At 42.0% G+C, this 144,179-nt stretch overlaps 3 protein-coding genes across 4 annotated transcripts; 2 read left to right on the top strand and 1 right to left on the bottom strand.

Annotated features, from left to right (window-relative positions):
* Nucleotides 1-16,046: 16,046 nt before the first annotated feature.
* LOC138590027 (putative helicase mov-10-B.2) lies at nucleotides 16,047-26,761 on the top strand. Of its 2 annotated transcripts, none has more exons than XM_069660553.1 (23): nucleotides 16,047-16,283; nucleotides 16,359-16,461; nucleotides 18,642-18,823; nucleotides 19,093-19,189; nucleotides 19,308-19,449; nucleotides 19,589-19,841; nucleotides 19,950-20,063; nucleotides 20,958-21,138; nucleotides 21,341-21,483; nucleotides 21,579-21,755; nucleotides 22,339-22,451; nucleotides 22,588-22,784; nucleotides 22,979-23,076; nucleotides 23,236-23,333; nucleotides 23,422-23,520; nucleotides 23,641-23,740; nucleotides 23,844-23,961; nucleotides 24,943-25,131; nucleotides 25,225-25,296; nucleotides 25,386-25,511; nucleotides 25,591-25,679; nucleotides 25,771-25,883; nucleotides 25,974-26,761. In XM_069660553.1, the coding sequence occupies exons 1-23, from the start codon at nucleotides 16,144-16,146 to the stop codon at nucleotides 26,033-26,035; spliced, it is 3,006 nt and encodes a 1,001-aa protein (XP_069516654.1). In that variant the 5' UTR covers nucleotides 16,047-16,143; the 3' UTR covers nucleotides 26,036-26,761. The 2 variants fall into 2 exon arrangements, with proteins under 2 accessions (XP_069516654.1, XP_069516653.1); XM_069660552.1 differs by having other exon boundaries at nucleotides 23,638-23,740.
* An 867-nt stretch (nucleotides 26,762-27,628) lies between these two features.
* Nucleotides 27,629-45,959, bottom strand: LOC138590252 (rho-related GTP-binding protein RhoA-D). Its single transcript, XM_069660860.1, has 5 exons — nucleotides 45,885-45,959; nucleotides 33,797-33,952; nucleotides 31,106-31,226; nucleotides 29,830-29,960; nucleotides 27,629-29,532 (listed from the first exon to the last, which is right to left on the bottom strand). The coding sequence occupies exons 2-5, from the start codon at nucleotides 33,950-33,952 to the stop codon at nucleotides 29,359-29,361; spliced, it is 582 nt and encodes a 193-aa protein (XP_069516961.1). The 5' UTR covers nucleotides 45,885-45,959; the 3' UTR covers nucleotides 27,629-29,358.
* Nucleotides 45,960-59,935: 13,976 nt separating this feature from the next.
* Nucleotides 59,936-140,844, top strand: LOC138589947 (chemokine-like protein TAFA-2). The gene is made up of 5 exons (XM_069660448.1): nucleotides 59,936-60,416; nucleotides 100,514-100,614; nucleotides 131,004-131,153; nucleotides 135,946-136,070; nucleotides 140,014-140,844. The coding sequence occupies exons 2-5, from the start codon at nucleotides 100,515-100,517 to the stop codon at nucleotides 140,023-140,025; spliced, it is 387 nt and encodes a 128-aa protein (XP_069516549.1). The 5' UTR covers nucleotides 59,936-60,416; nucleotide 100,514; the 3' UTR covers nucleotides 140,026-140,844.
* The last annotated feature ends 3,335 nt before the right edge of the window (nucleotides 140,845-144,179 follow it).

The raw sequence follows: 144,179 nt of genomic DNA, 5'->3' as shown, positions 1-144,179 counted from the left end.
ATCAGACATGTAGAAAGATTGCATCAAAATGATTTAAATCGTGTTTTGTGGCCTATTTTAAATGAATAGATCCGGTACAGTATGGCTGGACAGAGTGCATCATTGCAGTAAACATGTTAAAGATCGTCAAAGTGTTCAAATCTTACATTTTCCATGGTGTTCGTCCGAAATGTATCTGAAGTAAGTCTCTTGAAGTCTGGAGTCCTCGTCAGGGTTCAAAAAGTCCAACGTTTGAGTGGAAAGTCCTCAATTGAAACGGACGAAAAACTTTTGTGGCTGTTTTGAGCGTCGTTTATGTTTCAATGATGATTTTGATAAAAATGATGCACCTGGAGACAAACCATAGCAACCATGGAATCCTCCGCGTGCGTCCTGTACACAAGTGTTTTTACGTTCTGTGTATGCTTATTTGTCTCTTTCACTTTTTTGGATTTCACACATATCAAAGTTTTAAAGACCCTTCAGAATAAAACTTTACTGCGACTGAGGCAACAGGTGAGAGTGTTGAGTGTGACCAATAAGTTCAGACCACTGAGCATTAACTGAGTTTTTGTAGAAACAGCAACACAGAGGCTGTTTTCCCCCCTGACATTGTTTTACATGTATTTTTTTTTCTATTCAGTGCAAACATAATATAGTGGAACATACCTATATATCAAAGTTTTAGAACATAAATAGTGCAACTTTCCTAGCTCAGTTCACAGGGACATATACAGCAAGTCAAGAGGGAAATGACATCAGAAAATGTAACTCTCTTCTTTTAAACATGCCCTCTCGTTCTGAGTTTTATCCAGATTGTAATTGTTTTAAAATCACACTCACTCAGCTGGGTCTGCTGCATCCTGCTCAGCCTTTTTCCTTTGTTTGGTTTGCTGCATCCATCACATGCATCACACCACATTTTCACTCATCCACACACTTCAGACATGACTGATTACTGTCATATTCACGTATCACATTAGTTATTTGATATGTTTGATCATTTAAGTTAAATAAAATCCTACTTTGATTGCTTTATCTGTGTGTGGCCTCCCTTTTTGTTACCGTCCCTGAGCCAGGTGGTAACACAAGACAATATACAGAAGAAGTTAAATACTAAAGCACAATAAGAGTTCATGGTTTTGAAATGTAAAATATATGAAAAATTAATGTCTTATAAGGAGGCAACTGTTTGACACAAATTCACTGGAGTCTCTTTAAGTCACTATTTTCTGTCTCTCCCTTCCTTGTGTTGTTTTAAACAAATGTCCAAAGAAATATAAAGATTGGATGAATAAAAATGCACATTACAAGCAATAAAAAGGGAACTCTGCTCAGTTCAATGATGCTGACGATGATGATGACACTTTCAATACTTTTTTTTTTCATCTAAAAAGCGGGCTGCGTCCTATACACCGGTGTGACCAATATACCACTATAAAATGCAGAGAGAGGTATTTTATTGTGTTACAGTATTTTACATCAGAACATGGGTACACTGTGGTAATAAAGGGATGGACATGGTCAGCAGCAATACTCAGGCAGGCTGTGGCTGATGCTCAATTGCTACTACCCAAAGTTTGCCAAGAAAATATCCCCCACACTATTACACCACCACCGGCTGCCTGAACCATTGATACAAGGCAGGATGGATCCATGCTTTCATGTTGTTTACGCCAAATTCTGACCCTGCCATCTGAATGTTGCAGCAGAAATCGAGACTGATCAGACCAGGCAACGTTGTCCTAATCTTCTATTGTCCAACTTTGGTGAGCCTGTGCGAATCGTAGCCTCAGTTTCCTGTTCTTAGCTGACAGGAGTGGCAGCCGGTGTGGTCTTCTGCAGCTGTAGTCCATCTGCTTCAAGGTTCGACGTGTCGTGTGTTCAGAGATGCTCTTCTGCATAACTCGGTTGTATCGAGTGGTTATTGGAGTTACTGTTGCCATCAACAAGGCATTTCCGCCCAGAGAACTGCAGCTCACTGGATATTTTCTCTTCTTCAGACCATTCTCTGTGAACCCTAGAGATGGTGGTGCGTGAAAATCCCAGTAGATCAGCAGTTTCTGAAATACTCAGACCAGCCCGTCTGGCACCAACAACCACGCCACGTACAAAGTCACTTAAATCACCGTTCTTCCTCATTCTGATGCTCGTTGAACCTCAGCAGATCGTCTTCACCATGTCTACATGCCGAAATGTATTGAGTTGCTTTAGAACCAACTCCCACTGATACCACCCTGTAGCCAAGCGGCGTGAAAACACACACACTTGACCTTCATGCTAAATTTCTGCCTCCCTGTACAAAAACTCTGGCCATCAAAGGGTGGTGAGATTTTAGTGAAACCGACTACCAGCTGTGGAGCTGCTGATTTCAGCTAAGAATGTATAGATATAAACTGAGCTGCAACAATAATGTTACTAAATGATTTTCAATTTTATTGCAAAGTTAGAATCATAGCAAGAAAGAAAGAAAACAATAAAGCACAGGTGTCTGTCTCAGTTGTTGAAAATCTGTAAATAAATATGAGGTGATTTTTGTAACACAATCTCAACACCTTGTTATTGTACCTCTTCATATCTCCAGCTGTGAAGTGAAAAGAGATTCCTCGCTGTTATCTCGGAGGTGGCCCTCTCCCACTGCCACGGCCCGGTCCAGGTCCTCTGGGCCCAGGCGGACGACTCACCGGCCCTCAAGCGTTGGGGTTGGGTGATGCCAGAGCTACATCTTTCTGCAGGTCAACACCTTTACCTGCTGACCCAGGCTTCGTCTTAGTTGGCTTTGTGTCCGGCTCTGGTTTCTTTTCTGCTTTGGGAGAGACAGTGATGGATCAGATTTCCAGATATATATTTCAAAATACATCACAGCTGTTAGTATCTATCTCATATACTATAACTTTGTATTAATACTACATTGAAGAAACAATACTTCTTTGTATTAATTTTCCAAAATTAAACACTAAAATATATTTATGATGTTCTTCATATATCTGCATCAATCAGGAGTGTACTGACCCTGGTTGGTGCTGTCCGTGTTGTTCCTGCGGTTTTTCTCTTCATCTCGAGCCTGGACAGACAGAGAGATGAAGAAAAGTTTACAGATTTGGTAAGAAAGAGGAAACGAGGGGGACTCTAAACAGTTCTGTTAAAGGTTTTCTTAGTTATGTTAAAAATGTGAAGAGGTGCTAAAAGGCTAAGGCTATTCTATAGTTTTGTTTTTATCAACAAATCCCATGAACAGAACAAAATCAACAAGGTTTCAGTCCGTCTATCAACCCTGTCTGACCTCCATAACCTGTCTGCAGCCTCAGCCTCAAGCTCTTTTAGTTCCCCCTCGAGGAGTGAATGTTTTAAAACATGTCACACATTTAAACATCATTAAAGGTTCAGTTTTTTCCTTAAACAACCGAGCCCTGTAGTTTGTTTAAAATATGACTGAAGCAGGTGAAAGGGAATTTGTCGGGGACTATTTTCTGATGCGGATTAATACATATTTGGTTCTCCAGCGAGAAGTTGCAGCAGCAGGACATATACTGAGTGACTGAATCAGCAGTTCATGTTTACAATGCTGCTCATTGATGAATTTTAAACTGTTAAGTTGATTTTATATTTTTATGAAAACACTAAAATAAATTTAGAATGTCACAAGATTGTTCTTTTATTTTCCCCCCAAAAATGAAAAAAGCTGCAGATGTGTACATGTAGTGTACGAGTGGTCACTCAGAGAGGCTGTACTGAGCAGGATCCAAATCTATGGACATAACCAGCCTTGCAGACTTCCGGTCAAAAACCCCAATTCACACAGGCCTCAAGGGGCCTCAAGTGGATGTTCTGCAGACTACAGAGCTGCTTGGGGTGCAAATATCACCAGACTTCACTGCTTTATTTACCTAAAATTCCCATTTTTTCCAGTTATTGACTATAGAGGAAGTCAAAATGCATGTTATTTTTATATTCTTTAGGCCTGTTTATCAGAGGAGTCTATAGCCATGCAGTCTGGCGCCCTTGCAGATTTATGATGGTGATGATCGTGAACATTTCATGTCACATGACAGTCAACATGTGTGTGGTCGTGTACTTACACAAACTATGGCCTCAAACTCCATAGGTCATATTCACGTATGGTTACCTGAAGGGTCCGCAGTCAAACGAGGGCAGCAGAGTCATGATGGTGTAGACCACAGGTAACAGACTGAGGAAGAGGATGAGAAGCAGCAGGCCCATGTCGAAGTTGTTGGACTTGGAGGCTTTGAAGACTCTCTCCTGGGGGACGTTGGTGGCCATGACAGCCCAGCACTGATAGTACATGGAGCTGAGGAGGCGGAGCATGTTGATGCCGACCAGCCCGGGAGCATAAAACGCACCCATCCTGAAAAACACAACAGCATGGCAACGTGATCAGATTTTTTTAGAAGAACACATGCAGCTGCGCGTGTGTGCTGCATGTATAAAATAAAGTTCATACCAGATCATCCCCTGATTGAAGACCAATCCAAGGACATTACCACTGATGTCAAACTCTCCATATGATGGCTGAAAGTGAACACTGACAATGATTACTCACTTTAACCAGCAGTTTAAACTAAGGTTAGGCTTATCAGGTTATAACTTAGGTTATCAGATAGAGAACTCTGTTTGTAAGTGGTTAGACCTGCAAGAAAAGAATTATGAATACCACATTTACAACACATTCTCCGACACAGAAATTAGAGAAAATTATGAAATTAGACGAGCACCATTGTGAACATGATCATTTCTGCTGATATGACAGACTGAAAACATGATGCTTGGATTACGTGCACATGACCTGTGCCATCCACTACTCATATATGTGCAAAAGGATGTTTCAAAGGATATTAGTGACTACTACTAACCTGATTAATAAATTAATCAGGGTAATTATCCTATTATCCTGCCATTAATAGAACTAATTTGTCTGCATGACATAAAACATGTTATCTGATTGACAGGTTACATTTGTTATCTTTTTCCTTTTATATCAGCACTCATGCCACACCATAATGTACAACTTGATAAACTTGTCGTCTCTGTTTATCAGAAATATGATTATTTGACAACTAATAGTCTTCTTCAACAGACTCAGCAATTAGCCTTTGTTGCCCCCTAGTGGCCAAAGTATGAATACCAAACACACTGAAACATCAGTCAAACATTACAAATCAACAGTTGTAGAGTTATTCGCTATCATGTTTCTTCTCTTCATGCCAATGTTGTATTGTCCCTCACAGGAGACAAAGATAAGTGTAAAAGATGTAGTTTCCTTTCCTTTTCATGAGTACGGTCCCTGCTGTACCCGAGCTCCTCCTCCCCACTTTTGAAAAGGAGTAGGGGACAAAGACGTCCTAAAGCTGAAATTAAATTAACCTAAACTTAACTTTTTACAGAGCTACGGCCATGTTTGTAGTTTTATTTTTACACACAAAAACTACCAGTACCAGTTAAAAGTTAGCTCCACCAACCTTGAGGACTCGGGAAGTTAAATGTAGGTCAAATCTCGTAATATTGAAATTCATGGCACTGTTAAACTAGTATCCTTTATTTGAAATTAAAAATGTCCCGATCAAGCATAATAGTGAATAAGATTTGGGCACTGCAGTTGCTGCCCTCCACAACATTAAGTGAAACAAAATCACAGTTAGTTTAATGTTATCCTTAAACTGTTGAATATAAAACACAGACTGCATTAGGTAGTTATACTCACCGATACACCAACTTATGTTGTTCAGACAGTTTTGTCGCTAACCCTAAATTCCTCTTTAGGATTACGTAAACGTTAGCTGCCCTCAACTAGCTTCCGTCCTGTTCTTTCATTGCCCGCTATCGGGTTAATGTTGCAACACCTAGCTAGCTAAATATTTGAAATCGATTGTTGATGGTTAAGTGTCACTGTTATTTTGTCAGCCATGTCAATAATTGTAATTTATACAAATAGACTTTATGCCTATCATGTATTTATATGTACAATATACAGTATTATATGTTAAACTAATGGTAATTGCAATCATTCATTTTTTTTCTGACAGTAAATCAGACATTGTATTATCACCCAAAATCGATGAATTATTCAATTTCTATGATGAATTTTTTGTTTTTTTTGTTTAATAATGTATGTTTAGTAGTTGGGTACAACACAGGTTATATCCAACTGCTAAACATACTAGTATTAAATAGCTTGTCATAGTGTTAAGACTTAGTGAGCTGAGGTCTTACTTTTTTGGGCTACTCCAGGTTAAGAAGCTCGTAGGCTGGATTGTACCAACAAGGATTCATTTTAAAGCCGATTAAATGATGGTTTAGCTTTAAATTATGTTGCACCAGACTTTAAAACTAGCCTTAAATTAAGTGATTAAAATCCTCTCTTTAAACCATAGTTTATTTTTTACAGTCAACCTAGATTAAATTTACTTATGTTACACCAAACCTTTAAAGTCCAATTTAAAATGTGATCCAGTATTAACTTTAAATGTACACTTGAGGAGGTTCAACTTTTAACTTTTAGTTGCTTTTCTGAGGCGAGGAAAATAATGAAGTATCTCGGATGAAATAAAGGTACAGACTCAACCCAACTGAGTTTTAGGATGCTGCTGAATTTCAGTCAAGATACCAATTCACAAAGGAAACTGTTCTCACACTGAACAGGAAGATTGGACCAACTGTCAAACATGGCAGTAAAAGAAATGCAATACAATGTTAAGGAATACAATGCAAATGCCACCAAGTAGTAATTAGGGATTTTGCTATCACAATTCAGGGTATACTTCTGGGTTCATCATCCTTTGTGGTTCTATTTTATCCTAGTACCTTCAGGAAATAAGCTCACTCTGCCAGCAGCAGGGGCAACCCTTGATGTTGCCTGCACCATCATTTGTCCAGGCTGACGGGCCCAGACAACCTGGTGAACTAATATGGCCACAAAATACACATTATGAGGAAGCACAGATGGCTCTGTGGGCTCTGTTAAAGATTGAATCCCGAATAAGAATGGCGGAATTCAAATGTCATATTTTCCTCCCTGTCTGAAGGTACTTGTAGTGCTTGTTATAAAGCAGAGATGAGTTATTGTTTTATGCTGATGTCTACAATAAATAAACTTAGAGTAGAAACCCCAATCTGGGATTTTCATAATGACTGAACACACACATGAAGAAGGCCCTCAAACCTCAGGAGCCTATGATGTGGTTAGAGTTGTGAAGACAGGTGCTGCACCGAATGGTTGCCTTCTCAACCTCCATTGTGTGTCTGCTTGGCGTTTTTGTGCTCTGGCATTCACGCTGTTTCTACTTCTGCAGGATGTACTGTATTTCTTAAGCGTATCCCTTTTTAGCAGCCTAAATTCTGAATCATTATCAAAGCTTTGCTGCAGAAGTCTTGTACTTGTTTTGTAGTCCACTTCATTCACGATAAAAATTCTAACAGGCCTTCTGGTATTACTTGTCATCCAACAACACAGGGCTCAACTTGTTTCCAATACATATGGCGTCAACGTAACCTCGGAGCCTGAGACAGTGGCAGAGAAGATCTGCCTTACTTTGTATAAAAACAAGGTCATTCATTTTAGTTGCTCATTATTAGGGCCCTCATTAGCAGCTTTTTGTGTTTGTGTAAGCATTTGCTTATGGCTGCTGTGCTTACGTACATACAGCTTTCATATAACAGGTTTTCCATCCAACAGAAAGTTGTGCCGATCATTATGAAGAATTCTGGTATCATAGCTGTCAATTTAAGCTTTCAGGCCTTTGACTTCGTAAGGAACATTTTCACTGTCAAAGACCGTCAAGGAAACATTATCAGGACCATCCAGAAACACACTCTTGAACCAGGCATGAAGAATCATATACCCCCTTACAACAGGTTCTGCTAGGTTTTCAGTGGTTTATTTCAAGCACCAGATATAGCAAATATGAGATGCACCTCTTTCTTAATTGTGTATTCACAAGTAAAAAGGACAGAAACAGCACAGGTTGTCTCATCTCATTTGAAACAAATGTGCCAACATCATTACTGAGTTATGTTTGGGCGTTAGATAATTCTTCGATGCAAGTTTTTCATTTTGTTCAGACTTACCGGAATGTTTTTCAAAAATACCCGCCTAGTCATTTTATACTAAAAACTGTTAAGCCGTACCCGGACTTTATTTATACTTATACTCTTATTTTTTCAGAAACTAAAATTGATAAAGTTAAAATGAAATAACAATTCAGTCAGATAATCAGGTCTCCAGAGATACTTTGAAACAGCGCAGCTGTGTGTCTGTGGTAAAAGTCTGTGTCATCTGCTGACACCTGACAAGAAGGTAAACAATTACTCACTTTATGGTTTGCCAAGAAATGAGGAGGGAGGGACTTTCTAAATGCCCTCTGGACATGTGTCGAGTTAACTTAGTGTCCAGTGCATGGTTTCATTTTCCATTCACTGCATGGTTAAGAAAAAGGAAGGCTACTTGTCATGCAATAAATGTGAAGTAGACCTATATGGAACTCTCTTGATGCAAGGCCGAAGACAGATTCATAACTGGAAGCAACGTGAATAAGATCAGATGTTTTCAGTTTTCTCAATGAGAATGTCCTAACTTGGGCAACTTGTAGTTTGTATGAAAAATTGCCCCCTGCAGCACTGCAGCGTCTCTCATAGTGCGACAGTTTCATCTTTTTCCTTCGACTGTGTGCATCTTTCTAAAGCAGATTGACTTTAGCTAAAACTGTTCACCTCTAAGCTCTGTTACTTCCTGCTTCACCCATCTGCTCCCTCTCCCAAGGCTAGTGTACCAGAAGAATGAAAACAATAACAACTCGCCAAACTCTCTTAGAGCAAAGAGAGGTTCTCACATTCACCTTCTTCACATTCTGGTCAAATGATTTCCTCAATTAAACAACTTAAAAAACAGTCATGGTGCTAAATGTTTATTTCCACAGCCATATTTGGACAATTACAAAAGCAGCCTAGTTATGTCTTGGCAGGATTTTGAAAAGTTGTCTGTGCATTTATCTTCAATAGTGCTGATAACTTTTAAACTGTCATAGAGCTGTTTTTATCGCCATTGGGTGCCACCAAATAGACCGAAACTGAAATCTTCGAGATTATACCTTTCAAATATATTCGAGTGGTTAAAAGAACTGGAAATTTGGGTAGCGATTAGACATCAAGGAGGGGGTGGTGGTGAGTCCTGAGGTGAGACCAGTTGAAAACAACTGGTGTAGAACAAGCCAGCGACTGCAGTGCAGCAATATGCAAACTTCAACAACATCCTGTTTGATGCTACTTCTGATGCAATCTTACCACCAACAGTCATAAAGGGAGTAGACTTTAGACTGTTTTTTCCTGGCTCAGAATGGGCATTTGGGGGGCCCATAGCATAATCGGTTTGCATACAACAAAGGCAATAAGTCTGTTACCTTATTTGACAAAAATCTATGCATATTCCTGTTATTTCCGATCATTTGGTAAAAATTTCTATTATGCTTTAGTAAATGAAAAAACAATTTACAAAACTGGTTTAAAAAATGAATTACAACATTTGAAGAGGGGGATGGAAGTGAGTGAAAGGGAGAGGGGTGTGGAGTATGGAGTTTTCTCTTCAGTAGAGAAGGACAGCTTCAATCAATCAATCAATCAATTTATTATTTAAAGTGCAAAATCACCATGGTACATGGTCTCAATACACTTTACAATAAAAACAAGTACAATAATAACAAACAATAAAACAATATTAAAACACCACAGGAATATGATAAAACAGTTAAGAATTAGTTTAAACCAAAATATTGAGTAAAGAGGTATGTTTTAAGACGGGACTTAAAAGTTGCAGTGGATGTAGCTTCTTTGATACCTAGTGGGAGGCCATTCCATAGAAAAGGAGCACGGTAGGAGAAGGCCCTGCCACCAGCTGACTTTTTATTGATTGGTGGGATGACAAGGAGGTTCGAACTAAGAGAACGAAGAGGACGTGGCGGAATGTAGGGAGAAAGTAGTTCAGTTAAATAAGATGGTGCAAGTCCATTTAATGCCTTATAAGTTAAGAGAAGAACTTTAAAATCGGCTCTAGCCTGAATGGGCAGCCAATGTAATGATGCCAGGACAGGAGTTATGTGACAGAACCTACTTGTTTTTGTTAAAAGTCTGGCGGCTGAATTTTGCACAAGCTGAAGGCTCCTAGTAGTACAGATGGGGAGGCCAGAAAAAAGGACATTACAGTAATCTAAACGGGAAGACACAAGGGCATGGAGAACCACCTCGGCGCTACGCCGGGACAGAGCAGGGCGGATTTTAGCAATGTTACGCAGGTGAAAGAAAGCCGTCCTGGTGATTTCCTTGATGTGAGTCTGGAAAGTCAGGGTTGGATCAAAAATAACACCTAGGTTTCTAATGTGCGTGCTTTCAGAGATTGAACAACCATCAATATTAAGACAAAGACTCTCAGAGAAGTACTTATAGTTATTAGGCTTAATCACCAGCAAATCAGTCTTTGCAGTATTAAGCATGAGAAAGTTTTGACTCATCCAGATCTTGATTCGGCTTACACATGTTTCAAGATTTTGTATTTGAGAGGGGTCATTAGGCTGTAGTGGGATGTATAGCTGTGTGTCATCAGCATAGAAATGGAACTGTATACCATATTCGGCAATTATCCTACCCAGAGGGAGCATGTAAATACAAAACAGCAGAGGCCCCAGGACAGACCCCTGGGGCACACCAGCGGTAACCGTAGAGCATTCTGACAAAGAGTTATTGAAACTAACACATTGGGTTCTACTAGATAAGTAGGACTGGAACCATGAGAGCGCCAGCCCGTGAATACCAACGTAATGCTCCAGTCAGTGTAGAAGCACACAATGATCTACGGTATCGAAGGCCGAACTTAAGTCAAGAATTAAAAGTAAGGAGGCTGATCCAGAGTCAGCAGTGACAAGTAGGTCATTAACTACTCTAGTTAGGGCAGTCTCAGTAGAGTGGCAGGAGCAGAAACCAGACTGAAAATTGTCAAAGAGATTATTGGCAGAAAGGTGGACAGTCAGTTGATCAGCAACAATTCTCTCAAGTATTTTAGATAAGAAAGGGAGAGTGGAGACAGGTCGATAATTGGCAAGAACCAGTGGATCGCTATTGGGTTTCTTGAGGAGTGGTTTAATGATAGCAGATTTATAGGTTAAGGGGACACACCCCTCAGAGAGGGAAGTGTTCAAGATGGCACGTATGGGGGCATTCAGAATAGGAAAGAGTTCCTTAAGGAGGTCAGAAGGGATGGGATCTAGTGAACACGTTGTTGGCTTTGAGGTGGCAACCATTGAGGCCAAGGCCTCAGCAGAAATGGGTTTGAACTGAGAGAGTGAACTCGTGGACCAGGACACAGAGCACTGGCTGGACATGGTGCTAGAGAGCTGCTGGCTAATGATATTGTTCCTTATTTGGGAGATTTTATCAGTGAAAAACTCTAGAAAATCATTAGCTGTGAAAGAAGAGCTCAGAACCGGTGAAGAATGTGTAAGCCTGGCCACAGTATTAAACAGGACCCGATGATTGTTCTTATTGGTTTCGATCAAATTGGAGAAATAAGAAGATCTGGCAGCTGAAAGTGCATGTTTATAATGTTTAAAGCTAAGAGTCCAGGCGAGGCGTGAGGACTCAGATTTACAGGTGCGCCATCTGTCTTCAAGTTTACGACAAGCCCGTTTTAAAGAGCGAGTGAGGTCGGAGAACCAAGGTACAGATTTAGTTCGAGTGCCTCTACTAGTTCTAAGAGGAGCAAAGGACTCGAGTGATTCTGACAGTGCACTGTTTAGGCCATCTGTAAGGTTGTTGACAGACATAGACGTGTTGGAAAATGACTCAAGTTTATCGGGCAAATGATCAGCTAGAAGGGACTTAACATGGTTGTTAATAAAACGAAAAAAATGAGTGTTAGATTCAGAGCGAATAGTCTGTGCATGCGTGAGAAGGTTAAAAAAGACACAAGAGTGATCCGAGACCGGGACCTGAAGAATAGAAGGGAGGCCAGCAGTAATATCCTTTGTACAGACTAGATCCAAAGTATTACCGAGATTATGAGTGGGGCCAGTGACATGTTGGATGAAGTTGAGACTAAAAAGAAGATCCAGAAATTCGGTTGCTTTGGAATCCAAAACATCATTAATGTGAAAATTCAGGTCACAGAGCAGAACTATTTTGTCATATTTAATCAAAGCGGTAGATAAAAATTCAGAGAACTCTGTTAAAAAAATGGGATTAAACCTGGGTGGTCTATAAATGAGTAATGCCAGGATATGTTGGCGGGACAGACACAAAGCTAACATCCTAAATCCCTCATACACATACCTCTCTTTTTAAAGATTCATTCAATACTGCTACCAAGAAGGGGGCTACTGAGGCATTACAGTCTCTGATGAGGATGAGGATGAAGAAGAGGAGGAGGAAGAGGAAGAGGAAGATACACTGACTGATGAACTCTCACCGAGCCTCAGTTAATTCACGAATAGTCACACACACTTCTTTTTGTATGTCTGGAAATGATCTTTGATGATGATTGGGTTCTAATTTTACCTCTGATCTACATCTCATTAGCGAAGAGTGGTTCGGTGGTCCAACAGAGGACCCTGAATGTCAGAGCCAACAGACCTGGAACACTCAACTTTTGCTCATGGATGAAATCTAAAAAAGGAATAAAGAACTGGATGACAAACTGAGAACTAAGTGTGTGGACAAAATGTCCCCAGGACGGACATGAGGCAGAACTGCATTTCTGAAAGTATATCATTCATAGGGCTGCACAGTGGGGCACTGGTTAGCTAGAAGGTCCCCAGTTTGGATTCACCTTTCTGTGTGAAGTTTGCATGTTCTCCCTGTGCATGCGTGGGTTCCCTACGGGTACTCCGGCTTCCACCCACAGTCCAAAGACATGCTCGTTAGGTTCATTGGTGACTCTAAATTGCCCGTAGGTGTGAATGCGAGTGTGAACGGTCTTCTGCCTCTGAGTGTCAGCCCTGTGATTGACTGGCAATCAGTCCAGGGTGTACCCCGCCTCTCACCCAACAACAGCTGGGATAGGCTCCAGGCCCCACAACCCTGAAGGATAGTAGGTATAGATATGGGTATTTAATTGCACGTAAGTAAAATTAAAGTGATACGTCTATTACTTTGTATGCCTCTCATTTGAAACAAATGTGCCAACATCATTACTGAGTTATGTTTGGGCGTTAGATAATTCTTCGATGCAAGTTTTTCATTTTGTTCAGACTTACCGGAATGTTTTTCAAAAATACCCGCCTAGTCATTTTATACTAAAAACTGTTAAGCCGTACCCGGACTTTATTTATACTTATACTCTTATTTTTTCAGAAACTAAAATTGATAAAGTTAAAATGAAATAACAATTCAGTCAGATAATCAGGTCTCCAGAGATACTTTGAAACAGCACAGCTGTGTGTCTGTAGTAAAAGTCTGTGTCATCTGCTGACACCTGACAGAAAGGTAAACAATTACTCACTTTATGGTTTGCCAAGAAATGAGGAGGGAGGAACTTTCTAAATGCCCTCTGGACATGTGTCGAGTTAACTTAGTGTCCAGTGCATGGTTTCATTTTCCATTCACTGCATGGTTTCATGTTCCATTTAACTACATGGGAAAAAAGACAGTTGTAGATGAGTAAATACTTATATTGAATAATCACAAAGAAAGGTAGGGTCTTTAGTTTGCTGATGATTAATTATGAGCCCACTAAGAAAAAGGAAGGCTACTTGTCATGCAATAAATGGGAAGTAGACCTATATGGAACTCTCTTGATGCAAAGCCGAAGACAGATTCATAACTGGAAGCAACGTGAATAAGATCAGATGTTTTCAGTTTTCTCAATGAGAATGTCCTAACTTGGGCAACTTGTAGTTTGTATGAAAAATTGCCCCCTGCAGCACTGCAGCGTCTCTCATAGTGTGACAGTTTCATCTTTTTCTTGGACTGTGTGCATCTTTCTAAAGCAGATTGACTTGAGCTAAAACTGTTCACCTCTAAGCTCTGTTACTTCCTGCTTCACCCATCTGCTCCCTCTCCCAAGGCTAGTGTACCAGAAGAATGAAAACAATGACAAGACATAACAACAAGCCAAAAAAACCTTGGAGGAGATTCTTTTCGGCCACTGGATGAAGACAGTTTAAAACACGAGAGACGAGAGAAGCTCTCTTAGAGCAAAGAGAGGTTCTCACATTCACCTTCTTCACATTCTGGTCGAATGAATTACTTTAAACTTGTCATAGAGCTGTTTTTATCGCCATTGGGTGCCACCAAATAGACCGAAACTATAATCTTCGAGATTATACCTTTCAAATATATTTGAGTGGTTAAAAGAACTGGAAATTTGCGTCACGATTAGTCATCAAGGAGGAGATGTGACTCATTTGTGGTGAGTCCTGAGGCGAGACCAGTTGAGAACAACTGGTGTAGAACAAGCCAGCGACTACATCCTGTATGATACTACTTCTGATGCAGACTTACCACCAACAGTCATAAAGGGAGTTTTACACTGTTTTTTCCTGGCTCAGAATGGGCCTTTTATGGCCCATAATTGGTTTGGAGATGGGAGGCAGTCAGTCGTTGAAAAATACATTAACAACAAGTAGCTAATACACTTTTTTATTTTATACATTTTAGGAGACTACTTCTACTCAATCTACATTGATAAAATTAGTTACTAGAAACATTACAAATTAAGAATTTTCCACAGAAAGTGAAGCTGAACAATAAGTCAATTGATTGTTCAAGTCCTGTCAAAAAGCTGCAGCGCCAGCCGCATGTGTGAAATATAGCGGCTGTGGATGAGAGGAGAGATGACTGCTGGAAGTAAAGACGTGTTACTGTCGTCTACGTTCTGCTTGTTCAACAGTTCTGGATATATTGCAGAAACACATGCAGAGACGATTTGATTTAATTAATTTTTTTCATTCTCAATTCTTATGATTTTGGCACTGGTGATTTTTCTTTAGCGCTGACTTAAACCTCTTTGGCGGGCGCCAAAAATTCCTCTATACAGGAAAAACCCTGACTTAAGAACAGGGGCTATTTTAGGATCAGATCATTAGGATGGCTCAGCCCCTAATGAGAATATGACAAGTAAAGTTCTTTTCATTTGACTGAATAACAAGAAATATTTTCCTACATACCGGTATAACATTAACATATATGAAGTAACATGAGCTTTACACCACAAAATATTTTTTAAGAAACTGAAAGATGGAATATTGTGTCTTTGTAAAAGTGTTCCATTTATATCACATTGGCAAACCAACACTTAATTAGGAATACAATTTAACCTTCAGAGGCAACCAAATTATATGGGTGATCTATTGTAGAGTATATAGATGGAGAGGACCCTCAGTTCAGCTACACTCTGCTGACGATTTTAGACTATTAATCTTATACATCCATAAAAAAAATTATATTGTTTTCTTTGCTAAACACATAATATTTTGCCACCAACAAATGTTGAGTTAGATCTTAAGTAAAGACCTGACTTTTAGAAAAGTATCTTATCATTAGATGTATTATTAGTTGGTTTAGCTTAGACATCTTAGACTAAATACAAAACCCAAAATTTAACAGCCACTAAGTAAATGACGTATATGTAATGATCTTTAGTCTCTTGTATGATATTAGAGCTACGCTATCTTTCTGAACAGTGTAAAGGGCGAGACACGCCTTGCATCTTTTACGCAATGAGTTCATGTTGCTCTCATCAGGATAATAGTCATAATGATTATGCAAATTACAGGTTAAAATAACGTGCTATTTTTGCTGACACGCTCAATGCCTGACTCATCCACATCATGTGTTTAAATAACTTTGTTTTGTTCAAGTTTGTGTCTGGTTTCGTTTGGCTCCTTCGGCTCCATCTCGTTAGGTTTCGTTTCTCTTGACTGGCTGGTTGTGCGGGTGCACCTGCTTTTAACACCCGCGCTTTGTTGTCTCAGCGCTGCAGCGGCGTATCTTTAAAGATACAGAGACACCGCCCTCGTGGGCTGCCTGGGAGGATAAAGAGATGCACCGTCCTCGAGATTTCCTATGAAACGCAAACCTGCCTGCTGATGAGCTATAAATACGAGTTCGGGCGATTAAACCCGGACGTTTTGTTGTTTAGATTAATGTTGGTCACATCAGTCTCTGACCATGGTGTTAAAGGGATTTAATTCTTCTTCACTCTGCCAGATTGGACTCGACTTCTTTGAGTTTTTGAAGGAATCTGATCGAGCATCCATCACAGAGAGGCTTGAACTCAGAGACATTTACAACACTGAGTTCAGAAGCAGGTGAGGTCTTTCTCATTATCTGTATCAAAGATTAATATATTTTCCTGAAATTAAATGTGTGTGTGTTTATTTTAGGGCTCGTGGGACCAAAGATCCAAACTTTGGTTCAGTCCTTCATGCCCTGAAAGTGGCCCGCAAAATAACAAGAAGAAGAGACCAGATCCGCTTTAACGCCACGGTATAATCTTCTACTTTATAGTTTTGCCACCTTGCATTTTTCTATGTGATGGTTTTTGCAACAATAGCGTTTAAATGTGATAATACAGAGTAAGCAATCTTTGACTTCTACAAACTTTGTTATCAAGAACACTGTAATTCTCATCTTTCCCACAATTATTGCTAATTATTGTTCTGAATATTAATTTTAATATCAGTCAGTTTACTCTGACAGTAGCGGTTTAATGTTTTGGTTTTAAATGCACCATAGTTTGATTTATTTAGGGGCATGATTAATCATCAGACAAGTGGAAACGAGACGGTGTCAACGTTATCAAATTATGTCAGTTTGCCCCTCAGGTCAGTACTACAGTGTAAAGTAATGGACAAATATATATGTACCTACATTTTGGTGTGAAATGTGTTAAATATGGGTGGACCATTGTTTACTGACACACTTTTATGCTGAGGTTTTTGGTGCAATCCCCTCTGACATATGTGTAACCATGGGTTAATCGCCTCTATTTCCTCTTCCTAGGTTTGGCACTTTCAGAGTTCCTACTTAAGATATGTCTGAGATACAACTCACCTCAATCTCAGCTAAATAATAATAATAATAATAATAATAATAGCTATGTAATGAGTTAAGCAAAAAGACAATATATCAATATGTTGTAAGACTGAATTACTTTAAAACTGCAGCTGACATCCTGTGTAACCACAATATCCCCACTACAACCAGAATAGCAGGAAGTGTATCGCACTAATGTCTGTGGCTTTGAAGCCAGCTGTGGTTTATGCAGAAGCTCACACTCTTGTAACATTTAAGCAGTGAAAACCTTGAAAAAGGTTTGTGAAAGCTCTGATTATTACGGAAGAGGATTAGGGCCAGTGGGAAAAAAAAAAAAATTAAGGAGAAAAAAAGTCAGAATTCTGCGAAAAAAGTCAGAATTCTGACTTTTTTTCTCCGTATTAAAAAAAAAAAATTTATTGGACCTTAATTTTTTTTTTCCAGTGGCCCGAATCCTCTTCAGTAGATTATGGGCCAAATATCAGTGAATTAAAATACTGGCGGCTGGTGGGAACATTGGAGAGAATATCAGGGACTGCTAGTTAACATATGACTGCACTAAAAGTAAAACAACAGGTTTGAGATCAGTTTTTTTAACCTAATTTCTGCCCGGTGATGTTTGATGCTTTCAACTATCACGAGCTGGCGGAACCCGTCAATAGGGACCTACATTTAAGCCCACATCAAGAGATACTCATCACTGAAACTAAACACTTCTCTTGGGGAAACCCTGAGATATTAATAAAGATGTCTCATAACAGACAAGGGAAGTCATTTTAAACAGTCAATGGTTATAGGTTATGAAAGTTGAGTAAATGGCACCTTGTGGCTTCTTGTCTTCTTGTCTATTTTTAGCCATTTATAGATTCCAAATTAAGCATTTTATCTTTTGAAAATTTCCCCTTCATTTTTTGTGTCTTACTTTTTTAATGTGTAAACCTACTATTAGTGTAAAACATACATAGAACTGTAATGTGTGTTTGCTCATTTCTAAGGTCATCTCCTAGTCTTTTTAAGTTAAAAGATATCATCACATGATAGGCTGAATTGTACAATTAATTGGCTAGTTTAAGTAGACATTTTGAAGGTGCATTTTAAAGCTTCTCATGCAGACAGGACACCAGCTAAGCGTCAAATAATCAAAGTATTCTGCCTGATAAAACCAGGTGGCTGCTCGTTAGGTTCATTGGTGACCTGAACAGGATAAGCAGTGTAGATAATGGATGGCTGGATGGAGTGCATCCAGATCTTGAGCATCTTTTCGCCGCACATCTGCATTGATATCTGGCTGTCGGACATTTAATTATAGGCACGAAATATATGAAGCAGCAGAAAAGAAAGAGGAATTGTTTTGATTGTGACAAATATCTGAAGCCAAGTTTAAAGGGGGTTTAAATATCTTTGGTTCTGTCATAATCTCCTATGACTTGCAAAATGACAGGGTAGTTTCACTTTCGCAGAAATGAAACTTCCAGTCATAAAAAAGAGCTTTTGAGTGTCTTGAGACAAAGCTTGTTATATTTACATACATTGATGGTACAGTATACATGAAATAATAATATCTGTTAACATGCTGAGGAGATACCTTTAAAAGCTGCTGAAGATCTTCATGTCTGTGATCCTCTGCACAGGTCAAAACTTTTTACCTGGACCAATGGCACTCGCACAGCGGCCGTAAACCAGAGCCTGTCCAGTTTGAAGCAGCCGGTCCAGAGCTTGTAGAGAATATCATCTCCGGAGATGAAGCGGAGACGGGAGTTCGAGCCCGCAGAAAACTGGCCCGTCTTCTGATGAACAGTCTGAAGACAAACAGGTATCATTTTATTATCATGCTCCCTAACGCCAGTTTTCTGGGCGTATTTATTGCACGCTTTTCAATACAAGATAGCTGCACAAACACATTATCTGTTCTGCACTGTTATTGTTTTTAACCGTCGCTAGCCTTGCATTCACTACAGCCCCAGAAAGCAAGAAAATACATGAAAGAATACAGTTGAAATTTGGAGATTTAATGGCAGTATTTAAAGTCACACACCACTTCGATACAGTGTGTCATAACTTTTGGTCTTTTTGCACCCGCAGGGCTCTTTTCATATCTGACAAACAGGGGATCCGCATCAGCTCCGACCACCAGTTTGATGACGGGACCCTTTGCTTGCGTGTGGACGAATCATATGAGGTATTAAAGTCAATAAAAACTGCATTCTGTCTTTGATGAACATCTGCTGTATCAGATAAATCCATTGTGGATCGTGGTACACATGTGAACCCCTTTTTTTCCCTTTTTCTCGAAACAGTGCACTGTGAAACTGAAAGTTGAAAACACTGGAACAGAGTCTGTGTATTTCACCTACTACACCCCGCTGCACTGGCTCAGGTACTTCTCTCTGAGGGATGAGCACAAAGTGACCAAGACAAACCCTCTGTATCTAAAACCAGGTAATGCAAATATCACAAACAAGACTACTATTATCTGAATTCACAATGTCATATTTTGCTCCACTGAGTCAGAAATGATGGACACATTAAACCACCATGAATACACTGAAAACATGATTATGATATGATCTGTTCTCAGGCCACAGCTATGAAATCCAGGTTAACTTCCGCTGCAGTTTGGTTGGTTTCTATCCAGCTACACTCGCCTTTGAATTCAAACCAGACCTGCAGCCCTTCTCCAATGCCTTCCACATTGTGCGCTACATCCAGGCTCAGTGCATAACTGCCTTAGGACTGGAGCTGGCTCCTATAGCCCCCTACAAACCTTGCGCACTCCCTGCCTGGACCCCTCAAGTTGATTACACGATTGTGGATGGACAGCGACCTGAAGGGTATCGCTGTTCACTCAACACTTGAATATAAATCAGATGTAGAAATTCAAACTCTGATATTCTCCTCGTGGCCTATCTAACCTTTTCCATTTGATCTCCTCTTTCCAGGCTGTCGGTGATGCAGCTACAAAATGTGGTGGAGCTCAAACAGTATAAAATCCCAGCGTATATGGACCAGCTCATCAAGTCACTGAAGCAGACTACTTTATTCTCCGATAGGAGGTAACCTCAGTTCCTTCTTTGGGTCAGTAGTGAAAGGGAAACACTGCTGTAATGACTATAGAAAGCCAAAACTTAACGATCTATTTTCCATGTGATGTTAATGGGCTTTATACACTATAGTGTAACCATTATAAATTGTGCCACATACACTGGATTTGTATTTCAGTGCTTATTGTTCCGGCAAAAGTATAAACAATTTCAGTCGAGCTTTATGAAAGTGTTTGTGGTTATATCCACTGTAAAATCTGGAATATAAGTCGCAGTCTATTTTTTTTTTCTTCATTTGTAACTCGTTCAAAACACGCACAAATTATAGCCTACCATCTGTTTTCGCCATGTCGAGTTTGCAAGCCTGCTATCTACTGGTGTGTAGTTGAGCTCAGCCTACGGTAATGTTGATTGTTAGGAAGGTGTCGGCTGCACTGGCGATCATGACGGCGCATGTCCATGACAAAGGTTTAGCTTGATTATAGCGCCATCGTCCGGGTAAAATACCTTAAAACACTTAAATACCTCTCTCAGCATTTTATACTGCTATATTGGTTGCACCGGTATACAGGACGCAGCCCACTTTTTAGGTGAAAAAAATGTATTAAAACTGCGTCTTATACACCGAATTTTATGGTACGCACTGGCAGCAACAACAGTTGCATTAATCACAAGTCAAAAATTATATTTAATATCTAACTAAAGATTTGATCTTAAAACATCCTTGTTAAAAGTGCTTTTAAAGCCAACCGTAGACCACATTTATGATGTGGTTAGTAAATATAGGGCTTTATTCACAACAAAATGAAAACAATTTAAGTCTATACAGACCTTTAATTTCGAGGAGAAAGGGATTGTGTGAACAAAAATAAAAAACCTTTTTTTCTTCTTCTTTGGTCTGTGTAGAAAGGACGTGCTGGAGAGTCCCTTATGCTGGGAGAACTACTGTGAGAAGTTCCAGCTGCTGTTGTACCTGGAGGAGCAGCAGATGGAGGTGGACATCAAGAGATACAACATCCCCAACAATGACAGAGAACACGCCGTCATGGAAAAAGATCATTTCAACAAGAGACTTCTTGTTCTGAAGGTTAATATGTGCTTGTTCTATTCACAAAAATCACTCTCAGTCTTCAGTCTCTCACTTACAGATAGATTGCACTTGCTCGCTACCTATATTGTGTTTGTGGTACCTGGATAGGATGAACAAGACAATAACACTCAACCACAGTTTTATGATTTATTTATATACATTATATTCTAATTAACACTTCCACATATTCACTTGTCAGGTACCTGGTGTGTCTGAGAACCGCCCGTCTGTGCTCCGAGGGGATTCACTGCTGGTGTATCCTGATGGAGAAAAAAAGGTGAAGTACCGCGGCTACGTCCACAGCGTGCTGCTGGACAGCGTCAAACTCGGCTTCAGCTCAGAGTAAGATCAACACACTACATTTAATACAATAAATAACACCTAAAAATATCGATTTCTCTGATTCATATTTAATGTTTTTTTGTTTTTTTTGCCAGGTTGCTTTCTCGTTTTATAGATGGTATGAAGTTCCATGTTGAGTTCACTGTCAACCGCCTGACGGTGCGTGTTCAGCACAGAGCAGCCGAGCTGGCAGCTACATGCGGCCTGGGAGATGTGTTGTTCCCTTCTGAACGAGCCCTCTCCCTTCTGCAACCTGAGATTCCCTTACTCAAGTGAGACACATGAGTATATACTATAGACTGTATCATATCTGTGTATAAAGCTGGCTATTTTGTAGCCTGGATGTTTGTAGTATCTCTCCTCCGACAAACTGTATGAATGAATAATGAATCATGAAAATGACTGACCTGCACATGGGATCACTTGCCTCAGCTAAGGCTGTAAATGTAGTTCTCTGTAGATACATGTTAACGTTTCTGTAGGTCTGTTTATAGAAAGGATTAGCTGGTCCAACTTGTGCTGGAAAAAAACAGGAACTCAAAATCCACTCCAGTTTAAAGTGACGCAAACAACCCACATGCACATGGAAGAAGCAAGTTTAAAGCTTCACATAGCATGAAAATGATTTGTAACAACTACAAATACAGATGGATCTTTAGGTCTTTATATTGATAACAGAAAATATATCTGTTTCATGTTTAATTGAAACATCAGGATGCCATGGTACATAAAAAACTATAAATGTAGGTGTTTTAAAGCGTTCTCATGGTGTCATTTAAAGATAAAAATCTGATGCAAACATAATGACTTTTTCTACCTCATCATACTTCTGTTCCTCCATCTTTCTGCTGACAGGTTGTTTGACTCAAAGCTAGAGAGAAACCAGGAGCAGTACAGGGCTGTACAACACATTGTTGCTGGCTCCTCCAAACCTGCTCCGTACCTGGTGTTCGGCCCTCCTGGAACAGGTACAGCAAGTACCAGCATAATACTTTGTCTCTGTCTTTAATCGAGCTGCACTGTTTAGGCATTTAAGCCTGACCTGTTATCTCACCAACCACTCACAAAGCCATCAATCTATCCATTGGTTCTCTGTCTGTTCAGGCAAAACTGTGACTCTGGTGGAGGCTATAAAGCAGATAGAGAAGAGGGAGGCCTCCTGCCACATCCTGGCCTGCGCTCCCTCCAACAGTGCTGCTGATCTGCTCTGCAAGAAGATCCTGGACCACGTGGACAGGAATAAAGTGTTCCGCATGTACGCCAGCAGCAGGGACCCAAAATATGTCCCAGAGGAAATAAAGGTCAGAGTCAGGTCATTCAATGCATGGTCAATAACATTTTACCCCCCCCTAGTGGACTTTACTTAGCATAGCAGTGAAACGATGAACCAGGACCAATTACTTGCTTTCGTTACTGTTGCTTTAAGGGTTTGATGCTGTTGTATTCTTCTAGCCTCACTGAGTTTGTGTGCATGGACATTGTTCTACTTCCACAGGATTGCACTAACCTGGTAGGGGAGTGTTACCTTTTTCCTGCTAAAGAGAAGCTGATGGAGTATAAGATCATGGTCACCACCCTGTTAACCGCTGGAAGGTAGTTAAAGACAATACAGCATGCTCACCTGCATGACACATATCTCTTCAAACTACATTCATAGCCTGTATAAAGTCCCTGCCATCTAAAGTACTAACAGTCAGTTCAACAGAAGATCCCTGTGGGAGTAAGTTTGTTTGTACTCTCTGATCTCTGCAGGATGATCTCAGGAAACATCCCTGCAGGTCATTTCACTCACATGTTTGTGGACGAGGCAGGTCACGCCATTGAGACCGAATGTATAGTCCCATTGGCAGGTAAAGAACACGAACAACAGTCAGTTTTCAGTAAGTCTATGAACCTGTTTTATGTGTTGGTTATATTTTTGTTATCATTGGAACAAAGGGCTGCTCAGTGCAGACTCTGGTCAGGTTGTTCTCGCCGGAGACCCCAAGCAGCTCGGACCCATCCTCAGATCTCCGTTTGCACAGAAATATGGCATGGGTGAGTCGAGACGAACTCACATATTCACTGACCTTTAACTCACAATGTAGTCAGGATAAACGAGGTTGCTCTACTGGTGTGTGTATTTGGGGAGTTAAAAGGCTCTGTTTGCTGCAGGAGTGTCCCTTCTGGAGCGCTTGATGACCGACTTCTCTCTGTACCGGAAGGACAAGGACGTGTTAGACAGCCGCTTTGTCACCAAACTGCTGCAGAACTACAGGTGTGGTACAGGGACGGCTGTAGGTCTCTCTTTGAAAGAAATGATGTGTGTTTCATTTTTCTAAATGTTGGCTCTGTTTTCATTTCTTTGTTTTTATTTTCAGGTCCCATCCTGCCATTCTGAAGATTCCCAACGAGCTCTTCTATGACGGAGAGCTGCAGGCTTGTGCAGATGAAATGTTACGCAACTCCTACTGCAGATGGCAATACCTCCCGAAGAGGGTAATGATTCTCCTTTCAGCACACACGCGTCGCACAGTGAATGCGAAACTGATCATTTAGACATCACGGACTGGAAAACGACTACCAATAGAGTGAATGTAGCACAATTCTCATTATTAAACATAATATAATGTAGACATAAACAAGTTCATTTATCTACGAGTTGATCAACGGAAATAAGACAACTATTTTGATAATCCAGTCTCAGTTTCACTGTAAATAGTAAGTTACACAGAGGCTTCACTCTGGCTAACTACTGCGGTGTGAAATCTTGTGATATACTTTAATTCACGGGTCTTGTCTTTGCTGAAATCACAACATCATGCTCTGTCAGGTCTGTCCTCAAAAGGAGGAGAAAATTACTTTTAAATGCTCGTTTGTTGAACGGAGGTCAGATCGATCATTTCTGATGCATTTGAGGAAGTCGGGAAATATAAACGCTGTACGGCTTTCATGACACAGCGTCAAGGAATTTGTCTCGAGTTGAATTTTTGATCTAGAAGGATTGTTAGCTGAACTTACATGCAGAAGCTAAATCATCGTCAGATAGCCGCTGAGAGGAGCCACACAGACTGTTTTTCCTGTTTCTCCATTTCTATGTAGAATCTGTAGATATAGATTAATTGAAGGATAATTATTCAGACTATGGAGGAAGGAAAAAGGTGAACAAACACTCAGTTACAGGTGCAGTTTTTCCATTTAGTATTTAATGCATGTACTGCTGATTTTTCTTTACTTATATGTTGAAGAAAAAATGCAATATGAACATCAAACTGACAATAGTACACTGTCAATTCCCCAAACACTGTATAAAAAATGTAATACTCACTAACCTGTGCTTAAAAACATAAAGAAACTTCATATTAAGAAAGAAAAATATTACTTAAAGACGTATTAAAGATGTATAAAGCAGCACTTTAACTGAATCCATATCCATACACACCAATAATCCCATTCATTAATCAAATATCTCACTCTCAGGACTTCCCGGTGATCTTCCATGGTGTAACTGGTGTGGACGAGCGTGAAGCTAGCAGTCCTTCATTCTTCAACGTAGCGGAGGTGGAGGTGCTGATGAGCTACGTGAGGAAACTGCTGGAGACACAGGGCAAGAGCCAGGGTACCCTCGCACCCAGAGACATAGGCATCATCGCCCCCTACAGGAAACAGGTCTGAAGACGCACGCAATATACAACAATGTAGCTGATTGTCACAGACTACTTTGGTAGTAATGTTGACATGTTTTGTCTGGTTGTCACACAGGTGCAGAAAATCCGTAAGGCTCTGGAAAAAGTTGAGAAGGACTTTAAATTTAAGGACATGAAAGGCCTTAAGGTAACTATAAATATTTCATGCTTAAGTAATGTTAACACACAGTGGAAACAGTGCCTTAAATGCAGATTTACTGTACATGTGCGTGTCAGGTTGGTTCTGTGGAGGAGTTCCAAGGTCAGGAGAGGAAGGTGATCATGGTGTCTACAGTCCGCAGCAGCCCCGATTACGTAGAGATAGACCAAAAGTTCAACCTCGGCTTTGTCAAAAATGAGAAGGTATTCAACACAACAAATGGCTACACACTCTGTCACACACACAAAACGTTGTTCTGACACTCTGCTCTCTCGTCTCTAGAGATTTAACGTGGCTGTGACTCGAGCTAAAGCCCTGCTCATTGTGGTGGGAAACCCCAGAGTGCTGAACACAGATCCTACCTGGGCCCAGTATGTCGCATTCCTAGTATCTCACTCTCACCACTTGACTAACAAACATTCACGCTGTGACGTAATTCTCTCCCTCCGTGCTCGTCTGCAGATTCATCCAGTACTGTCAAGAGGAAGAAGGCTACACTGGTTTCGTCCATGCAGAGGACGAGGAGGATGTGGTGAAAAGAATGGCTGCCCTTTACATCGAGATAGAGGCTACAGGTGACAGACGCATATCCTTGTTTTCATCGACGTTCCCGTTAAAAATGAGCACCTACCTCATCTTTCTTTCTTTGAATCTTTCCTTACCAGTGAAGACCTCAGAGAGCGTCGTTCAGCAGCAGCTGGACCCCGAGTGGAGGAACGACCTGTGAGGGAAAGAAGAACCAAAACTTCCACCCCGAGCACACAAGATTTTTTACTTTTGTACTCAAATTCTCAGAAGGGCTTCGTAGTACTATCACACAAAAAGACTGTAATTTATCATGTACAAGTCACATTCCAAAGTATTAATTTTCAATATGAACTGCTTTATGAACTTGACCAAAGATCTTAAATTAGCGCCAGTTTTTCTTCCGGTACCTCAGTGGTACCTCTTTCTAACAGCTTCACATGACATCCTGCTCTCTAAATCCAAATTTTTAAGTAACTGCTCAATCATCACTAATCTTGTATCAACCCTGTAGTTTTATAATCATGTGTTCTTTTATTGAATCGAACGTGTAGCAGGGTTCCCTCCATGTATTAAATCCATCCATCCATTATTTATACTGCTGGTTGCCAGTCAATCACAGGGCTGACACATAGACAGACAACCTCACATTAACACTGACGGACAATTTGAAGTCAGGTATCTTTGGACTGAGGGAGGAAGCCGGAGAACCCGGATAGAACCCACCCATGCACTGGGAGAACATGTAAACTCCACACAGAAAGGCCCCCTAGGTCCAACACCAGGAACCTTCTAGCTGTGAGGCGACATCGCTAACCACTGTATCACCGTGCAGCCCTCATGTATGAAATGTCTAATCTATTTTAGGATGACCATACTCAACTTATTTGTATTGATATCATTCAAATTAAATATGAAAAAAGATCTATTTTTGAACTGTTTATCTGTTAAATTAAAAAGAATCTAAATGTAAATGTTCCAACTTGTACTTTGTCATTCAAACCAGTTGAAGATGGTTTCATTTGATGGTTTGGTTTGAGGTCAGTGGTCTTTGGGTTATGCTGTTAAAAGACAAATATAATGGTTAGTTCTTCATGCCATATTGAAATCAATGTAATGTAATTGCTGTCTGAAACACTGGACAAAATGCAAATCTAAGAAACGATGTATTTGAAGCGCTAATGTCGAAGATTTATTTCGCGATTAATTGCGGGAGCACACTTCCCAGATATGCACGTGTGACGTCCACGGTCGGCTCCGGTTGTAACTCTTGATTTTCCTCGCTGTCAGCCGCTTTCCTTATCAGACTGTTTGCCTTCATCTGAGCGTCGAATTTGTTTCTTTGTCTTTAGTTTTCACTTATTTTTGAAGTTGTATCTGTAGTCATCGATCTTTTCTTTGTTTGTTCAGCCATAGTAGATTACTGTTTACTCGCAACACTTGCAGAGACCTGAGGCAGCCGCTTAGCTCCACCTACCCTCTCTGGCAGACCAACCACTGCTGGCTGATGGAAAACGCGTCACTAACTGGGCGCTGCTTGTGATGTTTTTCCACGAATGTCGCCACAGACAACCAGTCCATAATAATACTATATACTGCAAATGCAAAGGCTTTCATCAGTGGGCCATAGGCTCAATCACCATTGTGTTACCTCATTCAGCGATAGATCGTGACTTAACATTTATTTTAATGAAAATCTTCGAGATCATAACTTCAGGTGTGAAAGCGGCAGTAATTACATGTGATTTGTATAATTAATTGTAGTACTTCAGGAAAAACTCACCGTCAAGTTCAGTTTAACGTAGTATTTCAAAATACTTTATTAACATGTTGTCTCATCCAGACATTCAACACACCCCACTCCTGTTTGTAAAGCGTCATCACAATCAACATTTTCTCTTGAACTACTGTGTTTCAACATTACAGACAGACATAGAGGCACTGTCCAGGAATTAGCCCAAGCCGGCAACAATGTGATCTCTGTGGATCGGAATATACTGGTCTTAAAAAAAAAAAGAGAGAGATCACCACAGTTGTAGCTTATGATGGTGGTAAGATCAATGCAGGGACCATTAGATGCACTCTGACACGGTGTGTTCAGGGCTCTTGCGCGGCACGGCCTGTTTTGTGTTGAGTACTGCATCAGAGGGCTGCCTGGAAGAAGATGGGTTTGATGATTCTCTAACTTCGTAATGAGGATACACAACTGGAATAATGGAATTGTGATTGTTGCCACCAACAAAGTTGACCTTTATGAGGCATTGGTGTGAAAAAAAAATATACAGAGTTGTTACTGGGTAAATATATCCTTTGTGTCTACTTGGCAAGATTTCAATGATCTTTAAATGGCTACTCAAGAGAATACTTTTGAATGGACGCCGGCTAGCACACTCAGATATCCTTGCTTTTCACACATTTCAGGAATGTCCCTTGTGTCAAATTAAGGTCAATTACACACAATTAAAGCCCCAATTTCAACTACAGAAGAGAGCTGCTGATCTGCTGGGACAGAACAGAGGAGATGGCACATTGGTTATAACATTTGAGCTGTCTTTCATGAACAGAATGAGTCTAAACATGGCCGATCATAGTGCACATCATACATGTTAGCAGTACACAGTGATGCCAAATGACTGTGTACTGGATCTGAACCAGGAAGTAGAGTTCAGAGAGCAGGCTTGTTTGGGGGAAGGCGTTGGTGACGTCCAGTTAAAGGCAAGACTGTCGGAGCCAGTGTGAGCGCGACAGAGAGCTCTGTGTCTGTGACAATAGACCACTGTGTCCAGTGCCAGTTTAAGCTATCGCCACAGAAGAGAGATGGAGCAAGGTGCAGTCCAAAGCTCTCCTCACAAGTGGTCTCTGCTGCATCAGATTATGTAGGTTCTGTGGGTTAATGCAGTGTGACCCGGGTTTAATTTAGTCCTTTATGTCAGAATGGCAATCTGGGGGAAGAAGAGCTCTGCTGACTGAGCACTTGGTGAAACAGGACTTTGAGGGTCTAAAATTAATAGTGGTACAAAAAGTAGATGTAGACTGAGTGGTACATGCAGGTTAAACAAAAACGATGTTAAAGCAAAACTAAAAAACTGTTCAAATTGAGGCTGTGAGCTGAGAGCAAGACAGTGAGTGGGCATGTGAAGACCCCTTCTCTGTAAACAATCATAACACAGAGGCAGACGCATGATATATTTGTAAAGTATATGCACATATAAATACAAACATACATTCATATAGGAGGAAGGGGCGGGTCCTTCACACATACAGGCTGGTGTGTTGGTAGAGGGGAAACAAAACAAACTAAACTGACAGTGTGAGAAGCAGAGGAAAGAAGAGTTTTTAAAAAGGCTGATTTGTTTGGCTTTTAAACAGGTGTGTCAGTCTTCATATTCTCCTGTGGCTTATCTGCATCTGTGAAGTAAGTATAGTCCACGGAAGCCGTTGATTTTTAGGTTTCTCTAAGTTTGCTCTGTGTGTGAGAGGGGAGTCCACCCTCAGGTGCTGATTGGCCCACAAACTGCGCCCCCCTCACAGTAGCTGGCAGCCGCCCCTCTTCTTGCGTTTGCGGACCTGCAGCGCTGCTCTGGTGGCCATCTCAAACACCTCCCGCACGCCGTCCTTGGTCTTGGCCGAGCACTCCAGGTAGCCAAAGGCACTGATGCGGTTGGCCATATCTCTGCCCTCCTCAGACTTAACCGGCTCCTGAAGGTTTAGTGTACAGACAGAAGGTTATAATGACGCTGTATGTGTTAAAAACTATAGTGGTTAGATTATTAGAACACCAACATGTTTAACCACTTTCGTTCATCTTTAGGGCTTTAAATAGACGTGGGTGTGGCCTCACCAATACAGTAGCAACAGCCAATGAAAGGCAAACATATGATCCAGACACTAACATGACATGTGGAACTCATAAGGACAAGAATTCTAATTATAAAAAAGAACAAGCTATCAGTGGATTAACAGAGATATTAACATGTACATGCCAGTCACACACACCTGTTTCATCTTGGCCAGCTCCCTGCGTGTGTGCTCATCATTTCTCAGGTCCTTCTTGTTACCCACGAGAATGATCGGGACGTTGGGACAAAAATGTTTCACTTCAGGCGTCCACTTCTCGGGAATGTTCTCTGCAAGAATGGAAAAAAAAAACCACACAACTCAAGTCACTGAACAGTAAATTCAAGACTTTTTCCCTACAAGGACAGCTGGGAGAGGCCTTGTTCGTTCCCTTGTGACTGTACAGACATAAACATTGAGGGGTTACTGACCCCTCCCTGATATGTGGTTAGCTACCCAAAATCTGTCTACATGGAGATGCCATGCTGTGATAGAGAAGGCTAAGCATCTGTGGCACTGCCCAGGTCAGAACGCTGTGGGAGAAAAGTCTGACTAAACAAGACATTTAGGAGAGTTATAGTCTGGAATTTGTTTCTACATCTTGTTCCTCTTTAATTTGGAAACAACTGAATTAAAACACTTGAATAAGGATGCACTGATTGAAGACGATTTTGCATAAACTGAAAAAGGTTATTCATTAAACTTCTACTTTTCTAACTTCTCAATAATTCATTTAAACTGCTGTATCTGAGGAACAGCCATGTGTGGAACTACTGAATGTTCTGACTTGAGTTATTAACCCAGAAAAGGAAGGCAGACGAACAGCTATCTGTAATAATTTGAATCGCACTGTTGAAGAAACTGTCTGACTAAGCAATACGTTTTCATAAAGTGGGTCATTAACTGCATTAAGTCTGCTCACAGGCAGCACTAAGGGGCTGTAGTGACAAAGACATCCAGTACACTGGCAGACGAGCCTTCATTGTGGTGGGAAATGTGAACATTTCATGGAGAATTTGCTAAAATGTCCTCCTGTATCCGTACAAAAAAATAATTTAACAATACCTTTATGATACAAATAGTTCTGTATGCTTACAGTAAACTCCCGACCAGTTATTATTAGCCTGATTCTGTATCGGTGCAGCATGCATGGTCTGTATTCTGTCCGTATTTTCTCTGTGTCTCCTTTTTGTGATTTGAATCCACACATTGGTCTCGTCTACTGCAGCTTTTTCTCACTGCTGAAAAAATAACAAATGTGGTCTAAACTGAATTAGAATAACCAGCTGCCTTGAATCATTGAGGCAACACAACAAGGTCAAAAGGAAGATTTTCAATCAGGTTTAAAAGACAGCTTTCTGTGTCAAGTCACAGGAGCTCACGGTCATTGTAATCCTGCAGTGGTGTCACAGTTTTGCACAGTATCCAGTCTTACCTAAACTGTCGGGGCTATCTATGGAGAAACACATGAGGATAACGTCTGTGTCAGGGTAGGAGAGAGGCCTCAGTCTGTCGTAGTCTTCTTGACCTGCTGTATCCCACAACGCTAATTCCACCTGAGACAGAGAGGGAGAGAGAATAAAACAAGTGACACTTTAATAAAATGAGGTAATTTATTGCCACTTCATTGACAGCAGGATGAAGAGGGGGAAAGTAAACATGGATAGAAAGAATATGAGGAAGAAGAAGAGGCAAAAAAACATGAACTCCTCCACCATCAGGGCGAAAACGTAACTCCCTGGAGGAGGATATGCCTCCCACAGGCTTCTCTTCGGCTGTTAATCAAACTGTTGGCAATCCCAGAGAGGCTGACCTGCTCCAGATAAAACAAATGCCCCGCAAATAACTGTTTGCTTTTAGTTCAGGGAGAAGTGGCAAACGTGCGACGATGCATCCCCAAAGCACCATAAAGGAACACAGCGTATACACAGTAGCCGAGAATGAATTGCATACATACATCATGAAGATTTTGCCCATAAAAACCCTAAATGACTTTGGTCTCTTAGCTTTAACTGTACTCCTGAACGAGCTTATCCTGCACCCTGCTGATTTAACTGTACACTAACCTCACAGACATTACGATAAAAAAAAAACTGGGCCTCACACGGCACAGAACAGGTTAAAAACAGTCCCAGAAGGAGCAAGTTCAGTTTGTGAGCACTTCATCAGGACTTTTCTGACGTCTGACCACACTTACATGCTGCCAAATGCTGCTTGTTGGCTGGCAAAATACTTACCTTGGCAAGCCTGGCTGGCCAAACTGCCCTCGGAGTTATAGTCTAGCACAGACAGGGCATTTTCCTGTGTAGACTGAGCTGCACAACATATTCTGTCTGAGGACGTCAGCAACAACACACAAAGCCAAACTGGTGTCCTGCTTTCACCACTAGGTGTCTCTCAGGAGTCCTCCTCACCTGTAGTTATTCAATCAACATGCTGCCTGTTTGAACTCCTCTGTTCAGCAGTCTCCTCTCAGTTGTTGAAACCACGACTAAATATAAATCACAGAATCATAAGTGGGGGTCAGCTGTGAGTTCAACAGTGACAGTGACCTGCTGAGTAATATTTCACCACATCATATTACCTTTTTTTCTATTTGTATACCGCAGATGAGAGACTTGGAGTACATTCAACTCTGTATTACACCGCACAGGAAACAGGAACAGGAAATGGGACATTAGTCATGATGTATGAGGAGGGATGAAGGGAGGGGGCGGAGGTGGGGGGGTTTAACTGGGCAGGAAGGTGGCACAGATCCATTTCCTGTTGTTGGCTGGAGGTCTGCTGCTTTATCACAATGAAAAGACCCAAGGATTTGTTCACACCAGTCGTTATAGCACATGGTTCTCAACCACCAGGTTCAACGGGGTCATATCTAACACTACAGCAGCAGTTTTAATGTGTCAAATAAACCTGACTGATGTGAGAATACTTACAATCAGCGTTGAAAGATACACTCACATCCTCTACTAAAGTAAAAGAACAAAATCAACAACATTAAAGTACTCAATTAGGATGTTTTAATTAGTATATCATCTGACAATAAAACAGTTTTCATTATCTTAGAATCAGCACTCACATCTAGGGATCATGTCCTCTGCCACGGTTCACCACCATGTGTCTATAGTAGCTCAGAGCAAACAAACCAAACACTGTCTATAGTTATATATAGCTTTTTCAAGAGTTTTGCAGCCACCTCAGGTTCTCCTACACACTAGGAGGGGGAGGGCAAGGGATAGGCAAGAGGAGCATTTTTCAGTTGGTTGAAATCTGCAGCCTCACTGCTAGATGCCACTAAATCCTACACACTGATCCTTGAAGTTAAACAACACATATTTTATCAGCAAAGTGATTAAAGCAATTAAGAGAAATAGACTACTTCCTGTCTTTCTTGTACTGCAGTAAAATTCCTTGTGAATGATATATTAGTACATTCTCTAATCTTTGTTTTTTATTGTGAGATACCGGGTTATTTGACTCCTTCAGGTTTAAAAGTGTTACTTAAAGAGGGGGTATTATGCTGTTTCACATTTTAAGACATATAATTTTATAATATTGGATATCCATACTAAACGTGGGTGGAGTTTCAAATCGGTAGATAAAAGTATGTTGGAGTAATCCCCAGGCTTCTCAGCTCAGTCCGCAGGCTGCTGTGAACGCCAGGTTTCAGACTTTGTGACATCACAAAGTGCAGCGTCAGCAGGCTTCAGAGAGCTGGCCAATCAGAAGAAAGTGGGTTTGTAGGGGTGGGATTTCTTAAAGGGACAGAGCTGACTGAGGTGTTTCAGGCAAAGGCTGTATAAGGACCTGCACAGAGCACCAGTGTGATGCCAAACTACTCCACAGGTATCACAGAGTGAAATATATAGCTTGAAATTAGCATAATACCCCCCCTTTAAATTAAACCTTCTGAGTTAAGAGAGTCCATCAACAGCTGGAAACTGACAAACTAGATAGTGTTTTTTGTGAGAGGTAAAAAAAAACAAACAGTAAAAAGTAACTAGTAAGTGTAGCTGTTATTAATGTAGCAGTGTCATGTATAAAGTAGCATTGAATAATTATGTTCAAGTGATCTTACCACCACTGTGTTATTTTCATATTCATCTCACTAACAAATAAAAAGTACCTGTTTGCAGTCAACTTCAATGTCAGCGATGTAGTTCTCAAACACGGTGGGGACGTAGACCTCTGGGAACTGGTCCTTACTGAAGACAATGAGCAGACAAGTCTTCCCACAGGCACCATCGCCAACGATCACCAACTTCTTCCTGATGGCTGCCATCTACAGAATCAACAGAATACACTCTGGTTAGTCTTTATATAAAACTTGATTTGGTTTGAGATGCACAGGAATGACGAAACATTTGGTAAAGTGGTGAGAAGCATGTTCTCTTTAGACAGCAGAGGGAGGAGAAACAATGAAACCAGGAATAGTCAGAGTGGGAGCGAGGGGGAAAAAGAGATGATGGAAGTGTGTTTTAGAGCCGCACCCTTCCCTTTCCTGGGCTGCGTCCTGTGTGTGAGGTGAAAAACAGAGCCGAGCTGAGGGTTCAGTACTGGTCTGGAAAAGGCAGTGGGAGGGTTTAGGGATTGCTTCAGTGATCTCCACACTCTGAAAGAATCACATTAAAATGTTTCATTTCTACATCCCTGTACGTGCGCAAGTTTCAGCTCTTTCTGTTTTTTTTGTTGACACCTCTGTATTCTCTCGGCTTGTTGCATCTCTGAGAGGTGTGTGTGTGTGTGTGTGTTTTATAAGTGAGTGAATCATGCCTTCTCAGAGAAATATATGGCCACACACACAAATACACACGGATCAATAGCCATCTCCCACAAGCTGACAATAATGGAGAGAAGGCAGTAGGTGATGAGACAAAGTACTGGCTGCCTGCCAGCAGCTCAGCTTGCACACATCTAAGACTACCTGGACTAACATAAAGATCTACACCTCTGCTACCACACTTACAGAGTGTCGATAAATGGGGGAGAAACACACAGACTCATTAAATAAAGCAGCTCTAATCAATAGTTTTATATGAACAATGGACCATATGTACTTCTGAAGCTCTACGGACCATTATAGCGTCTTTAAACGTTTTGGTTTCAGGACCCACAAATCTTTGATTTTAGCCACAGCGGAGCGGTTGTTTTCACCAAAAACCACACCTACACTACTTCCTCAGAAAACAGTTAAAATTAGTAACTAGAGTGTAAACACAGTGGAGCTTATGATGGTATGAAAAACAGAGCGCAAGACAGACTAACTTTTGCCAGGTGGCTATAAACACGACTCTTAATGATGGAAGATGTTGCTCCAAAACTGCTGCATGTGTAAACAAGCAACTGCTTGCCAACAAGTTCTCCACATAAACTTAAAAGGGGATGTTGTGTGTCAAAGTGAAAGTATTGTGTCAATAGCGTCTTCAACGGGAGCTTTGTACTGTAGGATGGTGAACAGAGTTTGCTGGCTCTTGTTTTGTGTGTATAAACTGTTGGTTCCTCTGATTTGGTCACAGGGTGGGATGGGAAGGTCTGATTGATTAAAAACCTTCATAGAAGCTAAAGCAAATTAATGTCACCCAGAGTAACCAGAATTATTTATTCTGTCCTTTGAGGAAAATGGGTATAATAATTTTTCTTGAACACAATGTGCCCAATGACAACCAGGAGAGCCCAGGTGTTTGTGTGTGTTCAAGAACAAAAAGTGCATCTCCACATCGATCATTTGATTCCCTCAGCTTGTGTTGGCCTCAGTCATTTCTTCCTTCACCAACTGTTACAACAGCTACCATTTTCCTCACAAGAATAAAAAGACAATTGTTCAGATTGCTTTTCTCTCCCACACATTAAATCAGGCCAGTGTGTTGTCAGTTTGTCTCTGGAGAGAGCCACCTGTTCCCTGTGATAGCAGGCTGCTGCTACTCCATACATCATACTGTCACTGCCAGAGGGAAGACACAAACACACACACACACCAACACACAAGCTGCCGTGCAGCCCCAGAAAGCTTGACAAAATGGGTCTAGTGCTGCTGATCTTGTGCTGTGAAAGAATAATGCAGCTTATTGATGACGATAGCTCTCACAGCATGCTGTCTGTGGCAGTGGCAGCACGCGGCACTTAGAGGGGATAATGGCCCCTTCCTCTGCATTAATGTGTGTGCACACTGCGCAAGGACAGGCACAGGCGCTCCAAGGAATACATCCCTAAATAAGAGCTGATTATAAGGTGAGTTCTGCTACCCCAAGGTCATATAAAACCATTCACTTTAACATTGAAGCAATATTTCTATTAGGCTATATAATTTAGAAACTGTACATTTTGAAACTGTTTTGTATCAGAGACTATCGTTTGTTTACATGTTGACCAACTGTGTCCCTCAAACCTTTGAGAATCCAGCCAGATGAAGTAGGCCTATGTAGTCCTGAACGTAATACACGTTTGTTTCAAGGTTTCACAATATACATGTACATAATATCTAAAGAAATAAAGAGAGGATTAAACTAACAACCTGTTTATTAAATCAATCAATAAATAAAAATAGGGGAAAAAAGTGCCACACAATGAAGAGGTGAGTAACCAACTGTTATCTTACATTTAAAGGTGAGGTATGATGCTTTTCCTTATTTTATGACAAACAATTTAGGTTAAAATGCATCTGTTGCGTCTGCAGGTGGATTAAAGTAGAAGCTTTTCAGCGAGAGAAAAAAAACCCCTCTCTAATGAAAAACAGCCTCAGTGGTAACACAGTTCAGAGAAATTGTTAGATGAAGTTCTGCAAAACAATTTCTGACCTCAGTCCACTTCCTCACTTCCTAGTGAGACATAAACACTAGTGAGGGAGAAATGAAAACAACAGGAAAATTGAAGTAGAATTCTACTTCTTCTTTTGTCATTTTTCTCTCATTACCTCCTTAAGTTTCTTCCCTCAGGCCACTTCAGATAAGCCTTATTAGCACAAGGAGGAACCCAACACAACCAGTCTCTCCCCTTCTAGACAGCTGTGCTTACAATGTGAGTTATGGCTGTCCCTGTCCTAGATGACAAGTAGTTGTTAGTTTTAAAGCCAAAAGTCCACTTAAACTTCTTGGGGCATAAGAAATTGTTTGAGTTCTGGGTAACAAAGCTAAGACCATGCTACATTACAAAGTATAATAAACTGTAGTAAAAAGCCCCATAAATAAATATTTTACAAGTGAAGTTACGAAACAGGCGGCCTTTTGTGGCAAGGCTAACGGCTAGAACAGTGATGATTCTGAAAGTGTTGGAACAACCACAAGCTGAGCCTATTATTAAGGCTTGTAGCCGTCTAACTCACTTGTGAAGAATAGACATGTAACACTAACGTTGCATGATATAGATGTGAAAAGTAGCATGTATTGGGTTCAGTGCATCTGGTGAATATGACAACACTTGAACCCGACCTTATCTGGACACTTCTGACTACTGTAACTTTTGGAAAGTACGTGGTTCACAGTGTCTGCGGTACGTCTTCTCACTTCTTTTTCTCACACTACGTCAAATGCATATGTTACCTACAAGGCCACCTTCCTTAGACAGGAAGTCTCAGTCGGTTACATTACAGACAGATAATGTACTGATGTTTCTGATACTCAGAAAACAGACGAGGGGCAGCTCCTGGATTGAGTTTGAGGCTATTGTTTCTGAGAATAAACTACCAAAGACAACTTGTCCAACTGCGATTCATTAGCCCGAGTGTGACTGAGGATTCAGGAGAGGAGACACACGCATAACAAAGAGGTGGTTGTGTTTTTTCTTGATTAATATAGAAATCAAATCAATACTAACAAGGGCATTTTTCATCTGGGGCCTTCTAGTGAGGCTACACTAACCTCATAAAAGCAAATTAAAAGCACCTTAAAATAACATCTGAACGTGCCTGCTGCTGTTCAATGTTTTGCCATTTGCTTTTGTGTTATAGCACTCTGCTGTGTTATATTCAACGATCAATAATTAAGCGTGCCCTGGATTTTATTTTGTGGTAAGTAGGCCTCAGTCAGCGTTAGAGGAAAGTTATTCTAAAAGAATACAACTGTCTAAATGTGCTCATAAATCTGTGTGGTGTTGGAATCGCTCATAGAAGCAGCATTGAAAATACAGCTGTAGAACAAGCCAGTCACCTGACAAAACTGAGGCTTAAATCCCTGTGTTACAAAGTAGGAACCCAAAAATGCCGTGACGCCTACGTCTGCACACTTACTCACAAACTGGCCTCAGAGAGAGGTGGTTTAGCTGTGCAGGAGACTAAGGGTTCGCACGTGTCTTTGGATGAATTATCCTGTCTTGCGTAATGTTTGTCCCTGTGTGGGGTAGCAAAGGACAAAGTTCTCATTCCTGGCACATGCAGCACAGGCACTGGTTTCTCCCTCATATCTCCTTGGCATGCTTTGGCTCATGCCTGCAGTAGTAACACATTAGCCAATCTTGTTCAGAAGATATGGCAGGAGAAAGGAACCAGCTGAAATAGCTCCAGGAGGGCAGAGAGACAAAAAGAAAATCTATCAAGCAGATTCTGATCACATGGACACTCAAGGCAGTTTGTGACCCATTTGAGTGAGACAACATACAAGCCATACAACTGACTATTTAACGTTCTGTCAGCTTACAAGCAGAATCCTAATAGAACATTATTACATGTTTGTTTTCAACTCATTACAGGGAAAAATATCCCAGATAATAAACTCCAACATGACAGAAGCAGCTTAGAGTGAAGAACAATACAGTTGAGGTTGGATTTAATCAGATGTATGTAAAAAATAAGAACCTTCAAGAGGTCAAAATAATCAGAAGCAACAGGCAACAACACAGTCAATGTGCATGTCTTACTCATAACATTAGAAAGACATTAAGCACAGGGACTATTTAAAAGGCCTAAAGCGTCATCTTTTCTTTTTGTTGTTTTGGGCATGCCAGCTGTTGAAAAAAAAAGCCCCGCTGTGCTCCGTTAAAAGACACAACAACACAGTGTTGTTGATGAAAAACTCGCAGAGAACAGCTGTTTCAATTAATGATGCTTTCAGCAGCAAGTACTGAAATCAGAGCTGCTTTAGGTAACATTTTTAAAAAGCGTCTGAGGTCATTAATAAGCTTGCAGACCTATCTTTCATATATATTGCATTTAGCTGAACAATTTTACTGAGACCAAACTTTGTCACCCATGAATCCCAGGATGAAAAAGTTCAGGTAAGCAAACTTCACACCCCCTGACGCAGCAGCTTCAGCAATATTACAGGCGGTTGTGAATTTGTCAGCTATGTTCAGGAATGTTCGAATGAATTCAAGTTACATGACTACTGATAGTGGCACGGTTATCAATGTAGCTATAATGACCAGTCAGGAACTGTGACCAATTAATTACTTGTCCTATATATCCAACCCAACAATTAGATTCACTGTTCTCTTAAGAAGAGAAGGAAGGCCTGTTATACAAAACACTACATCACAGCATTCGAAATATAACCATAACTGTGCTCATTACCTCCCTAATGATTCAGGCTAAAAAAACGCAGGATTACGCAGCAGAAAATTTGAACCTGTCTCAACTTTTGCTCGAATGCTACGTCATCCAGTGCAGAGCTGCTGTGACCGACAAAATACATGCAAGCGCACATTCCTGTAGGATTATCTTGTAACATGAACAGCATTCTTCTGTTAACCTCGTGATAGTCTTGACTGAGGTTGAGAGAGTTGGCAAATTAATAACTTTCATGAGTTTTAATATCCAGTCTGAGTATTTAACCTGCTGCACTGCGTTTTTAAGTCTTGAGAGCATTCAAACTCATGAATAACTTAACTAGCAGTTAACTAAAACGACTGGCTGTTAGATGTGAAGGCAATGTTATAATTTATAAATGTCTCGAGACACAAACATAGGCAGATACTTTAAGAAAACCTGCTCAAATTTGTGTACAATGGCGTCTGAGATGAGGACTTCAGAGTGCAATTAGGACATAGGCGAGCTAAAACTGGGGTGCCTTAAGGCAAGCTGGTAAATGTGCTTAAGCGGCCACGTCAAGCCTGGACTTGAACTCTTTTTGAAAACGTACAGAGGGACCTGAAGGTATCGTTTCATCTTCCCTTGCAGTTTGACAGAAGCATGAAAAAGAAAAGAGAAAGAGAAAGAGAAAGAAAGAGAATCTGCCCGTATGTTGGTGTGCAAAGAGTCAAAACTGCAATCACAGCAAGAGTTTGTTTCTGTGCTACACAGACATGTACTTCCTTTAAAAGGATTTCTGTTCCTTAATTTCACTCACAATGTTTTTCCATAATCTGCCAAATACAAAGGGCAGTGTAGAAACATCTCTGACCACTAACTGATAAATATGTCACAAAGCAGCTACACACTTTCAGTTGATGTCGGAAACAAAACATTTGAGTAGTCAAAGACAAATATTAACCGACTGTTAGCAGCTCAAGTATTGACACACTGATTGGTTCCAAGCAGCGAAATGCATTCCACATGATGATTAATAACGGGTCACCGAATGCTTACACACAAGCCTGTCTGACTCTGTAGAAAATGTGGGAGGACGTAAGCTAGGAGGAATGTCTCACCCACTTTCAACACCCTTCACCCTTGTCTTCTGAACACACAACATCCCTCCCCCACCAGCGTCCCTGTTTTCCTGAATCGTTGACAGGATTATTCAGAAGCTCACTCTTCCATGAAGATACAGTACATGGGTGTTAATACAGTATTTGTATGTTAAGGCTTGGATTAGGCTAAGTAGAATTCTTGCTCTATTTCACACACCATGGATTTAAATGTTTGATCGTTGCACTATATATTGGAGAGGTAAGTCGAAATTCATTGACAGCATAGGTGACAGAGGTGACTGCAGGCTACAGTTTAAACACTAATTATTGCTGTTGCTTAAAAAACTACACTTCAGCCTCAGAGTTTTGGTCATGCTGAGAAACCAAAGGCTATCTATCCTAAACAAATCCTCTCACCACACTGACATTCCTCTCTAGATAACACACAATGCTTCAGAAAAAAACAATTAATCAATCAGCAGAATACTACCCCAAAGCTAATCCTACAATCAATTCATCGCTTAAGTAATTTCAGCACACAGTCCAGCTTTTCAGATGTGCCTAGTTTACTTTACCCATGATATTTAATTTAATATGTTTGGGTTTGGGACTGTTAGACGAAAAAGGTATTTAAATATGCCAGCCTAGGCTCTGAGAAAGTGTGAGTTTTGTCAGGAAAAAGTAAAACATATTTCTGGCCAATAAATAGACTATCACAGTTTTAATGTGTTTATCACATGAGTCTGAAAAAAAAGATGCCAAGTAAAGAATAAATCCAGTTGTCAGATTTTGTTATTATCTTCTGTATTGGATGAAATAACCACTATTATGCATCAAATGTCACCATTATCTGACATTTAATAAACCAAAAGGATTTATTGATTAATCTAAAAATTACCAATCAGTTAGAGCTTTTTTCTTGTCAAAATGTTGCACCTCTTACAGCACAAAGTTCAATCATAAATGTGGGTGTGCTATGCTACAAAGCTCTCGATTTTTTGTAGTCTTCTGTCCCAATTGACGTCGCCTCTAATGACATCACTTGTTACAATTTATTAGATCTCATGAAGCCACTGCCTGAAAGGCTCTATGCAACTTTATACGCATATTAAGTAGTATTCTTCTAGACATGAATGTGTAAATTCAGTGGAGCCCTGAACAGGAAACATTTACAGACACAGGCTGATATTTCTTATTGTATCTGTTGTTTACAGACATATGCATACTGCTTTTTCTTAATCAATACATTTTAAAGTAGGCCTATTCAAGGCTAAGTGTGTATTGTGGAGATATAAAATGTACGGAAAACTAATTAAGAAAACATTTAAAATATTTACATACATATACACACACAAAGCGGATTAACACACTGATGAAAACGTCAACTTGATTTAGATGTACATGGAAACCAATGCTACATTTCAGTTGCTTTAACTTTCACCTTACAAAACATCACAACTTTTCCTGAGGCTGGATCAGAGAACTTCTTGCAGAGAAGTTGAATCCGAGGTGAAGTTTCAAGGTTGAATCAAACTCGAGAGCAGAAGCTGCTGCTCAGGATCCAGGCCAGGGAAGCAGCTAAAGTCAGAGAACCTCGCTGGAGCCCAAAATAGGACAGAACCATTGAGACTCCCCCGGCCCAATTTATCACAGTGCTCACAGCTCAGAGGAGAGGCGAAAGAGAGAAATATCACACAAAATTATCCTTTCATCCGCCCCTGAGCCTCCGCTAGCGGTACAAACAGAGGGAGGGAAGCAAAGAGGAAGAGGTGTGGTTGTCAAAACTAGAACATGTGCGTCCCTCAGCACAAGCAACAGATATGGAGACATTTAAAACATACCAGAGTGTAGCAAGTGAGGCTTTGATTAATATTACATGAGTATGATATTAAAAAATGGATGAATAAGTCATGGAGTGGATTGGGACCGAAGCTAAACATGATTTTGTTAGAAATCATGAGTGAATTTCTCCTTTTCAAGTCTTCACTCAGAAGATAATAAAGTGTGCGTATTTACCAGCACACACCGCGTTAGCACGACTCGACTGTACCCTGCTTCTTACTCCTCTTCTCTTCTACCCATCCTCCTCCAGGCTCTTGTTCTCACTCTGTCCTCGTCTCATCCCTTCCTTTTTCCCTCGCTCTCTCTTCCTGTGTTGCAGTGTGATGTCACCACCGGAGAGCTAATGTTCCGTATCCTTGGGGTGCTGCATTCCTCCTTTCCGACTCACACGCAGCACAAACGAAAGCCAAAGCTGACGCACACACCAACCGACACCTCGACAGTTTCTCTCATCCGTCCAGTCCATCTGTGCCTTTCAGCTATGAGAAAGTTACAGCGTTTAGGGATGGTGTTTAATGGCATTGTATTCAAATCCTGTATAGAGATTACATCTCTTATCCAATCTCCTCAGGTTTACCTTTCAACAGCTGCAAGGAACTTAAGGCTAAAATAACTTCAATTCAAAGACATCCAGTTGGTAAAACAAATACTTAAGTTCTTGAATCAGAACTATTAAGCTGATTTCGAAATGAGGGGGACTGACAACAGATTTTAAATGAGCTTAATTAGCATTCAAGCTTAAAAGATCCAGGTATTTTGCCAAACAGGAACTGTGTTTGAAATAGAAACCAGTTATCAGAAGCCATCCTTGAGCGCTTTGTTGATAATGTGACTCAGACGAAATGTTTAGCTTTATAAACTGTCCTTTTTTGAGAGTTCCTGAACTGCAAGCACTGAGACCAAAACAGGAAACTCCCCCAGAGATAAACTCTTTTCCCCAGAGGATTTTCCTCGTCTGCATGCTGTCACACAATTTTCCATGCGGACATGTTTGTCGGTCACCGACTCGCTCCACGGAAACAGACCAAGTACAGAGTCTAAACATTTTTCCTGTGATATGTGCTTTATAGAAGTTGCAGCAGGATTCGTTTTCAGTATGACACTGGCCTCCTTTGAAATCACTGTGGATGGAAATTTGTCCAGACTAATCTGGGACAGGATACAACATTGTGTTTGGTCACCTTGGCTGAAAAGCACCCATAAGTTAACAATGTAAGTATGAGCTGGAGGGATGGAAAAAGTGCCATCTGAGCATTAACTTCCTGTCCATGCACCGCTTCCTAAACCTTCGTTTGGGAGAACTACCATAAGGGTTTTTTCTACAATCCCCATCACTGACGCTCATGCGGGCATTCACATTTACTTTTAACCTTTATGCAACGGCCTTAAAGTGAAAGACTCATAAGTAGAACAGTGGCATAGAGCACAGCAAATATAGCACACAAAGCACAGCACCAGGGTGACATGGCCTCTGGCGTATATGGAGCTCCGGATTCATAGTAGTTTTACATCAAGGCTTTCATGCTGACCTACTGAGCATTTCAGTGGTCTACTGATATGACCTTAATACGACAGAAAAAATAAATGAAGGCTCACATGCTCGAGAAAGAATAAAACCCTACCACTTTCAATATAAGATACCACATTGGGTCATTGGGTCAATGATTTTCTGGTTATTTTTTATGGAAGTTGCAAATAAGTTCTTTATTATTATGATCCAAATCTGAGAACTTAGATATGACAAATCAGCCGATACTTAAATCTACATTAATGATGATTAAATATGTCTGACACATTGAAATAACAGCTACAGCCTTCTGAATTCGCCCAACCTCATTGTTTATGAGCTACATGATCTCAATACTGAAAGGTTCTGATAAAAAACAAAGTTATTAAGCTTAAATAATTTACATTATGTGGACAATTTTTTATCCCTTAAGGCTTGGTTTAATTTAAGTGTTCTCATTTTGTGGCCTTCCTCCACTATAATACCCTGCAGGAAGCCATTATGCTGTAATGCTGTTATTTGATGAGTTAAATGACCTACGGTTTAGAGCTGGAATTATCAGTCAATTAAGTGATTAATTAATCATCTGAAAACCAATCTTGTTAATAATTGAAGACATCTTTAAAGTATAAAAAACAATCACACTTCCATCTACAATTTAAATATTTACTAATTTTCTCGGTTTTAATGCATCAATAACAAGCTAGGTGTCATGTTTGGATTTTGACAAGCATGTTTTGTTATATTCTGGCATTTAATAGACCAAATGATTTGGTGAAAAGTTATTGTATCATTAATTGCAGCCCCACTATGGTTCAACTTTTCCTGCACTACTACATTAGTAACAAATTTGTAATAGGAATAAATTTAAAAGAGGAATAAATTTAATTTTGGGACTTATTTATGACTTCATGCTAACACAACCATGCAAATCATTTAATTAGTCAAGGTTTATCTAGAGATGTTCAACTTATTAATTTCTGTAATTAATTTCCGTGCAAGGATTCCTCTGTGCGTGGGCTCTTTTTCTTTTCTGAATACTAATATATCTGACTCACCACCATATACAGTATTTGTATGTGCAAATTATTACCATCAATATCTCCACATCCCCAATGCAGCCCACCTTAAACAGAGTGTCTCTGGGTTACATCACTTGAATAGTAGCAGACATCATTACTTCTGCTTTCATATTATGATAGTCCAGATTGGAGTTTTGCATATTTCCTTCCGCTGCATTGGCACTGATTTGTGTTGCATGTCTATGTGTGTTTGTGTAACACTTCCACTTCTGACCACTACCTGCAAAAAGCTTGGTCAGCAGTCAGCTGTTCAGCTAAAATGACATCATAATTTCTCCTGTAGTGGCCATACATCTATTTTGCATGACAGTATGCACACATGTAGGCGAGGAATATGTAAGGAAATACTTTTAAGTATCCTTTACTTTTGGGTCTGCCCTTTACGTGAGTGTTTATGTGGCAAACAAATGGGAGTAGTCCATGTGATGCATGAGTTCTGCAGGGTTCCCTTTGGTTCACTACAGGCAGTGCATTCTTGTAACAGGGAACAAGACAAGACACAGGGAACGAGCCTGTGTGAGATATGAGGTCCTGTGCTACAGTAGCCGAGGAGCACAACAAGGGTGTGGTGACTCGGAGAGGAATTTCCTCGGGACAGACTAATGTTTTAGCACTTATTCACAACAGGCGAGGAGGAAAGGACTTTGTTCAACACAAATGAAAAAGGGGACACTTACTCGGTGGCCTGAAAGTGATTTGATAATTTTTGCTTTGAAATGATTCATGTTCACACGAAAAAACACCCGATACCACCCACTCCCGTTTACTGGCCAAAAAGGTTTTCCTAGTGAAAGAGGTCATAAAGTTTTTATACAGGGAGTACTAGTCGGCTCGGGCCGCCTCCACAGCTGAAATCTATATAATTAAATTACGTAATAAAGTATAATATCGGTGGAGCGACAGGGCTGGGTTACATTTGACCCATATCTTCGAAAGGGAAATTGCAGGAGAGAAAACAGACAGAAGTGTTAGTTCCACATTTCTATCGACCAAACGTCGAAACACTTTACCAAATCCTCTGAAAAACTTCGAAACAAGTAACAGGTTTCAATTCACCGAGCTGCTGCTACTGCCGTTGGTATCTCGGCTCACCAACGCGTCTGCTGAGTGTTTCTCGTTTAACTACTCTCCCTTTAAACTTCAAACTCGCCTCTTTTAACTCAACGCGCTCTTTAAGACCTTGTAAAATTAAACGAAAGTAACAAAAGTACAACGTGTTCTCTTACCTTTCCCGCAGTGTGCTTTCAGATACCAAAGACCTTCGTGTTCCCTCCCGTTGTCGCCCGTCCCTTCAAGCAGCTGTAATCAGAGTGAGAACTGGAGGAAGCGGCCAAACTGGTGCTCACAAGACCCTCCCATAATGCTGCGTTCATGGTCTGCATGGAAACTTTTACCAATCATTTCAGCAGTAGTTTATATGAAAATGTCCATTGTAATTTCCCAGAATGTAACATTACTTATTCAAGTTCCTTGTTTTATCCACCTAACACCCCCTTTATACGGTATAATAATCTTTTTTTAAAAACACATTATATTGCAAATTAACTTTTTAAAGATGGATGAATTGCTTACTGTTTTCAGCTATCCTGGTAATCATGATAATACTAGCGTTCTTACTGTAATAGTGTATTGCTTCATGCCAAAACTAATGTCAAACAAACTGCAACTCCAGCACTGACACTTGTTGATGTTAGAACATCAAAAAGAAGTAGGCTACACCTTTTCAATGGAGCATTCTATGTCCTGAAGTCTTGACGGACAAATTGGTAACAGTCAGCATCTAGAAACCAAAGGTCTGTGAGTGTTTGTTTTGCAAAGAGAGAATCAAATAATTTACTGTACATTTTTGTGAGCTGTTTCCATATCTGGCACATCACAGACAACAGATTTAGCAGCTTTTTTCCAGCTATGACATTCCTGTTGCTTGAGATAAAGATAGCCCATAAAAGCTGCCAAAAACAATTGAAGGCCTTTTTATTAATTAAATTTACAAGTGCTATATATGAGAAATTGGTAAAAAAAATAAAATAAATACTGTTCACTTAGGGCAGAGGGTCATATGCAAAACCACAATCTTGCTTCGGAGCACTACATTTGTGTTTATAAAAATTCCACACTGTACTTGAATGCAGCAGAGGGGTCTCTGCCGTTTGAGATTTCAGCGGCTGCACGCTATTGGCTGAAAGGATTTAACCGTTACTAGGTCCTCGCCCCTTTATGGTTAGATAATAAAACATTTCAGAGATCTGTTTCAATGATTACACATTATTTAGTGTTTCAGATTAATACTTATTTTATTATTATTATTATTGTTATTATTGTTAATAATAATAATAATAATAATAATAATAATAATAATAATAATTTTATTGCAATAGGAAATGGACATTGACCCAAGTGTTTTTCTCCCACAGTGCAACAGGAAATCACACAACAGGGATTTGAGCTTTTTAACATGCCATTCTCTCAGTGAGGTCATAAGTTCATTCACCCTGGAGTGCAGCACAGAGTACACTGTAAAAATAACAGCAGCTGCAGTGTAAGAAGAACACTGCATGGGCTACAGAAGTCATATTATTTCCCCACAGTAGCCTATTATAAGAACTCACAACAAAAAATGTTTGTTGTCCCCAAAGAAAAACACGTTAGCATAATCCACTTGCACTGATTTGACATTTTCTGGAGGAGAAGAGTCAAAACAGTTGGTCAGTTGGATTGCGCCACAAGCTTCCACCACACACTGAATGTATTTTACTTCTCCGTCTCCTGCCTCTTTGGCAATAATTTGGACATTTCTCTCCAGTTTCCATGGAAATACCCACATACTGTAGTTTCAGATAAAGCAGTGCACAGTGGCACCTCCCAGTCCCAGAGAACACTGGTGCTATTTCTGTAAGATGTCTAGGAAGGGTGGGGGAGCTGCTGGCGGATGTGTGTTGACTGGAGAAAGATGAGTGTTTGAATTGAAGCTACAGTCTATTTATTCAATGTTTATTTGTATAGGGACAAGAATGTAGCGTGTAAACAAATGCCACACACTACAGCCTTTATAGCTTAAGCTTAGTGACAATGCAAGTCTCTATATTGGCTGTAAAAATAGATACGACTCAGCAACAAATACATAAGAGAGTGAATAAAAACACAAAGTTAACTATAAATACTTACACTCAGAACAAGAAACACAGGCAGAACAATGCAAGATTAAACAAACTATAACACAATAAAGCACTGTAAAGAAAAGAAGCACAAGATCAAGATTTTTTTTACATAGGGGCAACTTAAAAGCCCAGATAAATGCTCCACAATTTACTGAGCCCGAAACAAGAACCACGAGGTCACTGAGCATCTTATAGGGGCGTTAATGGGCATTTATAGAGTTCAAAATTAGCTTGATGAAATGATTAAAACTTAACATGCTTAATGTCTTAAGAACATGCAATGATTGCTGTAAGGAAGCAATCATATTGACTTTTCTGACCAAAACTTTAATTGTTTGAGTTGTCCTAAAATGCTTGTTTGTTATCGGCATTGTTGAAGGCAGAGGGTGCGGGTCAAATTGTGGAACCTCAAATATTTACTTGAAACGATGCCCACAGAGTCAGTTTTTACAAATGACTCAAACTTTTGAGAGACAGAAGTGGACAGTAAAAAAATACATTCTCTTGAACAGTGATGTCATCATGACGGCGGCAGATGTAAAACTATTATTATCACGCACATTCCACACATGTTAACAACAGGGCTATAGAAAGCGGCCTCACTGAATTCTGCTGGTGGCATCTGCAGGCTGTCATGAGATGAGTACTGAGTGTGGGTGTCAGTGCCTGAACTAATGATGAACACAGGAGCACAGTACAGGAGCTCTGAGAGCAACAACTGCTGGATTCAACACAAAGAGGAGCTGTTAGGAAATTAGGCTTTTTTATTAAACCTGTTTTGACCCCTCTGGATGGCGATGCAACAATACCCTTAAGTCATGTCAAACTGCATCGTCTTAATAGCAATTGTTACAGGCTGAATCATAATGCAGATGTCTGCCTTTACACCCTGTAAGAGCATCCAGAGCTCGACATATACAATCCCCATCTTGACCTTTTAACCGTGCAAAAGTTTAAAAAGCATTACAATCGGTTATGTTGTATAAAATGTCAATAAGTAAGTGTCACATGGTGGGGCCATGTGATGATCTTCATCATCAAGTGTAAATGCATACAGCCGTACAGTAGACTCTATTGTCAGGATGACACCATTATACAGTGTACCGCTGTGTTTAAAGGCTGCAGCTTCATTCTTAAACAACTACAATGTAGATGGCTGTTTAAGGACAGAGAACATGGGATATACAGTGTCATATATTATTGCATCATATGTAGCAAGCACTGCTTTAAAAAGGAAAGGCAAACCGTGTAAAAGCACCAGAAAAACCCTGCACATGTTTTTAACTCTTTCATAAAGTTATAGAATTTGGCATAAAGTTTTTTTTCTTATAAATAAATAAGTTTTTAGTTTCTACACACAAAGGATCCCGGGAGGACGACTCGTGCATCATAAGTTGCCCATACTATGACCTCAGCCTTCCATGGATTAATCACAGCTTATGTAACTCAGTGCTGAGGTAACACCGCAGCCTCCCCCACAGGACAGAACATGAACAATATCAATATATCTCTGTGAAACCCAGGCGTGCTATTTCTCATCTTTTTCCCACACTGGTCATTACAGATCAGTGAACACAGAGAGAACAAGAGAAGCAGCCGCTCATGTCCCGGAGGAAGATAACTCATGAGAGCGGAGGTGGAGTAGATGTCCTCACTTCACCTGTTTGTTTCTGACATGGCTGAAATGTGGGGACACAGTGACACTCAGTGGTGATGCACATATAGTACAGCCTGCAAAGCACAGTTTCTACATCTAGTGAGCAGTGCTGATGTAAGAAACGGATCAAAATCTACCTCATCATCCTGTCTGCTCACATCCTTTGGTTAATGTTAATGAAATCAACTATCTGAAGAGGTCTTCAAAAAAGAATGGAGGCGGCATCTGAACTCATACTTGATATCAAATACTGTGAAAGAAATAGTCCCGCACACCCTAAGCGCTGACTTTATTGTAAACTGACCATGGAGCCTTTATTTTGCATCAAATTTCCAAAGTAAACCTGAAAATCTTATATAAATATATATCTATCATCTATATAATATAAATATGCTAAAGCCACAGGCTGTAACTACAAACAAAAGACACCTTAAAACAGCCTTTAGAGAGACACAATAAAAGTCAACATTTGTAGAATATAAATGAAAATTAAATGATATAATTAACCAGTTAATTGATGGAAAAATTATGGAAACTACTTTGATAACTGACAAAGACTCGTGAGTTCTAGCTTCTTACCTGTGAATATTCTTGCATTCTTACTCCTCTGTAATAGTGAACTGAAATTGTGTTTGGTATTTGGGTTATGGACTGTTGACCAGACAAAACAGGATATCTAAAAGTATGGGCTCCATATTGGGTTAGGCATTTTTACAGAACAAATGCTCAAGCAAGAAGTCATTACATTATTCAATAATTTAAAAAAAGTATCTTTATAGTTGCAGCCTTAACCAACAAGGAGAGCCAAAAGGGTGGGGGGATGTTTGATCAGACAATAACAAACTCATGTCTGATATCTACACTGATAAAATCTTTATAACCCCAAAGGAAAAAAAAAACACAAATCAATTGAACCAATTATAAAGTAATATTCTGTATTATACAACAGTTATTTCCGACCAAGTAATCTGATTGGACAAGAGGCATTCCATGAGTGGCGATATAGAGAACATCATCACTGGGACTTTTCACTCTGTGTATCACTCCGCCTCAGCCAGGTGTTCTGAATACTGTTAATTAACAGTACAGCAGTATGTCTAAATTGATCAAGCTGGTACCTCTGAATCACACAGCCGACTCTTATTTCAGTGGTTGCTTTACAGGAGTGCAGGAGAATGTTTGGGTTGCTTGGCAACAAAAGTCCAATTTCAGTTAAGTTGTGGAGTTGCTGAGTTAGTGGAGCAAAAAACAATCTGTTGTTGATTATTACTGTTTACTACTATTTGCCGTTTGTTTAACTGCCGTGATGATATTTAGTAACATCACTCCCTCTCATATGATATATATGTGATACACAATATGGACACAAGGCTCTAACGAACATATTAAGAAATATAAAATCAGCTGAAATTATTTTCTTTTGATCCAAAGATCATCCATTAAGTTCCTAATTAAACGCCATATTATAACGCCATATTGTTATCAGTGTTAACCAACAAGTCACTGATGTAAGGGATAATGTATAGGGTCACAGGTTGTTATCGTGGAATGGAACCCTGACAACGTGAGCTGGACCCTAAAGGAGGTGTCTTGTCTGACCCTGCAGGGTTATAAGCTGCTAGAACAACCTGTTCATTGTACATTTATCCCACTTGTAACAGCTGTAGCTGTTTACTTACGAAATCAATAATTTGACACAAAATGTTAATTTGAAAATTATTGTATTACTTATAAAATGATCATATTTCCATTTTTCCGTTTAAAAATAGTATGTTACACTCACAGTGAGAGCTTCGTCCATAGCAACGGTTAACTCTAGCCTTCTTAAAATGAGTTAAGAGTTAAGCTGTTTCTACTCACATTTAAAGAACATTTCCACTGATGGTGAAGTAACACACGGTGAACGGACCGCATGAATCGAAGCACCTTTCTGTCTTGTCACTGTCAGAGTCTGTTGACAACAGACCTGTACCCCTTTTGGCAGATTGATATGATCACAGTTAGTCCTCCAGATTCTGTGATTAGGGCCGCATCCCTAGCAGCGGTCTGCTATAGAAAAATAACAGACCTCGGGATGCCCTAATCAACCAATCAGAATCAAGTATTTAACACAGCTGTGTAATAATGATCTGCTCTAATTGTCCTGGGTGTCTGAGACTTAGAAAGTAGAGGTGTTTTGATTGTAATCAAAGACTGACACATGAATTCATTTTCTTACACATTTGTACAACAGGTGTTTTTTACACATCATAACACACACTTTAAAATGAGTTTCAATAAAATCAGTGAAAATGTAAATTAACCAGACAAATATAATCTTTAATGTGTTATTCACATACGTCTCTTCATATAACTGACCACTAGAGGGCACTAAAATCACATATAATATAAGTAACACCAGTCCTCTGTGCTTTGCTTTCTATATAATTGCATTATAATTCATCTCCTTTGTATAAGGTGTTTTAGGAGACTAATTTTACCAGCACTGACACCCCATGAACACCTTCCTGTTCCTGCTCATTCATCCTTCGAGGGGGGAAGTTCAGGAATTTTAAACTAGGCCAAAACCAAATAAAAAGAATCATATTTCTCCACAAGATGACATTTATAACCCGCGACCTCGTCTGCCTCCTCCCACTCACGCTTGGAGCTGATTTGTCTTCAAAATAGTGCTATTAGTAGCAGAGAATGTGGGCTCACTGGTTTCCTCCTCTCCAAAGTGTCTTTTATCTCGGCTCCCTCTGGTGTCTTTTTCCTCAGTAAGCTGGAGTCAGTTGAGTAAAAGACACTGCTGGGAACACACAGAGAGTGAGAGAAGATTCCCCCTGCTGCCTCTCTTATAAAACACTCCCAAATTGCAGCCAATGGCCAGCGTGGATTATCATGAATCATGTGTAGGTGTTGTCATCAGAGGAGGGGAAATGAGGAGGTAGGAGGAAAGAAGTGAGGGGAAAGGGGGGAAACAGGTGGGAAGGGAAGGGTGAGGGAGGGGTGAGACGGATGAATCAGTGCACTGTAGTCCAACTGGCAGCGTATACAAACGGACTGAGTTGCTTTCAGCGGCCGTGCTTTGCACAGCGATGCCTCTATGGCGTTACAGACACGAATCTGTATGGATGGGATGTTGTCTGACTTTCAGGCAATCTAAACCTCTATAGATGTGACTTTTGTTTCGAAGACCATGTTCACAAGGAGCTTAAAAACAATTGCCTCCTTCATGTGAGGCTTTACAGGGGAAAAAACAGCGATTGAAGAGACAGTAAAAGTTAAATCCCATTTCACTTGGGCCAAATATCCAGCTGTGCTGCTCAAATATGTAAAGCTAAAGGCTTCCATGCTTCTGTTTCTGTCAGACCTCCTAATCCAGCTTATGTACACAGATCCACAGTGTCGCAGGGTGCTGGATGCAGGGATGGGTTAAGGGCACCATATCTGCTAATACTTTCAATGCAAGAGGGAGGACATCCTCTAAAACCTCTGAGAAGCTGTATGCTATCTGCCTCTCTCTCCTGCTTTTCTTTTACTGAACAACAGTACAGTATAAACCTGACAAACGCATTTGCAGTAAACTTTTTTTCCCTCAGCCTCCAAATACAGCCCTTTCTATCTGATTTCATCCTGATAAGAACTAAAGCTGTTTACGAGGGAAAGAGAGAGAATGGGAGAAAAAGGCCTTGAGAGAGAGAGGCAGAAAAACTGCGAGTGAGAGGATTAAAAAAAGGAGAGATAGAAGGAGCAACAGAAATTCCCGTCCCTGAACCGGTAGCGCAGAACAACTTAATCCCGGATTTTTATGGCTGTTGTTTTTCCTGAAAAGCTTTAGGATTATGAGTGGCTGTTGCATTATAACGCCTGTATCTCATTGTGCTCAGAAGATTACAAACACGGACCCCGTGGCCTCGCTGCTGCTCAGATGAGTGGAACTGAGAGGTCGAGACGCACAGCAAGGACAGGGACGTGGAGAGGAGGGAGAAGGGTGACATTTAAGAGTCTTTCTAACTCTTCTACTTATTCAGGTTCACAGAAAACATTTGCAAATAGAGCTTTTTACTCGCACTCGCTCCCTGAGCCGGTGCCATCAGCTTCACCACTTGAGCACTGAATATTTTAAAAAGCCATGGAAACAAGTCTCCCTCTCTCGTTGCACTGAGAGAGGCTGCCAGCTGGTGTGCATATCATCCTCCATGTTTGGGATAACTGACTCCCATCACACTTGGATATCTGATAAGTTAGGGTGTCATCACTCGGGGTTCTGCTCTTGTTCCAGAGCTGCTTATGTGTGACAAAAAAAGTGTCACTTGCCATCATTGCCATCATAGTGAAAGGAAACCACAACTGAAGAAGGTTAAAAATCAAACAAGTCACAGGTTTAGCATGAATGCTAATAAAGGTCAAATAGCCTCTGAGGACCGATAAGAAACAATGTTGCTTAGTTCCTGCAGAGATGTCCTTGTTGCACCTTTTTTTCAGTCCATGTTAGTGTGAAGCCTGACAAAATATAAGGAAGTGACATTTGAGAACAGATCACAAGGTAGCAACAAAAAGTCTGTGTATAGAGGCCACAGTCCTCGACGCACTGATCGCAGGCTCGACTCCCGGTCGCCGATCGTTTGGTGCATGTCATCCCCCACTCTCCACTCCCAACATTTCGTGTCTCTCTTCATCTGTCCTATAAATAAAAGGGAAAAGCCCCCCCCATCAAAAAAAATGTCTGTGTAATGTCTGATTGAGCCTATGTGTGAGAGGAGCAGGTTAATATTGGTCATTGTCTTGAACTGAATCAGCAAAACTCCTCCACATGTAAGGATTGGCGTGTTAGCATGGACCACTGAGACGATATTTCATCAGGAGATTTGTAGAGTAATGTGTGAGGATAACAGGGGAGGCTTAGGGAGGTAATTATGTCAACGCATTATCATATGAGTTGTATTGTATTTGAGGGCCACAGCAGCGACGTAGTAGTAGTAGCAATAATGTAAGGTGTTTAATACTGCACATATGAATATCTTTATTGTTACAATGGATCAAATAAGTATTTGTGACAGGGCTTGCACCTGACTCTGCAGTTCCCCTCAGCCCGTTTAATATCTTTCAGCTCATTGTTCTGCTTATAAAACCTGCAGCAGCACCTTTCAGCAAAAACGCTCTATGTCTAACCCTATAAACAGTCAGACACAGGAAGCAGCTAAAGAGCCAGAGGTCAAAACAGAGCCGAAAGGAGAGGGAATATTGGGCCTAGATTTTTTCAGAGGGACATTACAAGACTACATGCTAATATTAGTCTTTGTCTGCTGGTGAACATGTTTTTCAGAACAGCTTTATACAGTGATCATAATGTTAACAGCACCTTTAAAATCAGTTATCTTATTGAACTTAACCTACATTTATTCAGTTGTCTTTGATAGCTGATCACTTTGCCAGTCGTAAAGGAAAAGTATTCTTGTATCCTGTCGACACCAGCGTCCAATCAAACTTGAAGCTGTTTGTCGGCACTTCCTGACTTCGTTCCCTCCTGTCTTGATCGTTGCTTGTGTTGTATTAACCCTCAGATGTACGTCACTTTGAACAAAAGCGTCTGCTAAATTAAATTGTAACATTGTATCTATTAACAGTGGGTTTCAAAATGAGATGGACCGTATGAGTGGGGTTATCCTTCCTCTTCATTCGGCTGATTTCATGTCCTGTAAGTGACATTTAAAGTGGAAGAATTCGACTGTAAGCAGACCGGTGCGAGGTGTGTCTAAGATGTCTGTAATGTAATTTTAATGGAGCTAACTGTACTGTAGTTACCTCTAATGAGAGTCTCAAGCAAGGCTCATCCAGCTTTCATGCCGCAATGCAAGGCCATCAATTAGCAATGAGGGCAAAAAACTGGTCTTTCATGCTCATCGAGCTTTGAAGGAATTAGTCCGTTTGAACATCTACATGTTTGAGTGAGAGAAAGGCGGAAACAGACACGAGGAGGGAGAGATGAGTCGGTAGGTTGCACCCCGCTGCTGCGAGAGATAAAGTGTTCTTTGCTGAGGGCGGCTCTGTCTTTCAACTCAACTTACAGCCTGTGATAAGCCATCTACTGGAACTTTTTTTTCTACACTTTTCAAGTAAAAAAGGCTGCTTCAGCTGTTTCAGTTAAATACATGAATGCGGATATTTCTAGAATAAGGGAACTTTTATATTTCCAGACTTTTTGTTTCAGTTTTCATCCAGGAAAATGACACAAAAACACCCGTTCTGTGTCCACCAATCACACCCTCAGTCCCTTAAAATCCCACAAGGATGTGATCAGTCAGAACATGGAGTCGCAGTTAAACAAAAGGAGCATGACTGACAGACAGAAGGAGACATACAGGAGGACATGCTGGAGCACTAGTGAGGCAAGGGTTAGCAAGAACAGAGGAGCTGCCATCCAAACGGATAACACAACAAGCAACAAGCAGCAACAACAGTGACAGCTACACCTTCCAGCTGCTGTCTTTCATATGCTAATGCTGGTATTACTGCCTGCCAACACAGCACAGAAGACAATGGGTGTGTATTTGTGTGTGCATGTGTGTGCATGTGTGTGCGTGTGTGTTGAAGCGACGCACTCAGCACTCTGTGCCACATGGTGTCGGTAACAAGAGTCATCTGGCAACACATGTGCACACATAATACAATGCAAAAAGCTTTCATCTGCACTTTGATGTTTCTGCATGAAATATAAATGTCACACAGCGTTGTCCTGGGCAGGTGTTGTGATGCCACTTAGAATATATTGTAACAGTTGGTGGCTGAGGGAAACAATGATCTATATTTCTCTAACTGGCAACAGACCCCATGAAAAGCCTGCAGAGCCGAGCCTGATGCAGCTTATACCAGTGTTCAAAGGAGCCTTCATTGCAATTAAAATGGGCACTGTAGTTTATTTTTGGTCTATCCCACATACACCGTTCTGCAGCTGTGAACATGCAGTCTCACACTGGAAACATACTGACAGATTTCCCCCACAAATACATGATTCACTCCTGATTTAGGGAGGGTTGCTAAATGTTATAAATAACTATTTAGTTGTGATTTTTTCAGTAACTTGTTTTGTGGTGGAAACATGTTGGGAAGACGGGTTACACTGTTAAATTTGATTTGCTGAATTTGACAGCAAACAGTTGTCAACATACCTCCTGCACTTATAAAGGGAGGGTGACCCCGTTCAGACCTGGTATCAACGTGTGGTTTTTGTGATTGGATCACGAGTGGACAGCCTTAACTACAAGTGTGAACACACCCAGGACGGATCTGATCACACAGAGGCCATGTTCGGAGGTGTTCTGGGAGGCATTAATCCAAATACATCTGGCAGTGTGTATGCACGTGTGTCCTGGGCCACATCAAGCACCGCCCACTCTTCCTGTAGCCACTGATCGTTGCCATGGATACAGGTAGATCAATCAGCCTTCCATTCCTGTCAGATTTAACATTTTTAGCTGATTGTTCTTTTATTTCTCATGTTACGTAAAAGTAGTTTATGCAGTCTGTAATTCAGTTGGAGTCTGTTATAAGTTTTTGAGCTCTGTTTTTGGTCTCCACCAACTGCTGAGCAAAAAATACCTGGCTGTATAGCTTATAAGTGCTCCACTATGTTCACCAGCTGGTCTATATCTGTGTCTGTCTGATGCTTGGTGCTGAGCAGGTAGTGCACAGTGGAGCTTTTTCTCTGAGAACAGTTGCCTGCTTTAGCCAAAAGCTACACCATGAGTGAGGTTAGAGTGAACAAGCCAATGAGCTATGAACTAAACAGGATGTAAAAGGAGGTGGGCTCAGAGGTGAGTGTCTTCGTCCTCCTCCGGTCCACATGTCGAAGTATCCTTGGGTAATATACCGAACGCCTACTCCTCAGGCACAGCTATCAAGTATGAATATGTGTAAAAGTATAAAGATGATGATGGGCCTTGCATAGCACCGTCATTAATGTGTCAACGTGTGTGTAAAAGGGTGAATGCTGACATGTAATGTAAAGCGACTTGGCACTATATAAGTGCATGCCATTTTACCATTTAACTGTCATCTAACCTCTTCAGTAGAAACCATTGGGCTGAGGACTGATAGCCCCAGACTGACCCACACCAACACATGCAGTATTCAATATTTTATAACACAATATTTAAGCAGGATCAAGGTCACATAAAAGTAGTACAACAATTATTAAAGCACATTTCCCGAGCTTAAAGGCTGTCCAAGTTTGATTTGAGTCTGATAGATTTTTAAATAAATAAAATGTATCTAAAGATAAAAACATAAGAGCTCTTAAATCCAGTGAAGCAAAGCAACTTAAATAATTACATTCCATATTAATATTTAGTCTGAGGAAGTCATAAAGTATAAAGAGCATAAATAGAAAAGACAAACACGTCGCTGCTTCTGGGTTTGTCACAGATTTTTGGAGAAAAATACAGAACATTGGCAGTCGTTTCTTTAAAAGCTAAATAGAGCATTTTCCCTATGAGGTTTCGCATGTGAAAGCGGCCACATGGTTCATTGTCTCCCCTCATTAACAGCTCTGATTATTATGAGTATTTGCACGGCCTTGTGGGACAGGAAACTCCTCCTGGTTGTGAGGTTTATCTCAAAGTCCTGCAGCATTTGTCTCCACGTGTGCTGATAACCATTCACTTCAGTGATTGAGGGAAACGTGTGACAAATAAATGTGATTTGAATATTTCCAGCTGCTATTACGCTGCTCTGTGGGCCTGTGTGTGCGCACGTTTACACACATCATGCCTCTCCAATACTGTCATGTGGTCTGTAAAGCCTCTCTCTATGGGAATTGACTATCTATTCTGTGACAGAAAGGCACAAATGTCTCTGATTGGCACATGTTAAATCCCTCACTGTGTCATTGGGAGGCCACCAACTGGAGTGTGTGTGCGTGTGTGTGTGTGCAACTGCCACACATCCCAAAGGAATTAGGTGGATTTCTGAGGGCTTCCAAGCCGCGCTGAGATCTTGCATGCATGTGTGTCTCTGTTTGTTATCTTGCAGTGCACATGCTGTGTGTAACTGTGCAGCCAGAGAGGGATGCAGATGACAAATCCCATGGTTAGGTTAGCCATGATTCACCAGGGTTACAGAGATAGAAACAAAGGGAGAGAGGGAGGATAGTTTGGTATATTCAGAAGATAATGTGATGAAAAGGTAAAAAAAGAGAAAAGAGCAAAGGAGGAGAGGAGGAGGCTCGAGCAGGAGGATGGAAAGCCGAGGAGAGACCCGTAATCTGAACTGTTTGTCAGAGTAACAGATTAGCTCACTGGCTGAAATGATATATGAGTGGCACCGGGCCTCCTCTCACGCACACGCGCACAATCACACCCCCTCTATGGATCAATTACCCTGTCATCCATGTGTGCAACCATACATCATCACCTCGATTACATCTCACGCACACACAAACTCTGGCACTCATATGCTGACTGTTATATATACTACACACACACAGGGCTCCAACTTCAGCTGTACTTTGTTTCTCTGATGTTTGTGTGTCTTGTGTTTTACGACCGAGTTTCTCAACTGCCTGACTTCTGTGGCCTTAATACCTATTACTGTCTATCTGTTTCTCTTGCACACGTGCACACGCACACATGCACAGCCACACACAGTTGCACCCCAGAGCCACTGAGACTGCCTCCTCAAATGAACTGCGCTGGTCTGAGTGACTGAGACCGGACAAAGTCATTTGTTGTGAGTAAACTTCTTTGGGCAGCTCAGGTCATTTCAGGCTGTGGGAGAGACGGAGCACACACAAACACAAACACACACACACACACAAACACTATCGCACACAGAGACACACAGGTCAGTTTGGTCGTGGCATGGTGTCGATCACCACTCTGCTCGTGTTGGTGTGGTCTGCTGGGAAATGCCCGTAGCTCAGCTAAAGTGGGTTCAATTTAATTTGAACTTGAGAGAGAGAGAGAGAGAGAGAGAGAGAGAGAGAGAGAGAAAGAGAGAGAGAGAGAGAGAGAGAGAGAGAGAGAGAGAGATGAGGAGGAGGAGGAGGAGGAGAGAGGGAGGAGGGGAGATCCAATATTGTTTTGTCCTTCTTGAAATGACACAAACATTTCAGACTTTGTCCGGCCCCCCTGAGAGGCACTGCTGACGCATCTGGAGTGTGTATGAGTTTGTGTGTGTGTGTGTCTTTGTGTGTGTGCAGAAACGTTACATCATGCCTCTCTCTGTTTGTCTGCCAGCCTATGCTGAGAAAACACCACCAGTATCATGTATCCAACACGTCTTGGCGCAGCACATATGGCCTCCTGCGTATTATTACTGTACAGCGTCATTTACCTTTATTGCATGCATCTCACCAGCCAGCTGTTCCCTCGTCAAGCCGCTAGGGGGTGCTCCTCCACTTCACAGCTGACAGTCCAGCAGCGCTCTCCATCTTCCAGGAGGACAGACAGGAGCGCAACAACAGTCTGCGTGACTCCCCGACCGCATCGCACCTCCGTCCCGCCACGCAGAGCTACTTTCTCATCGCCTCCTTTAAAAGAGGATCAAAAAGGGGGGATTGTGCGTAAAACAACAACCTGATTGTGGAGATTTTAAGTTGGATGATTTCTTCATGTTTTTATGGCTTTATAACTAAGTTTCCTCTCTCAGCCGCTGTTCACAAGAGGAGGAGAGGAGCGGAACTTTCAGGGGGACCTTTTCTCGCTCCGGAGTAACCGCGGGGGCAGCGCGCAGGTTTTAACCCAGGAGGTCACACCTTCTGCCGGGTCCGGTTCTTCCCTCAGCCCGGCTGCGGAGGTGGATGGTATGGTGTAACTTTTCCAGTCGAACCAGAGAGGAGCTGGTTTATGGTTTAGCGGAGAGGGGATGCGAGCCTCTCCCCCGTGTCGGATAGCGGAGCGGCTATGAGGAGAGAGGTTCACCTGCTGGGCTAACAGAACAAGAGCACACTGCACCAACAGGTATGGATCACCGGATCGCCTTTACACCTGCACAGAACCGCCTGGTGCACCAAATGGTTTTAATGCGCTTTATGTTAACTGCGTAAAAAGTGCGTAATAAAAAGTAGAATATAGTGGCACCTGCTACGCATGAGCACGATTGTCTTTGAAATTTACGCACAGAATGGATTAAAATCTATTTTTTGGTACAGACAAGGATTTGGTTTTATGAAGAGTTATGCGCAAAGATTGCTTTATGGTAATATCCCATCATGCACCCTGCTCTGGTTTGGCATCATTTCATGATCACGGTTGTGATTTTAGAGCAAAGACAAATGATTGCGGTTGTTTCAGGTGTTGCACAGCCTCTATAGGCCTGCCTCTCTTTCTCTCCCTCACTCTCTCTCTCTTACACACACACACACGCACGCACACACCGGGGCACGCAGGTCTGTTCTGTGCGTATTTGGGCATATGGCGCCGGGTTCTGCGCGCTATTTAAGGCGGAGCTGGTGTTTAACAGCGGTCTTATATCTCGGTGATTGATTCTATGAGCTGTGATGTGTTCAGAGGTGCAACATGATAAATATGTTGACGCTGTATTTTAGAGAGACAGAACAGATAAGGGAGCCAAGCGTTTCCCCTTGCACAGTTACTTGTCTTCCACCCATAATAGTGGATGACAGGATCTTATTGTTGACTGCTTCTGCTGGATGAAAATGTAAAAATGTGCATGTGGGGAAACCTTCCTGAAACCTGTCGCGGGCGTCTCCTGTGGAGCACCAGGGATCACCTGATGGAGTGCAGATGTTTATTCATAAGTCGACCTTTATTGGTGACAGTGGCAACAGGGTGCATCAGTTTGGCATCAGAGGGGAGGCTTGAGGCGTCGAAGGTGTCACAGAGACTGCATTGAGCTCTGTCTCCTTTTCGAGGCCTTTTCAAAACCTTGTGTGCATACAAGCCGGTTTGATTTAAACAAAGATGGTCGACCCAGTGGTCATGTATTCGTCTCATGCTCTCCGTCTGTGAGGAACATACAAGAGGGGATGCAGAGAGATGGAGGGAGGATATACAAAAACCAGGAGAAAGAGAGTGAGACATGACTGACAGGAGAGGAAGATGAAGGGAGATGATGAGGAGAGGAGGAAGGAAGACGCAGGAATATATTAAAAGGAAAACAAGTGCATGGTCTCTGATTAGTTGCTCCTGGATATGTTCCCAAATGTATTCCAAATATTGCCACAGGCTGATGGATAGATGGAAGAAGATTACAGATGTCCTTTTTCTAATAAAGCTTTCAGATATTGTATTCATCTATGTGAGTATATTATTACAAATGGACTTCTGTGCCCGGTCACATCCTTTAGTAATTGCAGCCTCCCTCCTGCATCAATCACATCACTCAATCACATCGAATCTCCTCCGAAATAGGCCAACAATCAAAGTGAAAAAAAAAGAGATTGAGTTTTAGATTGAAGACTTTGTTGGATTTAATGGGTTAGGGATTAAATTAGATTAAGTTTAAGTCAAGGCTTTAATGTTACAGACTAAGTCTAGCTACTACAATGAGATGGGTGGGTAATAGCAATAGTAAAATAGTATAAATAAGATTAATTATAACAATAATATACAAGTGCATTTTGAGTATAAAATAGATGAATAAATAAATGAATAAAAAGAACTACACACCATAGAAAGAAGACACACCGATCAGCCATAACATTATGACCACTGACAGGTAAAGTTAATAACATTGATTATCTCGCTACAATGGATATGTTGGGCAGTAAGTGAACCCTTTGTCCTTGTTGATGTGTTAGAAGCAAGAAAAAATGGGCAAGTGTGAGGAGATTTGGCGTACCTACCAAAAGTGGTCCAAGGAAGGAACTCCAGCGACAGGCTCACTGATGCACGTGGTAAGCTAAGGCTGGCCCGTGTGGTCCGATCCAACAGAAGAGCGGTTAATGCTGGTTCTGATAGAAAGGTGTCAGAAAACACACAGTGCATCGCAGTTTGTTGGGTATGGAGCCGCAGACCAGTCAGGGTGCCCATGCGAAAGCGCCTACACTGGGCATGTCAGCATCAGAACTGGACTTGTTCTAGCAATGGAAGAAGGTGGCCTGGTCTGATGAGTCATGTTGTTGGTCTGGTGCGTGCAAATCAAGCATCTGTAGGATGTGCTGGACAAACATGACCAATCCATGGAGGCTCGACCTCTCTGCTGCTAACATCTTGGTGCCAGATACCTCAGCACTCCTTCAGAGGTCTAGTGGGGTCCATGCCTCGACGGGTCAGGGCTGTTGCAAAAGAGGGACCTACACAATATTAGGCAGGTGGTCCTAATGTTATGGCTGATTGTACTGTTTGTATATGTAAAGATGTGTATCTTTGCTTTTTCGCCTTCATTATTAGTGACTGTTGTAAAGATGAGGCAGAGAGATGATGCAACAAAGGTCATAAGGTCAGCGTCTTAATCCCTCTGCCATATGGAGGCCGCAGTGTGTTTGGAAAATGACTGGCTGTTCATGAAGAGCAATGTGGGGATAATACCCAACTTAGCAAACCAGCAGTGAACTGAAATTACACTTTTACAAGTATTTGATTGTTGTTTTCACAAGTCATACATCAAGCCTTCATATGTCCATCTTCATGTCTCCCTGCACCTTTAACATACATTCTCTTTCTGCTTTTTTTCTCACTCACCTCCTTTATCCTTCTCCTCTACACATAATCCCTCTGGGCCCTGAGAATAATGTCAAAGCTTCTGTCCTGAGAGAGAGAGGGAGAGACAGAAAATGAGAGACAGAGTGAGGAAAAGACAAAGAGAGCAGCCAGGAAGAGATGAAAAGTACAGTATGTGTCCTATAAAAGGTGATCTCTTTTTCATTTGCCACCTCCTGTAGCTCCGCCTGATGAGAAGAGAACAGGTGGGAATGACAAAAAGAAGAACAAGAATGAGAAACAGGAGCGAGGCAGACAGAAAGAGAGAGAGAGAGAGAGAGAAAGGAGGAAAGCTACAGGGGATAAACAGAAATAAATAAAAAGCATGTGTCCTATAAAAGGTGTTGTGTATTTCATTGGCCATCTCCAGTAGCTGTGTGTGGTGTGTGGAGGCCCAGGGGGGACGAGTAGCCACTCTAAATGTGTGTAACCCACATAAAGAAATTGTTTCTGGGAGATCGGGCCCCGTAAATTCATTCCTAGCCGCCAGCCCTGTTCTTATCCCACCTCCCAAAGGTGAGCTATAACACCCAAACACATATATTTTTTAGATTCTTTCTCTGTCTACACACACGCAAACACCAAACATGCACACACCCAGACATCCCTCCCTCCCTCACAGTCACACATCTTTCAGCTGAGCCGCACTTTATCTGTATGCATGCGTTTTTTTTTTTTTTTGCAGAAAGTACACACCCGCACAAACATCCACACGTTGCTTTGCTTCCCAAACGGCGTGTGTGGGACAGTAACGGTGACAGCTACAGCAACATCAGTCCCCGCTGTGGAACAGAACAGCGTCAGACAGGAACAGCGGCAGATGCTGCGCTCACAGCTCCAGGATTACCTGAGCCTGAACAAACTCCATTACTGCCTCTATTACCCAGGTATACACAGGCTGGGAAAAAGCACTTTGCAGAACCACTGTTTACCCAGCACCTCTGTGCCCCGTCACTGTTTCCCCAGACTATGGAGCAAGGAAAGGGTGAAGACCAGAGGGAGAGGAGAGAGGAGATGCATGAAGCAATTCTTTCATTGTCTTTGACACAGCGAGGGCAGTGTGTAGAAACACTAAGTTTGTTCATTCAGCAGTCGAATGAGAGAAAAATGATACTTTACCAGCGTTACCAAAAAGTAAAACCCCCTGACTCGTTATGAATGACGGTTATCTTGTCAGGACAGCGTGTAGCCTACTGTATACCTTTAAATCTATTGACTCTACTGTCATTGCAACCTAGTTTACAGCCCATAATCTGTAACTCTGCAGCCTAATAACAGGAATGACAGATGCAATATAACCTTTACAGCTCTTTAATATGCTAACAATGTGACAGTGAACTGGGCAGAGGCACACAGTATTAGGCACAGCTGTTTCAATGACAACAATACAACACTGGCTCTTAGTCCCACCGGTGTTGCGGAGCTGTGTTTACTGTAGCTGCAGATGCTACTTCAAAGTAGAGCTCTTCGCAGCTGACGAGCACTTATCCTCCAGGCACACCCTTTCGCCTGAAAATTCAAATTAAGGAAAATATTTCCACAGAGTACACGCTGTCCTCTCTACCACCTCACTAGTTGAATTAGCTAGCTGAGTATGCACACTGAAAACAACTGTGTTTACCTTCCGCTGGTACACAGCTACCTGCCAATAAGTGGGAGAGAAACAGAAACAGTGCTTTGGGTATTTTTTGTTTTTTTGGCAACAATAGGAAAAGGGAAATACAGCACATTATTTTCCAGTAACAGATAACTTTTTTTGAAAAAGTAACTAAATAACGGATTACTTGACATGCTGAACTAACTTGTTACGTTACTCGCTACAACAAATAAGTGATCCGAGCACTCTAAGGCCGGAGATATACTTGCTGTTAAACCTTGCGTTTGTGTACACAACAAGCTGTGTCATGAACGTAATTGTTCACATACTTGTCTATGCACCCCTACAGGATACCTCTAGAGGGCACACCAGAGAGTTCAAGCTGTATGTAACTGCCTCAAGTGTGGGATGTAACCAACTGACACCCGGACACTTGAGGAGGTCACTATTATGTGAATTCTGATATCCGGGCAGAAATAACGACAGCGTCTGTGTGTTCAGTGGACAGAACACATTGTCAGCACCGTCCCCACTCAGTTTCTCCAACATTTTCCTCCGTGCACGGACGTAACGGTCCGGGACTTGTTTGTATTTAGTTCAGCAGGTTTCCACGTCAACTTCTAAAATGGAACTTATCCATCTCTATTTTGACTGGCATGTTTATTGCTGTGCAGTGGCCATGACACATCGTACAGATGTGGATAATTGTGGACTTGGTTTATCAGCTTGTCTTCAGAACTGTCTGCCATTGCCCCGCTGCTGTGTTGACCCTGTCATGCCCCCTCTGCCTCTTCACTGCCCCTCCTGTTCATGTGCATACTGCATCTCACGTACGCGTAGTGTTCATTTTTTAGGATGTGCACAGCTGACGCTCCAAACAGACCTAGGGAATGTGGGGCAGCCATCATGCACAAGTGAACGTGTAGTTAAAAGCAAGTGTATCTCCGGCCTAACGGGTTACTTTGTAACGCGTTACCCCCAACACTGACGACAAACAATAGGGATAAAGTGTAGCTTCTCTTATGCAGATGATGCTTCATTTTACATTTAAGCAATGCAAACAAGGAAGCCAACATGAGATGCCAGAGGAGAACAAAACAAGAAAAAAGTGTAAAGAAAGCAAGAATGTAAATCTAAGAGGTCGTTTAAAAACCAGAAATGATGGAAATGTCTTGTTGTTGCTTCTGAAATATGATAATTTGCTGCTTTTCTACATTTAAGAAAACTTCTGACTGAATGTCTTTGATTGTTTGTCGGGCAAAACAAGCAATTTTCAGGCCATCTGTAGACTGAATTATTGATCTGAAAACTACTTTAAGATTTCATTCGTAACTCTGTTTTAGCAATTCCAGCAATTTTGACAACTGAGTAATCAGTAAGGTCATTTATCAGGGAAAAGTGCAAAAAAAAAAAGTGCCTCTTACAGCCTCTTAAATATGAGAATTTTCATGCTTATATTATTTTAAATTGAGTATCTTTTGGATTTTGGACAATTTGTTGGTAAAAACAAACAATACAGGAATGTTTCATGGACATTATTATGAACTTATTCATCTAAAGCGAGGAGAAAGTCAGCTAGTTCTTAAATACTCAAAGGATTAATCAGCAACACATAATGAGTGGTTGCAGACCTTAATGAATATTATCTATCAAGAAAAGAACAAACTTTAACAGTTACAGCCACATCGATATGATTTTAGGTCATCATTCTAAACTCTGAGAGCGATTTGTCATTAGCTTTGACACTTTTCATGCTAAAAGATTCATCAGTGTGCTGAAAATAATAAGTGATAATAGGTAATTACAATCGTCTGTGGTGAAGACAGAGCTGACAGAGCTGACAGGAGAATGCAGCGATGCTCTCTTTCTCTGACTAATGAGGCTGTGTGATAGGCCAACGGTGAGTGATGCTCCGTGTGTTTGTGTGTGTTTGTGTATACATGAGTGTTCAAGGCTGTACTGCAGTGCCAGCAATACACTGCTGAAAGCATGTGCAGAACAGCGTATTGGCTGTGCAGAAGGTTAATAAGAGAGAGAGAGCCTGAGTGAGTGTGTGGTTCTGTTTGTGAGAATGCACCGTCAGAATGTGTGTGTGTGTGTGTGTTTATGTGTGAAGTGAGCGATGAACTGCCATGTATTTCAGTGGATAGCCATCCATCACCCTCATCAGTGACTCTGGGGTCCCGTCATTACATGTTTCCCTTCATTTGCACTGTTAATGGTCCTCTCTCTGTTGACCAAACTTTCTGCTGTGTCTCTCACTGTCACTCTGTCTCTGAAATGTTCACTCTCAAACAGGAGTGGACCGCACAAACTATTTAGTGCTCGAAGATGAATAATTCAGCATCCAATTTTTGTATTTTATGTTGCTTTCACTTTCTATTAATACATTTTAAACCAGGTAGTAACCTGATATCACTTCTGAGCTGATCTGATGATCTAAGTATGAGTGGAGTGGAGCGTAATGCCATGAATTCAGTCAGGAACACTGGTGATTCAATAGAGTAAGTACACTCTGAGGTTTGCTATTTAACACGTCTTTATGACTTGTACTGTTTCATTATTTGGAAGTGTAACAATTCACAATTTTTCAGAAAACACAAAATGCTGTATGCACATTACTACAGAGTGTACTATAATAAAAGAAAAACTAATCACTGAGAACAATTTATAATTTTAATTTTAATAAATAAAAAAGATGGTCTACAGTAAATTAATTTAAAGGGGGGGTATTATGTTAATTTCAAGCTTCATATTTCTCTCTGTGATACCTGTGGAGTAGCTTAGCATAATTTACAGTTAAAAAAAACTTTTCTCACACTGGTGCTCTGTGCAGGCCCTCATACAGCCTCTGCCTGACACGACTCAGTCAGCTCTGTCCCTTTAAGAAACCCCGCCCCTACAAGCCAACTTTCTTCTGATTGGCCGGCTCTCTGAAGCCTGCTGAGGCTGCACTTTGAGATGTGACAAAGGCACTGTTTGAAATTGCATACTATATACTGTGTTCAGCGGTAGTAGGTAGTACGGAGCAATTCAAATTTATTTTGTAGCATGCAACACCAGGCGCCAGTTCCGGTTTTGGAAAGCCGCCGCTTCTTTAGCTATAGCGCCCCCTGCTGCTCTACGGGAAGGCGAGGCAGACTGGTCTGAGGCATACTAGAGATTTTTTCGGAATCGGTACGACATCCGGATATTTTTGCCATACTGTAAACTTTGCTTTTGTTTGCATACTGCATACTACACTTAGGCTGTGTACTGCTAGTATAGTATGCCATTTTGAACAGAGCCAGAGTGTAGAAAAAACTGTGTGAAACCCGGCGTTCACAGCAGCCTGCAGATTGAGCTGGGCAGCCTGGGGATTACTCCAACATACTTTTACCTACACATTTGAAACTTCACCCACTTTTAGACTGGACATCCAACATTGTAAAACTATATATATGTCTTAAAATGTGAAACAGCATAACACCCCCTCTTTAATGTTTACAACCTTAAATTTACTGCACTGACTTCCTTTACAATATCTCTCCTCCTGGTCTAAGATAGGGATCCCTCCTCTGCTGCTCTTCCTCCATTTTTCTTTGTAAAAGGTTTTTTCTTTTGGAGGGTTTCCTTATCTGAATCAGGGTTCTAAAGATAGAGAGAGTCGTGTGCTGTTTAAAGCCCCCTGAGGCAAATAGTGAGTTGTGACTTTGGGCTGAATAAATAAAAAATGACTTGACGTGACTGTCTGCTTAGGACAGATGAAATTTGTACGCACTAGACACACTCACTACTCACTGCAGGCTGGATATGAATGTGTTAATATTAACCTCTTACCTTGCTGAAATCCACCTCTAAATATAAATACATTGCATAGTTTTAAAGTCATGTTTACCTTTAATGCTAAGGAGAGAATTTGCCCTGAAAGCAGCTGCTTGATTGATGTCAAAAAGTTTAAACTTGCAGGCTAATTGAGTGATGTTTGACAGCGTTTTTATTAGATTGTGTTGGATGCTGCAGAAAATTCTTGCTGTGAAAGTTAACAACAACTATGGCTGCAGTTGTAGCGCCCACCTTGCTGTGCCAGGTTGCAGCTTATTAAGAAACCAGTGTGATTTGTGGAATCTGGCGCGGCTATAGCTCCTGCTAATGAGTGTGCAGTGACAGGACTGTCCACTAGTGTGTGGGCAGAGATGTGGTATCACTTTCAGCAGAGGTTATAAACGCACCAACACACACGCTGTAGCTTTGGCGGTGTGACGGCGCTGACTCATTATGGGTGGAGAGCTACAGCACACATACAAGCCGGCGGCTCCGGCAGCATTTTTCATCAACGACTAGACAGCGATCACTGTGGTCATTAGGGCGGCATAATTAGGCCCGACCTGGTATGTGTGTGTGTGTGTGTGTATGTCTGCTCTCCTGAGGCTTGTTTGTGTGACTCTCGCCTTGGTCACTCCTTTGGCGATGGTGAGGAAAAGGTGGGGAGCAAATGACACCCAAGAGGCTTCGACATGTGAGCCACCGAGGCGCTCAGAGTCGGTGATGACCTGAACCGCTGTTGACAGAGTTTAATAAGACACTCTTTAATAATTTCTTCTTCTTCTTTGCTATGTTGTGTAGCTCTGCCTGCCGTTGTTTGTCTCTGTGTGCCCTTTTATCTTGCACTCTTTGATTATGTTGTATAAGTGGAACCACTCTCTACTTTATAGCTCATTAGGTTGTCAGGCAAGCCCACAGCACATGCAATTATATCTAATTATGCAATTATGAATTCAGTATGAAGCTTTATATGCAGTAGATTGGTATGTTTGAGCTGGAGCGCAAACACAGCAGTAATTAGAGCAGTTTTGTGGGTGGTTGTGGTGTGTATGAGTACACGCTGCAACAGCTCAGCTCTCCCTCCATACCACGAAGAAGAAGCTTTAGAAAACAAAACAAACCCTGGACTTAAGTTAAATAAAAATAAAGTTATATTATTCAAATATAAGCATTTACATGTGAATCCTAACGCTGAATATACTTTAATTCTGGTTTTTCATGTACATAATATAATATTATCTTGAGTCCTTTGTCGTTTCCCGCAACAGTTCCGGCGTCGGCCCTCACAGCCAGAAGCTCCTGAATCTCTTAATCTCTCCAACTTGCAGACATCTTTGCTGTGGTCTTGTAAATGATCCTTCTTCTTCAACCTCAGATGTTTTCATTCATCCTGTTATGTGTCGCTCTTTTGGTTTCCCGCCGCTTGCATGATATAAACGTCCTCACCCGTCCACTCGCTAGCGACCCACCCCGATTTCTTGTGGACATTTTTCTGGCAGGAAAAAGTCAGGGTGATAAATTCAGCTGTTTGCGAAAATGTTTGGACATTTTCAGAAGTGCAGTGCATGTGGGGCTTTATCGTGCTTTAAAGTAACAATCTCGAAGATTTCAGTTTCGTGCTCTTGAGCGCCATCCACTGGCGATAATCGGTAATCAGGAGAGCACTCTTCCCAACTGATTTTCCTTGCTTTCGTTTGTAGACTGTTTGCCTTCATCTGAGCGTCGAATTTGTTTCTTTTTCTTTGGATTTTCACTTATTTATGAAGCTGTATCTGTAGTCATCGATCTTTTCTTTGTTTGTTCAGCCATAGTAGATTACTGTTTACTCGCAACACTTGCAGAGACCGGAAAAGCAGCCGCTTAGCTCCACCTACTCTCTCCTGCAGACCAACCACTGCTGGGTGATGGAAAACGCGCCACTAACTGACACCCAGTCCATAAAAATGTGATATACTGCAAATGCAAAGGCTTTCATCAGTGGGCCATAGGCTCAATCACCATTGTGTTACCTCGTTCGGCGATAGATAGTGATTAAACAAACATTAATTTACATGAAAAAGTTGGAGATTGTCACTTTAAAGTCCACTGCCTCTGTGCAGAGCGGGTAACAGGTGTGCAACAACCTATTCCATCTTGGCATTGACGGCATCTGGATTGTTGCTCAAGGTACTTTCATTTTTTCCCACTGATAACACATATAGTGTCCTACGATTACAAATAGATTCAGGAATAGAAACAGAGAAGACACATTACTTTGAGGAATTGATTTGCTTCACAGCCGCTCATCTATGACTTTCACTGTTTCATTTCAGTCTTCTATGCCATTTTCACATCTATGTACTTGGATTAGACGAAAGGCGGGATCAAGAGGAAGCTAGTTTTGAAGTAGAGTGCAGTGCATGGCTGGGAAGGTGTTAATTATGTAAAGATAATACAAAATAAACTCATTTTTAACATCAAACTGTGCACATGTAAGCTCTGCATGCATAGAAACATGCTAAGCCACTTCTGCTTCGGCCACAAATGACAGCATCTGCCCGGTAAGAGGAATCATATTGTTTCGGCTAAAGAGCGAAGAACCGGTTCTCATAAATCCGTACGCTTCAACCTTCCAACAGCTGGAGCATTTCTGTTTTTCTACGAGCCCCGTTTCACACCAGCACTTCAATAGATGAGATAAAAACACACACACAGTGAAAGAAGGGAATGAGCTACAGGAGGTGGTGCGCTTCAGTGTGTCATGTTTCTCTACAGATCCTATTGAGGAAAGCAGGCGAGGCTGCAAGGCTCACAGTGTGTGTGCGAGACATGGCTGACAGTAATACAAGCAGTATGCTGCACCCCCTCGCAGGGATCACATCCTTAAGACGGTTTCTCTTACTAATCCGCTCCTAATATGACTAATATTGTGACACTGCCATTAGCCACAGCTCTGTGAGGGCACGCACAGGGAGGGGAGCATAGCCATGCACATGTGCCGTGCGCACACGCGGAGCACCAGTGGCGTTTGGGTTGGTTTTAAGTATTCATCTGCAGAGTTTTCATCGCGGAAAAAAAGAGCTGTTTTAAAGCTTTTTTATGATTGAAGCAACATTTTTCTCGCTGCTTATTGTCATCTCAAACATACAATGATATTTGGAAAACATTTGTCAGATAGATTATGATGCTCTTGATATTTTTGCCACAGTTGTTCACTAGAGTAATGGGTTGCTTAGCCCCCAAGGCAGAGGAGATAAAGACATGTGTCAGAGCCTCCAGAACACACGACTTCATCAACAAATGACGTGAGGATAAAAACAACAGCCTAAATAATATTAACATACGATTTCACTCATAAGCACTTAAAGATTATTAAGAATCTCTGTAAGTTTTTACACTTTTGTTCTATTAAAGTAAAAACAAATGTCTCTCTCGTCCGTCAGCAACACAACATTCTCTCAGTTCGACTCAGGATCAGACTCAGGGCTGTGTAGGAGAGACAGAGACAGCCTCTGAATGCAGAACAAGAATTCTAATTTTAAAGCCATGAATTACCAAAAGACTGCTTTCAATTTGATTGAATCCAACTTTATTAGCATTCCGCCTGCCTTTATGCGATGAGGCTGAGCCGGCCTTGTGTCCTCTCCCGGGCTGCAGCTGTGGAGGAGAGGGCACAAAGAGGAGCTTCATTTGTGATGCCGGCGGCTTTACGGCTTTTCGTCACAAGGAGTTGCATTGTCAATTATTTTCTGTCAATATGTTTTCTACACGTTTTCTTCGCTCTTATCTCACATATTCTTTGGCTTGTACCTATTTAGCATGTCTGCAGTATAATGGAAAAAAAAAACACAGCAGCAGAGTTAAATTTTTTGTGCGTGATACGGCTCTTTGTCAGTCCTGGAATATTTCAACTACTGTCTGAATTTATTGGATTGCATATAAATTTTGTACATACATTCATGGCTCCCTGAAGATAAATCCTAATGACTTTTGTGATCCTCTCAGTTTCTCCAGCGCCACTATGAGGTTGATATATTCGCTGGACAGATTAACATGCAATTTGGCAAATAAATGACTGTGTGAGTTGCAATAGCTTTGACACCCTGACATTAGCTGTGTCTCAATTCAGGGGCAATTTGCGTCACCAGCTCCTTACCCTTGCGTCACCAAATGCCTAGCAACAGGTAGCTAGCAGGCTAACTAGCTATCATAATTGATGTCAAGTAACTTAACCTTTATTTATTTTAAAGATTATTTGTTTCAAGGCCCCTTTTGTTATTTTTTTAACATTTGTATTGCTAACTATTTGATTGAGTTGAAACCTAAAACGTTTAAAAGCGTATTCGTCGCCATCTCGTTTGAATCGGCGTGCAATTAATCCCGGGATAAGTTGGGCCGCAAAGATCGACCCGGTGGATCCTTCGTGGCCTGGGAAAGGACGACGCATTTAGTAGGCCGCATCTGAAGAAACCTTTGTTATGGGACAGCCTTTGATGCACAGCTGTGATGAAATGGGCCCTCAAATACATCCTGCGAAGGATGCAGCCCCTGAATTGGGACACCTATTCGCATTGCGAAATGATGAGAAAAAAATATTTTCAATTTCAACCAACACTTTGGTTTGGTTTGTGTCATTCCCATCAGCCCCAGTTGTACTTTGTTTTAACTGTTATTAGCAAATGCTAAACTAATGACAAAATGCTAAACTAAGATGGTGAACATGGTAAAACACAAATTTGTCACTGTTAGCATGTTGATGTTAGCATTTAGCTTAAAGCACTGCTGGCCTTAGTGCATCCTAACAGAGCAGAAATGCACTCTTTTCACCTATAGAAACGCTCGGGATGATGAAGACCCCTTGTTTGATTCTGGGTCTGCGTTTCTTTAACCTTTTTGTCTGAGCAACAAAAAAGTGGATGAGACAATAATTGCAGCAGAAGATAAGCCAGGCGTCGGACTTGAGAACATGAGACAAAAGTGTTGTTATTTCAATCTCATCACCATGAACGACTTTACTTGTTATATATTCTAATCCTATGAAATAGACCTTCATTAATCTCTCTTGAATTTTCTTAAATGGAAAGGTTAATGAAGTAAGTGATGGTTTCTTTAAAAGGTGAGACATCTGTTAAAATTTCAGCATTGATGTTGTACGCTGCAGGAATTAGCCTCAGACTGAACTACTAGAAATGGGCTGAGTATTACAGCCTTCACACCCCGGACTACACTAATGAGGTCCCTAAAGGCCCTCGGACCCCTCTTTGAAAATTGCTGTCCTGTGTCACCCAGACTGGGCCTTATGAAGAGGGAGCTGTCCGTGGTGCTGACCAGTGCAGCAGGCTTTAAAGAGGGAGCTGTCCCTGGTGCTGATGTGTCTCTCCCTGAAATTCTGGCCACCCACATGATGATGTCACTACTGCCCTCTGGTTGCCTGTCCAAGGCAGAGATGTTTTGTGTGTGTGTGTGTGTGTTGTGTGTAGGGGGGAAAAGGGGGGCCTCAATGCTTTAAGTACATATTTGTTCACAGTTGAGACTTGTACGGTGAGCTGGTGATCTTAGGAATCTCCTTGACATAGCCTGGTCTTTCTAAACCCCCAAAGGTGTTTGTGAAAGAGGGGATACAGTAATGCAATAAGGCATGGTGGAGAGAAAATCCATCTGACGGGGAATTGTTTGTTCAAGGGGAGAAAGAGGAAAGGGGAGGGCAACGGGATGAACAGCTGCTGAACAAACAGAACGGAAAGCTTGAAAGATTGCACGCATAAACAAACAACACAAAGCATCGTGTGCATTCCCTTTAAGCTCCACGCAGTATAATGACCTGCAGAATACATGAAGCATCTTTTAAGGGGAACCCTCTGTCTCCTTGTGCCATTCTAATTCCAACTTTAAAGCATCCTGTTCAAATATTAAACAACCCCTGTCCAACTCTCTCTCTCTCCTTCTCTCTGAATGTGTGTTCGCTTGCTGGTGCAAGTGAGTGCATATGTGCATACACGCGCATGCATGTGTGAACCTGCACGGCATTAATAGATGATAACCCCGGCCGGACCGAGCTGCGCTAATGCACTTGTTGTCCATCCCTCTGTTTCTTGTCTCTCCATGTCCATCTCTGGAAATGAAAAACAACTGTGATGGACTTAGGAAAACTGTGAAGACTGAAATGGGAGTTGGGGTTGATATGAGGATCCTGTGTGTGTGCGTATATGTGTGTGGGTTGTGTACTTGCGTGTGCGTGCAGGGTAAGCCTAGGGGTAAGCTTTTAGAGGTCTGAGCAGAAGGGTGTGAGTGAGAAGGAGAGGACAGATTTGAGCAGTTATCTCTCCCAGCAGACCTCCTGTCCTGCCTGCCCACATATACACAAACACACACACATACACACACAAATATACACCACACCCATCTGTAATCACGTTTAGCATGGCTGTTTCTCTCACATACATACACACACAGTCCAGTTTGAATGGACTTCCACATCAGAATGCCGATGCGGACTGACTCTGTGTTTGTTGTGCAGCAGCAGCAAAATCTCTCCTCTGTACCTCCGATTGCTCACCAGAAACAAGCCCGGAGCTGCAGGCAGACAGAACATCGCCCGGGATTGTGGGGTTGATGCTATTTTTACAGCCAGTGTGATGAGGGGTGTGCTGAAGAAAAAAGAAAAAAGGCCTGTCTCTCCTCCCCTCCCGGATGCTTTAATTAGACATCTTGCTGTCTCACCTGTCTCTTTGTTGCCACAAATGAACACATGTTGGGGAGATAGAGGTAAATGGATAAATGGGTGGATAAATTGAGTGAGAATACAATTTGCAATTGCTTTGTTTCGTGCGACGGCAGATTTGCGATGAAAAAACGCTTTTCCAGGGGAGTCAGCGAGTGTGTTTGCATGGCTGAACGTGTGTGTGTGTGTGTGTGTGTGTTTGTGTGTGTGCGCGTGTGCATGTGAGCGTTGCAGTCGGAGGGGAAATCAATGCAGAGAATATAGTGGCAATTACTACAGCAGCCTGCAAGTGAACCTAGTGGAACAAACTAACTAATGCATGAATAAATAAGCACAGTGAAATGGAGATGTGTACGTACGTGTGTGTGTGTTGGCGTGTGCGCGTGTGAGCAGACTGGTCTGTAGATCTTGGATGGTCCTTTGCTGTGCCAGCCAATTAACGAAGTGTGTAAACCGAGCTCATTAAAGAAACAGCATTGGCCACACACTAACAAACACTTACACGCACACACTCTGACTCTCTTATTTCAAGCTTGCCGATGCACAGGAAGTGCAAACTTTTTCCTTTCACAACAAAGGTCTCCTGCAAAGTGTCTGTTATTATCTGCTTGTTTGCTTCCGCGTGTTCGTCCTTTCTGTGCGAGCGTGTTTGAAAAGGCTGTAAGAGATTGATTAAAGTTTGTTGCTTTGAAGCAGCTGCCAAGTGCCGCCTCGCTAACCCTTTGTGTTCAGAGAACAGCTCCTCAAGGTCCCCACCTTCTAACCATTCCTCTCTCTTTCTCCGTCCGTCCGTCCTCCCCTCCTCTCCGTGACTCGCTGCCTCTTGGCTTCTTTTCTTGTCTCATCTATTTCAATCTGCTTTCTCCGTTTCTGCCGCTCTGCCCTTCTGTTTTCGAGTGGCGGATGAGTGCAGCACAAATATAAGCTCTTCATTTGCCGAGCTGTGTTGTAATGTTGAGTCATGTTTTGTTGGTATAGTGAGCGGGCGCTCGGTGTGTGTGTGTGCGGCTGTTAAACTTCTCTGCTCAATGAGACTGTGAAAAATAAGCAGCCAGGAGACTGAGGTGTGATTTTTTTCCTTCTTGATCTGCTTAATAACCATGATTCATGGAACCGTGTGGACTATTATTAGTCACCCAAATGAGGAAACGGAATAGAGTGGGCACACAGAAGTGTGAGTGGATCAGACGTTTGTGTTATTCATTCTGGGTCTGCTTGTTGAAAGCGATGCCTCTCTCTCCTGTTTCTGCAGGTGTCTCAGTTAAGCTCAGTGAAGCTTAATATAATTCTGTGTGATTTAAGGGCATTGTGTTGACAGTGGAAGATCTGAGTTTCATCGTCTGTGTTCTGGTTGACTGGCAGAAATGTAAAGGGTTAATATGAACACATTCAGACACACAGGAATTGTTAGTTAGTAAAGGAGAAATGTGGTGTAAATGTGTGAAATGATGACCTCATGACATCACATAACTTCTTTACGGCATGACGTGTTCAAATGATCTGCCAGCACAGAAACTATACCAATGGAAAGTACGCATGTCAGAAGAAGAAAGATAGTTTAAAGAGGTTTAGGCACCAAAAGTACAAAAAGGTTGTCACATGGGTTACAATAAGAACTAATAGGTCACTTAAATGAGCGATTGGCCCCTGGAAAAAGTCACTGTCAGTCAAAGCTGGTGTTCTCTGTAATCTATAGAAGCAATAATATTTGAAATTGGCGCCATAGCTGCGGGGAAAGTTGTGCAAACAGCTCGTGGTTTCGCCCATTCTACATTCCTACAACACCCAGCATGCATTGCGCCCCTCCCTCTGAAAGGAACGGCCCAGCAAGAGTGAAATACTACCGTTTCGCTGCAGGCAATGGCTCAGAGCGGTACAGAATCCGAAATACGACGAGAATATACCGGTGGATTGTCTAAAAAATCTTCAGGTCTGCAGTGTACATTTCAAACCTGACGATTTTGAGCGAGGCATGACATCGGAGGCGGGCGTCCTAGATTGAGGATGTGTAGTTTAGCGAGCTCCATGGCCTCTGCCAGATGACGCGTTTTATGTCGTCTGGTGAAGGTTTTCCAGGGCCCATTGGAGAAGCGGATAGCGTCCTCCAAAGGCACAGAGCCAAATTGCATTTTTTTCCTACCATAATGACATTAGCTCCCCATAATAGCATGATAGGACTGAGGTTGAAAATCGGTGAACTGGCCCTCTAAGTTACTTATGTTAGTTGCCTAACATTATGTATGTATTCTAAGTAAGGGGTTATGTGAGTAACAAAAAGGTATGAGTCCACGTTGACCTTTGGCCTCACACACATCTTTAAGGCGGACTTTAAGGTGCTGTGTTGCAGGAGGGGATGATGGATGGGTCACACAAAAGAATCTGAGTCCTGTGTAAGACCAAAAGTCAAAGTAGACTTTGTCACCTGTGTAACCTAATGTCACTTACCTCACGTACCTAACGTAAGGTTACTCACATAAGTGACTTCCCTGAGGTAAGCACTTGAGTGATCCTAAACCACAATCTAACTAACTAAGAAGCTTTTTCTTCTTCTTCTTCTTCTTCCCATGTGCATTGGCATTTTTTCTGTAGTGTCACCAACAAGTTATGTGGTGTTAAAAGGGCCATGGTCATTTCACAAAGTTCCATGAGACAATATTTTACAGAAGGCAGATGCATCCTTTTCTCTCTTACAAAGTGGCATGTGTGTGTGTGTGTGTGTGTTGGTAATGGGTCATATAGTAGGTCCTTGTGCATATCTTTGTTTTCCAGTGTGTTCAAAGGCTGATGACATGCTGAGTGAAGGATTTGAAGGATACAGAAATGAAGCTGCTTTGTCTAAAAATTCAGATTCTTGTTAGTTATGTAATCCAGTTCCATCAGGTTATACCTCACACACAAAATATGATCCTCCTCATTATTGTTCAAACTAGAAAAAGCATATCCCTTTGTGTTTATCAGCCTCCCTTTGGAGCTTAGCCATAAATGGTTGACCTCATTCTACATTCAGAGAACTAAAACAACTCTGCAGCACACTTTCAAACAAAGAAGTGGACAGCCAAAATGCTAAGTCGTCCTCTTGCAACAGATGGGAGATTTGACTGCAGGCCACATGCTTTACTGCTGAAGGGAAATCGAAGAATTGTGTCATTTTGAAAAGCCCGGCTGCAAACTGGTAATCAAAGACCCAAGAGCAGATCCTCCCCTGAGGCAAACATTCATGTATTCACATTCACTTATGCAGCTGTGTAGCCTGCGGGCCACCCATCGCTCCGACTGTATCCGGCACACAGCGGGACTGATCGGGGGAGCACCAGTGGAAGATGTGTTCAAAATGTTTCCTTCAAGAGATGGAGGTTGGAAAAAGGCTCCATCGCTCCATCCATCCATCCATCCATCTCCAGTTCCTCTTCAACATGACAGTAGGAGTTGCCAGATTGGAGGGCTGCAGGGCCTGGTGTGATGCCAGTGGAGCCAGGTGGTGGGAATCTGTCAGAGATTAAACTGCTTGGTGACCAGCTCCCCGCCTCACCCTGGCTCTATCAGACGTGGCACCCCCTGGCTGACTGACCTGTGTAGCAGGTGTCATGGGTACGGGTGGCAGGTCAAAGCCCACCCATATCTCCCTTCTCCTGGCTGGTGAGAGATGTGCATGTTGTGGGTCCTTTGCTGGTACTGACTGATGATGCCTTGAAGCAGAGCCACGGCACAACAACTTCCCCGGACTAAAGCCTCAGTGCAATCCCATTTCTAGACAGAGAGGAATTGGACAATTTGGAATAATCCTGGATTACATTCAGTCACACGATTTGAAGCCTCACTGTCATTTTCATGTTTCATTGTACAACACCCATGTAAGACAACTAGAGTATGGTTTTCTGCTGCAGTTAGATGAGTATCTCATTGCCGCTTTCATGTCTATTCATGATATATTGGGGTACACAGTAGCTCAGTCTGTAGGGAGTTGTAGGGAATTCCATGTGCATGTGCATATTTAGGGCTGATGTGTGTAGAGAATCTTTGTACTAACAGAGTGAAAACATTGAATTTCCCCTCTGGGATAAATAAAGTATATCTTCTTCTTCTTCTATATGTAAATGTGTAGCCAAAGCAGAGGGTTAGCTTAGCTTAGCCTGGAAAAGGGAAGCAGCTATGCTGGCTAAACTAAAGTGTTAAAGTTGTGGTTTTACATGAGGTTATGTGGCGGACTATTTCTTGTCTTGATGCAGGGACGTTGTGGAGTCTCTGTTGGTTGGCTGGCAACCTCATAGTGACTACAAGACTCCAGGACAGACTAAGCTAATCAGCTAAAGCTTCATAGTTAAAGGACGGGTGTGAAAGTGGTGTTAGTTTTCATCTGGTTACCATTCTACAATTGTACAATACATAAGCCAATGATTTTGTTGAAATGAAAATGAAATGAAAATGCACTTGGTGGGGCACCGGTTTTGCTCAGCGGTTGAATCAGCGACCTTACACAGAGGCTTTAGTCCCCGATGCGGCAGCCATAGGTTCATTTCCGACCTCGGCCCTTTGCCGCGTGTCATCCTCACTTTCTCTTCCCCCATTTCCGCCACTATCCTGATCCTCTCTCTTAAATAAAGGCATAAAAAGACACAAAAATGCTCTTGGTGGTTTCAACTGGTTATGAAACAGATTAATACCGATGGCTCTATGTGAGCTATAAAAGCAAACAAGACATAAGGAAGAAGATTGACAATTTCTATATTCATTCTGTCTCCAGCGAAGAGATTAACAGCACGCTGCTGAAAGCTTCACAGTAAGTGGTACATTAGTTAAAGGAAGTTGTATCGAGTTAGAGGACACTACACAGTAGCTTTCAAAACGCTGCCTGTAAACTGCATGTTCTACACTGCAGTATTGTCCAATATGAATGTTATTCTAAGCAATGCTTGGCTGCTTATAATTATAATGATTTTGTGTCAGCGATGCAATCACACGTTGTGTTGTGAAAGTGTTTAAATAGGGCAACAAGAAAGGCTATCTGCGACCCATTTAGGTCCCGTTTCTGTGTTTGTGAATATAAATTGAAAGCAGAGATTCACAGAATAGTGAAGTGGATATGCTGGGACTCACAGAGTGTCATACCACTTCAAGCCTCTGCTAATATCGACTCTTTGTGGTCACAAAGCTCTATTGAGAAAAACAGCGATCTGAATGAGCCATCTTGAAAAGAAAGAGCATGGAACCAACTTTTCTTTGGAGCTAATAGGTTTCTTTTCAAGGACTCTCCATTTGTGCCACTGCTCTCTCTCGCTTCCCTCCCTCTCTCTCTCTGCTTCTCTTTTGCTTCGGCTCTTGTGTGAAGTATCAAATCCATGCAAGTCGCTGGGGAGCTGTAGACCTTTACCTGCTCTGGTCTGGCTGTGTTAAAGGTCAGATATGAGAGGATCCAATACGCTGGTCTCAGATGTCAACTCCGCCTGCCCCCTACAGCTCGGATTAAGAGGCAAGGAGACGACGGCTGCCAGGAAATCACTTGTCCTCTAGCCTGTCAGTAACAGTCTGTGTCTCGGCCAGGGTCTGCGTGTGTGTGTGTGTGTGTAAAAAAGACGGAGAAAGAGCAGGTGTATGCATGTGTGATCGTCTTCTCCCCGCTGTGTGTTTTTCTGCACCTACTGATTGCCAGATGTGTTTAGAATGTGTGTGAATGTGTGTATTTATGCTTGTGTAGGTGTGGGTGTATATCTGAGTCACACGCTCACAGTGTGAGATCTCTGTGTTGACAGGGCTGATGCTGTTTATTTTGGCAATATGCTGTCAGGGGCTGTGGGACCCTGGCTGTGGATTTATGTGTGTGTGTGTGTGTGCGTCTGAATTGCTGTTGCACCCAGAAGACAGCAGTCTGTAATCAGGCGTAATCAGGCAGTGTGTGTGTGTGCATTATACAGTATGTGTGTGTGTTATGGTGGAAAAGCACAACTAGAATCAGTTTTAATTACGGACAAATCTACATCCACACCCCCCGACCAGACCACCATCCCTCCTCACTGTATCCAAACCTCCTTTGTCAGCTGAATAACAGGATGCTGTTGTAATTCTCATATCTCTGCCATCACTTAATTGTTTGTCTGCTGGTGTTTTTGATGCAGTCTGATCTGTGAGATAGCACCCTACAGCTAACTGCAGCTGCTACACTGTAAAACCAGTGAGGGGGAGAAAGCAACGCTCTCATTTATTCCCACCGCAGGGAATTCCTTTAGGTGTCTGGTGACGAACTCGGGTCCTTCGGCGCAGACGCATGAAACAGAACACATATGGTGTACTAAAAAAATCCTCCCCTTTAACAGCCATCCCCTTTAAGGGAAGGTTCATTTTGAATTGAAATATATCTTTTATAGTCAAATCCTGGACTTAATACTGACACGTTTTTAGACACTGCATGTACCTGTTCTGCATTGGTACTAGTTTTTCAGTGTGTATGCACTGATCTCTCCTATATCAGTTGACCAATCATGATCCATTATCTATAACGCTTATTGTGTTTAGAGTCGCGGCAGGCTGGAGCTGATCACCTGGTTAGACCCTGGACTGATTGCCAATCAGTCGCACAGACAAACGTCAACGTTCACAGTCAAACCTACGGGCAATTTAGAGCCCGGAACGAGCATGGACTGAACCCACCCATGCACAGGGAGAACATGCAAACTCCACACAGAAAAGCCCACTTCATCCGGACCGGGGTTTGAACCAGGAACCTTCTAACTGTGACCCAACAGCACTAACCACTGCACCACCATGCATTTCAAATACCCAATCCCTGTTCCCCATTGTTTGTTGGGGGAGGACCTAATATGTTTGCTTTGTAACCCAAAAAATAAGATTAAAAAAAGACCACACAGCTCGAAATTCTAAAAAGACTTTATAAAAAGGTTTTTAAATACACACTGATAAAATAATAAAAGCTAAAAATACAAATATTTAGAGTTGGTTATGTTAACTGTCTTTTGAACAAGCTTTAGCTACTCTCCTTTGAAAGAAGTTTCCAGGAAATAGTCACAGCCTACCAATCACTCTGCACCAACATGACACCTCATGCACAGAGCAGCAAACCTGCGAAGTAACTTCACTAACAAGCCCAAACCAATTGCAGCCTCTGGTAGGGAGGATACATGGAACTCATCACAGCATCCTTGTGCAGCCAGCCAAACATCTAGCTGAGTACTATTAAGTGGTAACATGGATGTAGTAGCATTTTGTAATTAGCCTGGAATTGAGGCAAGTAGTTTGTAAGTTGATTTAATTTACTAAGTTGTGACGAGCAAATTAAGGCACATTGAGAGGAAAAGGTGCAGTGCACAAAGAGAGTAACATACAGCTTAAAAAGGTAGCCTATGTTAGCGATCAACTGAAGCAGATTGTGTTTGTTTTGTGCTCTCTGACATCACTAATGATGATCCTTTCTCTCTTTCTGTTCCCCATTCTCTCTAATCTCTATTTCTGTAACACACATCTGCATGCACCAGATAATTTTCAAAGGTTTTCAACCTGGCTTGAACAACGCCCCCGAGTAGAAAGAGCTTATATGATTGACTAAAAATGAACTGTTTGAAGTCGGCCTCAAAATGTTGGGGCTGTTTGACTGTGAGGCTCACAGCTGCGAGTCTTTGATGAAATACAACTGTGACCTGCTACAAAAGCAGAGAAATAACTAGTTGCTTCAAATGCGGCGCGTATCACACAACACAATATTAAAGCAGCGTAATGTTAAGTGTATCTCGGCGTTCAGACGAGTCATCTAAAGGCAGCAGAGTCGATGCTTTGAATATTCTGGAAAGCAATCCGTGCAAATTTGATTAGAAGGATGTGAGAACAAATATTTGAATTAGACCGGGTTGCGTATGTCAAGCTTGAACATGAATAACATGAATACATTACAGAACGTGGGGATTAACACGTTTCACAGAGCCTGTGATGTTGGAGAATTATAGATTTAATTGTTCCTCCAATTTGCAGATGCAGAAGCGACAGCACAGCCGCTTACAAGAGGTGACAATCCGGCTTGTGCTAATGTATTCTCTGACTGCCTTTAATCACAGAGTGTATTTAATTACTATTATAAGTATTTTATAAGTGTGCAAATGTGTGTGTGCATGCCGGTATGAGTGATACACGTCAAACGTCTAAACCCCGGAGACGAGAAGCTGTCAGGAGAATGCAAGAAGGAGGTAGAGGCGGAGGGAGGAAGTGAAGGTAAGAGAGTGAGAAAAACATATAGGGTGAGAAATCCCAGGTGAGAAAGCAGCCTGTTCATTAGCAAGCACAGGAATGTGTGTGTGTGTGTGTGTGTGTGTGTGTGTGTGTGTGTGTGTGTGTGAGCGTGCGCTCTGCCGTGCGCGTAAACCGAGCAGCAGCGGCAGCAGCAGGATGCTAACTGGGACACATTTCCCAGAACGGAGCAAAGCCAGATTTCGGATTTCTTCTTATCTGTGTATTTTTCTCATCACTTTTTTACCCCTGCATGAACTGCTGTGTGATGCACTCCTCAGCATATCAGCATGCAGATCTACCTCACTGCTGCTGAAGTGCTGCGTCGCTTTAAAGTGAGTACACAGCTTATGCGCTTTGAGTTACTATACTACATCAGTGGCGTGTCAATTAGAGCGTTTCCGGAGCATAAAGTGTGGGGTGAAAGAAGTGTAACCTGGCAGCCATTTGCTTCTTTTCCACCCCCCCCCAACCCTCAAAATGTCGACCTCTTTACTTCCCCCCCTGAATATTACATGCCTTCTCCTCCACAGTACTTTGTATTGGCTCAAGCTTCCCCCCCCCCCCCCCCCCCCCCCCCCCCCCCCTTTGTTTTCAATGTCTCTAAGCCAGCAATTGTTTTACCCGTCCCCAGGCTGAATGCCTCCGCTTGAAAAACTCTTACGTATTCCTCAGACGGACAAACTCACCTCCGATTGTTCCAAATTGCGTTCATGTTCTTGGCTGCGTGTGTTTCAGCGACGGGTTATAAGTTGAAGATTGAATAAGACTAAAAGAAGGGAATCATGAGCGGAGAAACACGGGGATGATTGTGTGTCTGAGTGTGTGCTTGATAGTGCGAGGGAGGGATGTGTTCCATTTCAGGAGACCAGTTTGCTGTGATCACAACTCTGATAAGGATTGCGGGAAACCGCACTCACAACGAGCCACCCTGGAATACCAACTAGACACACACACACACACACACACACACACACACACACACACACACAAACAGAGTCTTTGTCTGTGTTTCTTTCCGACACAAGCATATACTTATGGACACACACTCAAAGGCGCGCACACACACACGTGGCAGGAATGTGGATCTATGTTTATTCTTCCTCTGCATGTAGCTCTGAATTTGATTAGGTGGCTTACCTTGGCTATGCAAATGTTTGCATGTTGTGCATATAATGCATCCATGGAAACAGAGGGATGTATGTGCATGTATGTATGTGTGTGTCTTGTAGGCACAAGGGGCAGGGGGGCCAGGCAGTATAAATGATTTACTGGACTCATAGTGACAGTGCAGGAAAAGTCTGCAGAGACGAACAGGGAAAAGAATCACTATCTATCTCGGCTTATTTCTAATGCTTTGAACATTTTGGCAAAGAGCTTCAAGCAGTCATAACAGATGTTTTCATAAGAACTGAGAACAGTGTGAAAGGGTTTGCTCATAGTTATCAACCATGTACTGAGTTTCAACTCATTGTTTAACAGTCTGTCCTTTGACCCATTGCTGCTCACACAGCTTAAATAGGCCTCACCTCCCCCTCTTGATTTGGTCACATCCAAGTCGACTCATTCTCTGACTGGGGAGGCCAAACTGGGCCACTGACTGCAGGGGTGGAATGAAGTAGTGTGGCACACACACACACACACACATTTCTGTCTCCACTAGTCCTACTTTAACTACTAACATTAAGGTGTCAAACAGTTGTTACATTCCTTTGTATTTAACAAAATAATAAATATAAATCTTCCATGTCTCACGTTTTAAGGACTCAAAAAGATGTTTCTCCAAAATGTATTCATAACATTATTCAGTCATACAAAAAGTTGAAAAAGAAAAGGTGTTACATTGAAAAGCTGCTTGCAACCTGTTTAACCAATGCCCAGTAAGTTGGTTTGAACTTAAGTCCCGCCTCTGACTGGGCAGCTAGCCAATCATAGTCTATAGCAGGGGTCTCCAACAGGTAGCTCGCAGCCTGGATTTTAGTAGCTCGCCAAGAGGTTCACAGACGCTGCACAAAAAATCTGACGAAAGCCTCTTCCCTCTTCAATTCAATCAAATACACAGATGTCCCTCCCCCTCCAATACAAAATAATAGGATAGGCCTATCAGCTGTCAATGAAAAACGGTGATGCTCCTAACAAGTTTGTCAGCATTTGAACCTAACCAATCACAGCAATGTTCCAGCATCCTCCATCAACAGGTCGGGTCAGTCATGCTGTGCGCTACCTGAGCTAAAGTGAGGAGTTCAGTGCTACTAGCCTGTTTAGCCACATTTATGATGGACAGTGAAGATGGCCATGGCCCAGAAAAAGCAGAAAACATGCTATTAGTAATAAGCAAGTTTTTAGTCATGAATGTGAAGGACAAGTGTGTGTGCCTCATCAACATTTCAGTCGACAAAAGAATAAACATGGGGCGCCACCAGCAATTACAGCGATGCAATGCAAGTAGCTCTTGGCCACTTTCATTTAAAAAGGTCAGAGATACCTGGTCTATAGGGCGGCACCTGGATCAGAAATGTGGGGGACAACCGCTGGAAATGCCCCTGATACCTGATCACTTTTAAGGTATTACATCAGTTAAGGTTGCTGAGCTAAGGCTAATAGGTGAAGTTGAAAACCACCACTCCCAAGTTCGGTTGAGCAATCTAAGGTGGAGACTTAATGCACAACTAAATATTGGTAGCTAAAATTCAAGAGGTATATTACATTATTTAATCTTCTGCTTGTGTTGGTTTTATGTGGGAGACAAACAATAGCATGGCTGTGATACTCAGTTAGGAACGCTGCCTTCAATGAGCAGGAACTATCTGCAGGGAAATGACTGTTCTGAGCGTGCAGAGTCATGTAGAGCCCACACCGTGCTAAGTGGGTAAAGGTTTTTTTTGTGTGTGTAAAAGCGACTGCACACAACCTGCCTGAGCAGTCAGCAGCTGAAGAATCGTATTTCCCTGAAGTGTTGTTAGAAACCAACAAGAGCTGAAAGAGAGCGAACGCTAGACTTCATCAGGGGGCCAAGAACACGACTACAATGAACGAGAATGTTGCTCTGTGACTGACACCATATTAACTAAAAAGATGATTACCTGCCAAAGTTGTGTGTCGACTGCTTGCCAAACAAATCAGTTTAATGAAGACCTTACACCGGTGGATGAAAGCCTCCATTATTCTGACACCAAAGCTTTGACTTTAATTCTAATTTGATACTTCTCAAGAGAAGATAGGAGCACTTTCAAGAGCTTCTTGTTCCACTGTTTTCTTCCATTAGCGACACAGAAACAAAAAGCGTCACAATTTCTCCCACCAGAAAAAGCAAACACTATCTGTCCGTCTGTCTGCGTGCGATTCTTGCCAGCCCAGCTGCTGATCTGCCCGCCCCGATGGCTTCAGCTCTCCATTATCATGTCTGATGGAGGGATGTGTGCACAAGTCAATAGCTCATCCTGATATGTTGGCAATAACTTGTGCTGGGAGTTACGGTGTGTGTGCGTGTGTGTGTGTGCCAATACTCCACATCTGCTGGACTGACTGGCAGCGTAAAGAGGGCCCTGCTGAGGGGAATTTGCTCTGACAGGATGTATTGTGGTTAAATGCTTCTATGCTAACCTGCCTGTTCCCATGTGCACACACACACACACACACACACACACACTGAGTTATAAACATTCTGATTGCACATTCTGCTTTATTTTCTGTGTCTTCAGACGGTGATAAATGATACGTAAGAAAATGGTTTTGCATGCCTGTGTGTGGATTTGCATGTGTGTGTGTGTGTGTGTGTGTAACTGAAGCCCATCTGTTGTTGTGTATGCTGATATGGCAACTGCATCTGCGGGGAGCTGACTCGCACATTAGGAAAGAACACACACACACATACATACACACACACACGCTGGATCTGTGCTAACAGTTCATTTGACACTGTAATTACAGCCAGCGATCATGGATCTATTCATCAGGCCTCTTCCTCAGGGCGTGCACTGACCTCCAACAGTATCACCATGAGACGGAGGGATGGAGGGATGGAGGAGGAGACGTGGAGGGAAGGAGAGAAGAAAAAGGACACGAGAAGAAATAATAGGTTGCGAGCAAATATGGGACAACGTGAATAGAGGGTGATAGAGAGATTGGCAGGGTACATGTTTATAGGCCTGGAGGTGTGTTTGTTCTAGATTGATTCATTCATGAGTCTGCGTCCATGTGTGTGTGTGTGTGTGTGTGTGCGTGTGTGTCCAGGCAGTTCACCTTCCACCACAGTATCTTGTGTTGACCTTACCTGCTGCTTCACTGTTGCATCATTAGGATGAGTTATACACCATTACTGCTCTGCTGCTATCTGTGGCTGCTGGTTGCAAATATAACACACACACACACACACACACACACACACGCACATCACAATGAAAGCACACACAGGCAGCACACATACACACCAAATCATGGCAACCTGTATGAAAGCAGCATGCATAAATGATGTGGAGCAGGCTGGGAGGTGAAATAGGAAAGCAACACAGACGAATCTTGGGGGGAGTGATGGAGAAAATGAAACGTGTGTGTAATGTAGGAGACTTTGTGCATTATTGTCTTTGTCGCTTTGTAAGTAAGCAGTTTGTGAGATATAACAGCTAGCTTAGCTCATTTTAATGTGAGTAATAACAGCTAGCTTACATCATGTCAATGTGAGTAATAACAGCTAGCTTAGCTCATTTTAATGTGAGTTATAACAGCTAGCTTAGCTCATTTTAATGTGAGTTATAACAGCTAGGTTAGCTCATTTTAATGTGAGTTATAACAGCTAGCTTACGTCATGTCAATGTGAGTTATAACAGCTAGCTTAGCTCATTTTAATGTGAGTTATAACAGCTAGCTTAGCTCATTTTAATGTGAGTTATAACAGCTAGCTTACATCATGTCAATGTGAATTATAACAGCTAGCTTAGCTCATTTTAATGTGAGTTATAACAGCTAGCTTACGTCATGTCAATCGTGAGTTATAACAGCTAGCTTAGCTCATTTTAATGTGAGTTATAACAGCTAGCTTAGCTCATTTTAATGTGAGTTATAACAGCTAGGTTAGCTCATTTTATTGTGAGTAATATTAGCTCTGTTAGCTCGTTTTAAGTAGGCTACAGAGTAGGCAGCTCTAACTGTGAGTGTAACGGACTATTTTTTATTTTGTCTATTTATTATAAAATAATTTCCCAATCAATATTTAGTCAAATGATTGGTTTAAATGAAGTTTTATGAAGTAAATAGCTGTGTAATAAGCAGATTTATGTATAATGAGCAGGTTGTTATCGTGGAGGAACTCTTCTGGTCAGACAAGTGGTCCTGCTCACCCTGTTGGGGTTCAGTCCACGATAACAACCTGCTCACTATACATTATCCCTTACTTAGGGTACATGAATAGATAAACCAATGCACAAAGAAACACAAACTAACAAGCATCTAACATCCTGAATCACTAAAACATTGCTTAGTTATGAAGCTACAAAGCTGCAGCTACTTCAGGAGTTGTTTTTTGCTGTAAATTATAGTAAATAAATGTTATAAAAACACCAGTTGAACACTTTAACAAAGTGTGTAGTGATAACAATAAAACACACCTGCTTTCACCATACTTGCTGCCCCAGAAGCACTTTTGTATTGACATGGCTCCACTGTAACTGCTGCAATCTAATTTAATTCCTATTGTCAAACCGATACACAGAGGACTATGCTACAATAGGAGAAGTGACTTCATGCTAACAGCGATGTTGTGCAAATAAATATTGACAATATTGATATTTATTATATGTGACAGCTTACAGTGTGTCGTTTATCTGTACAGCTGCAGCTGCAGACTCACACAGAACAATGCACATGTGATAAAGGCCTGTCCTACTTTAGTGTCAGGAGTCATCGTCTATGCAGGAATCAGCATTATTACATTATATTTAAGATTACTTGCAAATGTTTAATAGTCTGCATTTAACCAAACTTGTACAGAGCTGCCCTTCCCTTTAAAGACACTTCCTCTGTGCTGCATATTTTTGGGGACTAGCAAAACTATATTTTGGGTGATGGTGTGTATGTGGCTTCGTGTGTGTGTCAGCCTCAGCCTGTTACACACAGGCCCACTGGGACCACCCAAGCAGATGCTTCATTTACAAAATTATGCATTTAGGGCAGAGAAAATAGGTCTGAAGCAGGGAGTTTATGAGAGTTACAGAATGAGACCAGAGAGGACTGAAGCCATCAGTGAGACGCCCTGTTGTCATCTCTGCATTGTTCTGTAGAAACTCTCTCCACATGATGCAAGATGCATCTTTGCTTTTAACCATCTCTCCGGCTCTTTTTTCCCACTCTCTAAGTATTCATTAAAGTTTCTGAGAGCAGCTTGGACGCTAATCATTAACTCCTGCCCCTCAACCACTCATCGTCATCATCATGTCCGTCTCTCTTCCTCTGCCCTCGCTTTCTCTGTAAGATGGAAAAACAACAACAGGGAAGGTCGATTGTTGACTCCCCTGATATACTTTTACCTTCCTTCGTCTCTCTCTCTCTCTCTCTTAACCACATGAACTTTAACCAGCAGTGTTCGACGTCTTTCACTAGATGAGGTTCTTTTTTGACGATCTTTAGGTTCCTTAAAGGCAACAGCTTCTCTTTAAACACAACATGGCTGACTCTAAACAAGTTACTGTGCACAAGTCAGCCACTCTGATTGCACACTGTGTGAGTCTGTGTGTTTTCCTCAGTGGCAGGTGTTGGTTTCAGAGTGTCTGTGAGTGCTGCCCTGTAGGGACAGCCTTTTAGAGTCTGTGTGTGTGTGTGTGTGTGTGTTTGTGGTCCATACAGTCCATTTCGGTTCATAATCTCCAGTAGGTAACAGGAGAGGTTTCTCTAAGCAGGTCGTGTGTTTCTGTGTGTTTGACCTTTTTTAACTTCTTTTTAAGAGCCATTATCAATGGAGCATACAGATAGGAAAAATAAAACATATATATCACCATATTAGAAATAATAAACAAAAGAAACAAAGATGCTATTTTTGAGCAGCTCAGGTTACAAATTTTTCTGAGTGGCTTAAAATAACGATGTATGACATGCTGTATTGAAGTATAACAATCCAGTTAACTGTGCTAACACAACCTGGAGTTTAAAGAGTTGTCATAAATTGCCTCTTTATCATAAAACATCATTTAAGAGGAAGATTACGCTGCGGATTATTGTTCGGATTAACAATTGGGACCATGAAACGTTAGATAATTGCAAAAGAAATACTCATCACAGAGATGAAAATCTCGAATCACTGCTGATTCGACTAAGCGCGCTCAGGTTTGTAATCGCTTCTGCTCATTCTTTTTTCCTGAAATAAGCTGTAACATCGCTTTTCAAATGCACTTCAGTGTGTACAACAGTAAGTGAACGCATCACCATTCATACCATCCAGAGGTTCAGCGCTGGTTCTGAATGTCTTCAGTTCAGTAGTAGGTTTGTCAGTAGCGGCGGCTGTGACTCAGTAGAAGAGTCGGTCATCTTTCAATTGGAAGGTTTGTGGTTCGATCCCCACCTCCTGCAGTCTACGTGTTGAAGTGTCCTTGGGCAAGACACTGAACACCAACGGTGTGTGAATTTGATTACGTAGCAGCATCTGCCACCAGTGTTTGAATGTGACATGTTGTGTAAAAGCGCTTGTGGTCGCAAGACTACGAAAGAGATATTTAAGTGCAGTCCATTCACCAATGTATCATTCCATTGCGAACCAAGCTTTAAGTTTAATACAAATCCATACCAGCTTTGTACATTAGCTTCACAGTCCAACAGCCTATTACGACTGAGTTATTTATAAGCTTTTGGACGAGGAGGTAACCTACTACGAATTACAGCTAAACAGATTTGTTCACCTCCGATCACATTTTCTCGACTTCAAGTGAACCTCCAGCCATGAATTCAAGATGAAAGGATTTCATTACACAAACACTGTCAGCTTCCTTACCTTAACCTTGAGTGGGTTTTTTTTCACCTGGAGCACCAGAAACTTTTCTTGGATGCTTCTTTAAGTTTATTTCCCCAATTTGCGTCTTACTACTCCTTCACTATGATCGCTCCCCCCTTCAGCTGTGGCAACAGGATCATTTCCAGTGACGTAAGCTGTGTTAGCACCTGCGGGAAAGCGCAGACATATGGCACAAACAGCAGATGGAAAAACTCACTGTATGTCAGCGTGTACCAGTCTGTAATAAAAGCTTAATCATTGTGTGAACTGTTTTTTTTTTGGTAAGGCTTAAATGTGACAAAGATTCAAGAGAGACACACACAATCTGCATAGCAGCTGAGGGCGGGGGAGAGGAGAGAAAGTGGCGGCCTTCTGAAACCACAGTGTGATGAAAGATTAAGTTTGGAGGCACAGGAGAGAGAGAGAGAGAGAGAGAGAGAGAGAGACTTTCACCTGTCTGTGCAGGAGGTGTGGGGATGACATCAGCGTCCTATTGAAGTGAGAAGCCTCTTACTGTATAAACTGTATGATGGGGCTCTTACTGATCTGCCTCACTTCCTAATGATACTTGTTCTGCTCTTTGGAACAAAACCGTTTTCATTTCCACTGTTGTTCTTGCTGCTGCAGAACAACAGCTACATTTGTCAACAAAGGCTTACAGCATTGGATGGATTTCCTCCTCGCTCATCTAGCTCGTGAATAATCCCAGCCAAGAGGCTACAAAAGTCAAAAAGCCTGGATTGAAATTGAATTAAAGAAGCCATTTCTTCCCCCTGGATTATTTTTCGCCTCGGCGCTCCCCCGTGCCTGACGCTCTCCCCTCTCTCAGGGAGCGCACGGTGGAGGCCATTTGCATTTTGCTTTAATATATTTCCTATATTCCAAAGCTTCAAGAGATCCCTGCTTTGCATTTGTTTATTTAGTTCAAAGTGTTTTCCTCGTATTGCCCAAGAACCTTGCTGAAAATTGAAGTGTAGTCAGCATGTGATAGATAAATATGAAAGTGTTGTGCTGTGTATTCTATGGAGAGAGGGACTTTGATGTTATTTCTGCAGTGTTAAGCCAGCTTATGGTGTATTCCTGCACCCGTAGGTGAGGGCCGGTTTTCTTTTATTGTCTGATGCTGTTGGACTCCGGGTGATAGAAAAGGCTCAGACAAACATAACTGCGTTTACCACCTGGATGTGCACAGTCAGCAGACTCTGCAGCCGTGTGTTGTTTCCGCGCGCGTGTGTGTGCGTGTCTTTTTTTTGTGTTTGACCGGGGGATGTTTGAAGAAGGGGAGGCTGTGTCGTGCGCCGACGATGGATTTGTAGCGACATCAGGATCGTACCTCGCGGTCCAACGAGTTCTCCAGGTTAGCACGGCGAGCGGCTGACAGAGAGAGGAAAGATAGGACACACATGTAGCGGCAGCAGCAGCAGCGGGCAGAAGCTGATTTGAAAGATGGGAGTGTCAGGTCGGTGATGTGCACTCTGCTCGACTCATAGCAGACAGTTAACTAGTCAACGAGTGATAAGAGGCCGAGGAACGGAGGAGGAAGCAGCCAAAAGCCTCCCACTGCTCATTTTCTCTCTCTTTTCTTTCAATCTTCCTCCCTATCTCACCCCGACACACACACACACCCACACGCGCACGCAAACACAGCACTGAGTTTCCACAATGCTTGTTAAATTGGAGGCTTAATTTGAAGCTGCGGGCTTTCTCCACAGGTCACATGGAGTGAATTTATCCACAAAGGCCAAACTTTGGATTTCATTAATGAAACACACATGAAACACACACTCATTTATAGACACACACACACACACATGCTCGTGGCAGGATCAGGGAGGCCTAATCAAGCTGAAATCTCCCGAGGTCGCAATTAGGTTTGGAGAGACGCAGTCCAAACTCTGGCTACAAAACAAACCATTAAGTTACAAGAATACACAGATTTCCTCTGACAAATCATTGTGTGCACATTCCTCTGCTGCTGTGTGCTCACTTAGCCGCTGTGGACACTACACTGTTTGTTGGACCACTGCAGGAATTACACAAAGGTCGCACAGACTTGCAGATAATCTTCTCTTCCTATTGGTAGGTTAATAAGTTACCAACTAGTTTCTTAGGTCATATGTGCGTGTCTTTACGCAGAGTGGACGAGGAACAGATCCAGCCATATTAAACATTGTGGATTGTACTGTCACAGGTAGTCCTCAATGGAGAATATTAAAACAAAGAAAAATAAAAATGGTCACATCTAAAAAGATGGAACCATGACATGTTGTTGCATAAAAAATAACTGCAATGATCATTAAAAAGTGACTGTTACTAAGTATTCTGTTACCTCATACTAAAGCCTGATCTGTGATAATGGACGGGGTTCGGTCAACAGTGTCAAATAAAGTATAAAAGACATCTTGTCATCCACGCTCGTGTTTCCATGTGGTTGACGAGCGTCTCTCCGCTAAAAATACGCAACGAGTCTATGTTTGAGGGAGGCAGCTTCAAGCACGCGTCAAGCTGAACAGAGCAGATTGTTCCAAACAGGAAGTCAGACATGAAAACAGCATAGAGCATCCGCTCATTTAAAAATAAAACACAATGTACAGACTCACCGTTTTTAATTAAGTAGTGTACTCAGCCATGGTGGAAGCACAAAAATCACAGAATGATATCCAAATGAGCAGATAATCAACCTCGGAGGTGCAAACTTGTGGTGTTGCTTTGTGTGGTAGGGCGCGTGCTGTCTGATGGACCAGAACCGCAGCCCTAGTGGAACATGGATCCTGTGGCTTTTAATTTGAAACACATAAAAAAGGTGATAACTTTAAAGGACAAACAGAAGCTGTTCAAAAACAGACTTTGTACCAACATATGATTAAAGCTTTCTTATCAAACAGAAGGAATTACAGATAAACATCTGCCTTCAGCCTGTTTCAGATAAAGGCCTGTTGCTCTTTGCTGCTGAACTAAATAAAGGCCCAGATCACTATTGTTGGATATCCTGTATGCTGTTAACCGTGAGTACTTGATTAGCTATGAACACAAACTAAAACTGAGGCTGATGGGAAATGTGGTCATTGACGGTGTTTACATGCTCATTAGTATCCCGATATTTAGCCTTATTCATTTATGATATTATTCTGGAGGGCTGTTGGATGGTGTGGAGGTTAGTGCTGTCGCCTCACAGCTAGAAGGTTCCTGGTTACAATACAGGTTCGTACTTAAGGGGCCTTTCTGTGTGGAGTTTGCATTATCTCTCCGTGCATGTGTGGGTTCCCTCTGGGTACTCCGGCTTCCTCTCCAAAGACATGCTTGTTAGCTTCATCGGTGACTCTGAAATTGCCGTGGGTGTGAGAGCTTATCCAGACTTCTGAAACCATGATATATAATCTTGTGATCAATGAGGGAAAAGCAACAAAGTATAAGCCAATGTTAGTACACTAAAAGTTCTGCTTTCTGTTACTTAAAATACAACATTTGATGTCAGAGTATTTCATAAAACCACCTCCCAGTGTGCCAGTCAAATAATCCATGGACTCCTGACACCAACATATTCAGAAACAGCACCTTCATGGCCTCAGTGCATACCTCTGCCTCCTCCCCTCTCGCTCATCCGTCTTCTCTTTTGTTCTTCCCCTCGCTTCTGTGCACTCGTCTCCTTACCTTTTCATCTCTCCCTTCTATCATCTCAGTGTCCTTCCCTTTTCTTCTTAGCCGCCTGTTGACGATATCAGACAATATCTTCCATTTCCTTTTGATACTTTGAATACTGATACTGATACTGACATTATCAACAGCATCATTATCATTAAGGTCAGAGGTGTTCATTAAAGAGCTGGGTCTTTAGCTTTCTCTTAAAGGTGGACAGGGACTCTGCAGGACGGCGTTTGGTAATTCATTCCACCACCGGGGGACTACAGAGGAGAAGAGTCCATAGTGATTTAGGGCCCTGTTGTGATGGGAGTACCAGGCGCCTTTCATTGGCAGACCGTAGTGGGCGGGACGGAGTGTAGACCTGGATGAGGGCGCTCAGGTAGGCAGGAGCCGTTTATGTTGCTGCGTTCTGGATCATCTGCAGAAGTCTGAATGTGCGTGCAGGGAGCTGCCGTAGTCAATGCAAACATGTCAAGTGCAGAAATGCCTTTAAACAATGAACTCTTTAACTTTAATTAAATATTAAAAAGCACAAATTCATTCTTTTCAGCAGAATAAATACTATAATGACGCTACACATCTTCTAAAGTTACATTTATGGTAATGGTCCCAGTTAGTGGTGGTGGGTGTCGAGGCGTCCACGTCTCCAAATGGTTGATATCTCAGGGAATAGCACCTTCTTGAATATTAATGCATTTCCACTACATTTTTCTGCCTCACCGTGGGGATCTCAATGTGCCCGTGAGATGTCTGTCCGGGCTTTAGCTATGATGCACACAAACACACACGCCCACTCGCGCACACACACAAATACAGAGTGGAAATATAGAGGGGAAGCTGATCAGCCGCGTGGAGCGGGGAGGACATTCCAACGGGACTAATTAAAGGGAAGGAACAGACTGCAGAGCCCATCAGAGACCACCACTCTTTCTGCAGCTCCACCGCTCGCTATTCCTCTCTCTGTGTTCCCTTAATGAAAGCGACATCATCCAGGGTTAGAGGACACAATGCTGATTTCCTACTGCGATTCATACCGGTGGAGGCGATCAAAAGAGCTTAGGTGTTTCTATTTGACGTCCACAGAGCCTGAAGGGGCCTTTTTTTATGGCAACAAAATGCAAACACGCAGTTAGCGCACAATCATATCACACCATGCACTCTTATGGTGTGTCATGGATAAGTCGTGTAAAAGTGAGTGCACATAAGTGACTGAGTTTGATTCTGATGGAGAGTTGAGCTGTTTAGAAGCTATCGATCAGAACCCCGTGATCCTCAGCAATCAGACACACACACACAGCTTCCTGTCCCTCCTCCTTTCCCTCTCTCTCTCTCTTACCCTGCTTCTTTCCGAATCCATTTCTATATCACACACCCACTCGTTCTGCGGCAGACAGACCAAACAACCAGCCAAAATGAAGTGGCACTGCATCATCGCAAACACTGCTGTGTGCCTAAATGAGCCGGGGAGGAAGCCGGCGCTGTCTCTGCTTTGTTTGCTAATTATTTACCGCTAGCCGATCAGAGGTGTGGACGGGAGGAAGAAGAGTGGAGATTAATAGGAGGAAAGACGTAAAGCGACAATAACGCGATGTATATGTGTATGTGTGTGTGTGTGTGTGTGTGTGAGATGCCCTCTAACCAGAGAAAGCCTTGGCTCAGCCTGTCTGGCTTAGCGGCTTCTTCCAGCTCTAGAAATGCCTGGCTGCATGGCCAGATGACTCACACAGCCAGCTAAGAAGTCAAGCCAGGGCTTAACACACACGCACTTCCTCATGGCAAAGCTCTCTTACACACACACCCACACATGCACGCACGCAGCTATGCCCGAAAACATGTCCGCGAATAAACACAGCAGCACACACGCAGTCAGACCCGAGCAGGTGTGTGTGTGTGTGTAATCTCATCTGCACTGAGCTAATCTGCACAGACTCTCACACAAACCTGGAAAGTTTGGTTTGTTTTACTTACATCATCACATCTCGCCTCAGAAGCGTTTCACAGGATCCTTTTCCAACATCTCTCTGCGAGACGAGTCGGCATGAGACGCCACGAAAACCATTCACACACTCGAGCGTGTTAACATGCCGAATTAAGGGTGACTCAACACCAAACACACTTTTTGAGTTAGTCTTTTATTTGCACAGTCACTTCATTATACTGCGAGTTAATCACGGCCCCTGTCTGAGTGTTTATTATCATGACATTTCCTTGCCACTTCCTGAAAAAAATGCAGCACTTTAGACCCAACAAAACTGCTCCAAGCTCAAGTTAACATCCTGTTCCCTCCAATTTGGCTAAAAGCTCCCCCTGCCAAGATACATAAAGACCATCTTCTCTTGGAGGTGGTGATTTTAAAGCGACTGCAAACAAGAGAAGAAGTAGTAGTGTTAGGGGGAAATTTCCTCCCAACAACTCCGATACATCCACAATCCTGTGTCAGCGTGGCGTGTTTGAACGTCTTTTTAAGTGATCCTCGTGTGGTATCGTTTGCTTTTGCTTTGTTTGCCTCCCGCAGTTATTTATTCACACGCATGTATACAAGCCGAGCTACAAAACACAGTTTCCCTGGTGGAGAAAAAGAGAGTTTGTCTGCTGTGGAAGTTTCCGTCCTGCTGAGTGCTCAGAATATAAAGTGCTTTAATCATATGCAGCGCTGCTCACCACTTCAGTGTAAACACCTGCCTGCATTTGGACAGAGACACACACACACACACAGCAGGAGATTTGTGTGTCTGTGAGTGTTTACTCATCATTGTTGGCATCCTATCCAGATAACATAATGAAAAAATTGAATCCATTATTAAAAATGTGATTACTGTTTTTATTAGAAGGTTTATTGCTTTGTTTTTGTGAGCTTGTCCTCAGCAGACATCCATCAGACCTGAGTACACTGTAAAAGCTTTGAACTGCTTCGGTTGGATTACAGTAACAGATGCCATCTATTTGCAACCATCAGAGTTTACACACACACTTGGACTAAGTTCATCACTGGACAGCGAAGACGTAGAACTTGGATCGTCTTTGTTTTTGGTGTTTTCCTGCCAAGATACAGATTTAAACTGAGCTTCTAAATCTTAAAGTACTGATAGTCTCCAATCTTCTGTCTTTCATCCCTGTCAATCACAGAGTCCCTTTCTGTTTGAAGGAGTTTGCTTTACTAACGTGCTACAGTAGGGTGTGTGTGAATGTTAGTTCTACAGTTATCTTGGAAAGTTGTTCAGAGAGGTTTTATGCATGATTGCTTCAACAAGACCGAGTAAAATGCCAAGCACGCAGGTCTCTTAGGCTGCGTAAGCTTCATGCTAACATACTCAGAATGACAATGCTAAAATGCTGATGTAAACTAGGTATAATGTTGAACTGTTAGCCATCGGGTTTAGCATGTTAAAATGCTAATGTTTGCTAATTAGCCTCTGCATGGGTGTTTTAACATGACTAAGAGTAGCCAGCCAAGCTAGCAGGTCCCTGAGGCTGTGTAAGCTAGAAGCTAACACGCTCAGAATGACAATGCCAACATGCTGATGTGAAGGAGATACATTGTAAAAATGTTAGCCAGCAAGGTTTATCACGTTAGCACTGAACACAGTACAGCTAAAGCTGATGGGAAGGGTGCTAAATGAAAGGTCAGGGGATCACCAAACATATTATCATTCAATCTGAGGGGACCATGAAATTTCATACAAATCCGTTGATTTGAGTGGCTGTGGCTCAGTGTTAAAGCTGATCGTCTTTCAGTCGGAAGGTTGGTGGTTTGATCCCTTACTGCTATTGTCGACATGTCCTTGGGCAACACACTGAACCCCAAATTGCTCCCAAAGGCACAGCCATCAGAGTGTGAATGGGCATAGATGCTGATTGGAAATTGGCACTTAGGCCTTTGCCATCAGTGTGTGAATGCGAGTGTGAAAGTGCTTTAAGTGGTTGAAAGACTAGAGATGCGCTATACAGTACAGTCCATTTACCATTAAGATACTACACCCGAAGCCAAAGGGTTAGGGTTGCTAGAACTGTGAATGTTTGTTCAGAATTTCATTGTAATCCATCTAACAGTTGTTCAGATAAACACATAAGGAAACTCGGACCTTGCCATCCCATAGAACACTGCTGCTTGTGTATGTTTGCACAATGCTATGTAGCAATCAACCCAAGAGTTGTTGAGATATTTCAGTGGTGGACCGACTGACTGAGCCATCAACATTGAGATCTAGAACCAAGTTGCAATAAAACAATACAGGCTCAAGAAAGAGCAGGACATGAAACCATTTTTAGTTCTTTCTAATCTTTGAGTTTGGAGTTTTGGATGTTTTATAAAGACGGAGGCTGCTGCCCAGAAAGCCCTGTCCTCCTCTAAGTCTGCACTTTGGTGGATCCTTGGCGCCCCAGAGGCAACAGGATGTCTAACTGCAAGTCTGAGAGGTTTCCCGGCGTACTAACATAATATTCAAGACAGCTTTCCATTTACAGACTGCTCCCTCCAAAAATTAAACCCAACCAGGGAAGTGACTTGCGTGCTAAAAACATCTCTGACCAAAATAAGCAACAGACAATCACCTGAGGATAAAACCAGGAAGTGACGATGGTTTCCTTTGTCGTTGGGTTGACTAAATGTGAAAGGTGGTGATGGCTTGAAAATGTTATACTCTGCCTTTAGCCTTCATGTCATGACAAAGTGGCGTGCACCAGCTGCCCTTCACCTGAAGTAATGAGAAAGTCTTTCATCCCTTCCTTTCTCTCTCCCTGTTTCTCACTATCACCCCTTCAGTTTGAATAACTTTCCTTGAGAGAGTAAGAATGCTTTCTTTGGCAAGGTTAAGTAGTGCTGTAGGGTGTGAGTGTGTCAGTTCAGTCTCCACGTTCTTCAGTTATCTTGGAAGGTTGGCCAGTTTTTTATATGCACGATTGTTTTAACATGACTAAGAGTAACCAGCCAAGCTAGCAGGTCTCTGAGCCTGTGTAAGCTACAAGCTAACACGCTCAGAATGACAATGCTAACATGCTGATGTAAAGCAGGTACATTGTTAGCATGCTAGCCAACAAGGTTTATCATGTTAGAATGCCAAAAGCCAAAACTGGCAACCGCTTTGGGGCGCAAAGAAAATTCAGGGGGTTACTAAAATGATTCATAATCTGGGGACCATGAATGTCTCACTTCGGAGGACATGTAGAGATATTTTACGAGTGAAAACCACGCTGTCATCATGGAAAGCCAACAGATTATTCGAAGGCATTAGGATTTATCTTCTGGGAACCATGAACCATCCAGTAGATAATCTGACCGCACAGACAGGAACATGGACATTGTCACCCCTTGACCTGTGCTGCTTGCAGGTTAAAATAAAGGCATCTTTTTGGCATCAAAGTTGAACAAGTCATGCAGCATACAGTGTGATTAAATCCTGTGTTTATGTATAGTCTCTAATGGAGTGTGTGTTTGTGTGTCTTTCTTGCAGAATGCGGGAACGGGGTCCTTGCATTTGTGGAGTAGGTGTGTGGAGCCTCCTGCTGTCCCTCTGCCTGGCCTCCCTCACAAATGCACACCGGAGCCACACAGGTAGGTTGAAGGGTGTTTTTATGTTTGTTTCTGTGTGTGTGCGTGCGTGTGCACAGTATATATTCCTGTCACTTGGTCAGTGTCTGTGTACAGCATTTACGATATTCGATTTATTGTGGATTACCACTGCAGGCAGCCTTTGCAGCCAATTTCTTTCCACATGTTGTAAAGTTGCAGTGAATAGGCTGTGTGCCACCCGAGGGGCTGCAGAGGTTGGATTCACAACGAAATACGAGACCACAGAGGCTGCACGCCGGGAAGGAAGAACACAAAAAAACTTCTTTAATAAAAGAAAGGGGAATACGAGTAATCCAACAAGAAAGGTCTTCTCAGTTTAGAGGCTTTCATGTCTTTGCAGTTCTGTCAGAGTGGGGCGACTCTCCAAAAAGCCTGTAGGTTACAGCACAGACAGCGAGCAGTGAGCCTTATGGATTAGAAATCCCTGGTTGTGTGGTTCTTCTCCCATGTGGGCCAAGTGGCTGAGTCACAAGCATGATTGTGCCCAGAGGCCTCTTACCATTTCACATTTCTTTTCTCATGTGAAGGTTGGATATCTTTGCCTCTCTGGATCACAACTGTGTGTGACACTGAAAATTACCTTCCTGTGGGAATAAAGGCTGTAAGAGAGCACCTGCTACCTGTATATAAATAAGTGCCTGAGGTCATGCAGTTCACTTACACACAATCATGCAGTGGAAGTATGAATACCGACACGTCTGTGCATCATAGTGGAGCTGTTAATGATCAGTGGGGTGACAATCCATGATTATATTATTGCCTGTAGTTTTATAATCAATCTCATTATAATTTGACATGCTGGGAATAAAGTAGTCACTGTATGTGTATACGGAACAAATTATACCTTCATAAAACGTACATGCAGGGGACACTTTGTCGGCTTAATCTGTACAGGCTAATGGAAACCAACGCATCTGTGAGCAGTCAATTCTTATGTTGACTGTTAGGCCCAGTTTTTGTTGATTAGATTATGTCATGGTTCGCAATGGTTTTGAAATAATCCCAAAATAATGTAGCCAAGCACAACACCACCTCAACTATAGACCTTTTTACATTGCAATTTTTGCCAATTTACATTGAACCAAGCAATGCTGTCGTAAAGCCTCCCCAGCCCATGTTTTTACACAGCACTCCGGCATTACAGCAAAAGACTTCGAAGCTTCAAATACACACACACACACACACACACACACAGCACTGTTCAATTCTGCCGGCTCCGCAGTTTGGCCATTGTTACGCCTCTGTTACCACCTCCGATACTATTTCCCCACTATTCCACCCCCTTGTGTTTTACACTGAAGATGGCGTAACAAAGACGTAATAGTCCCATCTTGATCCGGCCATGTAAAAGGGGCTTATGTTTTTAAAGTGATAATCTCAAAGTTCTCAGTTCCATTCTATTTGGCGGCACCTTATGGCGACTAAAGGCAACTGCAGGAGCAAACGTCCCAGAACCAGACGTCTACGGTTGGCTCCCGTTGTAACGGTTGCAACTCTTGATTTTCCTCGCTGGCGGTCGCTTTCCTTTTTAGATTGTTTGCCTTCATCTGAGCGTCGAATTTGTTCTTTGGATTTTCACTTTCTCTTTGATTGTTCAGCCATAGTAGATTACTGTTTACTCGCAACACTCGCAGAGACCGGAAAAGCAGCCGCTTAGCTCCGCCTACCCTCTCTGGCAGACCAACCACTGCTGGGTGATGGAAAACGCGTCACTAACTGGGCGCCGCTTGTGATTTTTTCCGCGAATGTCGCCACAGACACCCAGTCCATAATAATACTATATACTGCAAATGCAAAGGCTTTCATCAGTGGGCCATCGGCTCAATCACCATTGTGTTACCTCACTCGGTGATAGACAGTAACTTAACAGACATTTATTTAAATGAAAATCTTCCAGATTATTACTTTAATGTTAAAACCTTATTGTCATGTTGTGTTTATGGTGTTACTGTATATGTTTCCGCTTTGCACTATTTTTGTAAGTCTGGTTGTGAGTTACACTTTAACCTGATGAAAGCTTATAGTATACTGAAAGTTAAAGAGTCATTAAAGTGACAACTATTTATTCCCTGGAGACCATGAATGTTACGTGGCAATCAATCCAGCATGTTAGTACCAGAGTTTCGGGAACAGACTGACTGAGCAACCTACATTGACGTCCACAAAGCCACACTGCTGGCATGGCTAAAAGAAACGCTATAAAACACAAGCTACAGGAAAGAGCAGGACACAAAAACTATTTAAAGTCGTTGCAAAGATGCAGATATTTGGCGATCCAGGGACAAGAAGACCGAACCAGGGATGTGACTTGCGTGCTAAAAAACCCCCATCTCTGATCAAAATGAGAACATGACAATGATTAAATCACCTGAGGGTAGAGCCAGGATGTGATGATAGTGGCTTCTGTCTTTGGGTTGACTAAATGTGAAAGGTGGTGATGGCTTGAAAATGTTACGCACAGCCTTTGGCTCTCATGCCGTGATAAAGTGGCGTGCACCGGCTGCCCTTCATGTGAACCGGTCGTCTTTGTTTGTCGTTGTAAGTGTGTGTGTAACGTCACCAGTGCTCCTGTCAGTGCGCTGCACGTCTCCACATCCGCCTTACATTGATGTTCCATTAGCGGATGACTGAAAGGAAAATGATTGATGAGTCGAAGTGTTTAATTGTTTAAAGAACGATGCAGCATGTTAGACAGATAGTCACTCGATCTTTGGCCTTCTGCATGGAAATTGAACATTTCTTATGATGTTATCACTTCTGGGAGACAACAAGGTTTTTTAGTGAGTAAATGTGTGTGTCCTTGCTGGATGGTAAGCATCTATAACAATGTGTGTGTTTTGCTTCTGTTTGTGTGTAGGACTAGCCTTTCCCGTCTCTTGTTGCCAGCCATTTTTGACAAGTAGAGGGCAACAGTTTTATAAATGGAAGGATGTTGAAAAGACACGGGAAAAGGACAGAGATGCTTTTGTATTGTGGCGCATCAATGGGCTTTCAGCGAAGTGCTGAGGTCGGCAGCGAGCAATGAAAACACTAAAAACACTGAGTGAGAGGGATGAAAAGCAAAGTCACCAGATAAAGCTTAAGAGTTGTGCAGTAAAGATATGGCTATTGTAAAATAGTGGCGGTGTTATTTGAGGCGGACATGCTCTTATGAATGTGTCCGTGTGTGTGTGTGTGTGTGTGTGTGCCTGTGTATCGTCTGTGTGATGCTGTTAATGAGTGATTGATTTTGAGTAAGTTGTAATCAGGGAATTACAGCGTGATCCAGTTGCAGGTTGTCTGAGAGGAAAAGAAACAGACGAGTAATCAGATAATTAGTGAAAACAATCCCTCAGGTCACTTCAAGGTTGACACCCGGACACATACATTACACACACACACCGAACACAGTGTCTCTTTCCATTCCGCCATTACATACACAGACACACATTTGGTTGCAAAGAAGAAGAAAATTTGAGCCATATTATTTGGCGCTTGGAGTAACTGAAGTCTTTGAGTTCAGCTGGAATGAAAATTGTTGCCACTGCAGAGAGAGCGAGAGATAGGACAGGGGATAGTGTTGGAAACAGGGGAAGAGAGGATGGGGATAGCACACGGCAGGGGGCCGAGGGTGGGAGTTGAACCCGGGGAAGCCACGTCGAGGACTGTAGACAATGTGCAATTTGACTGCTGAGCTAAACCGACCGCCAAAATTGTTCCCATTGCACAATAGCTTCTGCAATTACATAAAAAGCGGTGAAAATTCATCAAATTAATTTGATTTATGAAACCAAAAAGTAATGTAGATAATGGCTTGCTGTGACAGCTGTCCAGCACACATAGTAAGAATGATCTCTACACACACCTGCTGCAGATTAAAGGACTGCTGTAACTCCTCTACTTGGCTCAGGTCATCTTGTGGCGAATTCCAGTCAAAACAAAGACCAGAATGGACTGAAAAACACTGACCTGAGATCAGGCGACCAGGTGTTACCTCTCGTGTCATGGCGATCCAGGCTGCTCTCATTCCCAGATTGTGAAATACAGACACCTTGTCACCCCCCTCGGCACCACAGACACACGAGAGGCCCTTTAGCGTTTGAATGGGACACGCCAGGCTTTAAAATCCAATGTGAACCTATTTATGTAGCAACATTAAACGCTCAGAACAACTGCTCTGGTTTTCCAGGACATGCACATCAAGACTGATAAAATCCGGTTGGGGCGGCAGGTGATGGATGGACTTTCACTCAGGAGACGGATGTTTCAGTGCTGTATGAAACTAAAAGTCAGCATGACATTTTATTTTGTTAAAAGATGATGCGTTTTTGTGCCTAAACATTACTTAACATGTTTACCACATGTTAAGGTTACCTTAAAGCAGACACTATAGGGAGTCTTAAAGAGTACCTTGTGTGAGTGTGTGCATGAGACACTGAGGGGCTGTGATAAAGAATCGGTGTTGACAACCTGGGATGAGGATGTGTTGGGCAATCAGAAAACCTGCTGCTGTTTAGAGCTGGTGAGTTTGGTCTCGTGTCGTCTCTGCATGTGGTGCAGATATATATAGTTTTTACTCTCTCTCTCTCAGTCTTTCATAAGAAGAAATATGATGGCTCAATTATGTTTCATTTTCTCCACATTTTCCAGGTTGATTCAAACGTGATTCGCTAAGAAGCTTCACAAAAAAGGGAGATTTTTTTGGCCGTAAAGCCCTGCCTTTATGTGTGTGTATGCGTGTGTATGCGTGCCCTTGCCACCAGCTTAAGAGGCATAAGCTGACAGGACAGCTGTGGCGACCTCAGGAGGAAAGTGGAGGGGGCTGAGAAGTGGCAAAAGAAGTCTCAGCATGTGTGTTTGTACTGTTTGGTGTGTGTGTGTGTGTGTGTGTGTGTGTGTGTGTGTGTGTGTGTGTGTGTGTGTGTGTGTGTGTGTGTGTGCCCAGCTTCTGCTCACCTTTTATTCTCTAGATTTTTATCTCTCAGGCCAGAACAGAAAAAGATGCCTCTCCATCTGTTGCACCATCCATCCTGCTGTCTGTTCCTCTTCTTCACATGCTTTGTTATACACATAGCTTCACAACTGTGTGGAAACTTTGTGCTTTACATCCTGACCACGGAGCTCCAACACTCTTAGCGGACCACAGATCGCCTGCAATGAAGATATCTTGTTTGCAGACAGAGTCTTGGTTAAATGTCTCTGTGGCTTTGCCAATACTCGGAGAGAAACGGCTTGGCTTGGATTTTGAAGTTAAGCGGAACAGCGATTATGCTGATCACTTCAACACACACTGTCGAGTCATTGATTCTCAGTCCATGGGCTGCAATCTCCATACATCGCCACTGATTAGAGGCTACGAGGGATTTAACTGACTCTGAAAGGCATTCAGTCTGCCAAGCAGGCAAAACAGAGATGCAAGGACAAAGATGTATAAGCATGCTAAGATGCATGTGCTAAACCACTCTCACACAAGCTCAGAGGGGCATGTGCATGCAGTCAGGCACGCAGAAAGGCCTGCAGTAAATGCACACACTCTAACACAAGCGCACACACCTACATGCAAGCACACTCAAAGTAGCTTTCTAATGTGATGTGTGGAGACAGGCTGTCTGACCTCCTTAGAGCCAGCTCCACAGTAAAGCTGCACTCCACGCCTGGTCTACAACAAGCTCCATATGGCTTGTGAAAAATTCAAGCTGAAAATTATAAATGTGAAATTTTTCATGCCGACAAACATCACCGGCGTTCCCTGCACTTTAAACTGGCTGGTCAAGAGACGTAGAGAGCGTGTGTAGCTTCCTGTGTGTGAAAGAGAAAGAGAGGCCAACATAATGAAATTAACGAGTCATTAGGAATGGGCCAGATAATCACAACTGAGTGCAAAACAATAGGGATAAACCAGCACAGTATCCACAGGAACGGTTGACTGGCAGAAAAAGTAGTCCGCTCTCTGTGTAGTGTAGAAGAAAGTAAGCGGGTTGATATTGGGGTGGTGGAAGTGGCATGTAGCAAGTCAAACTTTTATTCAAAAGACTGCAGTCAATTAATTTTCACCTTTTCAATTGTAATAATATTCAAAAGGGGGTCAGTGGTTAAATCGTTGGTGTTTTTTTTGCATAAATAGGGAGTTTGCAGAATATCAATGTTCTTGACTGATGATAGAGGGGGGATAAAGTGGCCCTATTATCCACACATGGTCATTTGTGGCGCTGAGGAAGTTTCCTTTTTGATAGATTTTTTCTTTTTTATGGGTCTGACTTTTCAATGACATCTTGCTGTTTGAGTCTGTGCAATTTTGTACTCACTGTTTCATCCCCAATGTGTAAAGCAAATGCTGTGAAGCTCTTCTTAAGGCAGCGAATACATATGGTAAATCATTCGATAATATTCCCACTGAGCATTTTCCCGTTGAAAGGATGCTTAAATGACGACTGAAAAGACGGGTTGAAAAGTGAACGTTTTGTCACCAGCTACTGTATTTGAAGACGTTGATTACACGTTTATGTTCGCCTGCCTCTGTCACAAGATTCAACGCACATATTAGCGGCAATTTTCAAGTCTCATAGCAGGTAAAATGGTTGTATAAGTGAGCAGTGCATCACAGTCACCAACGAAAAAAGGATTAAATACACAAGTATTAACAAACTGCATCCAGGGGTCGTTCTGCCTTCACAGTCAGAGCTGCACAGCCTCAGTAACCTCTCTTTCAAACTGCTCCCTTTACCATGTTTCTGAACCTGTTTGTCAACATCACACAGTACGTCTTTATACAGACCGGAGTTCATCCTCCATACAAAATGATTTGGGAGAAATGCCGCTAAAATCATCACTTCCGTCACCCTTCCTACACTAAAATTAAATGATCAAAATGATAAAACAAAAACAAAATTTCAACATTGAACTCGTGGTTGGTGCTCACCAGGTTAATGTACTTTTTTAAATGAACACATAAAAAGGAAAAGTCCTTCAGTGGGTAACGGGATAAAGCAATATTTACATCACTGTGTATTTAACACATATTGCAGCCGTTTTCCAAAGTGTGCCATGGCACCTTGGGTCGGGCCTCGAGGCACCCCAGGGCAAGATTTGTTCATTTCATAGATAATTTATTGTGCGCTTTAAATAGCATTTAGCTACACGGAAAAACGACAAAACATTTAGCCTACATTAACTACATTTATTTAAGATTTGTGCAGTTACTCAGAACAACAGAATAATAGACACCTTTTTTAAGTGCAAGCAAAATGTCAGCTCCTTATCAAATTACAATAATATAACATTTTATCGTCCAGGTTTCCAATAAAAATGATCTTCAGCCTCACAGCCACTGAGATACCTGTAAATTATAATCAGTCCATTTGTTCATCATTACGGGGTCTTTCAGCCCCCGGCTCTCTCTCCTCGCTCCACTTCAAATGGTGTTGACAAATTCAGAGGAACCAAATTTGCATAAACTCACCTTCACCAATCAGTGTGTCCTTGGTATCACACGTGTTGTGTTAACCATGATGTATTCACTTATTAAGGTGGCAGGAGTGTATTTGATAAGCGGCACTCTGGCCTTTTGTTGTATATCACAGGATAATGGTCCGTGTTTATTCCCACTCAGACACGATGCCATCACATATTCAGGAGACGCAGAGATACATTTTTTAATGTCTGTAAAGAAGACGGCCTGATTACTGAACTCTTAAACAAGAGGGCCACTAAGCGGCCTCATGGCTTTTCTTACAGAAGGGAGGGGGTTTAAAGTTGTTATTTTTCAAGTGCAGAAAATGAATATCTATGAAAGTAGAAAGGTGATGCCAGACAGCGAGATGCACTCTGCTAGGAGGCAGTGTGATTCATAGCCTCTGCCCGCAGAACCAGGACGAAAAGGTGCAGACTGGGAGGGTGTGATTGGGTTACTAAAGACCAGCATGTGCTCTGAATACATCTAACTATGCATCTGTGTATTCTGCATTAGCCATTTGTGTGTGTTCCTGCTTGAGGGCAGGTTTATAAGAGCAAAAGTGTCCTTCCAACAATATTCTAAAATACATCGAACATGTCGTTTTTTAGGAATTCATGTTCAATTAACATTTGTGCCATAAAAGACATAAACTTCACAATAACTGAAGCAGGTACAATGTTCACCATGTTCACTGTCTTATTTTAGTTTGTTAGCATGCTAACTAGCACATTACACAAGGCGTAGGATGAAAGGAAAATTACTAATTGATGGTATTTAGTCATAACTTCTGGGGCGGCTGTGGCTCAGTGGTCGAGTCGGTCATCTCTCAATCGGAAGGTTTGGGGTTTGATCCCTGACTGCCACAGTCACATGTTGAAGAGTCCTTTGGCACCCAAATTGCTCCCGGTGGCATTGTCGTTGGGTACAAATGTGTATAGATACTGATTAAAGATTGGCACTTAGGCTGATGCAATCAGTGCGTGAATGTGAGTGTGATTTGAGTGGTCAGAAGACTAGAAAAGCCCTGTACAAGTACAGTCCATTTACCATAACTAAATAAAAATATTCAGTTGATAATGACGCGAGAAGAAGTCATGGTTAGTAGGATTGAACATTATTTTTATTGCAATACATGAGTTGAGATGTGTTGAAATATTTCACAGGCTAAGGGAAGACCTTGACTTTTTGTGCTGGATATAAAGGGATCTCCAAAGTTAGCAACACATTCAATAGTTGTTCACACATCTAACAAAGGGGTTTGTCAAACTGGTGGCACTAGAGGAAATGTCAGGGATAACCAAAGTTTGCATATTTCAATCTGGACCATTGGCGAGGCTTAAATTGTGTTGTCAAATGAAAAGCCTCTGTGGAACAATGTAAAACCTGCCTTTCTGTTGGCTTTACCTAAAGACAATCCTTCCACACAATAATATGAAAGTCCTGAGAGACAGGTATAGCTATAAACCCACCATCAGGTCAAATGACACCCACTCAGAAGGACACGACAACATCTAATCGACAAACACGACAGCAGAGAATCTGAGATTCACACTCTGCCCCCTCACAGGAAGCTGAAGCCCCAGAGTTAAAGACACGAGTCTTTACAGTTTGTGTCTCGGTGCTTTGGTGACTGCCTGACTGTGTGTTCGAGCTAATTGGTGTAAATGGAGAGCTTCCTCTGGCTGCACGGTGAGATTACCTCATTGGAGCCCTCTCATTGCATTCATTAGAGCTAATCGTTACCTGTTAGCTCCAAAGCCAACCCGGCATAGACCCAGCCTGGTACATCTGTACGCTTTCTTAAGCAAAACTAAAGCTTCGATTGACTCTCTGCTTTTGGTTAAGCCACCCTGTTGAACTAGGATGGTAACAACAGAAGTGTGGATTAACATTTTGGCAAGAGATCTTCAGCGAGACATTTTAATCAGTAATGACTAATTAGCTTTGATAGCACTTTTTAAGAAGTCATAAAGAAATTCGCTTTGCATTAAATCGATGTATCTTTAGGTCTTTGAATCTCCCCTCCTCTCCATTCTTGTTCCGCCTACTCCTCCAATCCTCTCTTTTGCCCTCTGTTTCATATTCTCTCCTTCCTCCTCTTCCCAACTTTTACTTTATTTCACAGCTATTAAACCAGGAAATTTCAATCAGGTAGCACAGCGTGAATTTCTGCAGGGGCAGGGGAGAAAGAGTGAACTTTTATTTAATGCAGGCATTCTTTCTTTTCTCTTCTCCACCTCCATCTCGTCTCCCTTTTCTTCCGCAGCTGAACTCAACCTTGGCTCTTTATAGTTTATGATTCAATTTCCAATTTGTCCTCCAGAAGTATTTTCCTGGTGGGTGGCACGGTGGTTTTGTTCTTATGTGTTTGTACAATATTCGCCTTTGGTATTCATAGAAACAGTCTTACGGATACATGCATTTGTTTTTCCAATTCTGTGTCTGCAATTCGTTTTGCTTTATTTTACATGAAAGTCACATTGAGATGGGAATCTCTCTTTCAAGTAAGCTCTTAGCGAGCGAGGAGAGATGCTCTGAAATATGTATAACCAATATGTAACATTTCCTTTTATTAGAGGCAAGGATAGCCAGGGGAGCTTACTTTGGGACTTGAAGGTTGTTTGTTCATTGCACCAGTAGTGGGGAGGTCGTGCTCGCTCATGTGTTTTGGGGTGTGGCTGAAGGGTATTTCTTCAGTTTGATGCATTCAAAATCGAGCTTGCTCTCGTTTGGTTCTCCAAAATGTACTACCCCAGCTTGAGGGGGCTTTCAAACCGAAAGTCCGTTTGTTTGATCCGAATCAAAGACCAAATTGTTACAATGTTGCATTTTGCCTCGAGTTTGGTTTGTGTTCACACGGCAGCTTTTACCTGCGGACCAAAACGCGTGAGGAAACTGCTCTCTGATTGGTCAGAATTCCCACCTGGAAAACAGAGAAAAGTAAACGAAAGAAACGAGAAAGGAGCACACTCCTCAATCACACTCAACACCATCGTGAGTTTTTTAAACTTTTAACCGACATTATTCCCCGGTTCGATCAATTCCACTCTCCTTTAGTTTGAATACCTCCGTATTCTTGTGCATTTCGACAAGCATTTGTGAAACTGCTGGTCAGCCCATATTTCTATTAGAGTCCTCACCCCGTCACTCCCCATGTTTGTCCTCTACTCATCCTGCTGCGTGGCTGTCTCTGCAAGTGTCAACGTCACACAATGTCTTTTTGTTTGCTTCCTGTATTTGGTCCGACTTAAAGTCTGATTACATTCTAACCTAAATCGAACCAGACTGTGGTTCATTTGGAAACAGACTGAGTCCCGTCTTTTCTGGCGGACAATGGTCCGGTAGTTTGGTCCGCACCGCTCTCACCTGTCCAAATTAACCAGACTTCAGGAGGACAGTCCGAAAGTCCGAAGCTGTCAGGTATGAAAGCACCCTTAATTTATCAAAGGAAAACAAGTAGGCTACCTTCCAAGCTGTAGGGGGCAAATTACAATGGCTTTTACCCCATAAAGAAGAACATACCCGAACCCTAAATAACTTCATCCGACTAAAATCTTTATATTGTAGATTTAAAGTTTGTTTCCTCCTCACCAAACTCCAGGGCTGAACAATAAGTAGCAAGTGCAGAATAGCAGTTCCTCGATGGGACACTTGAAAAGTCGATCTCCAAAGAAGTCCATATATTAAAATACCAAACTTTACAGCAGAATTAAACATGTTGATTTTTCCATTCATGACAACAGCAGAGGGAGTGAATTTTAAATATATTGTAGCTGAAATTTTTGCATAGTTAAGGCCGAGGTCGCTTTGGGTGATATGCGTGCTTCTAGCTGTCTGCTGGCTTCACATCTTCTGATTTAAGTCACTGAACTAAACCTCTTTGGGATCCACCCTCTTGTCCAAATATGGTCACTTCTGTCAAAAAAAAAAAACAAGATGGTGATGACCAAAATGTCAAACACTATTCAAAGCAGAAGTCCACAAACCAATGGGTACTTTTACACAGTGGCTACACGTTGACCTCAACTTTATTTACATGTATACATCACAAATAGCACAAAGGGCCTTGAAATCTGATTATTATCTAACATTCTGGGGACACATTTACGCTCACCCTCTTATTTACTGGCTATTTTATATTCAACTTCACTTTGTCTTCATGAATATGGGACGTGAGATAAAGTCAGAGCACTTTTCAAAGAGAGTTGTAAAGGTCTTTTTACACTGACTGAGCATTTGTACATTTTGTTATAGTTAATAATAACAGAAAAAAGGCTTCTCTGAATATTATTATATAATTTGCAGACATTCAAGCTCTTAGCACATCAAAGCGTTTTGTTCTGCCTCCTTGGGGTCCATTTGCCCCTGTTTCTCTCCCCTTTCTCTTCCCATGTTCACGTCTCTGATAAACAGTCTCAGCTTCTACAAATGACCAGATGTTTGGCACGGACACAAATGGCTAGATGTTACCTTTTGAACCATTTAGATTTCAAGCAGGAATCCATCCAAGGTTCTCCTGGCCATGTGTATATTTCTACATAAGAATGATTTGGACTAGTTACGGCTATTATGTTGTGTATCATAACCCAGCAATAACTCTCTTACCCAAAAGCTTCTACATGTTTATGTCTCCCAAGTATTGCTTGTCTACTGTGGGCTGGATGTGAAGTAGAATAGCCTCTTTCCTGAGTTTTCCCATTGGAGTTGGCGCGCTTCAAGCTATGTAAATAATACATGGAACATGCTTATCCTATATACGTGCTCGTATGAAATATGTGGGCAGGAAAATGGTAGCCATTTGAGTTCATCCTTTAATTTCCCAAAACAATCATTCAATCGGAGCAGACCTTCAGAAGTGGCTCCATAGGGTTCATGCGGAGATAATGGATGGCTTCTGTTAGCAAACAGCCTCGAATGCAAGAGAAATGTGTTAAATATGAAGGGCTTATTCCTGACAAACTGGTGCGTGTGCTGAAAACACAATACAGTCCACATGGGGACAAAAGAGAGCTGAATACACAGCTCAATGTGAAATTGGCACCTGTAGTGGCTGCTTCAATAAAATATGATTGGGGTGAAAAATCCCTTTGTTGCCTCAAATATGGTAGAGTTTTAGAGGATTAGCGGAGTCTCTATTTTTCGCATGTTGATATAGTAAACAGTGTGATATGATTGTGCTTCTGTGCATGCACTTTGGAGAGCAGCTTTAGTATTCTTTACAGCAGCTCACAGCCATGCACTGATGGATGGGGTGCTCTTTACTTTACTGATGTACTGTGATCAATGCTGATGCAAGGAAAGAGAGTGTGGAGAGAGAGAGAGAGAGAGAGAGAGAGAGAGAGAGAGAGAGAGAGAGAGAGAGAGAGAGAGGAGGTAATATGCTGCCTCTGCAAATCTCTCTCTCTTTCACCGTCTCCCAGTCTTTTTGCATTAATCCTCTCCTCTCCGTGAGTTTCCCACTATGTTGATCCTGCCAGTATCTGCATATGCTGCACTCTCACCAACATCATCGCCTTAACAGATATGACACACTGTTTCCTTGCGGAGCATATGCTGCAAAGGGCAACTTTCAGCAGATTACTAGATTATAGATTAAGTCCAGAAAATTGAGTGTGAGTGAGAAAAGTGGATGTGTGTGTGTGTGCGTGTGTGTTTTCCAGCACAGGTCTTTAAAGAGGACCAAAAAAAACATGTCTGTGTGGCTGTTCGGCCTGGCCTCTCATGTTGCCTAAATGTGGTTAAGAGGCTTTTATTTTTAGCCTTTTGCTGTTATGAGTTAAATAAAACAGCAGTAATGCAGCTTCACTAATCCTCTCACACAACTAATCCTTGCAGAACACCACTGTAAATACTCTGTGGGCTGCATTAAAGCACAAATCACTCAATCCCTCACTGAGTGTTTTATGCTTATTTTGGTTCAGATTAATAGAAATTCTTTTATATTTAATCTACGGGAGAGATGTTCTGGGGAAAAACTGGGCTTCCTCTCGTCCCATATTTCCTGCGTGGCTTCTGTTTCAGTGCTGAGGTGTTCTTCAGACGCAATACTCACTGTGACAAACCTCTGCATGGGACATGGCAATTGTTCTGAGATGACCTGTACAGTCATTAAACTTTAAATGCCAGTCATTTGAGGGTTGTGTGGGCTTCTATGAACTGTACTATGTATCTTTAAGAAAGATGGTCATCATTTACGATTTTAACAAAACCCATGATTTAAGGCGTGTGTGGCTCAGCGGTAGAGTGGGTCGTCTTTCAATCGGAAGGTTGGCAGTTTGATCCCCGGCTGCTGCAGTCTAAATGTCAAAGTGTCCCTCGGCAAGACACCCAACCCCAAATTGCTACCTAAGAAATAGCCATCAACGTGTGACTGTGTGTGAATGGTTAGCTAGTTCCTGATTGGCACTTTGCAAAGCAGCCTCCGCCATCAGCGTACGACTGTGTGTGGGAAGGTTGAATGCGACATGTAGTGTAAAAGTGCTTTGATGGTTGAAAGGGCTATATAAGTGCAGTCCATTTACCAATTATACCATTTAGCTCAATTGACCCTTCGCCAAGTCTCGCACGTCCTTGGTTACTGTTGCTACGCTTGTCTAGCTCTTGCACCGGCATGTAAATAGTATGCCGTTTTCAACTGTAACTCGACTTTAACAATCACGTCTTAACAATTCATGTTAAGGACAATCATATACAGGAATAAAAAAGTTCTTGCACAGCGGGGTAAGTCAATTTATTGTTTTATTTTAAGCTAATGTTTGGCTATGTCTCCTGATAACTTTCATTATCTAATATGTTTTAGCCCATTGCTAGCAAAACTAAATCATCCTACTTTTTTATTTTGTTTGAAACGTGTTAGGATATTGCTCGCTTATCGTGGCCTTGATCCATACACTGGATCTGGATTAACTTATAATTAATGTTCAACTGTCTTTGTTTGCTAACATGCTAACCTAGCCAAGTTAGCTAGCCTACAAAGTCTTAACGTGGAGCATAAACAAAGTTTTTGTTGATCTTCGGTGGATTAAGCTGCGAGTGCGGTCTTCACAATTTTTAATACATGTCTGACATCTCTCCTTTTGAGCATTTCTCCTTGTTCTGAAAGCTTGACAGGCCTCCCACGCCTAGTTACGGTTGCTAACCTAGGATTGGACAGCGGCAGTTCAAGGGAGGGGCTTAGCGAAGGGGCAATTTGGGTTTTGTAAACCTTAAGTTTGCTCCAGTGAGTTCTCTCCGGCATGTCGCACAGAGGCCTCTCTCTATCAATACCCATGAATATCTTCCTGAGACACCGAGGCTGGGTGAATTTCTCCTTGACTCAGGAACGTCCTCAGCTCAGGTTGCGTTTTGGTGCCAATTGTGTAAAACGTAATTATGAGCACATGTTAAGTGCAAGGTAACCTAATTAATTAGAAAAGTTGCCTCTTCAATATTAACTAATAGCTGTAGTGGAATTTTAATTACCGGTGCTACTTCAAATGATTTAAAAAAAAAACAACCTGCTTGTTTTAAGAGCAGATAAGATGTGGAATCTTCACAACCCACAGCTATCCTTGGATCTTGTAAAGTAATGTCTGTTGTTTCTGACTGAAAATTAAACAGATTCTACTTATTAGAAAATTCAAGAAACTGTGAAATGTTCATCAAATACTTTTTTTTTTGTTTCTTTCTGACAAAAATTAAACTCTGCCACTGAGTTCTTTAATACCTCCCCTGGTGAGTGAATTATACAAGCTGCCTGAAGCAAATACAGAATATTTGCTGTGCTGCAACAACTGTGGTTTGATTTCCTTTAACAGAAAACAAAATGTTTCCATCCTCCAGTGTTGCGAGGATATATGAGCAAAAAGGAATATGCAAACAGGAAAAACCACCTGGGCAAAGTCGTGCCTCGTTTGAAGGCTGCGTACACCCACACGGGTCTTCTCACCTTCTACACAGCAGATATTTGACTCGTCAGGAAAAGCACAGGTAAGACAAGCGGCAGCTGTTATCATGTATGTGCTTTAAATAAGTGTATAGATGAACATGGAGAATGAATGTCAATCAAGCACAATTTGAACATGCATGCTCGGTGCTATGAGAGACCTCGTTAGGCACATAAATGAAAACACCTGAGTGGGTGGAGCATGAGCTTCCAGCCAATAGGAAGAAGAGTTTGGATTGTGTTTCTGCTGCCTTAGTGGCAGCCATTGGGAATCCTAATAAGGAAAAACAAATAGGATAAAGGTATATAAAAAACAGATTTTCTTCGTAGCAACAGGACAGAAAAACAAAGTTATGGTTGTTAAACTGCAGGAGCTAGCATGGCTGGTGGGCTAACAACAGCAGTCCACAAAGCTGTAGATTAAAAAGCATTCAAGCTAACACATATGTTTACTTAAGATGATCCATTAGATAATCCTTTATTGATTCCCAGAAGGGAAATTTGGGTGTTGCAGCATTACAAACACAAAATAGCAAGAAAGTAAATATAATATAAAATAAGAATAGATAAAATAAACATAATAATCAAGTGGCAGTTATGAGATGAAGTGAAATGGTATGGTTAAGAGCAGCAACATTTCAACAGTATGAGATAATACAGTATGATATAGGTATAAGGTATAAGATATAGTACAATATGAGGTGCAATTTAAAAGTGGCATTAAATACAGTATGGTATATTACAGTATGTATATGTATTTAATGTAGTATTATACGGAATATATAGTCAGTAGTAAAAATTTAATATAAAAGTAGAATTGCAATAGTATAGTATATCATGGTATAATCATGATGAAGGTTCATTTAATGATGCATGATTTTTTTAGACATAGTGTTTGTTCCTCTCCAGGTGCTTATTTACTGTTGCTCCTTCTGTCTGAGAGAGATAGTTAGTGGCCTTGTCTGGGGGAAGAGGCACAACGCCATAACAATAACACCTTGCTTTGTCTCTGTGAGAAGGACTTCTTTCTGTATATCAGTCAGCTAGACAGCATCAGAAATTACCACCACACTATTATTAATACTAGTATTATGTTTGCAGTTATATTAACAATTATATTTAAAAAAAACTATTTAATGAGAGGTCAGTGCCAGTTTCTCAAAATGGACAACAATCATAAGGGAGTGTGTGTCATTGAAATTTATGTGGATGATGACAACTGTTTGGGTGTCATACAAGGCATGTGCTTTTGGAGAGAAATGACAACATGACCACTTATGACAATGTTAACAATGGAGATATTGAGGGGAAAATGTATAAATGCAAACGACCCTTAAAAAGAAAAAAAGGGTGTCAGATAAATAAAAGATTATCAATGAAAGCTAAAGGTGAAGTGTACAAAACTTGCTGCTTCTTGAGACTCATTGTTTTCATTATGAATTTGAGCATTGCAGCAGACCGACTCAGAGCTCAAGTTTCCAACTGCTGCGTGCTAATAGCTCAACAACGGCGGATCCTCCGTCTCCGTCCCACAGAGTCCACACCGACACCAATCATCCCTCCAACACAAACCCTGCTCTCCCCTCACACCATTTACAGTCAGAGCAGGCCCGTGCTTTTCTCATTCCTCCCCTCCGCCTTCATCTGGCCTCCCTCTCTCTTCTCATCTTTCCACCTCTGGCTCTGCTGCCAGCCAGCCTCACACGCACCAGGGTTTCCCTTTCATTTGGTAGTGAGGGATGGGATGAGAGACAGAGAGAGGCGAGAGAGGAGAGTGGTAGGATGTAATGATCCGTCCTGATGACTGCAGTTAGAGGGAAAGTGCTGACGCAATGGAAGAGAGGCTTTAAAAAGAGATGGGGCCTAATGCACCAATCACAGGGTTCATCACATCACCTGTCAACATGCAACGGCCAATCAAGGTGTTTGAAATATGAGCTCATCTTCATCTAAGAGATTAATTGCGAACTTATGTTTAACATAATTAAGGGTGAGCTTCAGTTATTTGTCGTCTTCTTCTCCTGCCACTGTCAGGTAAAAACATCAACGTTTAAAGAGATGTTTTCTTGGATGATGAATTCATCACTGTAGAAAACACTGTAGTGGTTACGACCATGATCTGCAGCATCAGCGGCTGGAATCCGGCCAGTCTTTGTGGATCTCTCCTTGAGGGTGTTGTCAGCAGCCGGCTTGATTAAGACAGCAGCTCTTCATCTCAACAATACAACTTTTCACATTCCGATTTTGCAATAACATCTCTTTCAAAAGCGATTTACCAATTTTTTACCTCTTAGAAGTAAAAGCCAGGTCACCCCAGACATAAGCTGGATGAAGGCCTCTATGTAAACTCATGAAATAGGTCCTACTGGAAGTGTAGTGATCGGATGATTGTGTCTCATGTTGTACCTGCTGATGGCCCGATGGCCAGATCTGACTTTTTTCTTAGTGTTTAAAGACATTGTTTTTAGATTTATTTGTTTGTCCTTTAAGCCTTTATTGACAGAGACAGGACAGTGGATAGTGTCCAAACAGGGGAAGAGAAAATGGGGTAGACACGCGCCAAGGAGCCGAGGGTGGGATTCGAGCCCTGGGTCGCTGCATCGAGGACTGTAGCCACTGTATATGGGACTTAACCGCTAAGCTAAACTGGCGTCCCAGTCATTGTCTTTTCTGACTTTATTAATACACCAGTGAGCAAAAGCTCCTGTGTGGAGTTTTTTGCTGGTTATGAAACAGACTGAAATTAATTCTGATTACTCTATATTACCTACAAAAGTAAACCAGACCATCAGCGACAAGATTGATTATTTCTATAGTTATTTTTAATGCCTGAAACTGCCGGCGGGGGGGTTAGGTGTCAGACGAAGTGATTAACTGCACCCTGCCTTTGTTGACATTTTCCGGGGCAATAGAGTGAGTGATACATACGACTGTTAAAGAAAGCAGGATTTTTTTTGTTAAAAAACCACCACTTAAGCATGTACAGGACAAAATCAGCAAAGCGATAAGAGGTACGGCTTTGTCCACAGGGGGCGCCAAAAACCTCACAACAGCTTTAAAGTAAGCAGCAGCTTGACTCACAGCTCATTGAAGCCTCGCCAAAGAGCTTCGGAGAAAGATTGTGAATGTGGAACTGCTTTATTCAGTGTTTTTTTACTGGTTTAATTAATGGGTGTGGGGTGGGACCACTGTGGACAATTCGGCCCCCGGTAAAAACCTCATAATTGATTAGTCCTAACCTAAAAACATCTGGGCACCTTGAAACAAGCTATCTACAGTTCGGCTCGTACCCCCTGATGTGTTGTCCTACAAAAAGGAAACAATTAACACATCACGAGACTTGCTGTTGCTCCTGTGTTGCTCTGTGTACATTTATGCAACTAAAAACTTTGGGAAACATATCTGCCTAAAAAAAGCGAGAGCTGTGGTTTTTACCTTCATTTTTAACCTCTTAAAATCCTTAAAGTATAATCACTCTCTGTCCTGCATTACAACACTTAAAGTTTGTCCACTAAAAATCAAATGAGGGACAAAACATTTAAATCCAGCTATCTCATCCATGGTGAACTTTCAGCTCTGAAAAGAGAGTCGCTCACATTAGTCCCATGGCAGACAGAACACAGCATCGCTGTGTGCTCTGTGCTGTAACATGTGGGACTGTCCGGTCTTTCGCAGCGAGCAAACAGGGTGATGGCAGACCATTTATCTAGATCAGAGATACGACACCTCAACGACAGAGTGACATAAACAACAACCATAACTCACACACACACACACACGCACACACACACACAAGGCGACCTGTTAAAGTGAATCACGCAGAGCTCGACGTTTAGGGGTGTCCGTCTTTATTCCTCTGACAGGAAGAGAATTCAGACAGAATGAAATCATCATCAACATGGCCGCTGCTCTATAGATCTCTCCTCTCCGTTCGCTGACTGACAAAGAGGAAACCGGAGGAGGGAGGGTGTTTGAACACAATCATTGTGTTTCTGTCTCTAGACTTCTTTTGCCAGAACGACACAGAGACGGAGAAAGACAGACTGAGAGGCAGAGACAGAAAGAGAGCAAGACACCAGCTTCAGTCAGAGGAATGAAAGGAGGCTGGCATGGCTCTGAGCGCCCTCACAACAATGCACATTAGAAACGGCTGCAGGAGGGTGAAAACGGCGCAGAAACTCCGGCGTGCTGGATCGGTTCCTACCTTCAGAGAGAGAGAAGAGAGAGAGAAAGGGAGTGTGAGGGGGAGGAGGGAGAGAAAGAGGGAGACAGAAATACAGATGAGTAAGGAGACCTGGACATTCCCCCTCAGGGCTTATGAAAAGTCACCTCCAGTCAGCAGTTAACAATTAACACAGGGTTTAAAACACGGGGGCCTCATGCACACACACACACACACACACTGCCACAGGTTAATGGCTGAGTGGTAATGCTGTGGTAATACATCTGAGCATATTAACAATTTATACCCAATTCACCGCCCTAATATCTCGCCTGAAGCACAAATTAGCACAAATTGTCTGCAGTGGGGGGGTGGTAGAAGGTGGTGGGGGTGTCGGTGGTGGGTAGTGATTATTCCAAGACACACAATGTGACACCAGGCCCACCCTGCCGCATGAGCTAAAATCTTGTATAAGGTGTGGGGAGATGATTCCCTTGTTTGTGCTGCATGGAGATCAGAGACGGAGACAGGGTTTTTGTGGAAGTGTTGTCGGAGACAATTTGGCACAAGTTTGAGCCAGTTGCATGACAGAAAAAAGGGAGAACGTACAATCAGAAGGAGATTCTAAGAGTATGACGATGATGATGTTGTTTTTGTGCAGTCTGGCGAGTGTTGGGAGATTTCTGGCAAAGCACATCTTCTGACGGGGATGATCCCCTCTGTGTGGACATCCACAGTGTTTGTTTTTCCTTTCAAATCCAAATTCCGACGAGCAAGAGTCCCAGTGTTTTTCTTCCTCTCTCTTTCATTCTTTATTTTTGTCACATCGCGAGCAGAAACTGCCGCTGTGAGCAAACTCTTTTCAATTGTGGTCACTCTTTCTCTCACTCACTCAGGGACGCTGAGCTGGAGGATGGTGTGTATGGTGAGCATGCAAGAATGCTGTGCAGAGCAGCCTGGGTCTGCAATCTGCGCTAAACCTTTGATTTTTCGAAGCAGAGGCAACATTCTGTGGCTCAAATGGTAGATATCACATTATTTACCCCAGGTTTTTATCACATGTACTGTATGTATACACTACCAATTACCTCTTTATTCATGGTAGTTTTGTTGCAGATATTAAAGAAATCACTTTGGTAAATAACCCAATTTTAAAGCTTTTTTATGCACATTTGTTCGCCTCATGTCCATCCCAAAGAAGCATCACAGCATCAGTTATTTTAGCCATATGTTTTAGTAACAAAGACCTCTAACAGCTGAGGGAATTTTGACTCTTTATTATCAGTAATGCTACACAGCAATCAGCCAAAACATTATGACCACCTGCCGAATATTGTGTATGTCCTCCTTTTGCCGCCTTGACAGGCATGGCTGTCTCTGTCGGCTTGCCTTCTTCCCATAGTGCACCCTGGTGCCATGTCTTCCCCAGGTAAGCTACGCATTGGCATCCGCCGGCTATCCACATGATGCAAAAGAAATCGTGATTCATCAGACCAGGCTACCTTCTTCTATTGCTCTGTGGTCCAGTTCTGATCATCATGTGCACATTGTAGGCGCTTTCAGTGATGGACAGGGGTCAGCAAGTCCCAAATGCGACAAACTGCGATGCACTGAGTGTTCTGACACCTTTCTATCAGAACCAGCATTCACTTTTTAGTAGCTCTTCTGTTGGATGGGACCAAGCGGGCCAGCCTTTGCTCCCCACACGCATTGATGAGCCTTGGCTGCCCATGACCCTGTCTCCAGGTCCACCGGTTTTCCTTTTGGTAGGTACGGACCACTGCAGACCGGGAACACCCCACAAGAGCTCATCCAGCCATCACAATGTGGCCCTTGTCAAAGTCGCTCACATCCTTGTGCTTGCCCATTTTTCCTGCTTCCAACACATCAACTCTGAGGACAAAGGGTTCACTTGCTGCCTTACATATCCCATCCACTGACAGGTGCCATGGTAGCGAGATAATCAATGTTATTCACTTTACCGGTCATAATGTTATGGCTGATCGGTGTATTATTATTTAGCAACATATAAAGTCTGCAAACGGAAGATGTCGTATTTGATAATGTAAATCCCTGTTTCTGTTTTGTCCCTACATTTATCAAACCTTAAAGCAGTGTCAGATCAGCAAACCTTTTTATCTTTGCATCATTAATGTGCTGTAGTTTATTGTCCCGTAGTCTGACGTAGTCCTGTAGTCTTGTGGTTTGTTATGTCATTTCGCTTTTTTGTGCTTTGGAACGAGGCAACATTAGGAGATGAACTGAAGAAGCCTTTCAAGACCTTCAAATAAGCTCAGGTGCCTTTTGGATTAAGCTTAGAAATACCACGACCTGGATGACCGAGAACCTTCACAGACAACAAAGGACGTACTTAAATTGTTTCAACTGTTGATTTCATACAATTTTGCCTTGTTCTTCTTTGTTATCAAAGCAGAAAAAAATACTTTACCATATATATAGTTTCATTCTGTTCTGCAAAATACGACGTATATCTCCCAAAGCTTGGATATGTGTTCTTAGACATAATCTGATCTGGACTGAGCTTGGAATAAACGAAGGCTTTAAACATGCCCGTATGTGTTTTGGCGAGTTTGATGCTTGTTCTTCCCCGTCTTTCTCCCTCTAATGTTTTCCCCTTGCTGGTCTCAGTAACAGGGAGGTACATTAGGGTGTGAGAGGAGTCTCCTCAGAACGCTGCCACTGATCAGTCTAATCGTGAACACATCAACGCACACACAATGTGAGCATAGACACATTACACAGGTTCATGTAAAAAATTAAAGAGGGGGTATTATGCTGTTTCACATTTTAAGACCTATATATAATGTTACAATGTTGGATGTCCAGACTAAACGTGGGTGAAGTTTCAAATCTGTAGGTAAAAGTATGTTGGAGTAGTCCCCAGGATTCTCGGCTCAGTCTGCAGGCTGCTGTGAACGTCAGGTTTCAGACTGTTTTTTCCCCACACTGAGAGCTGGCCAATCAGAAGAAAGCAGGCTTGTAGGGGCGGGGTTCTTAAAGGGACAGAGCTGACTGAGTCGTTTCAGGCAGAGGCTGTATCAGGGCCTGCACAGAGCACAAGTGTGAGAGTTTTTTTAAACTGTAAATTATGCTAAGCTACTCCACAGGTAGCAGAGAGTGAAATATGCTTAAATTAAAATTTAAAGTTGTTATGTTTCCAGCTTTGGTACTTTACCCTCTTCTCAAAAAGAGAAGAATATTAAAAGTTTTCTAACCCCTGACTAACAACCCTGACACAGACATGGTGTTGCAGTAGATGAGTAGAGGGGTGGGACGCTGTTGTAGACACGCAGAAAGCACTCAGACATGGGAGAGAATAGAAAACAGGGTCGAGGGAAAAGAAGACAGTACTGTTGGAGTGTGCGTGCCTCCCTTTCTCTCCATGCTAATTTTCTTGGCAGGCTCTTAAACAGAATTTTAATTCTCTCTGTGTTTACGATTCATTACGAATGGTGCCATCTCAGAGGCCAATGTAATCTAATTATTAACACAAATGCACGGACGTACATGCACTGACGGGCACACACACATGCACTAAGAAACGTACGTTGTAGTCTAATTAACTTGGCAAGCATTCTGAACTCATTTTCCGTTTAAAAGTGCGCTCTTTGTGAAGGGAACACTATAGGCCTTGGGGAAATGCTTAAATATTTATAGATACTAAATATGTGATTTATATAGTGCATCTATAAGCACCATGGATACATTAGGTAATTAGAGGCATCATTTTCAGGCTCTGTTATTTAAAGCAGGTGTGGAGCCAGGCCAAGAAGTCAGGTCACTTTAAATACTCAATATTGCCTGAACATTTTTTCTTCCGTCTCACTGGTAAGCCTCTTCTGTTCATATATCATGCCAGTGCTTTAATCAACCTGACGAGGGCTGGCAGCTCCTGTAGCTTCCTGCCAACATACTTTGTTGGCAGCGAATGTATCGAATCTTCAGAGGTTTTTATGTGTTTTATAAAAAGAGCCAACTGCGCCGCACTGCTTGGAAACTGTCAAGACTCAGAGTACAATCAGTACAAAATTCATTCATTGTCTACAATTCAATGACACTGTCACAACCACAATGGCTGCTTTTGTTCCCATAGCAGTAATTGAAGTTACTGGATCTGTATACGCTCAAAAAAAGCAACAAATGAAGTAGAACTCAAACATGGCGGCTCATTTATTCGCATGAAAGCTGCAACGAAAACACCTTTCTGTTGTGTGAACGCAAAACTTATTCACATCAGCATGGACAGGAATCACACAAAGGAAATGTCGTAATGTGACTTTTTGATGTATAAAAGATCAGCTGGAAAATGGATCAAGATAATTCAAAGAGTCATTTGAAATGTTGATGAATTTTTGTAGTTTTTACTGTCAATGAGTTCATGTCCCATCCAACTGGTGGGAAACAAGACTAGGTCAAAACCTAATATGTGGCTGACCGCATCAGGTCAATGTGCGCTTTTGTGGGCGATGCGTTACAAGGACTGTCCTTATGAGGCCGAAGACGACGTGTTTGAAAGCAGGTGCGCGCTGCGGACGTAGGTGAGGACAGCGGACGAGCAGCACGGCCTGCTCCCTGAACAAAGTATCCAGAGACGTATAGACAGACAGTCGCATCAGTGGATGTCCAATATTCTCCATGGTCCGCCATTGCGATGTCGCAACTCTCTCTCTCTACGGCTCAGTGGAGGGGCAGCCCCGCCTATTCCTCGAACAAAGTATCCAGAGCCATACAGACAGAGAGTCGCGTCAGTGGAGGTCCAATATGCTCCATGGTCCGCCATTGCGATGTAGGAACTCTATCTCTCTACGGCTCTGAAAGTGCCATCACTCAGTCAGTCAGTCAGTCAGTCACATACAGACCCATATGTAGGGCTGACCCTGGCAGTCAGCCAAAAACACAACAGAGAGGGGAGTGGACTTCAGGTAGAGCTGAGAGCCAAAGATGGATTAGGCAGTTACCTTGATAAGGTTACTACTTGTAAGTTGTCCAATATCTACCATTGTTAACAGCTACTTTTGTTTTTACAAAATGGATACAGACATTGACTTGTCTCTGTAAGGCAGCTGGGCTCAGCACTAAAGGTAGGGTGAGGTGCTTAGACACCGGGGGGGAGCATTGAGAAGAGCCTCTTAGAAAGGAGAGAGTTGGGGTGGCTCAGACATCTGATTAGGATGCCTCCTGGGAAACTCCCGTCGTAGGTCTTGTGAGCACGTCCCACTGCTAGCAGACCCCATGGTGGACACAGAACTCGCAGGAGGGAGTGTGTATCCTCATCTGGCCTGGGAGCGCCTAATGATCCCCTGCGAGGAGCTGCAAAATGTTGCTTGGGAGAGTGACGTGTGGAGTCAGGGAAAAGGAATCAGGACAATGGATGGAAAAGAGTGAAAGAGTGAAGCCAGAATTATTTCATTCTAGACTCCCTGGTTCCCTCTATTTCCTTAAAGGGGCAGCACTGTAAAGATGGTTTGAACTTAGTCAACTTGAATATTTAACTCGCGTGCAAGAATTTGCTTCTTCTCAGGGAGTTGTCGAGGTGTGATTGGTCATTCAGTGGATTGAAGTATTGTCACTCGACACTGAAAGTAGATTTACGCCAAATGTTGTTGCAGTATCACTTTTGTATTTCTGCAGGTTTCTCATGCTACAGTATATGCACTGCATTTGTGTGTGTCAATGTGTATATGTGTGTTAGTTAGGGAGAGAGAGAGAGAGGCCCCCGGTGGTTGGAATGACATTTGAAAGCAGTACACCCCAGGGACCAAGAGAGCTATCGCAGTGATTTGTGTGTGCTGGCAAAAGCACACACACACACACACACACACACACACACACACACACACACACACACACACACACACACACACACACACACACACACACACACACACACACACACACACATACACACACACAAATTGTTCAGAGTCAGGGCAATCTGTCCATCTGTTAGTCTGTCAGTATCACGTCATCCTTAGTAAATGGGGTTAACAGCCACTGCTGTGTTAAAAGAGGCAGGGATAACAAGTCTTCATGCCACAGAGAAATGGAAGGGGGCTGAGAGAGGGAGAGAGACATGAGAGAGAGAGAGAGAGAGAGAGAGAGAGAGAGAGAGAGAGAGAAAAGGTGAGACAGGGAGGACACATTACAGAAGGTGTAAAAAATTCTCAGATTTAGGGCCTGTGATTGAGGATAATGGTTTGCTAGCCTGCTGAGTTTGCTGTGCAGAGCTCAGAGCGAGGGAGAGCCGAGCAAAAAGTGCTGGAGTGGCTGAGAGAGATTGAGAAAAGGACGGGTCATTTGTGAAATAGCGGTGGGACGAGGTGAGATGGATGAAGAACATGAGGACGACGACGACAAGGGAGGGGAGCAGAAATGGATAGATGGAGTGTGAAAAAGAGACTGCAAGGAAGGAAGACACCATTTATGGGATAGAAACAGGGGTGCACTTTGTAAGACTGAACTGGATGCTTGTTAAGTGTAGTTTAGCATTGTAAGCCTAAACACACACACACATACGCACACACAGTGAGGCAGTGGAGTTTTTATACCTCTGGAGATGGCGCCTTATAATTTACCGGTGCATACACTAACGCATAGCCACACATGAAATTACCTCCTTGTCAAGGTGTGTATTTCCGTCTATTACTTTGTGTGTCATGTGGTGAGAAATTCCATATTTAGCAGTATTTAGCAGGGCTTATTGGAACATCTCGCTATCTAGGCGTTAATTATTTACATCTCAGCACAACACTGCCTCAGACACCTTCAGCCGTACAGAGCCAGAGAGCACACTAAACACTCCCTTTGAGTACTGATCAAGTGTCTGTCATTATAAAGTTAATAAAGTTTGGAGTCCATCGAGCTAACCAAGCAGTAACATACCTAACAGGTCTAAGTTGTGAAACAGTTGTTTTAGTTTAGACACTAAACTTCCTGGTTAGGTTAAGACAAAAGATTGTTGTTGCGGTAAAATATGGCACTTTTGTTAAAGTGGTAATCTCGAAGATCTAAGTGCCGTTCTCTTTGGCGGCACCTGTGGCGATAAACGGTAATTGCGGAAGCACACTTCCCAACAGTGTTGCATGTGTGACGTCCACGGTTGGCTCCGGTTGTAACTCCTGATTTTCCTTGCTGACAAACGCTTTCCTGTTTGTCTTCATCTGAGCGTCAAATTTGTTTCTTTTTCTTTGGATTTTCACTTATTTGTGAAGTTGTATCTGTATCATAGTAGATTACTGTTTACTCGCAACACTTGCAGAGACCGGAAAAGCAGCCGCTTAGCTCCGCCTACCCTCTCTGGCAGACCAACCACTGCTGGGTGATGGAAAACGCGTCACTAACTGGGCGCTGCTTGTGAAAGACGCCACAGACACCCAGTCTGTAATACTGCAAATACAAAGGCTTTCATCAGTGGGCCATAGGCTCAATCACCATTGTGTTACCTCATTTGGAGATAGATAGTGAATTAATAGACATTTCAATGAAAATAATATATTAATAAAGGAAGGAAGTGAGGTCACACAAACATTGGTCCAACACCGGACAAAATTGTTGGTCTTGTTGAAGAGGGGTGCACATTGAGATTAATGTTGATGCAGAGTAAAGCAAAATGAGGATTTCAAAGTAGAAGCCTAAAAAAGAGAATTCTACCACTTTATATTTTATTAATGTCAAATCATCATAGTCATGTTAACACAGATTTTTGGACACATTAAGTACAGAATTCTTTAGAAAAGTTGTCTGCAGAATGTGTTTTAATAGGTTGGCTTGGTTTAATTAACTGGTACCGTCAAAACCATGCAAATCAGCAATCAAAACAATCATAATCTAACAATTGTGGTCGCAAAGTGTTTTCAATGTCTTGTAAAGCACGAGGTACAGCAGTTGTCAAATGGACTTTACAGAGTAATACCCTAAACAGGCAATGATTCAGCTGCAAATAAAGTAAGACAGCCTGTTGTAGACATCAATGTATCAACCTGTGCCAAAGTCATTACTCAGGCATTCAGTCACAAGGCTACAGCTCACATTTATTTTACCATGTCGGCCATATTGAAGAAATTTACTGCCATCTATCAACATTAACATGCGTAATCAAGCCTGAATCAACTTTTACATTCCTCTAGTAAAACCCCCTCCACACCGCCTGAGCCTCATCGCTCCTCTACAGTCGGCTTTGTGAACAGAGGCTTTTACTAACGCTGAGTCAATTACTACTGCAGGTGCTGGCCTAAATATGGGCCAGGGTGTGTGTGTGCGTGTGTTTGTGTGTGTCTGTCGGGGCTGGGTTAAGGTATTTACTCTGTTTTTTGAGCTATGTGCATTTGAAACCAGAACACTTCTGGACACTGCAAGGTTAATTTCCTTCCAGTGAATGAAAGTGTTGGTTTGAATGATCTTCCAGCCTGGCCTTGCCTTGTGGATCCGCCAACTCCACCAAGTTAACGGGAGGTATGACATGCATAGTTATTAGATCGGAACACGGCCATGACATTCACGGTCAAACTAATTTCCAATTATCCTCCAAAGATGAGGAAATTGTTAATAAAACAGCAACATTATGTCTTTTATATTTACGTAGGTGGCAGCTCAGCTTTGAGCCCCCCTCATCCGACATCCTGAGTCTGCTCAAGGCTGTTTTAGAGTCCGATTTTTAACATTAAACAGCCTTATATAGTGTTTTTATGGTTTACGTTACCAGATCCGTTTGTTTTGAAGAGGAGAAGACCTTTTGTAGACGGTTTGGCTCCTGTTTAAAACCATGAGAACGATGAACACTGAAGGGATCCAAACCTAGGACCACGCTAGGCTAACGTTAGCAGCAACGTTTGATCCCTGGCTGCTACAGTCACATGTCCTTGGGCAAAACACTGAAACCCAAATTGCTCCCGATGGCGTGGCCCTTTGGTGTATGAATGCGCATGGATTCTGATTGGAGATTGGCATGTACATTGGCCCTTGTTAAGCAACTGACATGAGGCTGGTGTAAGGCGGGAGATCGGTGGGTATTTTTGTCTCCAAAAGAAACTCTCTGCCTCATAGTGACGGTAACCGAGGACCACCTAAATCACTGGGGACGGTTCTCTGGGGGCCAAAAGTATTGACACCAACTTTTGTATCAATCTGTGTAGTAGTTGACGAGACATCCCTCTGAGGACCAAGGTGTTGGATTGATAGACAGACGGATGGACGGATCAATCAACCAGCAACACTATCCTTCGGCCACGCTGCTGTTGGAGCAAAAAAGGGAACCAGACACATGAAAGAGCGATGAGAGACAGACACACCGTGGGTGTGATATTAGAATGTGCTTTTCAGTGACACATTAATTCATCTGGGCTTTGCAGGATTGCTGCTTTGTCTTTTTCTCATTAACGGAGCAAATTAAGAACTTTTCAAATCTCTGTTAGGCTGTGAAACATATTCAAACCGGCTCGTTCAGTTCAGCATGCCTCACTTTTAAATACTCTTTAGACGGAGCAGAGTCATTGTTTGCTGCTTTACTTTTCATCGCCATGCAGTGTGCGCCCTTTGTTGTATTGTGGGTTGACTCTTTTGTTATGGAAATGCAAGGAACTTGAACGATTGTATTATAAGTGGCAGCATGCCTTGACTTCAGCAGCATACAGTATATGCACATGTATGCTCGCAAATGACATGCACGCCTAAAGACATGGACAGTGACATTGAGGGTATGACATGCACTGGCCTTCATAGAGCTCCTGACAAGGCTGATTATTTGTCCTTGACATTTTCATCATGTACTTGATGAAAGGCTGCGATGAAAGGACCATGTGTTGAAATCTTCAAATGTAGAGTGATTTCTTTGTTCCCGCTCTGTTAGCTGACTCAAGGGACTTCAGTGCTCAGGGCGGACTTGTTGTTAATTAACCACATGGCTGTCTGATTGAAGTGTGTGTTTAGAAATGTGCATAAAGTGTAAGCTATAGAGCTAAGAGCTTCAAACAATAACTAGTACTGTGGCGTATAGTCATGTAGGATTCTGTACATTATGACAGCTTTCGGCTCTGTGCTCATGCAGGAAAAACGGAGACTTACAGATCTGATGTATTTGCGATTCTGTGCATGAGAGCGTCTGTAAATCACTACATGCGCATGCTTTTGTTTGTGCACAAATCAGTGCATACATCAGAATTCACATTCATTTGAAACCGCTGATTATAAACTGCTCTGTTATGGCTCATGGCTGTCTGATAATTGTGTCATAATCACATTTTATTGCTCTCATTTCGCTTCATTATTTAGCCTGACATCATGTTTATGTTGATTTTTATGGGGTGGTTATTTTTGCCTCGGCTTTTGCAGCGACTGGCGCCCTGCATCACACACACACACACACACCCCTAATGCTATTTTATTATGCATATTGTTGTCAGACTGACCCTCCGACTGGCACCCCGGCAAAACACCAGCGACCGCTACAATGTTCAGTTGCAACAACGCTGATCTGACCTGCGTTTGTCGCCCTTTTTGTGCCACTTATTTTTGGTAGTTTTTTTCTGGACATAACATCCTTGTTTCCCCTCCCAACTAACAAACCTCTGATGGTTTCCTTTATTGTTTTAACAGTGTAAACAGCCATCAGTGAGCACAACAGCAGACCTATTTAAAATGCTGAAAGATACTCGGGCAGCTGTTCACTGGTCTGGAACCAGGCTAATGTGATAACAAAATGCTTCTCTTTGTCTGTCGACTCACTAACTTGGTAATGTTCCATGTGAGATCACATGTTGGACAAAATGTGAAGACTAACATTCTAAGATAAGAGCATCAGGTGTACTGACATCTATGTGTGTGTCTCTGTTTCTCAGTGCATGTGAAGGCAGGGACGTGTGAGGTGATCGCCGCCCATCGCTGCTGCAACAAGAACAAGATCGAGGAGAGATCTCAGACCGTCAAATGCTCCTGCTTTCCTGGGCAGGTTGCGGGCACAACCCGGGCCATGCCCTCCTGTGTTGATGGTATGTACCAATGTTTGTGTGTTTGTGCAAATGTTGTGTGTATCTGCACGCTCCCAATGCAAGAAAAACACCTGGTTTTATTAGCCTTAAAAAGACTCCAATAATGTTTAATGTTTTCCTGCTGATCATCATTGTTCTGTGTATGATAATGGGGTATAGTGTAAGCTATATAACACCAAAGTTGGGCTTGCATTAGCTCATAAGTATCCAATAGGACTGTGAGGATTATCTGTTAACCGTCATTATTACCTGTAACACCAATAAAAAGGTCAATCGAGTTGTTACACTGATGCAGAACCACACAAACCAATCTGCAGTGACCTGCCCTTTTCCAGCTGGCTTGCCATGTTCCCAATCACAAAGCGCTTCAAGCTATCCTCACCGTTCTCACTGAAAGTACATGGACTGCAGTTTACTGTGTTACCTGACATTTGCACTGCTTTAGAGTCCTCAAAGTGCACAGCAATATCACACATAACACTGAGGGTAACCAATTCCACCCCCTTGACCCTACCCCCTAGTATTGGAGTGCTCTTGACCGGGTGGTGCATTCAAGCTTCGTATACTACATGGAAATAACTGTACTGTCACTCATAAATCACAAAGTTCCATTGACTTTGTGAATATAACTTTTTATAACACGCATGTCATAATAATCTAATGAAGTTTTCCTTTGCATCAATATAAAACTAGGACATTGCAGGACATTATTTGCAAAGTTATGTGCTTCTTTTCCTGCACCAGTGGGTCATGCTACACCGCCTCATATTCCTTTGTAAATCATTGTGAGACTCCTGTCGCTATGTTTGGAGGCTGCATCTGAAAACACTAAAATTGAAAAATATCCCTCAACCCTAAAAAGAAATGGGACAGTGGTAGGGCTAACTGGGAGAATTGGGATGCAGCCTTGGTGTGTGCTAAGTGGAGCTACAAAGACAAGTGTTCAACGCCAGAATGAGACGCATGCTTCTCGTGTCAGCAAGAGGTTGGGTTATGATGGTTCAGAGCTAGTTCATAAGATGTGTTGTCCAACCACATCAGACATCAAAAGTGAGAGCTTTTATTCTGAAAGGCCACACTTGAAGCTTGAGTGAAAGGTTGTGATTAAGGAGGAGTAGGGGAGGTGTGATATTGTCTTAATAATGGAGACTTTCAGACTAATAGTGTTGAGCTTGGTTGTTGAAAGATACTTTACTTGGCACTTTAACTCCTCCCACATACTGTTTAATTTAGAAGAACATGCGCGCACACAATGTTGTAGGAAATATCACATTCAAGGGCATGAAACTTTGACACATATCTGATGAGTATTTGGAATAAAATTTAAGGAACTAATGATTTTTGTGACTCTTGTATTATTCAATAGTAAGATTAAGTAATATCAATTTCTGATCGGAAAATTATTTGATAAATATGCTCCCTCTACCACCTCCCTCTTTTTTGCTAATTCTGATTAAATGTAGATCTTTGAATGTTCAGAGCAGAGCCTTATCTACAACGAATAGCAGTGCAACAATTTGTTGTCAGTGGTCAATTCCTGAACATAACTGACTTACATTTAATTCATACTCTCTGGCTGGCCTCAAAAATGTACCACTCAAAAACACAGCTAAGTGTTATTTTATCATGACATTATACTGCCTAGATCAGACTGTTTTCAGTGTCAAAGCCCATTGGCTATCATCTGACGACCATATATGGCCCGTGGGAGCAAAGGCCAACTTTTTTCAGGGTTTCTAGTGTAGCCAGCAGTTATTCCACTAAATATCTGATATATGGAGTTGGAGTTACAACTAGACATAATCTGCACTTGCATGCAGATGTCTGTTTACAGAGATGAATAAAATGCTAAATCATCATCTGATGATCGCCAATAGGTTCTGGGAATGGATTACGACTGATGCATTGCACCTGCATACAGCCAAAGCCCGCTGAAGCGCGGTTGGACAAGACTATTTGGACTACAAACATAAACCAGAACACTTCCAACACCAAAAACATTTTCCTCTGCTAACAGATTCTGCATTGATTTGTACCGTAGACATCTGGTTGTAGAGATGAGTCCATTTTCAACATATTTTATGATGTTGTTGTCTGAAAATTGATATAAAACCGGATGTATATCAGAAGTAAACTTTAATTTGACAGTGAACATGTAGATGCAAATAGTCTCTTGGCAGTTTTTCTGTGTGCTGGCAGCAGAAAAGTGAAGGTGTCCTTGTCGCCACTGAGCAGAAGTGAATGGAAGAGAATCAGACAAAGTGAAGCCTCATCCTCGCCGTCCCAGCTTCTCTGCACAAAGCTGTTTCCTGCTGCTAACTTCAGGAGCCTGATCAATTAGAAACACAGCCTCTTTCAATTAGATTTTTGTGATGCATTCAAACGCATTCCAAACTTGAGGGACGTCATAAGGTTACACTCCACACACAGCAATTAAAATTTAATGAAATGCCTACTCTGGCTATTACCCAAATAAAACTGTAAAGACAAGAGCAACAGAAATCTCAACTATTCCGAGCAGTGAAAGCAATCTGTGCTTCACAACCGGGCAAATCATTCCAATGATACACATAAAAATGGAAAAGAACAAATTGTAATAAAACATAATTGCCTCTTAACTGAGCAGCAGAAAGGGAGAATGCTCCGTGACAAAGGACCTAGGTATTCCTGCTGTTATATTGAGCACATCAGTCAATGTTTTGTGAACATAAAAGGATTCCAACATGAATCGTTGGAACAAATATTATAATCTGCAGTGAGTGATCATTCTGGAGCTGCTTTGTTGACAATGAATGAAAGGTTGATTCTGTAGACCCAAATGTTTATCTGGGCTCTACAGATAAATGAGCTTTTGTTTCACAGAAGTGCTGACAGTTGTTATGAATGATTGAAGAGTGGCACTTTATGAAACCAGAGACTGTCATCTCTGCAGGCTCTGTAGTTTCTTGCTTTTGGAGTTTGTGTTTAAAGCCTTAATTGTATGTAAATACTAGGGCCGGAGGTTTGTACTGCCCTGTTTGTTACAGGATGTTTGGCTCGCTGTGATGCAGCTTACTACTTACAGAATTTCTATGGTTAACTTTACCAGGAAAGTTTTGATGTTGCTTTGCTTTGATGTTAATTTGACTCCATAGTGTCAAGAGTTTTTTAGTTGTAGGGATGCATCTTTGATTTCTTATCTGGGGGAACTAGTGAGAGGCCATGTTTTTATAGACAACTGCATTACATTTTCAAGAACTTTTGCAGAAAAATGGGAAATTTTACATCAAGGTTGACAACAAATTAGCTCTTAATTTAAGAGGGGATATTATTCTGTTTCACATTTTAAGACATATAATGTTACAATGTTGGATGTCCAGACTAAACGTGGGTGGTGTTTCAAATCTGTAGGTAAAAGTATGTTGGAGTAATCCCCAGGTTGCTGTGAACGCCAGGTTTCACACAGTTTTTTCTACACTTTGTGACGTCACAAAGTGCAGCCTCAGCAGGCTTCGGAGAGAGCTGGCCAATCAGAAGAAAGTGGGCTTGTAGGGGCGGGGTTTCTTAAAGGGACAGAGCTGAATGAGTCGTTTCAGGCAGAGGCTGTATGAGGGTCTGCACAGAGGAGTGAGGAAAATTAGGAGTTTTTTTTTAAATTATGCTAAGCTACTCCACAGGTATCACAGAGTGAAACATGATGCTTGAAATTAGCATAATACCCCCCTCCCTATAAAATAAGAGGTATATTGGTACACATTATCCTATTGTCTACTTTACCCATATATTTTTTAAAATAACTACAAAGTAAATAATAATTATGGTAAAAAAAAAAAACATTTGATGTTGAAATGTACTAGGGTGTGAAAACATATCGATACAGCAATATATCATATCGCGTATCGTAAGGTATCATGAGTTACGCTGCGATTCCCACCTCTATGTTGTACAATATCTTCTATCTGTTGTTCTACTCGTCACATGACTTATCAATTTACTGCTAATAAGACAGCAGGAAACAACCTCAGAATCCCAGTTAAGACAAGACAGCAGAAAATGTTTGGTGAACAATACACTGTGTACTACGGCACAGTTAAAGCTCATGCTGCTGTGTGGAGTCTCAATGTCAAAAAAATGGTTTATGGTTTGTGTCGGGATCTTTGACGTCATCATAATAATGTTGGTGCATTCAATTTTTATCAACCTTTCTCTCAGGAAATGACCCAATAATGACGTTCAATTTGCAGACCTGAGTGGAACCGCAGTCAAACCAAAAAAGCAATATCACATGTACTCACGGCAGAGGAAATTGGTGCATTGATACAAGAAAACGCGACAAAGTGCAATTCAAAGAGACTTATAGAGAGCGAATATATCATGAAGTTTATGGAGCATGTGACTAAATCAACTGCTGAAGCTTCTGCTCCAATGAACAGACAAAAAGTGTGGTAGTTTAAAAAAAAATCCTTAAAAAACGGAACAATAAATAAATTTAACACACATAACTGCAGCCTGTTTTTCAAGTCGTTTTCCTTAATTAAACTTTTGACTGGTGCTCTTATAACTGCATCCTCATTTCTCCCTCTGCAGTAGTTTTATGGCACCCAAGTGGGGAATAAATGCTACAAATTCTTCTCTTTATGCGCCCGACTTTTACATAACAGCCGTGGATGGGAACAAATTAATTAACATTTTCTTTTGCAATTTTATGAGGAAATTTGTGCCAAAATTTGACTGGAACGAATGGAAACACAAACTTCCGAGTCATGCCTTTCCCAAACTCTCAATGTGTGCCGTCTCTTCTCTCCTCCTCCAGCCTCCATTGTAGCCCAGAAGTGGTGGTGTCAGATGCAGCCGTGTATGGACGGCGAGGAGTGTAAGGTTCTGCCAGACCTCACTGGTTGGAGCTGCAGCACGGGCAACAAAGTCAAGACCACAAAGGTTTGTGCACACACTCTTTAATATCAGTTGGCTCTCTTACAAACAGACGCTTGGTCAGACCCACCACCGTTTGACCCACTTCCCCTTCCATCTTCTTCGATCTCTGTCCTCCTTCTTTCTCCTTTCGGCCTTATTTGCCTCTCTCCCCTTCTTACTTCTGTTTCCCCCTCATTCTTTTCCTCACCCAAATTCTCCTCTCTTTACTTTCCCCATCCTCCCATCTTGGATCTGACATCAAACCATTCTCTGAAGAAAAACAAGGCCAACAGAAACCGGGGAAATTACACACACACACACACACACACACACACACACACACGTACAGGCAGGGAGGGAGAACATCACAATTCCCTTCACTCCCACTTGCCCTGCTTCCCTGCGTCTGACTGGCATGCCATCTGACTTGATGCAAAAACAACTCACCACATCGGATACACTACACTACACTGTGGAAAATCCTTGGGTAGTTTCATGCTCCGATTTGCCCGTGATACAGTATGTGGGATTTGTGCTCGTGTGTGTTGTTTTCCTTGTATGTGTGTCGGTGTGGATGTACATTATACAGTGCATCCGGAAAGTATTCACACGCTTCACTTTTTCCACATTTTCTTATGTTACAGCTTTATTCCAAAATGGAATAAATTAATTTTCCCCCTCAAAAATGTGATTTCTTAGTTTTTTATTTTTAATAAATTTGCAAAAATCGCAAAAAAACGTTTTTCACGTTGTCATTATGGGGTGTTGTGTGTAGAATTTTAAGGGAAAAAAATCAATTTTGGAGTAAGGCTGTAACATAACAAAATGTGGAGAAAGTGAAGCGCTGTGAATGCTGTCCGGATGCACTGTATATGTGTCTGCTCTTGCCCCCATTGGCACCTGTTAGCTCCTCTTCAGTGGCTCGACCCGAGCTGGGCTCTTAGCTGTCTGTCATAGGAGGGAATTTGTGCGAGACTCACCTCTTGTCACTCCGTGTTTCTGCTTCTAACCTCCATCCTTCTCTCTGCCTTCTCACCTTCCATTATTCATGGCTGGGTGCAGACCTTTGTTTTCTGCCTAAATAATTGATCGAAGGCGTGGTCAGAGGAGGGAGAGAGTGCATCTCTTCGGGTATGAAGAGAAAGATGAGAAAAGCTTCGAGCACACACGGCCTCCTCTTCCTCCGCTCTCTTTTTCGCTAAAACACTCGGAGTCGGTCTCCTATACGCCGAGCTGATTAAGAATTCCTTCCCCGCTTTTTCTCCGGCTCACCTCTCACCTAGCAAAGTGGATCTCGCCCCCTCAAGTAACACTCGTTCCCTCCCAACAGCCCCTCCTCTTATTCTCGCCCCTGGAATAGTTTTTTTGCTGTTGGGGCACGAGCTCAAATAAGTGTAACTGAACTTTCCAAACGCGCGACTCACAGAGAGATTAATAACAAAGAAAATGAGTTCTTGGAGTATGTAACTGAAGAGAGAGACACAAGATGATGTAATCCCCAAAGTTGCTGCACATGTCTCATCTCATGCATTCAGTTTTATCAACCCCAAAGTGTGCATTTATAATTCCCGGCACAAGATCAAAGCTCCCCCGTCTCAGCCAGGAATCGCTTTATCATTGATTCTGTCGTAGTTTGAAAGAGCACAAATATTTTCTGTCTCTCGCATTCAGGTCTTTGATCAATGATCTGTGTGTGTGTGTGTGTGTGTGCGCACTATCTCAGCGTGTTAGCTGATGTGTTTCGCCTGATGATGAAAAGAGTGACTTTTTCCTCCTCTGGTGTGGTACGCCTGGGTCAAGATGCGCAGGCATCCAGATCAATAACATCGAACGTTCTCTTATAGTCCCATTAAGACCGGCTCGTAAATTGAAATTGACGATAGAGCGAGAGAGAAAGAGGATGCAAGCGAGAGAGAGAGAGAGAGAGATGAGAGCAAACAGGACAGGAGGAGGCGGGGGTGATGGATGGGAAAGAAAACATAACAAGTGGAAAGTGGAGAGGAACGGCTGAAGGCAGAGGTGATAGGTAGATAAAAGGATAAAGCAAACACTCGACGACGAGAATGCTGGAACCGGTCAGCTGACAGGGAGCGTATGCTTGTGTCCTGCTACACAGAGCAGGCAGGAAGACAAAAGAGGGTTTGGCACTCTCCATCCTTCCCTGGCTGGGAGCAGAGGAGAGGAGGAGAGGAGGAGGGCAGAGGGAGGAGAGAGGGAGGGGATAGCAGACAGCCCGATCAATGCCAAATAATATCATATGGATGAGCAGACAGACACGACCGGCTTGCCAAGCCACTGAGCTGTCATAGACTGCAAGGCAAGTGTGTGTGTGTGAGTATTTGTGTACACGCACATGCATTCATGTATACACATGCTAACAAACAAATGACAAGGTGTCAGCAGCATTTGAGTGTTTCATGCTAGCTTAGATCTACACTAAACAGATGTGGCAGTATGCAAGCACCATCAATATCTTCAGGCAAGACATTCTGTTGTTCTGAAAGCACCTTTTTCTGTGTTATAGCAAGACTAACAGCCAGTTAGGACCTGTGCAACCAGATTTGATGCAGGTTTGAGAGTATTTAAGAGTATGAAACAACATTGAACAATGCAAGCAAACTATTGATGACTATGACAGCAATGATCAGATGCCAAATGACTAATTCACCCCTAAGAATCAACTGGTTTCAGGTAACAGGTGACGATGACACTCGAGCACCACTTTGAAAACTTACATCTAACTACCTAAATCTGCTTTCTAATTGGGCACAGCCACTGCCACCTACAGGCATATTTAAACAGGCCAGGGGATGAGCACCTAAAGGGACTTTGAAGCACCTTAGAGCATTGCAGGCACAGAGGTACTACAGCGGTGTGCGTGCATAGTGAACTGGCGTGACAACAAACGCCCGCAGACTCTTTGATCAGGCACAGGAGTAGGTGCCTGAAGGCATCGGGAGCAGGCCCAGGAAGGGTGGCCTGGAGCCATCGGGAGCAGATACAGTAGAGCGGTTTAAGCTGCCAGCTTGGAGGAAACACTCCTCTGAGCTCTCTCAGTGATGACTGGCCTTCACAGTTTGGTAGCTGGCACCTGGGTTAGACAAAGGGCTAACTCCCTGAAGAGAAAATAGATGCATGTGCTGGGGGGTGAGCGGGGATGCCACTGGGAAACACAATGAGAGAGAAAACAGGACTAGTCTTGGAGAGTCTGGTCGATGATAAGGCCAAGCTCGGGCAGTTCTACAGCAATTTGTGCCTATTTGGTCGGTGGCTGGTTGAAAATGCCTCATAATAACTTGAAATAAACCAAGAAAATGCATGAGAAAAGAAAATGGAAAGATGGAAAGACGAGATAGAGACCATGTGATTAGAGAAGCCGTTTGGACAAACAGAAGAAATGACATGGTGGGGAGCCAGGCGATGGGAGTGAGGCATTGTGGGCCGACTGCCACAACTCAAACTGTGTCTTGTTTAGTCTTTTGCCAGACGAGACACAGACCCTGCTAACTACTTTGTTGGTGCTCCACCAGGGTTTCCACCAGCGTGTCGCCAAAGTTTACCCCCCATTAGGCCGAAGCATCAGGGTTTGTTATTTAAATGTATTTTTAAATGGGTTTAAACTACAGTTACAGCGGGGTGCCCCAGTTGGAAGCATAGCGGTATCAAGAGGTCACCAGCAACATCTGTTGGTGAAAACATGAGTGCACTATGGGAAAACTGCTGAGGGTCAGAACAGATTTGCCAATGGGCCTAACACCTTTTCAGAAGCAAACCCTGCTCCACTAACTGAAATCACTTCCCATTATTTCCTACGAGCAGCTTCTGCTGCACGGCACTGCATCATTTCACACCTTCAGCTGACATGTTCTACGCACTCGGTTCTGTGACCTTTAACTGTTTTAGGCTGCTCGCTAACTTTTTGAGAGACGACTCTCAGTGACCCAGTTCTTCTCTCTTTTCGTTCCAGGTGACCCGATAGTCGTGCTCGTCTCTAGGGGAGCAGAAGAAAATGGCGGTGGAGTTACTTACACAGCACAATGGACCTAACAGCAGTGAGGAAAACACTCTTAGACAGACTTCTATGAGGAACCAGTAATTGTCTAATTTTCTGAGGATATGGTGGCTGAAGAGACAGGACTCTGACACTGTCTTCCATCACTTTAACACAACTGAGTGTCCTTGGTCCTTAACTGCAGAGGACTGTATCACCCACAATCCTTTACTTCTACTACAAACAACAACTTCAAAAAAGTGAACTAAGAACTTAAGGGCACTGGATTAGAAGACAAAAAGCAACTTTCTTTTCAGCAATCTGTATTCTTCATCTCTCTTCTATGGCTTAGTTGTGGTCTTACGCATACTGGGAATAAAAGGGATTACGAATATGACTACAAAAAAGGAGAACGGATCAACAATGGCTGTCTTATGTTGTCTGGATGACAAGTTAAATTTAACTGTGCCACATGACACACTTGATGCTGTCAAAATGTTTCTCAGATCTGGAAGCGAACTTTGTCTTTTTTTTTTTTTCTGATTTCACCTTCATGATGATATTTTACCTTGAATAGTTTGTGGCTTACCACACGCCATTTTTTAAAATGGGGAGACAGTTTGTCAGTCTTCTTTTTTCTTTTGTTTTTTGACAAAGAACAAAATCCTTTCAGGGGCGAGATTAGACTAATACCAAGTAGATGTTATGGTATATTGAAACATGTAAACGTGTAAAAAATGGTCCATGGAATCAATGGGGCTAAAAATACATCGACGCTCTAATGGTTTTAATATCTGTGTTTTTAAACGCCTGTTAACCGCTATTGAGTACATGTGTCAGTATTATATGAAATGAATAAAACCTTTCAAAAGAAAAGATCCATCTCTGCATTTCTTGGGAGCCCTAACAATTAGTGAAGATTGAACCATAATTAGGGGTCTTATTAGCTCTTATTAGGAACAGTTATTTAGACGCTTCAGGTCAGAGCTCACACATTTTATTTTATATAAGGTGCATAAAATCACAATTGAAATGAAACCAAAGCACTGCATTACTTCACCATGAATGCATGGAGCTATAATTTGTTTTGATAACTGTAAATTAATTTCCCGAGAAACCTCGAAGCGACAGGAAACTCAAAATCATGAAACTGTTACTTCTGGTGTTATTGTGTTAGCTCCCAGAAATGTTAACAGTAATTGCTTTGGTGTAATTTTGAAACCTACATTTTTTTCATTTATATTTAACACCTCTGAGCAATGACAACTATTTTGTGACGGAGAAAAAAAGCTCCAAATACAGGCATTGTTCTTCCTTGGCTGTGGCGATTAAGCAGCTGGTTTAAAGTTAATAGATTAGTATTATCAGACTTCTGTGTGGCTGACATTGGTTGGGACTATTACAGGAGACACCTGCACATTTGTCAAGTTTTTACACCAGAAATCCCAAGCAGGCAAGGAGGGAAAAGGAGAAACAAACTGGGCTGATAAACGAGATTTAGTGCAAGATGTTTTGGCTTTTTGTGGAACTGAATACACAGGTGGGTTTTCAATATTTATGGTGAATTAGCAGTGATACTAGGTTTATTTCAAACACACTGTGTGCTGTTACAACTGAAGCTTTGTGCTAACATGTTCAATTTTTAAGAAGCTGTTGTCATCACCAAGATAAAATGTTACTCCTCCGGCCTCTGCCTCAAACAAACACAGTGAAATACGGTTGTCAATTGCTATATTTTGCTAATTGCTGGTCTGTTGAGGTATGACTTCACCAATTCTTCCATCATATGAAGGTATATCATATCTGTTATGTTTCTTACATTTATACAAATGTGCGTGTCATCGGCATACATACAGAAGTAGATGGCATGACTCCTAATGACATCACTAAGGAGGAACATACTGTATGTTGATTAAAATGAAGTGACCCTAGAAAGGTTCCTTGGGGAACGCCAAAGGTTATTTCTGTAGTTTAGAAGTTAACAACAATTGCAAGGGAGAACTCTGCAAGAAAGATAAGAGGAAAACCAGTTAGAACTGTTCCCAACAGTCCAATGTGATCCCTCAGTCTATTTTTGTGATAAACTGTATCAAAAGCACGATCACATTGACTCATCCCAACATTGAAGTTTATTGACCTCCAGGTGTAGAATTTTCTGATGGCACTGAAACCTTTAACCAGGCCTGTCTCAGTGCTAAGATTAGCCTGAAAAAAAAAAAAAGCTTTTACAATTTATTGTATGAGTGAACTGAATGTGCACCAGTTTTCCTCAGCTCAGTGATTGGTGCGTAGGTAAAGCGCATCAAGGGATCATGGCTACTTCTCTAAAAGAGGTTTCACAAGTGCAGTGTTGAATGTCGTTGAATCTTGAATAGAGTCTTGTGGTATTGTCGAAAAGAGTCCTCCAACACTGAATTAAAAGCATTTTTAAAACAGGAGGTCGGATTGGGTCAAGAGTGCATGTGGAGGAGTTCCATTTTGTTACCACTTTTTGAGCATTTCATGGTCAACCTTGCCAAAACTTCCCAGCACAGCTTCACACTGTATGATGGGTTTTTCTTCAGCAGTTATCACATTGGGAAATTGACAAATACAAGACCTGACGCTGGCTGGTGTCTCATTGAAGTAGCCTGCAAATTCATTCCACTGCGGCAGTATGTACCAGGGGGCTGCTAAGAGTGGTTGTCCACAATATATATTATCTATTAAATATGATGCAGTTTCATTACAATCAGTAAATAAAGTTATAAAGTCTTGCTTTTGTTAAGTAATATGTAAGGTCCAGTCCCCATAAACATGTGATGATATATAACACATTATATTTTTTTACTTTGAGCACAAAATAAAGTTATCTGTTTTAAAACTCATATCCCTAATTAAAAGTTAACTACCATATTTAGCTCAAACGCAGGGTAGAAATTTCACGCAAAAGTAGAGACTTTTTTTTTTCTCGGTGGTCTCTAAAATGTCGATGTCAACAATGGCAACTGACGGTTCACAAGGGGAGTAATACACCCACATGAGCTCTACAACTTGGTCACATTACATTAAATAAATATGGTTCCTTGTCAGAACGAATTTCCTTTTTATTGACTGTAATTGGACCAAGTAGTGCTGGGGAAAAAGGCTCCCACATGAGATCTACAACTTGGTCACACAACATCAAATAAATATGGTTCCTTGTCACAACAAATATCCTTACATTTACTTTAACTGCACAGAAATGATGTAATGATGTAATGATGTAAATGCTCCTGTACCTCAGCTCCGGTCCATACTTTACAATTTCCCATTCATACCATCTGAACCCTAAAACTTAAGATAAGAAATTCCGGCTCACTCCCAGAGAGCCAGGCACTGTCATATTAAGAATTACAGTGGGATGAAGTTGATGTGGGTTAAATATAGAATCATTCAAAAACAGTTCAGTGTGCTGTGGAAAAATTGAATCACAACAGCCGGATGTTCTGTAAGCACAAAACTCCCAGTGATAGATGATGATGCCGAGTGGCAGGATGCCTCTGCTGTAAAGCTGATGATGAAGGAGAGGAAACAAGAGAGCTCAGACGGAGAAAGTTGGAAGCCAACTGCGGACATCTATCTCTTCTTTCCATGACACACCACACACACACACACACACACACACACACACACTCACACACACACTATCTGTGTTGTGTTGCATTAAAGCTGCTGTTCTCTAAAACGCTTTTCTGATTTGGCTAATCTCCCGGTGGATCCTCTCAGGGGCCGCGGCCTTCCACTGAGCCTCAGTCCTTCTGTGTGTGTGTGTGTGTGTGAGTGTTTTATGGCCTGGGCTCTTTCAACGCATCGTTAGTGCATGTCATTAAAAGATTACAGAGAATAAACACACATACAGACTGTCACACATACACACGAGAGGCAGGAAGTGAAAACGGAGAGGGAAAATGTGGTAAAGGGCTGACAACAGAATAAAAGTACTTTTGTGCTGTTAAGGTGTTTCTAAAGCTACGTGAGAATCTAATTATGAATTAACTATGTGAGGGGGAAAAAAAGAAGGGAAAATGTATTGTTATTTTTATTCGCTTAACACCTCAAACACTCTTTTAACACCGTTAACGACACAAGGTATCAGGTGTGGCTCTCACAGTCTCCTCCGA

This window comes from Semicossyphus pulcher, unplaced genomic scaffold, assembly GCF_022749685.1.
Source record: "Semicossyphus pulcher isolate SPU_LCO1_2020_fin unplaced genomic scaffold, fSemPul1.0.p SCAF_13, whole genome shotgun sequence".
Lineage (NCBI taxonomy): Eukaryota > Metazoa > Chordata > Actinopteri > Labriformes > Labridae > Semicossyphus > Semicossyphus pulcher.
This window is presented reverse-complemented; position numbering and strand designations above follow the sequence as displayed.

Bases quoted from the DNA above. Each gene is read 5' to 3' on its own strand.
- LOC138589947 (XM_069660448.1), top strand. From the start codon at position 100,515: ATGCGGGAACGGGGTCCTTGCATTTGTGGAGTAGGTGTGTGGAGCCTC. The intron at 100,615-131,003 runs GTAGGTTGAAGG...TCTGTTTCTCAG, and splicing joins TGCACACCGGAGCCACACAG to TGCATGTGAAGGCAGGGACG. The intron at 131,154-135,945 runs GTATGTACCAAT...CTCCTCCTCCAG, and splicing joins CATGCCCTCCTGTGTTGATG to CCTCCATTGTAGCCCAGAAG.
- LOC138590252 (XM_069660860.1), bottom strand. From the start codon at position 33,952: ATGGCAGCCATCAGGAAGAAGTTGGTGATCGTTGGCGATGGTGCCTGT. The intron at 31,227-33,796 runs GTACTTTTTATT...TCTCTGTCTCAG, and splicing joins TTGAAGTTGACTGCAAACAG to GTGGAATTAGCGTTGTGGGA. The intron at 29,533-29,829 runs GTGTGTGTGACT...CTAAACCTTCAG, and splicing joins AGCTGGCCAAGATGAAACAG to GAGCCGGTTAAGTCTGAGGA.
- LOC138590027 (XM_069660552.1), top strand. From the start codon at position 16,144: ATGGTGTTAAAGGGATTTAATTCTTCTTCACTCTGCCAGATTGGACTC. The intron at 21,139-21,340 runs GTTAATATGTGC...TTCACTTGTCAG, and splicing joins AGAGACTTCTTGTTCTGAAG to GTACCTGGTGTGTCTGAGAA. The intron at 22,452-22,587 runs GTACAGCAAGTA...CTGTCTGTTCAG, and splicing joins GTTCGGCCCTCCTGGAACAG to GCAAAACTGTGACTCTGGTG.